Raw genomic sequence first — 107,471 nt, 5'->3', positions numbered from 1 at the left:
ACGGCTGATTTACTGCAGCGCACACACACGAAGAGTGATCACGCCTGCAACATGAAGACTTGGAGTGTTTCCCGGCAGCCATGCTTGATATCTTCAAGCACTCCTTCAGGCTTAGTCATCCACCAGTGTGTCCAACAGTGATATGCTCCCAAATGGAAAACGTGGTCAGATTTCTAACTGCGTTTGCAAAGTAATTAGGGTTTCTCTCGACTAAATGCATGTTAGGTACAGGCACAGATTCATCCGAGCACCATTAAAGAATGTGTGTCTGTTTCTGTTAATATCTCTCACCAACACTCTGCCGTGATATCCAAGGAAGAGATGGCCACTCAGCTCGTGCATATTACATTAGGCAGCAGTCGCCTCTGGAGGCCTGTCCAGTTATTCTGGGTGAGCTCCTCTGGCGCCAACTGATGTCGATTGGAAATGAAGAGGGCGTCGCTGGCTACCAGGCAACTGCAACTCCGCGCAAATCAGCAACAGCGCAAGATGATCCGCGGATAAGATCTCAATCTCTCCTAATATCAATCAGTCTTGTGTTTGTTATGCAAATATGGAAATTGAATTTGCCTGTAATGAACAGCGAGGCAGCTCCTTCTTCCTCAAGGATGTGTTTCTCGAGTCCGACATCAAAGCCCAACAAGCGCATTCAGCTGCCAAAGAAAATTAACGACGCTTTATTTATCGCAGTCACTCAATCTGTTTGACAGGATGACTTGGGAAAACACCCAAAACTCTTTTAGGCCACACACTGACTCACATCAATCCGAGCGAGGCGACAATACAAAAGAGACAAAGCGAAGGAGGACAAACAAAAGATGTTCTGATGTGGGTTTTATCAAGGTGGTGGAGGGGGATCTCAGCGTGTGGATGTGACTGAGAGGCAGAGTGTGGGCATTTTCTCTCACATTCTCACACCACGGGCTCACAAGTGACAGCTGAGGCAAGACACCAACGTGTCTCCTTCCCCCACACTTAGCACACACAGCCACGGGCAAATGTCAGTCAAAGACGTCAGCCTTTTGTTTTGAGCTTTAAATACATCATCTGGCATCTCTGGCTGCTTCATCCTGAATACAGTATCATCTCTCTCTGTTGTTTCTGCTGCTATGTATCATAAAATTATTCTTCTTTTCTTGTTATATTTTCAACAATTCCTCTTTTCTTCTGCTGCTTCCGATTATTACTCGACAGCGTTCACTTACAAACCCTGTTAGTGCTTTCAGACATTGTTTTTACAGCACCTTCCAGTTAGGATGACGGTAAATGGTTTCACAGCGAGGGGAGGGGAGGAGGAGGGTTGTTAACCTTGTGTAGTATGTTGACATGCTGCAGGTGGTGGCCTGTTGAATGTCCAGCTGAGCCAGGAATGTGGAGGCCCCGTGGGTGCAGAGCAGCCAGGAGCGAGCGTGCAGGCAGGGGAGGGTTTTCCCACAGAGCTATCGCTGCTACTATTAGCATAATGAAAGTATGACTCAGCTTCAAAATATTGTTTAGAACATTAAAGGACCATAAAAGGCTTCAGAGCTGTCAGCTGCACGGTAAAAATACGACACAGCCGGGCCTTTGGGTCATCATGAGAGGGGTTTACTTCAGTGACAGCCTGAGGATTAGCATAATGGCAGCAAGCTAAGCTACACCATCTGAGGACCTTTTCTCTTTGGGCCCTGAGGGTCTCCCTCTGATTTATTGCCGTCCCCCTGACCGCCTGCGTCTATCTTTAGCTCCGCAGACGTTTATGAGCTGGTTGAAGTGAAGACCTGCTGTGGCACTGTTGTCAGCGCTCGCTGCAGACGCTGTGACCGGCCTCCACCACGACTCGTGCTACCACAGGTTGTGCAAAGCTTGCTGGGACCCCTGCAGAGAAAGGCATGTGTGAGAGGAATTCAGGGGTCGAATAGCCACGTTTTCAGACTTCTAACTGCTACTGTCTTCTGGCTACTCAGTGGTAGGACTTACTCAACTGCTGAACTTTGGTACATATGTCTGTTATATATTTGACAGGTATAGTCTACTTTATGTAACTTTACAATACATGCAAAACATGCAATTATAGGAAGGATCATTGTATTTATTTATCTTCCTAACAGCTTAAAAAAGATGAGCTGAAATGATTCATTGATTGTCTAAAAATTAAAATTGACACATAATAACTGATCTACAGTTTGTCGCTTAATTCCTTTTCCATGCAAAATCAAAATTCCACTTTTAAAATTGAGGATTTGTTGCTTTTCCTTGACTTATATAACAATACAGTGAAAAGTCTTGTGGTTTGGACAAAACAACCAATTTGAAGGTGTCACTTCGAACCGGGGGATTTGATTGGCTGTTTCCTACGGTGGCCGACAAGGGCAATCACGCTGCAACGGTCCAAACGGTTTCCATTAAAAGAAACAGTAATGATGCCAACTAAAAAACACATGCAAAGGTCCAAAACAAATGCAACGATGGAAACATGTTGCAAATGAAAAAAATGAGCTGCAAAAAGCCGAAACAAATGCATCAACATCGAACGTGCTGCAAATTCAGAAACTGTTGTGAAGTCAAAAACACAAAAACCAATGCAAACAATGGACCTTTAACCCCGATCCTAATGGTGAAATAGTTCCTGCTTAACCAACAACCACAGTAAATGCTGCTTACATATGAACACATCGGTTCCTACCTAAGATGTGTGATGATTTAACACTCACAGGAGCCATTTTCAGCCATCGAGAAGTTTTATTTTTAACCCTCTAGACCCCAGTAGACTTCTAGAACGTTGCTGCAGTTCACTTAAATCACTTCAACCCACACAGCAATGTTACGAGAACAGACAAGAGTAATGTGAAGTGTCTTTGGCAACTTGTATAAGAAAAAAATCGCCGAATTTATATACAAGGAAAAGTCAACGCAGCCCGGTCAGTCCTCCCTACTGATGATGGCGTACTGCCCACCGGAAAACAGCGTCCGTGTCCGGCAGGGAAAGTCGAGTAGGTCCCGCTGTTCAGTGACGTGATTATGTGATTTTGAGCAAAAAACGAAAACTCACATCTTCGCCGCTTTCCATTACGCACATAAGACTTTTAGATCTGGAAAAAAAACGGATGGAAACCTGCAGAAAAAAACAAAGACTTCCACGTAACAACGTGTATTTCTGGTTTGCCGTGACAATTTAAAAGTATCGACAACGGAAAGCTCATGACTTTATTTTCTGTTTCTGATACACTAAAATAACTTTAACATGACGAACACTCTTGGAGGCTTGAGTGAAATACATTTTTCTGTTTGGTACTTTTACTTTAACGACTGTAAGGAACTTGTGAAGGGGTACGTCATGTCTCTTGCTTTGCATGTGCAGTATTATCTAGAAATATCCTTGTTCATCCTTTTAACTGTTTAACTTTTACTGTGAGACTTAATGTGTAAAAATGGAAAGAAAGGCACTCCTGATCTGCATGCTGTATATCTCCTCGTCTGACATCGACCCAGTGGTGGTGGTAACATTAAAAATAACCTTATAGAAATAGTCAATCTTCTCCCTGATGGCATCATTAGTATTACACTGAGTCTGTTTGATAACCAGTTACAAATTCGCCTGTACAGAAGCTACCCATAAATCCACCTCTTTTTATGCTAATCAAACATAAAGCAGGGGCTTGTTAGCAGCTAATGACGCAGTCCTCTTGTAATAAGAGGAAATCTTTGCTTTTACTTTGCTTTGAAGTGATTAAGAAAATGATTTCAGAGCAGAAAAAACCTTTTATCTCACTGAAGAGGTGCCGCGCTCTCTTTGTGACGCTGCGATTGGTCAGAATCTCAGCACGCCTCCTGCTCATTCATGGAGGACAATTCTTTGTGTTCAAGCTTTATTTCTTATAGTCCTGTCTACACGGATTCTGTGACAGAATAACCAGTGTGGAGGGTTTGACATTTTCAGCACTGACTCAAGTTGGCTTTCCTGTTTACATACTGTGATGAAGAAAAAACGGACTTACGTAATGTATTTGTTAATAAACCTCGAGCTCCCCAGTTGTTGTTTTAATATCGTTTCTGTTGCAATATTTATTTTGTGCTCATTATTATTCCATATCCCTTTTATCTGTATGTTTGTTATGTTTATTATTATACTTCTATTTTTTAATGTAAAGTTTTAACAAAGTTTACAACCTCTGCTGCTAATTTTGTTTAGAGGAAAAATAATGAAAATCAGGCCTGAACTGTCGGACATTATGCTCCTGAGAACACTTGTCTTTTCACAGCTGCTTGTTTTCTTCTTTCTTTTCCTTTTTTACTCAACAAACCTCCTTAAATATAGATCAGACCTCCTCTCAGGCGTGCACCTGATAGTGAAGGATGGCCCGTGGCGGCTTGTTAAACTTAAAAAGAAACTCTTTTTATAGAGGAACTTCCAACCTACCCCAAGATATCAAAAATATATATTTCTTTCTCAGCTCTTTCTGGGCACAAAAAACAAACAAATCTTTTTTTAAACTGACCACAAAGATTTTTGATGACACACCAAACAATAGAGATCCAGTCAAAGTAAGAGTAGAGCTCCCCTCAACATTGCAATCTAGATCAATTGCACATTTGTTTGAGGACATGTTTTCTATGTGGGCGACGACCAATCAGTATTGTCATAACACTCGGTCATTGATCTTGTTTAATGTGCAGCTCTGTGTCTCCTCCTCACAGTGTGGGTGTGTATATGTGAGAATGTGCCTGTGTCTATAGGTGGGGAATTGATGCTGATGCAGGTGCTGCCTCCGATTGGTCGATTCGAAGAGACTGCTGCTGGATTTGACCAATCGTGACATCACAGCTTTTAAATCTCAGCTGACTGCAGCCTGCTCTCCCCTTCACCTGCCTCTCTCAACAAACAAGCATTAGTGGTAAATAAAGCAAATTAAAGCAATAAATAACTCAGTGCATGGTGTGCTGACCAAGAGAGCAGAGTTCTCCTGCTCGTGGAGCCGTGCCGACGGTGCCTCTGTGTACCAGGATGCAAGCATCCGCAACCTCACCTGGCTGCATTTCTTCTGCTGTAAAGTCTGGCTACATAATCTTGAAGATTTTCATGTAAATAAATGTCGCCGAATGAGGTTACTACTTTACATTAGTTATCATCTTCCCATTAAAGGACCGCATGCTCGGTAAGAAAGAAAATAATTTGTTTGGCCTTGTAGTACGTCTAATTTGTCAACATCACAGCTCTAAATGTGCACGAGCAAACACCATTAAAGTGCTAAGAAAACATCCTAAATCTGAGACTTTCACAATCAGCTCACTGTATGTGCAGCCCTGATTTATCTGCTGCGAAGGAAAGCCTGGCACAAATCCTCCATATGGTGTGGTTTACACCGGGGGAGGAACGTGCTCTCTCAAACTAGCATCCATTAAACGCATTCCTCCCAAACTGCCTGATAACGGCCCGCTAGTCGGTCCCGGCGTGACTCATCACTCAGGTGTGTTTACAGCTTATTACGCAAGGAGAAGGGGGCTTCTCTGGAGACAGATTACCTCGCTTTCTAACACGTTTGGAGCTCTGAAAAAAAAAGAAAAGTGGAATCAACTCGTCCTCTCGTGCGGTTATTCATCGCAAATGTGTTGCGGGTTACGACCTTTTCAAAACACGTGCTCTGGCTTACACAAACACGCGGGGAGAGCAGCAGAGATTGGAGAGAATGAGACAGTGTTCATGTATGTGTGAGGCTGCGAGGTGGGGTCATTTCACTGCACGCAGAACCAGCAATTACGTCCCACCTCCAGCACTATATGAGTTTGTTGCTTTAGTGCAGCTGGGGAGGAGAGACGGCTATTTGTTGTCTCACAGGCTGAGAGATGAGAGGGATTCTCCACAGCTTACATAACCCATCTCTCCATTCACTGCAGGAAGGCCTTTGTCTATTACTCTAGATGGAAATCAGTCCATATTTATTACTGATATGGGCACAAGATTAGATGAAAACAGAAAACAACCTGACAGCGATGAATCTTATTTACACACAGAATTAGACACTACTTTGTCCACGTCAATAAAGCCTGGTCTCCTATTCAATCCGGTCAACTCCTCACATGGTCGTACCGTCACATTCCTCAGTGTTGTTTAAATAAACACAAGCAGGAAACAAAAAAGTATACAGTAAATTCTTCTGTGATGACAACACTCCAGCTGTTTTGCTCCTGCACCTTGATGGCGCAGTGTGAGACAGCTGTAAACGGCGTGAAAAGAGACACCTCTATTACAGCCGAGATATTCGGAGGAGAGAACGCCTCCATTTCCTCAAAAGACGAGCTGATGCAAGAGAGGAGAGGATTTGGTGGAATGACGGGCGGTGGGGTCAGGGAGATATCTGTCCTCTCCTGTTACCATGTGTCCGATCTGTTTATCCATGAAGCGAACATGTTTGGAGTCATCAAGACCAGGAAGAAGAGGACGGCAAAACATAAGAGTGTCTTTTCAAGCTATCAGCCAAACAAAACGGAATCAGGGCTCATTTAATTGCTGACAGAAATAAAACTGGCAGAAATCAGATTTTATTTGTGGAGCCCAAGAAAACAAAATCACTCATTTTTGTCCGCCTCTATCATAAGACTCCCAATTTAGGATTCATTACTGTTATTTTCAGTTGACATTTTGTTGATGAAAGATGCAACTCTGAAACAAACCTCCTCTGCCCGTCTGTACACCGACAAAAATAGGGACACCGCGAGGAGCAGAGATGATTCGATTTTTTGGCTACCACAGCTAACGCTAGCAAACATCCGCAACACTGTCTGAATCACACACAGTTTGATTGTGTAGCCTTTGTTTAGTTTTGTCTTACTCCACCTGTTGTCAACTTGACCCTGATAGCCCAACACATACAACTAAAGAAAACATGCAAAAGGACAAAATACAGTTAAGAACACATCTGCAATTTGACAACACACATGCAGCACACATGGATGGTGAGATTGATGGACGGATCGGTTCAGCATCAGCAGTAATGCGGGTGTTGTTACCGGACCGCCGTGGTGAAGAGGGAGCCTGAAGGCAGAGCTCTTAATTCACGAGCTTTGGGTAGTGACTGAAAGGATGACATCGCAGATACAAGCAGCCGAAATGAGTTTCCTCCGAAGGGTGGCTGGGCTCAGCCTTAGAGATAGGGTCAGGAGCTCGGACATTCGGAGGGAGCTCGGAGTAGAGCTGCAACTCCTTCGCATCGAAAGGACCCAGTTGAGGTGGTTCGGACAACTGATTAGGAAGCCTCCTGGGCGCCTCCCTGTGGAGGTTTTCCGGGCATGTCCAACTGGGAGGAGACCCCGGTGCAGACCCAGAGCTCGCTGGAGGGATTATATATCCAACCTGGCCTGGGAACACCTCAGAATTCTCCAGGAGGAACTGGAAAACGTTGCTAGGGAGAGGGACGCCTGGGTCACCTTGCTTAGCCTGCTTACAGGCCCCGTATAAGCAGAAGATAATGGATGGATGGATGGATGGACTTGCAGCAAACACAAAGTCCCATGCAAACACAGAAAACTACGGAAGCCCTAAACGGACATGCATCTATACATTTTATTAACTCTGTTTTCCGATTAAGTAATTTCCAGTTATCTCGAGATCTCGACTTATTTATCTTGCTATCGAAAGATAACAGAGCTGGTTTTATAACGGATTAATTTATCGCTGTATCTCGAGACAACAAAGCTTGTTTTCTCATGATAACGGGATAATTTTCTGCCGATATAGAAAATAAAACAACAGGCTGGTCTGTGTTATTACAGACCACGACATGCCATGCTGCCAATGCCCACACTAATGAGGTAAGCTCAGCCTTTTTCTATGTTTGTTTGGTGCTTTTGCAACTCTGTGGATGAGTTATGATCATCTGACGTTACGGTGGTGCAGCATTGTTATCTCGAGATAATGAGATAAATAAGTCGAGATCTCGAGAAAACAAGCGGAAATTACTCGTTATCACGGGAAAACAGAGCAAACAAAATGTATGGATGCATGTCTGCTTAGGGCTTCCGTAGAAAACACAAGAACATAGAGAAATACAGGTTACTTAACAGTAAATTGTTAATTTGGCAAGTTAAATCAGCTTGTTTGATTTTGTAGGCTGGTCGGCTAATGCTAGCTCACCCGAGTCATGCTAGCAGAATGTTTAGGTAAAAATAAATGAGAATCTTCTTCAGTATCTCCTGCGTGTCTATATTTGTCTGTAATTTCTCACTTTGGTTGTGTTGTCTGTGTCGCTGCACATGTGATGAAAAGTTGGTAATTGTGTTTTCCACTGGCCACTGTTCTCTTTCAATGCTGTGAGCCCTAAGGGCCACCGCACATGAGCCTGAGGTCATTAACAATGGTAGTCACATAGCACACCTGGAAGATGACGGGAAAGCAGCATTCCAGCCAGTGACCCCTGACCTCCTGTTCACCTCACAGACACATTTCTTCTCTCTGTAACACTCAGTCTTTTTCTCACACTCACTGTCGGCTCATCTCTGGATCACAGCACAGGGTGTTTCATCACAATCTCCTGTTGGAGGAGCCATCAGTGCTGAGAACATGTACTGATCAACTGATTAGTAGACTGACAGATAATTCATCAGCAACAATTTGATTAGGCCTACATGTAATACAAATGAATACAGGGGGAATGGTAAGTATGACTCCAGCAAATGTGAAGGTTTTAAAATGTAATATCTTCAGGTTTTGGACTGAGGGGTGGAAAAAAGGAGGATGATTTGATTCAAAGATTGACTGATAGTGGGAAGTGCAGTAATTGCGGGGGTACACTTCCCTGATAACCAGACATCCACGGTTGGCTCTGGTTGTAACTCTTGATTTTCCTCGCTGACGGTCGCTTTCCTTTTTAGACTGTTTGCCTTCATCTGAGTGTCGAATTTGTTTCTTTTTCTTTGGATTCTCACTTATTTTTGAAGTTGTATCTGTAGTCATCGATCTTTTCTCTGTTTGTTCAGCCATAGTAGATTACTGTTTACTCGCAATGCTTGCAGAGAGCGGAAAAGCAGCCGCTTAGCTCCGCCTACCCTCTCTGGCAGACCAACCACTGCTGGCTGATGGAAAACGCGTCACTAACTGGGCGCCGTTTTTGATATTTTTCCGTGAAAGTCGCCATAGGCTCAATCATCATTGTTACCTCATTCGGTGATAGATAGTGACCTAACAGACATTTGTTGTTGTTATACCTTTAAATGTCTTTAATTTGTATTACAAAAATAAGCTTTGTTTTGAAGCTTTGCAATTCAATTTCAAAGCTAAAGTTAGTCCAACTTGTTAAGTGGCTTTAAAAAAAACATAATTTATATCACCACTCGAAGGTTTCAATAAATAATATTTTTTTCTGGCCACAAGGGGGCGGCAGCAACAAGATGCTAACACAACAGTGACACATTTTCTCCTCTCTGGTAAAACTGATAGGACTGATTGGAATCGGTTGCCTCATTACAAATCCAACACACATGGAGCAACATTAGCTACCAGTTGAAGTTCGTTTTGTGACACTTTATGAAAGAAGTCCAATTTTCAGTTGTTTTTTTTTTTAACAAAATTGCTAAGTTGCTAACTTTGTCTGTCTGCTGGTTGGTGAGTGTTAAGGAGTTTAAAAGTCACAAAACCAGCTACAGCACACAATCTATTTCGCACAAATAATTTAACTTGCGACATTTTGGTGCTTAGGTAGAGACTTTGGGTTTATCTGAGTGTTAGTAGCTGCATCTGGTAACAAGGCTTATTAAAGTAGTAACTTCAACAGAAACGTTGCTTGCTATAAAAATAAATGTTAAAAGACGCAAAAACGCAAGTGTTTAATGAGTATTTCTTTGGGTTGGGTTGGTCATTAATAGCGACCCCTTTCTCATATAAGTAGTAATGGGATCCACATTATAAAAGTATTGATTATAGTCACTTAAAAAAGAAGACGAGTCTCTCTTAAATAATCGACCCCAAGTCAGTCGGCTTTGATTGAGTGTTCACAGATTCTCTGATGGATCAATCGATAACAAAATATTGGTTAGTTGCAGCCTGAGCATTGTGACAAAAAAGTCTAAATCCACCCCATCCTCACCGTCTGATTTTGTAGACTAATGTAGGAAGGCAGGAAGGAAGTATCATTACTGCGCTTGCTAAGTCAATTTCCTGAGCTCTGCTTCCATCCATCTCCAGTGTGAGCCGAGTGATGAATCTGCAGCTCTGGATGTGATATCATGTTACAATGTGAGACTGCATCGATGTGATGTGAAGTCGGCGTATTGATATTGCAGCCAAAGTGCAGGTTTGGCTGTAGTTTTTTATGGGACTGGAGAGGCTCAGAAATAGATTGCCCTGGGCCGAAAGCATCTCTCTCCTTCGTCCTCGTCCCCGTGATGTCTCTCTCCATCTTTCACCTCCCCGCGCTCATCTCATCTCTCCTGGGACGGCAGGCCCAGGCAGGCGGCCAGCTGGTGAAGTCTCACTGGGACTTTAGTGGAGACACGTACAGCACAGTCAGATGTGGTATCAAAGACATCAGGGGCTCAAGGGTGGAGATTCTCCAGAGACAAGATACCTCTCCTACTGCTGCACTTACTGTAATCCCTCCACGGTTTCCATACGGGATGCTGGCATGATCGTGTTCGTGTGTCAGCTGGGATCTCAGCTTTATGAATGGTTACATAAATCTTTGCATGCAAGCGTGTGCGTGGGTGATAATGATGCGCAAGCATTTGTCTGGGTATACCCAAGATACCTCTCTCTGTTTCTTCTGTGTGTGTGTGAGAGTGTATTACAGGAAAACAGTGACTAATGTCTGCCTTCTTCTCTTCCGTAAGCTGATCTGTCCCTAAGGCGAACGGGAGAGGGCGCAGGCTTTTGCTTTTGAAAACACTGCAAAGACAGCACAAGAACCCCTGCAAAAGCACAGATGGACTCGGGAATCATGAACTCAATGGCACCTTTGAACGTCCACTCTTACCTGCACTCAGAGCGTCAATCTCTGGATGCCCTACGGTTAACTTGGCGTCCATTACCTAACCCACAACATCCAGGGGAGATGACCCGTGTCGTGCTCAGACAATACAGGCTGGAACTGGTAGTGCAGCATTACTCACTCTGTGTAAACATGGGAATAGTAACAGGAGTGCAACACAGATGCACCCTTTAAACCCGGGGATGATGCATGATGGAGCCATGGTGATGATGCAATGAGTGTGTATAGGTTCAGGCATTGATACGGGGTATTGATTGTGCTAGTGACATAAGATCAAACACATTCTAATGCTAAACTAATTGATGATGTTCTGCTTCTTTTTGTCCGGATGCATGAATGCTCTTTTCTTGAACACGAGGAGTTCTTTCCATATTCTCCGTGGACGTGGACGGGGTCTCAGAAGGTGACACTTAATTTACCACTCTCATAATGGGCACAGTGTCTGCTGCATACATAATTAATCTATCGCTGTTTTCCACATTGATAACAGCACGAGGCTTCACCTTGTCTTTGAATGCTGATTGCGTTCACTTTGCTGCTTAGAATTAGCAAAACATGTAGCTCAGAGACTCAGATACAACTGTAAAAAACAGGATGTGTTCAACGATAACAACCACTGAAATCCACACCTGAAGCCAGGCGAGAGTGAACACAAGTCTTACAACCAGTTATCACTGCGATACTGTCTTTGGAGATGTATTTGAAGAGCTGCAGGTTTAAGCAGGAAAGAAAGAGTCAATAAAGTGTAATAAAACTCTGCAAACGCACCTCTACGGCCACACTTTCCAGCTACAAGCATTCATCCCTAACTCAACAAGAGGTGGTCGGAATAATGAAAATGCAAAAGGCAGACAAGGGTGAGATTTGTTGATCTACCCCAGCAAAGGGAAGATCTGTTCGCACTATTTTTAACTCAGAATCTTAATGAAACATCCCCCCTAGCGCCCGAGAGCTCCCGTTTCTCCCCTCAATGAATTCATTGAGTTGAAACAGATTTAGGCAGCAGAATGAAAAATGGTGCATAGAAATGACTCTCTGGCTTTGGGAGATTAATATTACAGAGAGAAGTGATGATTTATTACCGCTCGTCTTCAGTCTGCACAGCACGTTAATGATGAAAGTTAGGATGTTGCCATAGTATGTAATTACTGATTAGTCCAATCAGTGAGCTAACAGGCTCCGGATCTGTTGTGTAATTAACTTTATGTTGGATGAAAACGCTAACAGACACTTTTTCTTTTAATCTTCTGCAGCTATGAATCATCACTAAGTCCCGTTTGAGACGTTTTTATTCACTCTTACACAAATTGGTACATTTATCTCGCTGAATTGGATTGAAGGATATTTTTTTTGGTGATTAGTTTTTGCTAGGTTGCATGGTTGGATGATTCCTTTCCTAAATCTTCTTATTTGATGAATCAGATTGGCTGATTATTATATTTAGTTTTTTTTCCAGATTTTTATTGTTAGATTTATATCACCTTGGACTGGCGAACAGTCCAAGGTGTACCCCGCCTTTGCCCAATGACAGCTGGGATGGCTCCAGCCCCCCCCGCGACCCTGTACAGGATAAGCGGTATAGATAATGGATGGAATGATTGTTGATTTTCTGGCTGTATGTTAAATTGCTGTATGATAAATTGGATTTGATGTTTGTAGTTTGTCTGAATTTTATTGAACTTTGTTTTGCTAAATTTGCTGATTTTTTTTTTTTTGAAAATGCTGATTTTTTTGCTGAATCAGATTGGTTGATTATATGTTGTTGATTTTTTTTTGCTGAATTTAATTGATTATATTTTGTTGATTTTTTTGCTGAATTTGATTGATTATATTTTGTAGATTTTTTGCTGAATTTGATTGATTATATTTTGTTGATTTTTTTGGCTGAATTTGTGTGGATGATTATATTTTATAGATTTCATTTCATTTCTGATTTGATTATTTTTTGTTGATTTTTCTTTTCCTGAACTTGATGGCTTTTTTGTTGATTTTTCGCTAATTGGATTGGATGATTATATTTTATGATTTTATTAGATTATATTTTTGTTGATTTTTCTTTGAACTTGATTTTTGGTCGAGTTTTTGCTGAATTGGATTGGTTGATTATCTTTTGTAGATTTTTTTCTCATGTTATTTTTTGTTGATTTTTCTTTTGCTGAATCAGATGTGGGTGATTATTTTTGTCACCAGACTGAGATGTCAGATAAGATTGAATCACCTTGAGTAAAGAAAGCTCCAATCATCCTGAAATCACGCACATAAAATGAATACATCTGCACAATTATACTGAAGTGCAACCTCAGGAACAAATCACTAGCACACACAAAGGTCATTAGCCTTATAGGGACATTACTTTCACTTCACCGGTGCGTGCACGTATAAAATGTGACCATTGCAAACAGCCCAGTCCGCTGTCCTGTGGCGTTAGTGCTGCTGTGGGACAATTGATTTTCGCAATAGGTCGGGGAGGTTATGTGGGTTTTGTCGCTCAAAAGCTGCAGATAGATGGTAAACAAATATTTGACAGCAGCAGCAGCAGCAGCAGCAGCAGCACTGGGCTTCCTCCTCTGTTTGCAGTGTGAGAGGCGGTGAACTACAGGAGTTGTCTCGGCTCTTTTAGTGGCCAGCCTGCGTCCTCGGAGAAGAAGAGCTGCTGTAATTGGTTTCTCAATGAAGGATCATCAGCTGCTCCCCGGAGGTTTGCTGGACTGTAGCGTAGCGCTGCTCTATCAGCCGTCCGCTTCCCGGCGTTAAACACCGCTTTGCTCTTTTCTTTCTTCTGAAATAAACAAGTGGGCAGTGAAGGGGATACTCGGAGCATCATCATCCTGCGCGCATTTAGAGTGTGGGGAGGATCTGTGCCCCGTCTTCACAACCTGTGCGAGTGCTGGGAGTTTATTTACAATCGTGTTTGTGGAGAATCGCGGCAAAGTTTAACGCAGATTTCCACCATGAGTGACCTGGAGGACGACTTTGCCAAGATCCTGCTGCTAAAGGAGGAGAGGATACGGGACTTGGAGAGGCGTCTGGCGGACCGTGAAGACGAGATTCAAGAGCTGAAGAGAAAATTACACAAATGTCAGTCTGTGTTGCCCAGCGCTCAACTTATTGGACCGAGGACCCGCAGGGCGCAGGGCATCTCCGCGGAGCCGCAGACGCACCAGGACCTGTCACGGTTTGGGAAATATCCCAAGTCCGACTGGTGAGCACTACTTTATCACACATGTGTCAATGTTTCACACTGTTTTTCTTTTCACCATCAGAATGAAAAGGTTAGCAATGAATGGGGTGGATCGAGTGTTATGAGGGGGAAACAACTCCAAATGTGCTTGAAAATGACCCCACTTGTGTGAAGTAACTCCACGCACTCATGGTCTTGCTGCACTTCCGCGTCCTGCCTCCACAAAGCTCCCTGTTTTCGACCTTTTCGGTTTTCTCTCTTAATGGGAGATGGAGACGCTTTGCCATGAATGGACGAGCACTTTCATTCTTGGGGAGGCGATGACGCAGCTCCACGCCGAGTTTCAGAAAGAGGCTCCTAATTGATCAGATCCATCATGGAGGTCCCGCGGGACGCAGACAGGAGGAAGTGCGATGCATTATTGGCTTTTAGTAGCTGGACGCGGAGGACCTGAAGTGCATGTCTGAGGATATTTAATACTCCATTAGAAAACGCTTTGTTTGGCCATATGCTTCCTTCATCACCTTTAGGTGCTGGTTTTAGCCTCACAGTTCAGCTCGTCCCGAGTCTGAGGCTTTCACATGGATCTGAATCAGAAAGCGTCTCATGCTTTGACTTATTTTCACTCTTTTAAGCTTCATTTTGCTTTAAAAAGTTTCACCATCTCTTCATCTTTCCTCCTTTTTTAATCACAATCTTCTCAGGATGACAGGACTTTAATTTCACACAGGCAAAGATCACTTTGCTGGCTCGATTAATGCAACAGACTGGGCTAATTTTAAAATCATGTCTAGAAAATGTTCATTATTAAACTGCAGACAAAGCATGCCTCGTTTGCACACATTGACTGATGCTCACTGTGTCTTCAAACAAGCACAAAAGTCCACACGAAGAGTCCTGAGGCGACCAAAATGAAACATACTAAAGAACGAGGTTCAAAGGTCATGAACGACCTGCAGGTATATTGAGAAATAATGAGTAACAAGCTACATTCAGCACTGAAATAGGCATCATCTTTCATCGACCCTTCTCTGGACCAGGGTTCATTGTGAAAATGGTCAAATGATGCGTCATTAATGAGACACTGAGTGCTTGAATGGGCCTTCAGTGGACAAATCAATCACATGTGGCCGTTCACCCTGCGCACTGAAACAGAAGTGTTTGTGCACTGGTGAAAAAAAAGCAGCGGTGAGATGACGTGATCGCCCTCATGCACCGGTGTCAGGACGCAGGGCCTCCACCTAGGCCCGCCGCGGGGTCGGGAGACAGCGTGACCCCCCCCCCTCCCCATTAGAGTCAGGACGTGGCACCAGCCGGCAGACCGCTCTCGCTCATCGGATTACCGCAGCATGGAGCAAGGGATCCTGTTTCTATTGATCTGCATAGGAAAAGGGCTGAGCTGGATGGTTAGAGAGGTGAAATTTAAAGCGCAGAGGTGCTTTGAAGGACAGTGGGAGGGCCGTCTGATGATGGGAGGATGTGGGGATGCAACACAGGCCGGGATGGAGAGAGAGCCAGACATCTCCCGGCACCTGCAAATGCTCTGATATGAGGGAAAGTTTGCTGCTGCTGGAGCGTCGTGCCCTGCGTCCTTCCCCCGACAGAGATAAGAGAAAAAATGATTGTGTTTAATTAGCTTTGAGGAGAGGCGGCCTCGGCTTTATTAGAAGTCTTGGATTGAAAAAAAGAGCACAATAAAACAAATTATGTTTGGAAAGCATATAAAGCTTTTATGGTCCTGGTGTTATCTGAAAAAAGATGCTTCTGTTTGATTAAAAGAAAGCTGAAATATGCCTTTTATCTTTGCTGTCATGTTGTTTGCTAAGCTGCTGATGTGCACTTATATTAACTTCTTGAACGCAGCACTACTGCAATGACACACACTACACTGTCAGATCACTGTTTGCCTGCAGAGTAGAGCTATGCCACCTTGTTGTTGTTTGCCTGAAGTGATGCATAAACCCACCACAAGAGGGCAGCTGTGACCTTCTGTTGGAACCCGCTGTCTCTCAGGCTTGTTTACATGCTTTTTCATGTCAGGGAAACCTGCTTTTTCACCTGAAACACCTGCCCTCCCCATCCAACATCAACCTTGTCGTCCTCCCTGTCAGCCTGTGACTCCTCATCCACTCCGCGCTGTGATTGCTGTTGCATCCAACTCCTCATATCAGATTGTCCTTGGCAGTTTGTCGTCCTCCGAGTTTGTTCAAAGCGCAGGAGGCCAAATGGTGCTCGCAGAGCCTCAGATGACTCATTGGGATAATGTGGACAGACACCAGCAGCGCAGAGAGCGCACACAACACATGATTACATGAGGAATGTGGAGCTGCTGTGGAGAGTCGTGAGCCTCAGTGGCTTTGGCAGTGTCGTGTCTCCTGCTGCTGCTTCTGTTTGTCTGAAAGATTATCTCTTTTGTTTCACATGTTGCACTTTGGAATCTGTTGCAGAAATAAATGGTTGCTAGGCAGAGATTTGGGAAAAGTTGAATTATTTTTCCACTTCTTTGTGCATCATTTTTCCAGAAATGGTGGAAAAAAATAACATTGGATTGCATACTTATACTTTAAAATATTTTCTAATGCTTACACTACAATGTGGACAACATTAACAATACAAGCAGCAGAGCTTCTCTGCCCACCAGATGGAAAACGCGTTGTTTATTTTTACATTGAGGTCCATTAAGTTTCCATCACCTCCAGCCTCCATTAAGGCTCCCGTGCTCATCTATTTGTAACTCAGCAGCCTGAGGGCGAGTATAGCTGAGGTACACTGACATGGTTCTCCGAGCAGTGGCTTTCTCGCCGAGTCCATTATTCATGAGAGGAGAGAAGAGCGCAGCGCTCTCTCTGGAGTGGCAGACTGCACTGTGCCACAGATTCCTGTAGGCGCCCTTCTCGCCATGCGCTCTCTCCGGGTCGCAGCCTGACGCACTCGGGGAGGACGGTCCTCCGCTGTCACACCGCCGTGGGAGGGAGAGTGAGAGAGGGAGAGAAAGAGAGGGAGAGAGAGAGAGGGCAAACTTTGCGTGATTGTGCCTGAGACGCTTTCACCTTAGCAATCGCGGGAACCACCGAACATACCTCTGCTTCCCAACATTCGCGGCGAGGAATCCCCCCTCCTCAGGAGAGACAGGGACTGCATCTCTCAAAGCCGTTCATGCCGGATAAAGTTTACGAGCAGCGTGGTAGAGGAACGAGGATTAAGACTGGACTGCATACCTTTCGATAAACTTACTGGGAAGTCGCTTGTCGCCTGCCAACCTGAAATGGGCACCTTGCGTGACCTCCAGTACGCGCTCCAGGAGAAGATCGAGGAGCTGCGCCAGAGGGACGCGCTCATCGACGAGCTGGAACTCGAGCTCGACCAGAAGGACGAGCTCATACAGAGACTACAGAACGAGCTGGACAAATACCGCTCCGTTATAAAGCCGGCGACCCAGCAGGTCCACAAGCAGAACGATCTGCACGAGCAGCAGAGGACGAAGAGGCAGGCGATTTCAGCCGAACCCACCGCCTTCGACATCCAGGATCTTAGCCATGTCACGCTACCTTTCTACCCTAAAAGCCCACAGTAGGTGTCCCGGTTACAGACGCACAATATTCACTTTCAATAATGATATACTCTTTTAATGGATGTGGCTGCTGTGTGAGTTCATTCATTCTTTGACACCTTTCAGATTCCTGTGCGTAATGTTAGGTTTGGCGCAGCAGGTACGGCACCTGTAGCACATACGGATGAGATGCTCTCTGACACACACACACAGGTGCGCACACTTGATATGAGGAAAATCTGATATGATGCCAGCCAACTAATAAGAGGGATGAAAATATCAGGAACCTGCCTCTGCTGACAGTTCTACATAAGATTATTGGCAGCCAATTGATCAGCATAGTCAATATCAACAAGCCTGATCATTGGCTCACTTAAGAAGCAATTAAATGTCAAGCAGTGGTGCAGAACGAAAGCTTCAGAGAGCTGGTGGTGCAGCTCTGTGTGTACTGGTGCATATTTAGTACAAACTGTGATTCTGTGAGAGGCATGTTTACCTTAAGATCTGTCTGGAGAGGCTCTCTCTGCCTCTCTCTCTCTCCGTCTGTCTATCACTCCTTTTCAAACTCTCTCTGCAGCTCAACTTGGTCTGCAACAGGCGGTCTTGCCTCTCCAGCTGAAACTGGCACAAAAATAGCGCCCTGTTGGGAAATAATCCCGCCGTCTGTCGGGTTTGAACTTAAAGGTTGTGTTATGATGAATCAATACGCTGCTTATTAGCCCCCTGGTGTGCAGGAAGAATGTCAGCTCTTCGTTCCTCAAGCACATTTGACGTATCGAACGCAATCAATACATTTTTAAGACTTAATCAAGCTGCGAAATGCACAGTGGGAGAGCCAAGTTCCTTCACATAAGGAGGGGAGTGTGTGAATAGAAATATTTGTTTTATTATCTGCTTTTAAAGTGTTTTATGAAACAGGACGTCGGGTATGAAGTTCATTATTCAAAAGCTCAAAGGATTTCATCAAAGTCGGTTCCAAATTGAAGCAGATTATTTACCTGAGCAGTGAAAGGCCATTAGTCTTTGTTACACCTGTCAGATCTGTGGGCTGGAACAAAACACAGAAAGCATTCTCTTCTTTCTTGTGTGCCACTTTCTGTTTTATCATCGTTTTAAATAACTATGAAACGTTGGACGTTGTTGGAAACACAAGAAAACATTATACTTTGCACACTATTGTCCTCCTAAAGCTTTGACTCCTATGTGTCTATTTCCAATAAAAGAAAGAGGCTTTTTTTTTTAAGGAGACCTTGAGGGGAAGACAAGAACAAGATGTCCAAAATATCAACTTTATCCTGCTTTTTGACATTTCTCAAACACTCCATGAAGAGTTTGACGTCTCGGGCATTGATTAGTCTTGTGCAAACTTTACTCAGTGTAATGATGTGAACGGGTTGTCTGAGATTTTGCAGTGAAACTTCTAAAAACTGTTGAATAACCGCCTGATTTCTGATGATAATCCTTACAGAGAAGTTGGAGGGAAACTTCACAATGAAACGGAAAAGTGATTATTTGTAAGAGGTTGTTTGCGCCTCCATCAAAGCCTCTCGACGACAGCTTTTCACACTCCCCATCAAGCAGAGAATGATTCTTTTTTGTTCGGCGTCTCCTCTAATAAGCTTATGCATAAAAATATGATGGAAAAGCAGACAGACTGTTGAATGCAAACGACTTCAGCATGTCTGGGCACTGCTCTCGTATTAGTTCAACATTTTTATAATAATTCAGTTTGTTTGGACATCTGTGATTGAGCTGCTTGCAGATGTTCCTGCTTTTCTCTCGATAATGAGCAGATCATTTGAATCCGTGTTATTTTTTTATTCATAAAACACTCGTGACGGGCGAAACAGCTCCATTACGCTATCCTTCTGTTTTGGTGTTTGAAGTGTAGTGCACTGCCTGTCGGATTAGGCTGAATGTTTATATTTTTCTCTCATTTAACCCACTTTATCTTCTTTACGAGGCCCATCGAGCGTTCCTTAGACATCCCTCTCCCTCTGTCTGCCTCCTGTTTCCGTTGGCCTCTCCCTCTTTTCTGCCACCCCTCGTCTTTTTTCCTCCTAAAAGAGCATATTTTCTCCTTTTAAGGAAGGCTGAACTTGCTCGGCCCCAAACTTCACTGCTGGATGAAGGAAATATATCATCCTCACAAAGGAGAGGAAGGCAGATGTTTTTAAAAGAGGTCTGCTTGGAAGACGTGGCCATCACAGGCTCGAGTCGGGAGGTCCGATCGGGGGTTGAAAAGGCCTCAAATCTCCTGGGTGCAAATGTAACAGAAACAGGGTCAAAGGGGAGCATTCCCGAGGACTGCAGTTCAACTTTAGACAATAATTGATTTTCAATTTCTTCCTGTTAAGTTAATTATCTTCTCTTAACTTATTTAAAGGCAGCACAAACTCAGTTAGCAACAAAAAGCAGCTCCCAGCTTTATAAAGGCTAATTCCCTTAAAGCTAATGAAGCCTTTCAACAGAAAATCTAAATCAGGTTCGGCAATGCTGCAAAAGGAAGGAGGTTTGTAAAGCATTTACATCTGAATGAAGATGTGGGACTGTTTAAAAATAGATGCAACACCTCAGTCTTCTCTATTCAGTTCCCAGGAGTAACTTGCTCTGATTCTTAAGGGCAGAATAACAAATATCTTGTGAGAAATCTTTGGATCATCCTGGTTACTCCGTTACTAAAGCAACTACACAGTCAAGGTTTAAATCCTCAGACTTGCCTGTTACCTCTTTCTCATCTGTCTCATATCTGTGAGGTGTCTGACATATTGATAACCCTGAAGTACATTTAAAAAAGTCGTCCTCGAACAGTCTGGGACAACGTTGCTGCCATTGGAAGACAGTGTCTTTATTAATGAGGCTCTAAGGGAGAAAATTAATTATGGAGGGATTTCTGACCTGAGATCATCCCAGGAATATTATTTGAGATGCATGACTGACACAACTTTATTTTATGTGTCTACTTTGTTTTAATATCTTAAAGGGCCAGTTCGCCGATTTTCAACCTCAGTCCTGTCATGCTATTATGTGGAGCTAAAACATTATGGTAGGAAAAAATGCAATTTGGCTCTGTGCCTTTGGAGGATGGTATCTGCTTCTTCAACGGGCCCTGGGAAACCTCCGCCAGACTACGTAAAAAAGCTTCATCTGGTGGAGGCCAGGGAGCTTGCAAAACTACAATTCCTCAATCGAGGACGCCTCTGATGTCATGTCTCGTTCAAAATCGTCAGGTTTGAAATGTAGATATTCTCTTCGTATTTCAGATTCGGTACCGCTCTGACCGTTGCCTGCAGCCTGTATTTCACTCCAGCGTCTCTCGCTGGGCCGTTCCTTTCAGAGGGAGGGGCACAATGCATGCTGGGTGTTGTAGGAATGTAGAACGGGCGAAACCACGAGCTGTTTGTACAACTTTCTCCACAGCTATAGCACCTATTTTAAATATTATTGCTTCTATCGATTACAGAGAACACCAGCTTTGACTGACGGTGGCTTTTTCCAGGGGCGAACTGCTCCTTTAAATAACTAATCTGTATTCTCCCATAGCTTGTGACAACTAAGTAATGTTGTTTTTTAGTCATTTAGCTCCTCACTTTCATCCACAAGTATCACTGCTGTCAGAGAGTAAAAGCAAAGCTGTTTGGGGATCCACAGGCCTTGAAACCCTAATAGAAAATTCATCAGGCCGCTGAGTGCTAAAACGCATTATAAGAGCCACGCTGCTGATATATCAGCTTGCCATTTAAGACTCATTCAGCCATTGGTGTCAAAATTATGCACTTGACTGATCTGTAGATGTTGGCCAAGGTTGGAATCTGTATTTATGTGCCAGCTGCTTTTCAGCAGAGATTGGCATCTCTCACAGATTTGGCATTTTTCATCTGAAGGAGCCACACTCGACAGATTCGAGAGATTTAATATAGAAGCATTCGTGTGACCTTAAAAACCCGGTGGTTTAAACAGACATGCGCGAACTGCTCGATACATCAATCTTTAAAAAAACAAAAAAACAAGGCCCTGCTGATATTCTGTCATGGCAGGCATTGACGTTTTCAGCGCTTGAAGTCTTGTTTGTGTCGCCGTGCGGTTTGTGTAGGCCCGCTGCTGCAGGCTGGCAGCAGGGCACAGAGAGCCTGAGTGTGGTGGGAGCACTGCTTCATAAATGCCCTCCAGGTTATATGCTCTTTTAGCTATGAGCTCCTCAGGTGAACAGCTTTTGAAAAGGGCACCGAGCACAAAAAGGCAAGAGGCAGTTCACCACCAGTGCTTGCCGTCGGGGGACAGAGAGCGCTTTCTGTCTGTTTCATGAATTGGTTTATAAAAGCTCCACTTCTCAGCAGAAGGGGACTCCTTGTTGGATTAACCTTGATACATATTATTAACCTGATTCATCCAGCTGATAGTGTCAGAAGCAGGACTCTCGCTCTGGTGATGACACGCTTCCATTACTGAGTGATCTTGAATGAATCTGGTCAGATGTCTTGTGACTTCTCCGAGGACCACACTGTTGCTTTCTTCCCCTTTTAAAACCTTCACTGTTTGTCCTGCTGTCAGCACACACACCTCCTCTAACAATGTGTTCTTATCGATTTAAATGCTAATTCAACATAATGTCTTTTTTCATAATTCCATTTGTCCTGCTTTTCCTTTTAGCCCTCTTTACAGAGTGCTTTTTCCCTGTTAAATGTGCTGAACTCTGACAGCCGCACATTAGCTTTACAGTAAATTATGTTTTCACCCTTCATTGAATAGTCATAGCAGAAAAAATACTTACCTGTAGAATGTCCTAATGACTGTGCAGCCTGAAGGTTGTTTGGCTTTCAGAAGAGCCCCCCAGAATGGGAATAATCAGCTTCCATTAGGCACGGGCTTTGCTACTGTTCGACTTGCTTCAGCATTCGGACGGAGTAAAAAGGTTTTACCTTGAGGCTTTTGAAATGAGGATATGTTTTTGGAAAAGCGACCGTGGAGTTTAAGTGAGACTTAATTGCCTACATGTCGTACAGGTCATCTTCCTTCACAGGATTTTCGAGAATACTCTGTCAGCCAAGGTTTTCTATGCGTGTGTGATATATTTAAAGGTATAATGAGTAGGACTTGTCCTTGCATTTGGTCAACAACACATTCAAACTAGGCCCCTCCTCCTGGGCTCTTCGTCACCAGAAGAGCTCACTCTCACTCTCTCGTGCGAGAACACGCCCACCCCGCCGAGCTAACACAGACAGCATCACGGTTACCGTTGCGCTAGCATGCTAACGGCTGGTTAGCTTGTCCTACCCGGTTTGAGGCACCTACCTGTCCAACAGGAAGAAGGCCAACTCTGCATCGCTCTTTCACCATGTTCGCCGGTCTGAATGGGGCCCAGTTGCTGATTGGCTCAGGGAACCACAACAGCGCCCCTCCTGAAAATGTCCTGTGCAAAGCAAAAGAACAGAATAAATGCAGAGGGAAGGGTCTCACAAGGGTTTGCACGCACACTCACCAACACACATGTATAGAGGCCCATAAGTGATGATTTATATATTATATTTGTAAAAGTCTATATTTTATTTTTCTAGAAAAATCCTACGTACCTTTAAACTTTTAAAGAACCACAGCGTCGTATGATGACAGCGGTTGTAAAGCAATGGTCTCATGTTTGCTTCACCTTGTCTCCAGGTCTAAGGATCTGATCAAGGAGGCCATCTTGGACAACGACTTCATGAAGAACCTGGAGCTGTCGCAGATCCAAGAGATCGTGGACTGCATGTACCCCGTGGAGTATGGAAAGGACAGCTGCATCATTAAAGAGGGCGACGTGGGCTCGCTGGTCTACGTCATGGAAGGTAAAAGCACACACGCACAGGCTAAAAAGTCTATTATATAGCAGAACGAATCCATCAATGAAAACAAGCACGAAATTATCGGATAACTTCAAAGAGAAGTGCGGTATGAATCTTTCAGAAAGGCCGAAATGGATCTGTAGGGTTGGCACCCCTTCATGACAATGGCAGAGGAGAAATGAAAGAGCATTATTGATGGCTTTCTGCAGGATGATGAACTCAAAGTGAAAACTACAACACTTACTGATGCTGTATGATTCACTCCTGTCCCATTGATTTGGTTTCGTGTGATGCTGCGTGCCCGCTGAGTCCTTTCTGCCTCACTCTTTTTGGCAGTATTGTTTCAGCATGTGGTTTTTCTCTTCTCTTCTTTTTATAAATGAACATTGATGAAACAAAGTGCGGGAGCTCTGACGACGGGAACAACAACCATCAAGAGCAAAGCGTCCACGCTGCCGCTGATGGGATTTGCGAAAGGGCATTTTTGCTACATGATTTGTGATACGTGGTACTGCTATTAAACGCTCAAACAGCCATTGTCCCCCGACAACAGGTTTGACCTCAGGGGAAATGGCCTCAGTCAATGAGAACAGAATGTAACTGATCGCTATATAGAGGTGAAATTGGACATAAAACAGATTAAAATATTGTAATGCAGAACGTATAAATTACTATTAGTGTCCGTTTCCTCTCTAAAGACCTTTATAACTGTCACTTAACTCTGACGCACAATTGCACGGGCAGTGTGACTCTAATAAGGCTTTTAAATGTTTCAAGATGGAATTAATAACCTCAAACCTTAACAAAATGTCAGGGCAGTGACAGAGAGAGAGTAAAGAAACCGAGAAGCACTTAGCTTGAATCTTGTTGGTCGGTATATATAGACAGTGGCATTTAAAGGTTAATATTTAACTGGGAAGACTGCTTATATATCGATTGTTTATTGTGCTATTAGTGCTTCATGGGTTGGTGAGACATTCCCCCAAAATATTCTTGACCGAACAAAGTTAAGAATAGATCTGCAACAAAGTTCCACAACTTTTTGTAATTGAATTCAACTATAATTCTATAAAGAGATAATCTGCACTCGGCTTGGCAGGTAAGATCTGTCACATCTAAAAGGACCGCAGAGACAGGCAGCGTCTCTGCTTGGATGCCAGCCGAAGTGTTATTATGACTGTGTTCTGTCTTCGTCGGGTCTTCAGTGAGTCATTGGGTCTAAAAAATCTTTTAAAGGGGAGTCTATGATCTGTGACTTTAAAGGTTATTGTATCAGGGAGATGACTCAGCCATATTGATCAGTAAAACAGCAGTGGTCTTTGACTCGGTTTTGTTAACTATGAGAGAGCTGAATCCTCCCACTAAGAAAGTGTAATCAAGGCTCTAAGGATGCCAATGCAGGTCAGTCCAGCACTTAAGGCGAAGATTCAAACATTTTAAGTAATACATTGATTACAATAAGCTTGTGTGCATTTATGGTGCCCAGAGGAGGAATCCTAAGCCCCTTTCACACATGCACTCCTGACAATTTCCAGAAAATGTCAAGACAAAAGTTTCCCTTTCACACACGTCCATCACAGCGAGAGATTATCCATATCGGACAGGGGGGCTCATGAGGCACGACAAAGTACAAGCAGCGTCGTCATTTGGACATCTGCTATTGTCATTTTATAAATGATTCTTCTTCTTCAACCTCAGATGTTTTTATTCATCTTATTATGTGTCGCTCTTTCGGTTTCATATCAGTTGCATATAAACGTCCTCCCCCGCCCAATCGCTCGTGGTGAATGTCCCTCACTATTACCTGCTGCGTTCACAATGCGTCCGGCTAATGTCGACTTCTTGCAGATATTTAACGAGGAGGCTGGCAGGAAAAAGTCTGCATAAAGTCACTCCGACTTTTCACACGAGAAGCCTGCCCGGACAATGTGGGGAAACTTTCGAAATGTTTGCACACAAATCTAAGGAGGCTAACATGGTAAACATTAACCCTGCTAAACACCAATGTCATTAGCAATGTCAATAACATTTCAGAGTCACTAGCATGGCTGTAGACTCCTGTACATGTCAAGCACTTGAGCAGAAGTACAATGCTACTAACTGTGATATGATCATATTATAGTTACAGAGACAGTTTTCCTGCAGATATAAATATATATTGCCTAATTAGGATTCAAATGCAGGACTGGAGCATCTTTATATTGTCCAATCAAGGCTCTGTGTACTTGTTCCACAGCCTTAACATCCCTGCTGCAAGAAGGACGTCACTTGTCGCCCTTATCTGTAGACTGCACAGAGAAGTCAGATATGCAAAGAGTCTGACATGTAACTGAGATAATGCAAATGAAATGCAAAGCACGGCTTTGGCCTGAGCCACAGTGACCTGGTGTGAACTTTGGGAGAGTAAATGAGGCTTTAAAAGTACAGTATTGATAAGCAATGAAAGACGGGAGGAAAATCACATTGTCAATTATTGTAAAAACAGGACAAAACAAAAAGGTTCTGTTTCTGCAGACAGCCAGGGCGTGAACCTCCAGATTCTGTAAACACTGACCCATTCTGTACGTGAGTCTGTGTGTGTGACGACGGCGGTGAGAGGTCGATTGTAAAAGAGGCGGCTCGTCATGCTCGGTCACAAATGGGCAAGCGTCACACCGACATGATGAATGGGTTCCTCTTGAGCTCGATGAAAAGACAGAAACAAAAGATACAAATCTGTAAGACAAGTAATTGTTGAGGGGCTTTGTGATTTCCTCTCTGACAGAGGCAGAGGAAAGAGCTGGTGTAATTGGAAAACAGGCCTTCAATTCAACAGTGATCATATGGCGTTCATATAAAATGTTTGGTTAATTATTTCCTATTTTTAAACCTCACGGCAGGTTTAACACATGATCCTCTTTATTGAACATCGTTGGCTTTCTCTTTAACTTTACTCAACTTTCTGTTTGTTCCTTTCCTTTCTCTCTCTCCCTTGTGTTCTCGCACGTCCCTCGCCTGCAGTTTTCACCCTATCTCCCCCCCAGCCTTGCCTTGTTTTGCATACAAAAACAAATGTTAAAAGCATGAGCCCAAGGGGAGATGACGCTGTGCCAAGGTCTGTGAAAGCCCATCACAGTGTGTGACTTTCAAATCCACGCTGACGGGATGTCTTGACAGTGCCATGCCATGTCAAACACAAACAGTGCATCATTTTCCAGGCAAATGAAGTGCTCAATGCTCGCACTGTTGGGTCATTTCTTATTGAGACATGGCAGGGTAATCATTAACGTTTAGCCATGGGGCTGACGGAGTTTGTTACGCATCATGCAAGCGAGCGAGGCACAAGTGAACTCCTGAATAGTAGCGCTGCATCATTGCTGTCACTTCAAATATAAAGAAAAGAGGAGTGAATGCATAACTAACTTCCCCCCTAGTGAGAAACTAAACTGATCATTCACAGCCTCTCTGTTTAAATAACCTCAGACTAGTTAGTAGCTTTTGCTGAAGATGCACCTGCTTATTAAAGATCAGACAAAACAGGAGGAAACAAACCGGATGCTCGCTTGCTGCTATAATTAGGCTGCCTGCTTGGCTGTAGCCGCCGTAATGAATCTTCCTATTATTTTGGGCGCATCCATCGGGCTGTAACTGACATCGCCCCTCTTTAAAAATCACTGATTGCAACTGAGACAAAAGCTCACATTTCCATGGAGATGCCGAGGGTTTAAGATTGGCAGTGTCGTCCGTGAAGACCCATACAGGTGGCTAATGATGATAATAACTAATATAATCACATCCAATTACCATCAAGTATTTCCTCCACCGTAAAACCCTTGTGGTTTCCTTCACAGTTGTCATTCAACTTAATCTACTGCAAGTGTGTCACGCTAATACAAATAGGTAGCTTTGGTTCTAACTGTCATATCTTTCAGAGGGAAACAGGAGGAGTGTCGACGCTGTCACGAGTGAGCTTGTTAAAAGGTGACATAGAGTCTACAGTAATCCGGAGATTTTATGATTCACATGGATGGAAAAAAAAACTGCTGAATACTGGGCATGAAGTATTAAATGGCAGTTCAGCAGGGGAAATTTGAAAATGACTCAAGTAAATGGTAAAAGCTCATAGTGCAACTCAACTGGATCCATCCAATAGTGGCAGATGGCTGTTCAACATGAGCCTGGTTCTGCTCGAAGTTTCTGCCTGTTAAAAGAAAGTTTTTCTGCCACTGTTGCCAAATGTTGCTGAGTACTGCTCATAGTGGATTCATGTTGGGTCTCTCTCTTCATAATATAAAAAGGAACAAGAGCACAGTCTAGACCTGCTCTTTTTGTAAAGAGTCTTGAGATAACTTTGGTTATGATTTAGCGCTCTAAAAATTACATTTGATTGATTGATTGATTGATATATTTAACTTAAGATTGCACATCAGTTGTTGGAAATGACTGAGATGCTGAGTCTGAAGATAAGCTTTAGCTTTAAGAGTAATAATGCATTTTTACCCAGTTTAAAAAAGCCATTGTCAGTCTAAGCTGGTGTAGTCGATAGAAGCAATAATATTTGAAATTGGCGCCATAGCTGTGGAGAAAGTTGTACAAACAGCTTGTGGTTTCGCCCATTCTACATTACTACAACACCCAGCATGCATTGTGCCTCTCCCTCTGAAAGGAACAGCAAAGCAAGAGACGCTGGAGATAAATACTACCATTTACCAGTCAAGGACATTTATCGCTGCAGGCGATGGCTCAGAGTTGTATGACAAAAATATACCAGTGGTCTAAAAAAATCTTCAGCTCTGCAGTCTACATTTCAAACCTGATGATTCTGAATGAGACATGACATCGGAGGCAGGCGTCCTAGATTGAAGAAGGATAGTTTAGTGAGCTCCCTGGCCTCCGCCAGATGACGCTTTTTACGTAGTCTGGCAGAGGTTTTCCAGGGTCCATTGGATAAGCAGATAGCGTCCTCCAAAGGCACAGAACCAAATTGCATTTTTTCCTACCATAATGGCATTAGCTCCCCATGATAGCATGATAGGACTGAGGTTGAAAATCGACGAACTGGCCCTTTAAGATTACACATCAGTTGTTGGAATTGAATGAGCTGCTGAATCTGAAAATAAGCTTTAGCTGTAAGATTAATAATCCATTTTTTACCCTGTTAAGTAAATGATTATTTTGTTTGCAGTATTTAAGAAACCAGAGGAAGACACTGCCCCGGTTGGCATATTAAAATTGGATCTCTCTGCCCAACCAGTGGGCCAAAACCCCAAAACATTAAACTTGCATGAATTGAATGATGAGAAAACAAACAATGTTCCCAGTTGAGTTGCCGGAACAAGAACATTTTGGGCAAAAACCCAAAAACCAACCGAACCAAAACCATTGCTTTTTCTTTCTTTAGTTTTTTTGCCTTTATTGGACGAGGTAACAATGAAGAGGGGAACAGTAAAATGAGGGGAAGAGAGTGGCACGCAACAAAGCTCACCAGCTGACAATAAATGAGCAATGTTGCTGATGGCGTGCATTGTAACCATTTGACTACCAAGACTCCCAACTCATTTATTATTTATGTTTCAGCTCGAGTTCATCTGTAGATATATCCCTTTATATGGCAAAGTTTTATAGTTTGGTGGCGTTAATTTAAGGATACTGAGCTGTACTTTTAACAACTAATTGCAATACCAGGAAGTATTAGGGCTCTCCTGATTGGACTTCCTGTTTCCAAGTTTGCTTAAGCCAGCTTAAGAGTCCTACTTTGCTTTGTACATTTAACCTGCTGTAAGAACCAGGTGCGTTCAAGGAAAAAAAAAGCCTAGCCAGGGGGGAAGCATGCATTTGTAATATTGATTTTAAATTATGTATTTTTCTCCTATTTGTTATCCTAAGGGAGATCTACCTGTCTGCCTTCTCTGTATATTTTATTTATTATCTTTGTAAGTATACAGGCAGAGCAGACAGAAGTGAAGGAGAGGTGATGTTACAGTTTGAGTCAGCTCCAAACCCCAAGTGTTCGTAGTACACTGACAGTTTCTCTGACAGGCTTCCCTGTTCAAGGCAACCATTGATGCAATGTAGACCGTTTTATTCAAGGTGGAAGGGGTTCAGGGGATTTGAGAAATGCCCCGGATTTGACGTTTCCTCAACACAAATTGGAAAGATTCCCAATTATTTTGTTTGACCTGCTGTTAGCTAAGGCACATATAATACTCTGACAGATTTCTCAGAGAAAGACGTTGTCGAAGTTTGAAGTGAGGCTTAAATGCCATCCTTTAAAGTCTGAATGACAGAAACCAACAATGTGCTGTTTTGAGGCTCACGCTGAAGCGATCCTCCAGTCATTTTTTTCCCTCTGCTGCTTTTACTGAGATATACCTCTGAATAACAATGAACAGAAATGTTTACTGACTGAGGCTCAATACTCGTGTCTTTCTTCAAGGAGAGCATTTGATGATTTTTGACTCTTTATGATTTGACATTTGGGTACATATGACTGAGCGTGTGTAAACATCACCGCTCATCTGTTTGCATGTATCTCTAATCAAATATAAACAGCACCGGGGAAGGAGAGGCACAGGTGTCTGTTTACATTTCATTTCATGGCATGTTTTATCCTGTTATAATCCCCTTTAGCTTCAACTAGCACCTTATCACCTCCCTGTCACCTTGTTCTCTACCTTACAGGCTGAGTTATTAAATCCTGACATGAAAACACATCTCAGAGCCCCTCAGCACACACTGTTTTATTTGCTTCTGTACTAATTAGGGACTCGTCAGCTTTAGTATAAAGTGTATAAGTCAAGATGTTTCAACTGGTCAAAAGACCCGCTGACCAAGAGTCCAGCAGACACATTTCTTTAAGAAGCTATAAAAGAAAAAATGAATAAATGTCTCTGTCTGAGATTCTGACAGCGGTTACGGTTTAGGAGTCTCATCCTCTCCCTCTGCTATCGGCCGGGGCCTTCAGAGAGAGGCCCCCTGTGCTCACTGACCAATGAGGCAGCGTAAAGGGAGATGGGCTCCTCTCTCATCGGGAGCAGAGCTCAGATTTGTAATCAACAGGGGCACCTGAGTGTGACTCCGTGTCAGAGGTGTGAAAGGACGCGATATGTAAAGCAAATTAGAAGCTGGTGTTACTCCTGCGTCTATTGCTGCGACTCCTTCCTCTAGTTACCACTATGCCTACCGCAGCTGCTGCTGTTAATGAACTATCTGCTGATCTTTCTAATTATTATTATGATATATTCGCATACTAATAAGCTGATATGAAAGCAGAGAAAGCACTGGGTTACAGAAACGTGAGCGCACAAATCCACTGCACTGCATTGTTGCCTGGCAACTTAACTAATGCAGCTCAGCAAAGTAAAATGTTGAGGCTCACAGAGTTTGGTTTGATTGCCCCCGGAGAATACAGCATGTAGCGTACACTCGATACAACAACTGCTGCCCATTGTGTCCTGACAGCGCTGTACAGAAGCCAATTGTAGTTTATAATGAACCTTAACCCACTGCTGAGGCTCAGGCTCACCCCATCTGCTGAACGGGCTTCTCAGGGAACTCAATTTCAACTCCTTTGGACTAAAATCAAACATTACACTGACTGTGTGTGTGTGTGTTTGTGTGTGTGTGTGTGTATTCAAGCTTATGTAACATGGCATGCAATACCATTATTGTCAGGAGATTGAGTCACATGTAGCTCGTCCTCAAGGCTATCGGCTCTCATGACTTTAATGAGGCTCTCAGTGGAGGTTTATTAAGGTGTGATCAGGGGGAAAAGGTGAGGGGTCTGTAATTGGAATGACATTTAAACACTCACCTTAGATATCTCTCTCTCTCTCTCACTCACACACTCACACACACACACACACACACACACACACACACACACACACACACACACACACACACACACACACACACACACACACACACACACACACACACACACAGACACACACACACACGCGCCAACACACACACACACACACGTCAGAAGTAACCATCAGGATCAGGTGTCAGGTAATAGGTGGTCACCTATTATAATGAAACAAGTGCAGAGAAACTAGATTGACAAGTTGCATGTTGCGGAGTGAAGTACATGTGTAATGACATTTTCCTCTGCTGCTGCTGCTGCCTGAAAGGGAACTAGTACATTTATACTATAGCTGTGTCACAATCCAGGGGCTGCATCCTTCGAAGGCCGATAGCATCACAGAAGCGTGTCGAAGGCTCCTTCAGATGCGGCCGACAAATGCGTCCTCCGCTTCCCGGGCAGCGAAGGATGCACCCGATGGATCCAACGTATCTCGAGATTCATTGCGCGCCCATTCAAACGAAGTGGCGGACTTTTACGCGACCGAGTAATAAAGTTTAAAATGTAAAAGTTCTTGGTTTCAACTTCGTCGAATAGCTAGTGTTACACATGTTCTCTAAAATAATCGGTTAACTTACTCGACGTTAGTTATGCTAGCTAGTTAGCCTGCTAGCTGCCTGTTGCTAGGCGACAGGAGTGGCGTTTGGTGACGCAAGGGTAGACCAGACTGTCTCATTTCAGTTCGGCTTTACCGGTCTACGCAGGCTATGAATGGAGCATCCTCTGTTAGACTGCCTCCTTTGAAGGCTGCAGCCCCTGGATCGGGACACAGCTTATATAACTATATATACCTAGAATGTGTGTGTGCATTTAGTAGCCTTTTTACCTGACTGATACCAATGCTAAAGATTTAGCTGTAAAAAAAATTGATATTTGTGCCTGCAGAGAGTAGTTGTGTTTCCAGGCTCCTAATAGTTTAAGTTCAAATTAGAAGCTTTGATTGTAACAGTTAATAAATAGACCCGAATCCTCTATAGAATAGTGCTACAACAGAAATGGATGTTTGTATTGATAAACAGCAGTGTGCCTGAAAGCAGGAGTACACACACAACACTACATTCAGGTAGCATATTGATTTTCAAGGTGGGTAAACATCTAGCTGCATTTGCTAACATACAACCCCCTAATGATGTGAAATACCTCTATCAAGACAAATATAACTTCGGCTAATGTGCCATTTATGTGCAAATAGTGTGTATGCGTGTGTTGCAGCCTAATCATCTCACCTGCACCGAGCAGTGCATCATCTGCCCCAAACAGAGTGAAAATACGCGTTCTCTGGCAAGTGTCTTTTCTCATTCGCCCTCTCTGTATCTACTTTGTTCCCTTTGTCTTTTTCTCTCTCCTTCTTTCTCTCGCTGACACACACACACACGGGCGCACACACACAGGTACAAGTTATCAATTCAAAACGCTCCGATACAAGACCAGAGAAATGCTATCACTCCTCCTCACATTTTACCGACTTTGACCCCAATCTGTCCCTTTTCTCACCATCTTTTACTCATCGCTTCTTCCTTTCCTCTTCTGTCTTCTTCCTCTTTGTTGCCCTTCATCCATCTGTCCATCAAGCCTCATTTTCATTCAGTTTTTTATCTTTATATTCCCGGCCTTTCTTTTTACACCCTTTCGCTGCTTTTTTTTCTGATTAGTGTCAGATGGCTATTTTTTTTTTTTCTCCCCCTGAACTCTAGAACAAGAATTGATCCCCATTTTCTCTCAACAGAGGCTGATGAATGCACCTCAGTGCAAGAATTAATGAGTAATTTGTGAATGATCCCTGTGCCTTTATCCCCTTTGTGGCTAACCTCGCTTTTCAGAGTTCCTCATCTGGAAAGAGAATGAAAGCGGTGTGTGTATGTGTGTATGTGTCAGCGTGTGTGTGACGTAAAAGGAGCATGGGGAGGAGGAGTGAGGAAAGGTAAACCCTGACAAAAAGAGCTCACGAGCATCATGTGAGCTCAATATTATGCAAATCTAAACTGAAATCTATTCTTGGCCTTGACTTGGTAGGTATACACAGTATTGAGTGTATGCTTCTGCCAGTATGTGTGTCTTTGTGTGTGTGTGTGACGTAAAAGGAGCAGAGGAGGAGGAGTAAGGAAAAGTAGACCCACATAAAAAAAGCTCACGAGTGTCATATGAGCTGAATATTATGCTAATTTGAAATGCAGTGTAGGTGTTGCTGCGAGTATGTAAGTCTGTGTGTGTTGGGAGTTGGTGGTCACAGACTTGGAGTAATGCTGAGAGTCTGCTGTGACTGGATAAGCTCTGCGTTTGCTGAGGTTCCGACTTGAGGATACAAGATAGGGCACAAGTAATCTCCTCTGCTACAGTGACGGACAAATCCCTCCCTTCACCCCCAGACAGGCATGTGCACAACACACACACATACTGGATGTATATACGAGTGATAAAAGCTGCAGAAAAATGAAGAAAATGCTGCAGGCACATGCTCTAAACAACACCGCTACCTGAGGGCAGCGTAATGGCATCCAGTCTTGAAGGTTTCTCAGCGTTCTAGCCTTTTATTGTAACTCACACACTAAAGGAAGCCTGAATACTCTAAGCTCAGAAAAGGCGAGTTCCTTCAATCTGTGTCGCTGGAGTCAAGGTTTGAGATAAGGGCTTCCTTTAAATTTCTCCCCTTTGTCTGCAGACTTTTTATTCTCATCTCTTGAGTTAAAATTCATCTCTTTGATCTTCTTTTTGAACTTTGATTGTCTCCGCCAAATACTCTGCAGCGCAGCACGGGAATTCTCTTTTTTTTTTTGAGCAAAGTACAAATCACTATTAAAGGAAGACATTCTGTGTGTAGTGTGTGTGTACAGTGTTGGCGGATGCAGATACATAGACAAGAGGAGCATATCGATGTTGCATCTTAATTAACTCCACTTTTCCAGAAGTAAGAAACAGCTTTGTTTGAAGCTTGACAACAAAGTGATTTTAAAATAATTACAAGAGCAGAGGAGGTTAAACAATTTGGAAATTGGGGGGAAAAAATGAAAGATAGACATAAAATGTTTTGAGCCCACAGCAGGAGTTCAGATCACGCTACTATTGATGGCAATGGTGGTCTGTTGGTTGGTCCATCACTTTGGTTCAGATTAAAATATCTCAGCAATTGTCGGATGAATTGCCATTAAATTTGGTAGCGCCATTCATGACCCCCTCAGCATTAGCTATAATGACTTTAGTGCCTTTTATCTAGCCCCATCATCAGCTCAAAGAAAACTGTCGTATGCCCACATAACAACAAATTAAATGACATTCCGTATTGTGCTATTTCTAACATGCTCCATGCTAACATGCTACGATGGAGAAAATTATACACATTTTAAAACCTAGTCTCACAGAAATACTAAAAACTGACCACAATCTCACAACAACCAATTACATGGTGGTGGCCAGTAAGTGTTGAATCAACTGAATCAATGCCAATGGGAAGTCAACGAGGATCCTTTGTCGTGGTGGACACATGAATTTCCCGGATTAACAACATTATAACAGCATTTAGTGAAATAGTCATGAAACGTAACCATGTGTCCATGAGACTGAATTTCCAATATTTTTGTGGCAGGAAGCATTCTTCAAACTAATGTATTTCACTTGTAAGCATCTCGTGTGCATGCACCACATTATTAGAATTCCAGACAGCCTTTAGGAATTAGGGATTCAGGGGATGTAGACAAGGTCTGAGTTGGGACTGATGGATGAAAACAAACACACCCTGGTCACCTGCATGAAACCAAAAATCATCATTAAGTTATGATTTTGACATAATGATCTCTCCCCAGACTACGGCTGCACGATAAATCGTTTAACCATTGCAATTGCGATGTGCGCATGTGCAAATCACATCGCAGGATGTGCGATTCTGAGGCAACTGCAACACGTCAAGCTGCTACTTTATTGTTGCTTCGTGCAAAAGGAGGACTCCCCATTTTCTCGTTTTGCATCACAAATCTTCAACAAGTCTGTCTAACATCACATTGATATGAGAACACAGAGTGAACTGACTGCTGAGCTGCAGAGTCTGTGTGTCAATTGCCTGTAAACTGTAAAAATGCATGCGACGCTGCTGCCGCCACAGATAATGATGGTGGGAGGATCGAGGCAGGCTTTTAGTTAAGCGTGGCGGTGTTTCAGTGAGTGTATCGCTGTATCAGCGGCACCTCGTCCGCGTGCTCGTTAACACTGTGGACAAATATACGGAGCGGACGTGCCGCAGAGTGTTTACTTTTTGTTATATCTGCACGGTGTGAGGTTGTGTGTGCCGACAGAAAGTAGGACACGGTGAGCTTTTCTTTCCAAAAGTTACCGTCACCCGGCTGGTCACGCTGATTTAACATACATTTAAACATTGTTAGAAATGGAAGCGTATAACACAACTGCAGCTCACAAGTCTGTCTCTATTTATTTTATAAGGAGACGTGACGCTCCACCTGAACTACTTTTTCATGATGGTGTTTTTTCCTTGTGCCAACATGTAATGGCAACACATTTATTGCCACCAACACGTAATGCAGCGTTAAGGCTGCTTTATTTGACATCATACTTACTTAGGGTTGGAATCTCAAAGTTCTCAGTTTCATTCTATTTGTAGCAAAACAGTTGTTTATGAGTGCATCACTGAGCCACTCGAGGGACTGTATTGTGTACTTTAATGCGTATTAGCACTCCAAACACAAGTTTCCCTGTAGATACTTTGTCATGTCTATGGTGGAACAGCCGGCTACTGAAATGAAAGCAGTGTACGGGATGAGAGAGGCCCATTGTTGTTGTACTTAAGATGTCACATTAATCTGTATCCTCATTTTGAAGCTGTCTCATTAAGTCTCGTCTGCATAAAAGAAAAGTTAAAGTATGCGCACATGGCTCGGACGGTAACTGCTAATTACAATTTGTTGTGATTTGGTCTGAATACAAAACGATAATTTTCACTGCCCCTTGCTCAGGCTATCAATCATCTTGTCAACACCGCAGCCTTAATCGCTGTTTGATGACAGGGAGGGGGAACAAGGATAAAACCAGGCTGATTATAAAGTTTTAATGAAAACAGAGATAGCAGAGCGGTTCCAAACGAGGGAATTCAACCATCCTGTCTCACCTCAGATGTCCTTTCACTCCCACTGAATGAAAAAATTCTTCAGTGTGAGGCTGAATGGCTCTGAAATTAGCCACGTGGTACTACAGAATGTTCTTGCTCAATCCCTGTCTTCAAGGTAAAAATGATGTAAAAAGAATGAAACCAGCTGTTCTCTGAGTCCCGCTGAGAACATGCTGTTTAGTGTCCTTACGTCTCACAAACCACTTGAGGAGAACGGCGGTGTGTTTTGAAAGCGTGCCGATGGCGGCGTGCCCTGCGTGAGGGTGCCTCAGTTGAACTGAAAAAGATGTAAAGTGCTCTCATCTCAAATCATAAGATGTTAGGCACGGCTCACCTATAGCATCAGGTGCCCTTCCTCGTCTCTCTCCCCTGCTGTCCCGCCGCCTCTCTCCGTCGCTGCCTTCTTAAATTTCTCACCCCTCTTCTCTTGGCTTTTTTTCCTTCTTTGATCTGTAATAAAAAATGGCACATGTTTAAGAAGACACTTTGACGTCAGCCAGTTTACTTTTAGATCCAATCCGCAGAGCTTTTGCATATATATACAAAGCTGTCTGCTCTTGTCAGTTTCAGGAGAAATGGTAGCGCCAGTATTTTTCTGACAAGACACACAAAAAAGGGAATGAATTGAGCGCACTCCTGCCTTAAAAGCTGAAAGTTGTGCCACAACTGTCAGTCAGAGATGTTAGACTCAACTTTATTTTGGAGTTAATCCTGTTCAATTCTTCACGCAGTTAGAGAGAGAGAGACAAAACAACCAATATGACCACAACAACGACCTATGTGATTCTCTTAAAGTCCCAAATCAGGCCTGCTCTCTTACATGCTTCAATGCGGACAGACGTTGACACATTTTGGTACCACTTCTTAAAAAATGAGCGTTTTCAGCTGCACAGTACGAGAAGTACAAACTCCCTCTGGCAACTTAAATGGGTTACACTCCTGAAGCAGCAGAAGGCTTCTTTGGCTGCGCCACAGGTTGGCTGACATAAAGTTGATATCAGCGAACAAGCATATTTTTTGGACATGATGCAGACGTGCCGCTCTGTGGAACAAGAATGGAGGTCTGAAATCTAACTGTCTTTATGTCACAGGCTGCTGCTGCTGCTATCGACATACTGTAATGACATAATCATGTAGCTAAATAGAACAGGTTGTAGCTTTCAGTACATAGAATGATTAGAAGTTAGCATAGCAGTTTTAGCAAACTCATGTCATGGTCTGTTAGCCTTGACTGGATGATCAAGCTAAGAAGCTGACCTTGCTTTAAAATTGTTTTTGTTAATTGATTAATTAGGTACAGCTAAAACTACAACCCTGTAATGAATCCTACTTTCATGGAGGTTTGTTTTAAACTGTCTCAGAGGGGTGCTTGGAAATGTAGTTTGTGTGCAGTTGCATTTTGTCATGCTGGCAGGTGTTTCTATTGTTTTGTCTATCTCATTTATATTATTATAGGGGAAAAAAACACATCATTAAGTTTCACTATTTGGCCAGGGCTTCAATCTAAGTTAGCTTAAATTGCTATATAAATTGTGTTACACTGCTAACCATTCTCCATCAAGCTACAACTTGCTCAATTAGTTACGTAATGGTGTGATGAGAGTAGGTGAAGAGCAGCCGCCGGCAGCATAAAGTACAGGTTGTAATCAGGATTGGTTGTAGCTGTTAGCTATGGCAGCAGAGTGGCCCCCCTGCCGCTCTCCATTCACAACACAGAACACCAACATCCCGGGGGGGGCATGAGCAGAAAATAACCTCTACCTGTGTGTCTTAACATTTCCATTCCACCAGTCAAAGGAAACACGTCTCAATCTTACTCCATTGTTGTCTCTCCCTGCCTGTTTGTGATCCCGCTGCTTGTATTCTTTCAGCCGTCATTTACACAAACAGGAGTTCTCTGAAACAACAATGCTGGGGGTTTGTCATTTCCTGTGCCGGGGTGCTTTGAACGCAATACAAGCCTCATTTCCATTCCGAGCCTTCCTCCCTGATTAATAACACAAAAGTGCCTTTTCTCCCCGTCTCTGTGCCTTTGTGTTTGTTTTTGCTGTTGGCTTCAGCCCACATCCATATTTCCTTGAACTCCAGTGTTTATTTGTTGTGAACTTGAGAAAAAAATGTTCGACTTGTGCACGAACAGCTGTAGAAGAGGCTAGTCTTTTGTTGAACAGTGTTACAGCTCAGTGATCATGAGGAATGACCTGTTTTTAACTTCTTAGATTGATTAAATGAGGTAGTTAACCTCAAACCCCAAAAGTCTGGGTGTTGTGCTTTGAATATCTTTTCACTGAGTGTGAAGTAGAGCGCTGCATTCATCTTTGAGATCTATCTACTTTATTGTTCTGAGGTTGGCCCTCTTTGTTGATTCATGTGTCTCAAAACTGCAAAGCAAAGAATATTTGTCCCGCTGAGTGTCTGTGAGAGGTCACATTGTGTTCTTTCGAAAAACAAGGTGAAAATAAATTACAGCTCGAAGCTGATGTAATATCAAGGACTATCATTTCAGGCCTATTTCAGTCAAACGTCTGAATCAAATGCCACACACAAAATCATTCAAACCTGCATCTCTCTTCGTGAGGAAATAAAGAGCAGATGGTGATTTCTAAACATTGGAATTTTCTGAAACCATTTCAGTCCCTGTTGAATAGATCTCATGCTCGCTCGTTTCTCTTCTCTGGCTTTTTTTTCTCTGCTCAACCATTCAAACTGTCAGACATGACTTGACTTTTATTCTCACAAACATATCATTGCTGAGCTGAAGTCAGAACTGTCAGCTTTAGCTTCGTATCACCTAAAAGTAGTAATGAACCTATTTTCGGGCCATGGGGGCATCAAATCTAGCACCTCCGCTGCTCTAACGCAGGGATGTGACTGGATGATCTGACCCCTGAGCTGCGGCGGAAGAACAAGGCCCATCACAGCGGGATGGTGGTTGTATGTTATTCTTTAGGGGCTTGAACTCCCCCGCATCCTGTTTCTTGATGTCTGTTTTGCGCTGCTTGAGAAACCTCAAATTATCAATGGAAGAAGAGGGGGAAGAATTGTAACAGTATCCACCGCCTGACCCCTGAAACTTTATTTATAGATCCACTCTAATGGCTTCAATGTGAAAGGCTCCACGTGGAAGTTAACAGACGTCCTGTTCTTTTATTGCTGCAAGCTGAGGCACAATTGAGTAGATCTATCAGAAAAATCGCTTCATCTTTAATCATTTTAATTGTAGCCGTGGGGTTTTGTCTAAAAGACAGATATCCTCATAGAAACCAGGGCTATTGTGGGTTATTTAAGACATCCTCCTGTGAAGAGGATTCAAGGGAGCGATAATTATGTCACTTTTTATCATCATTGTGAGATCAAGTAGTCCCAAATAACAGCATCTTTTTGATTTGGAACACAGACAGAATCACATCTGATCTTGAGCCAGAGGGAAGTCTGCTCCGAGGTCGTCCTGATGCCCCACTACATCGAACGCATCACTCTGTGCATTCAAATGATCACCCCGTAGCACAGCTACACCGCCTCGGGAGAAGAAGATGTGCTGTGATACACCGACTGTGAAAACCTAGTAAACATTATACACTCTGTATTTTACTAATTTTTCATTTCGTCCTTCTTTTTTTAATTTGCCTGGAGACAAAACAGAATCCTGCAGCTGCTAAATGGCACAGTGGGACGTAGTCTGCTTTGATATCAGATCGACTGCCCGATGAGAGAGCTTGTGTTTGCCTGTTGTGTCTTTATTTGGATAAGATTTGAATAGCACTTGCATGAGAGGTGAGTTTTCCAGTTGGCATTACTGTTATAAAGAAGTGTGACAAAGCGAGGTCGTATTAGAAGCAGAAGCAGGAAATAAGCTTGACCAGGTGTTGGCGTGTGCGGGCGGATTCATGGGAACGTTTGAACAACAGTTACTGATAAAACACCATTTATGGAATTCCAGCGGTGGAATAATTGGATTAGTTAATTTGGGAGCAATTCTCTCACACCCTGCAGTCAGTGTGCTTCAAAACGAGCACCATCCTCTGACCTTTTTCACAAATTAATTACATCACTATCCACAGGAAGTGATTAGCTTTGTCCATAGTCGGGCGTGAAGTTTGTGCTACCTGACGTGTGGCTGTTATTGTCCATAAAATTTACACATCCACAAGACACTGCTGTTATTAAACTGCAGACTGGCCATCCTTGCACTTAATGAAGTTCTTTGTGGTGTGTCCTTTGGAAATAGGAAGCTATTATCTGCATCTATACAAACATAAATTGCATTTATTTGACATCGTTGCATAAACTTTCTTTGTTGGCTTTCCCCTGTAGAGTTTATTTAATAATAATAATGATAATAATAATAACTTGTACTTATATAGCGCCTTTCATGGGACCAAGGCCGCTTTACAGAGTAAAGAACAAACAGACAACAGAACAAAACAAGCAAACAAATAGGCAGAAAGAGGTTTAAAAAGAAATAAAATAATTTGCACTGAAAACAGGGAAATGTGGTGAATTATAGTCCAAAGGCTGTGGTGAACAGATGGGTTTTAAAGGGTGTTTTTGAAAATGTCCAGGGAGGCAGCATTGCAGGCAGAGAGTTCCAGAGGGTGGGGACAGCAACACTGAGGGCGAGAGCAGGCCTGCATCTGAGGACCGCAGACTCCGGGAGGGGTGTAGAGATGGAGGAGGTCCTTAATGTACTGGGGGGCGAGGGAATGGAGGTGAGGAGTTGTGAGGAGTCACTTGTAGGTGAGGAGGAGGATTTTGTAGGTGATGCAGGACTTGACAGGGAGCCAGTGGAGGTGGATGAGGGAGGGGGTGATGTGCTGCCAGGGCTTGGTGCGGGTGAGAAGTTTTGGACGTACTGGAGCCTGTCCAGGGCTTTGCTGGGAAAACCCGGACAGGACTCCATTGCAGTAATCCAGGCGGGAGGTGATGAAAGCATGAATGAGGGTCTCTGCAACAGAGTCAGAGAGTGATAGCCGGAGTCTGGAAATGTTACGCAGATTTTGTGACCAATTTGATGTGAGCCTGGAAAGAGAGGGTGGAGTCTAGGATGATGCTGAGGTTACGGACTTCGAAGGATGGAGGGATGGAGCAGCCGTCAACGGAGAAGAGCAGATCTCCAACTTTCCGGAGCAGCGCCTTGGGCTCTACGACCATGAGCTCTTTCTCCTTTTCATTTTTCTCCTGAAATGGTCGACCTGGAAAATTAATCATTCAATACGTATTCCAGCCCTGTTTGCACTCTTGCACAAGTGAATTCTTATTTACAATTCACAGAAACAGTTTTAATCATATATTGACATTGTGTTTTGTTATTCATCAATGTTTACACATGCATCTATTTGTATAACTCCATGCTGAGGACAACGGCAGCCAGAGGCATTATGTTTTTTGGGGTTGTATGCTGGTCCAGCTCATTCTTTTGAGCATGAAATCTTAGGAACACTTGTTGCATATACCTTTGAATTTTGCACAAACATCAACTTGGTCTCAGGGATTCAACTCTGGTGGAAAGAGGTGGTTTAAGATGAAGGTCACAGTGAACTGACATCCATCCCATTTTCGTGAGCGCCATATTTCTGCAACCCCTAGAGGGATTTTTATTGTTTAAGTCTATTTTTGTGTTTTTATTAGTCCAGGAGAACAACGCCTTCAGCGATCGATTAGTTGATGACTCCCCACCTTCTACCACTTGTGTATCTGTTCATTCTGCTGTCGCGAGAAGCATCTACTGACTTTCTCTGCAGAGAAACAGAGATACAGAGAGAAGTGCAGATGATTGTGCTGCGACCTCTCACTTTATTCTTGGCCTGCTTCCAATCCAATCCAAACGTATTTATGAAAAACAACAGCAGGACTTGAGCCGGTATTTTCAACATAGAAATATATCTCCCATCATGGCCACAGTTACATTGTCATTCTGTGGGTCACACTGATGGATGTAATCTGCATCTCCTCTGGTTGGTGTTGGCACGCATCCGAGAGGCGTCAATTCCAATTGTCATCTTCATTAAAGTGAAACGTACAACGTTTGTTCAACTTGCTTTTAGCTGTCGATGTCCTTTTTAATCAATCTTCCTGAAAATTGTTCTTGGACTGGGTGTTGAGAGCAATGAAAACCAAAGTGTTCCTTGTAGGTCAACTCATTTTTGGCTTACAGATCTGATTTTTCCTCCAAACACCTGTCGTGATTTAGCAAGGCCCAACAGGTACTACAAATCCACACAGACCCATCAAACAAACAGTGTTTGGTCTTTGCTTCCAAAAACATGGCAGCTGTTGTTAAATTATAGCCAATTTTTTTTCTAAACTATTTATAGTCAGCGCTCTTTCTGTGACACCCAGGTTTAATAGCTGTAGAAAGGGCTCAGGAGTTTTGAAAGATCATCTTAGCACCCCTCACAGTTCACTGATTAGTCTGGCACATATTTGTAGGGATCAATCGATTCTCCGTGGCAGCTCGCCAGACTTAAATCTCATACAGATTGAGCTCTCTAATTATAGTCTTTATAGACTTTGCAGGGCTAAATTGACACCACAACATTTTTTTTTTCCAGCTCTGCTCAGTTCACAAATCAGTCGCTCTAGTGAACAAGCATCAGGGGTTCCCTCTTTCCTGACAGAAATCTCGAGGGGCACTGGAGGTGTTATTCCGAAGGCGAGAAACATCAATTTAAAAGTAGTAGGAAATAAAGGAAAGAACAGGAGATAAACTACAATCTACAATGAAATTTGTTTGATGTTTTTATTTGTGCAACTTCAAAAGCATAGTTTCTGTGCTTATCAGAGTCAGACTTAACAACTTTCTGAAAGTGAGCAGCCTGTTGTTTATGTACCATTACCCTCAATTTAGGGAGAGATGTGAAAGAGATTAAGTATGCATGTTCTTCAATAAGAAAGCTCTTCTGAAATCTTAAGCTGATAATAAGGAAAAACGCACATTGTTACGAATCTGAATGGTGCTTTTTAAGCTGTCAGTGTTATTCATCTCCGGCGGTTTTTTCTTCCGAGTTGAATAAATGGAAAGTGTCTGACACAAAAAAGGCTGTTAGACAGAGAAAATAGCACATTAAGGTGGTGACACACTTTAAAAGCTGAAAATGTTTCTGCGTGTCACGCTGGGTGTTAATGGATAATGTGTTGTTTACTATAGGAAAATAAGGTTTACTTTAGTTTCACTAAGGTGTGAAAACCTGCAAATCAATGAATAGGTCCTGAGTTTTTTGTTGGCGTTCTTTCAAAAGGGGTTCAAAGCCCCCTCTTACTAGATAACACATCAAACTGTTTCCTCTACAGATGACTCCCCTGCTCTTATCATCCTGCCATATTTCATCAGTAGCCTAGAGTCGACTTTTACTGTGTTCTTTGGGTTTTCAGTCTCTGTGAATCAGTTACAGTCCCTCTGGAATGCTGAGTTTCCAGGAAAGTATACATGCTTGATGAGGCTTGTCTAAACACAGCGGCAGCATCCATCCCCACATTTGAGGCGGCAAAGGACCTCTTACTGTGTTAAAGAAGAAAAATATGGATGAGCTCTCTTAAAGCGGGAATTATGCCTCCCCAGCTGCATGTAAGCGAACTCAAACAGTTGTTGTTCAGACATTGGGGGCATAACATAAAGTACGGACGAGGAATCAGTTTCACATTTTGAAAACCACCATGGAAAAGAAAAGGCAGACATCAAGTTTACCCTGGCGGGCGACAGTATTAACAACCATTTGGATTTATTCACGTAAATATTTGAGGAAATAACAAGAAGGGCAACAATATATCCCTATGCTCTGCTAGAATATCTCCTGGGGCAGTGCTGTGGTGAAAAGTCTCATAAAGAAATAATAGGGCGAACTTTGGGCATTACGATAGATCAACAAATCAGCTTGTAGACGAGATCTGCACTGTGTGTTGGAAGATTTGCGAGATTAACTACTTTTCCCAAAACACCCTTCTCTGTGTAGTTTTGCTAAGTTGTTAATGAGTATGTCAGAAGCAGCAAGCTTTTGTTTTTATAGCATGTGTCGAAAAAACATCCACTGGTTATTGTTTATTTTATTTAGATTAATGAGTTTAGACAAGTAATATATACTTCTTGTGTATTATTATACGCAATACTACTGATCCATTCGGCTTATTAATACAATGCAATATGCAATATTATGTGCAATATACAGTGCAATATTATTTTTACTTTCTTGTTCAGTATTACTTTTTAACATTATTATGTACAATAAGAAGTCATATCATGCGCTATCTCTACATTCATCAATGACTTCTATCGTTATTCTATTAGACAGTCTCTTTGTGTTTAAAGTGATAATCTCTAAGATCACACTTTCGTTCTCTTTGGCGGCACCTATGGCGATAATTGGTAATTGCGGGAGCACACTTCCCAGATATCCACTGCATGTGTGACGTCCACGGTTGGCTCCCTTTGTAACGGTTGTAACTCTTGATTTCCCTCGCTGACTACCTGGGCGCCGCTTGTGATTTTTTCCGCGAAAGTCGCACCAGACACCCAGTCTGTAATACTGCAAATGTAAAGTGGGCCATAGGCTCAATCACCTTTGTGTTACCTCATTCTGCGATAGATAGTGACTTTATAGACATTTATTTAAATGAAAATCTTTGAGGTTATTACTTTAACCAATATACACTTTATATTTCATATTTCAACTCTATTTGAGTCAGCATTTTTGCATTACACTTATTTTTGTTCTGCAATTTTGGAGCAATCTGCCATTAGAATTTCCTTCAGGATTATTAAATGCATCTATCTTGCATATCTTACAATGTAAATAAAGGAAGACATGCTTTATGGATCCCCAAGGGGGAAATACATTTTGACCATGCACCAATGGAGAGATGTAAATGGTAAATGGACTGTACTTATATAGCGCTTTTCTAGTCTTTGCGACCACTCAAAGCTTTTTTGTTTACACTACATGTCACATTCACCCTTTCATACACACATTCACACACTGATGGCAGAGGCTGCTACGTAAAGTGCCCAACTGTCAATCAGATATCACATTCATACCCGTTGGCTATGCCACCGGGAGCAATTTGGGGTTCAGTGTCTTGCCCAAGGACACTTCGACATGTAGCCTGAGGGAGATGGGGGATCAAACCTCCGACCTTCCAATTGAAAGACGACCGACTCTACCACTGAGCAACAGCCACCCCATGTCGAGTGAGGGGGCTGCACAGGGACATGCGCCCGAGCAGTTAGGGGATTCTGTGCCTTGCTCAAGGATACTTTGACAGTGCCCATCAAAATAACTATCCCACACTTGAACATAATCTGAATGGTGACTTATTCTGAACACATAATGCAATATTAATTCTTCAGAACATTTTTTCTGAATGCCTCAGCCCTGATATCATGCACATATTTTCCCATACACCATACTGACTTAACAGTCTGCACCGTAGGGAATACCACACTGTGCTTGTGATTTATGGAGTGTTAAGCTTTATGTACATGTTTCTCACGTTGGTACTGCAGCATTTAACAGGGCCACATACAGGCTCTGGGAGGAGGCCAGTAGCCCTTGGAAACTCAACATTGCAAAATAATCTCATTTTTTTCTGGCTGAGTGAGTCAAGAGCTCTCTGGCTGGGTGCCCCCAAAAATGAAGCAAAAGCCCTCAGACACCTATCATCCACTCCATTTCATCACTGAAACTTTGTTTGCTGCACACACTGAAAGCAGCAGCAGACTCGTGCCCTCGGGTAATCAGGCAGGTAAAATAAATGTGCAATTTGAATAGCATTAAGGCTAATGGCGTACCTGTATTTCTTTGCATGCTTTCAGACGGAAAGGTGGAGGTGACGAAGGAGAGCCTGAAGCTGTGCACCATGGGGCCGGGGAAGGTGTTCGGAGAGCTGGCTATTCTCTACAACTGCACCAGGACGGCCACTGTCAAGAGTGAGTCTCATCCGACACCTGGAAAAACATCCACAGTGCTCACATCAGTCAGTGTTGAATGTCCGCACGCTTCCCAGGTGTCAGATAATGTCACCTGTTCACACACATCCACTGAAATCTGTCTCCGCGGTGTGAGGACTAGGGGTCTCTTCAGGCTGTAAGATCCTTCCTCCACACAGTGTGAGGGATCACACATTTACTGTATGAACGCGGCAAACACAGCGGCCATGATCAAACACTTCCCATCACCGCTTCATGTTTTCTCAACACTCCAGTTAAGTGTCTTGCAAGACCCCCAGTGAGCTGAATGTCAAGGTTTACTGCCTCTGCTCTTTCATGTGTCAAAGCTCCAGCTATGGAGGATGGAGCAGTGGGTGAGTAGGTGGTCGATCAGACTGGTGATTTGAATAGTCAGCCTAATAGAGCACGGAGGGGAGACTGAGAAGGGACAGGACAGATGGTGTACTACGCACATTTGAAACCTAGTGTGTTGTAAGGGTGTCTGTCAGGGTGAAAATGTGTGTTTATTCGAGGCAGGGAAGGGAACAAGCTGGAAACGTGTCTTTGGACAGAATAAGAAACAGAAAAATGTGAGATGAGATAAGGTCTGGTGGGTTTTGCACAAAGATGCATTTTAAATGAAAACAAATGAATGCAGGTCAGTGTCTGAGTGAGCGCTCCAGCTGGCTCTACGATGGAAAATAAAGTCATAATTCAGTATAATCACAATTGATTGGACTGAATAATTCCACACCCTGCACACCAGGTTGGTCTGTCCCTGCTTGGAAAATGAAAATCGATGTGTGACCCAGGTGTAAATGAATGCACGAAGAGGAGGGGGTTTGGGGTTGGGGGGCAGGAAACAGGGGTTGACGGTGGTGGCAGAAAGGTTACACGCCCCCCTTTGCTGGCCCCTTTTTGCGTCCCACGGTCCCCCCAACCACTGACCAGCCAACCTAACGGTACTCCCAGCTCACGTTGCTATAGCAACAAGTGCCCACAGGGAGATGAGCCAACTCTTCTGGGATAAAATATTCCCCTTCCCACAGGCGACAGAGTGTCTGTCTTCTTTCTTTTGTATGTTCTTTTTGCCCGCCGCCGGCCCACCTGTCTGTACTTTGCTGTCACGCTCTTTTGAAGTGTGCGTCAGTGCTTTCTTTTCTGGCTTGGCTGGCTGCTTAATAAAAACTCTGCATGGAACGAATGATGTAATTGTCTACATGGGCAGAAGTGTGTTTACAGCCTTACAGGGTCACTGGCAGCGTCTCTGAGGGTGGTTGTCTCCGGTTTAATGTATGTCTGCGCACAAGAATGTAGCCAGGAATTCAGCTGCCATGTGGGTGTTAGAGGTGACAACTACCTGATGAGTGTGCGCCGGGATTTCGGCTTCAATCAAACAATTCGATTTGTTCTGAGTTGCACCCTGCTGGAGGATATATATCCTCAGGGTAATTTTGATTTACATTTTCTCCTAAGTAATTTGCCTGATTAATAATTACATCTTGGCAGATTTCAGATGACGAACATGCTAATGTGAACTCAGGAGCTCATGCATAAAACCTGCAAACAGCTCCCCTCCCTCCATTCTTCAACTGCAAATGAAACTCACAGTATAATTACATTATTGTTAACTGTGATTATAAAGAGATTATTGGAGGTTGTCACCTATTAAGAAAAGTCTCTGAAACAATTAGTTTTCCATGCAGTCACTTATGTGCAATGAGAAACTGTTTGCAGTTATGATGCAGAGCATTCAGGTGTCTGACACAATGATGACATTCCCACTGTTTCTTTCCTTAAAGACTTGTGGAGCTGTGTTTTGTGTTGGGGCTTAACAATTTGACTCAAATTCAAAGAGACTTCATTCATGAGATTTAATTAGTTTCAGTGAGAGCAAAATGAGCTTGAAATGTTGTAGGCCAGCTGCTTTAAGTCTTACAGCAGCGTAGCACTTTTATAGCTCTTTATATCCCAATTACTTGAAATTAGCACCAACCGTTTCCAAAGCACACTGCAGGGTTTGAGATGTTTAATTGTGTCTTTCCTTTCTTTCAGGCATCATTTGGTTTCTATTTATACCCGAACATGATAAAAATCGCAGGCATGAAACTAATTCGTCACAGTAAACATTGTGCCTGCTGGCTTTCAGAAGGAATCTGCGCTTACAACTGTCGCACAACAAAGAAACAACAAAGGCAACAATGAAAGCAAACACAATGCTACTGAGATGGAATATCTATCACACACTTCGTTTTCAAATCTCTGTACGTTGTTTGGCAAACCACGCTGGGATCATTTGAAACCAATGATCTCCTGGAATAAAGGAAAACACACATTTTGAAGAACGGTCTGCAGTAATGAAAAGAGCAGTGTTTGATTTCGAGGAAAAGATGCAGTTTTCCGTTAAATAACAATAGAAATATACAAGCAGGAGGCTGAGTAATACAAATGAATGTTCCTATTGGACCATTTTATGAAGGAAAGGGTTTTTGATTTGCAGAATTTGCAAGCATTCATCCAATTACACAATTTTATGCAGGCGTATTGAAAGGATGAGACCAAATTGCAAGCTCTCCCAAATAATTCAAGGCCCGGTTGGTTTTGTAGTAACTCTTGCACTTCCCTGATTGTGACTTCCAGGAGGGCCTGACAGGGATATTCTTTTTCCATCAATCCCTCTTTTTTCTCAGCCTTAAGGTGATTTCATGTGTGAGCACTTGCTTTCACTCTCCCAAGAGAAATGAATCCAGTACAGTAAGACTGCCCTGACTTGAACATTTTAGAGTAGCACTTACTCTCGGGCGGTGTAGCTCCACCGATCAATATGTTATGTTTGCTTTCAGGATACAAACACTTGCGCGCAGAGTTATCGCCACATTTGGTGTTTGGCTCTGCCCGCCTTGGCAACTAAGGTGGGATTTTACATTCTGCCAAAGAGAAACATATTGCAGGAGTTTACAAAAAAAAGTCTTTTTGCCATCAAATCCATATCACATCATTTTCACATGACAACAACGAGGAGAAGCCGGCCCAGGAGCAGGAGAAAAAACGGGTGGGAGTGAGAGACAAAAGAGAGAGGTGATAAATACAGGACAGCAGTGACAGCAAAATGAGGGAGCCACCTCAAGGGAAGCGAGACAAAATTGGTATTTTTTGTCTGCAGACAGACAAGAGAGAGGGACAGTGGCCGTCTGCGAAAAAATATTCTTTTATAGCATCAAAATGTCACCGTTTCGTGGAGAGCTGGGCTTGACAGCATAACAGGAAGCAATTCAGCATGATGTGACAAAAAGCTGCGCTGCAGTTTACAGTAGTAAGCATCACCTCACCACATGTCTACAGTGGGAGGGAGATCATGTGTATCTTGAAAATGTCCACTAAAATCAAGGACCATATAGTTGCACACTTCAAAATGATGGTTAGAGGGTCAATTCATAAGAGGGATACAAAAACCAAACGAGTTACAAAAATATTAACCAGAGAAAAGCATAAAACTCACTGTGGGGAAGTTGTAACTTGGTACTGCCTAACACTTAGCGCTGTTCTGATTACTTTCTTTTGGGCTTCAAAGCTTCAGCAGCAATTACTCGATTGAATACGAAGCTTCGCTACAAGTTTAGTACAGCCTTAGGCCCTGTGAATATACAAAGAGCCTCATTCACCTTCATTACACTTTAAAAAACATCACATAATAAAAACTGTGATGCAGTCCCGCAGCGCTGAGAGGGGGAGAGCACGGGCACAGAAGGAGGGAGGGAGCAGGTGATCGCAGACTGAAGTGATGATGTGATATAAAACTTAGTTTGATCATGAAGCCTGATGCTCCTCTACAGCTCTGGGGTTTATCAGTGACTATATGAACTACACAGCAGACTGGAGTCTCTCTTAACAGTGACAGACAGACAGACAGAAAGATCTGCGTGATTAATGCCCGGCCCACACTAAAAGATTTTTCAATTCTTAACAGATGTTGAAAATGTGAGAGACCCCACACACGGTGATATATAATCATAGATTTCACAGTTTTGCTCCTAGTGTGTGGAGAGCAACGATTACGCCAAAACAGCACACCACACACTAACAGATTCAGTCACGAACAACCAGAGTCGGACTCTCACAACTGGAAATCTTGCAAAACTTTAGAGTAAACAAACATTGCAGACGACGGGCAGGAAGAATTGGCCATGATAGTGTTTGGATTTTTTACTTTTTAATACAGGAAGAAAAAAGAACAAACTGTGGATGAAGTGGTGGAGACGATGTTACTTTATGCTCGTTCCACGTGACAATCTACAGACTGCATGCTCGGCTGTCCTCGGGGTTCCCTCCACACAACCGGATATCGGATCGTAAATATCGAACATGTTGATTATTTAAGATTTGAAATCGGTGCGGGCTCGATGGCCTCCCGAGCAGATTGGGGGAAGTAAGATCACTCTTAACAGACCTCACACCACAGGAACATCAGGGAAGATAACCATCAAAAAATGGTGACTCTGCTTATGATTGTGGGAAGGGGGGAATCTTATAGTGTGTACCCTGCTTAACACACAGATCCTTGTTATTCAAAGTCTGTGTCCTCCCCACGCTGCGTTATTATAAACCATGATGAACTGACCGTCCGTTCCAGCTCCTGCTCGTGTCATTCACAGCATTTGGAGACGTAGTTTATACTTTATAGTAACTGTGCGCGGGAATAAGGACAGATCGCGACCTTATTGAGCCAGGTACAGAGCATGAGAAACACACAGATCTGTGTTATATCTGCTCATCTCCTTACGTCTGCGATTAAAAAGGAAAAAATTAAATGTGAATACCGATTTTTGCCGTCGATTACCATAATAATAACTATAGCGCCTTTCATGGGACCCAAGGTCGCTTACCATGGCAACGATTGAAACTTCAAAGCGTTCAGGTCAGCCCTACTAACAATCATGCTTCAAAGATGATTGAAGTGATAAACACATTATCATAAGCAAGCAAATAATTGATTTTTCATTTCAGCATTACAATAGTCAAACTCTAGTGCACTTTAATCTGTATGCTTCATACTGCAGTATTATCCCAACTGACTAACAAGCAGTCACTTGTTCTAAATTGACTTGCTCTACTTGTAATCCATTCAAAAGCAGATTATATATTATATATTAGAAAGAAAGACATTTAGAAAAAGTCTCTGTTATTAGGCTTTTTGTAAGAAAAGACGGTGAGGTCTGCAAGAAGTGGACTTTTAAAACTTTAAACTTCCCAAGGTCAAGAACACACTTTCACATTCAACAGACCTTTCATCCTTAGCAAATAAAAAATTAAACACCAAAATCTCAACTTGCTCAAACATGAAACAAGAAAGTGGCACATAATTACACAAATAAAACTCTTCAGTCTTTTAGTTCACTCTAAACGAGTGTCGGGAATCCGACGGTGTTTTGGAGCGGCCCTCTCTCAGAGAGCGAGGTCACTGCCAGTCACTACTAACGTAATCAGTGAGACTGATTATCTGTGTGCTCCATCTTAATGACAGTGATGGAAACAGCAGAGGCAGACGGCAATGCAGAACCTCAGCTGCACGCTCAATTGGGATGATATTTAATGCACATGAATGCTTTATTTTTTGACTAGATTATAGTTGTTGAAGAAAAATAACTATGTCATCATTTATTTTGTGGAGCACAGGGCCACCTAAACATCGAAAGGTTCAATGACCTCCAGATGAGGATTGGGGCAGAAAGTAAATCCAGTTTTTATCTCTCTATCAAGTTTAGTCTTGGGTATTTGCCAGCAGCAGGCACAAAGGCAGACACACACACACACACAACCAAACCCACACACACTCATATTTCTTTCTTTCTGTCAAACTCTGTCCCTCAATCTCTCATCCGCACTTGAGAGAATTTTGAATTTTGTCAGCTTTGACAGGTATATATTTTCATGATCAATGTCCGGCATGGGTTTGGCCTTTTTTCTGCACAGGCACGCCTTCCCCTTCATGCTCCCGTGCGCATTGGAAAATTAGGTTTCAGCTGTTTAGGGGAGCGTGAGTCTGCAGGTATATTGGGAAAAACAAGCAGGGAAGCTACCACGAAAGTTGTAGTATTTAATTGACTGGAAACGAAGTGATTCAGGATTAAAAACCGAGAGCGACTTCAAAGCAAACTTGTCTTTTGTCTACCGAACAAGTCAGGGAGGAATTCGTTTTCTATATTTTGTCGACAATCAGAGGAAACTGTGCTTGTCAGAGTATAAACTTGACTTGAAATAAAGTGCATTTCCCTATATCAGGAATTATATAATTTACTCTGTTTTGACAGTCTACCGCCATAATTCCCTGCCAGGGTTATGTGTAACCCAGCTTCCTCTCTAGAGTAGCTTAGCTGGTTCGCAATTATGATTCAGAATCCACATATTTGTGATAAGAAAGAAAACAACCACAGAAATTGTTTCACCAATAAGTGTGAAGATTTAGAGTATTTATCTACAATAACCAATAGACTACCATCTTTAATTTACGGTGCACAAACATACGATTAACAGCAACAGCATACTAACAAAGACGTCATGTTGCATTTACCTGTGTCAAACAGGACTTAAAGTACAGGAACACTTGAGCCAATGGCACAATAACAAACAGCACTTATTCACCTGTAACACAGGATTTACAGCGCAGGTACACTAAATTATAGCCAACAGCACTTTAACAAAGTACACAGCTCTCAACCACAAATTAGAGATCAGCTTAAGCCACCTGAGCTCAGCTAACACTGCCGCTACATGTATCATTAGCTGGGAGGTTCTCATCAGCGGCCTCCTCTTTACCATGTTCTCTGCTGGAAGAAAACAGGGGCAAGTGTGCATCAGATTTTTCAGCTGCTCATCTGACAAGAAAAACCTTCCTCCTCTTCTTCATTTGTGCCGGTGGAATAAACAATATCGATAACTGAATCCACTGATCCCTTTTTTTGGTCCTGTATCGTCTATTTAGTATATATTTTCATAGATTACACTTTTTCTATCCAAACCTGTGAGTCAAAACAAATAGGAGATTTTTTACTGAAACTTTTACTGCCACTCCAAGTTGTCTTAGTTCAAATTAAAACTTGACCAAAACTACTTAAAAAGAAGTCAAAACGAAGCCTAAGCCATCAAAATTCAAGGATCACCACTTCACCACCATCACATCAAGTTTGAAATAGATTTACAGAGAGCACATTACTGGTGCTGTCAATGAATATATGATGCATAAATGCATTAGATGCACATTGATGCCCACCAGTCTATATATGTGCATACATTACACAGTGTGCATCAGATTTTCATCTCACCCTGACCTTTCCTTTCTGCAAATGATCTCCAGTATTTGACATTTATAATCCAACTAATGTGGACTTGAGATAATAATGAAAAGCTAAGTCTTAATAAGATTTTCATTTCCCCCGGATGGCGCCATCTAAGAAGCCACAACTGAATCTGTCCTTAAAGATTATAGGTCTCTATTTCATGGTGAAAGTTGGGCACCAGGCACCACTGACTCATGAATAAGGGTTAATTGCCGGTAAAATCTGTTGAAGTCTGACACATTAAAATCCCCCGGTCATAATGTCCGGTGAAAATTAAATATTTTCAGCAAAAAAAATATCATTGATTTATTATAACTCTGTCCCCTCAGCACTTCAGGAATATGCTTAACCAGCCATCAGAGCCATTACTGGTCATTCTGGTAAAGGAATTACCGGCGAGGACGCGTCAGCAGCACCAGCCACAGTCCCTCTCATCAACGCCACAAGCGCATGAGATGCCAGCGCTGTGATGACAGCGCTGTGATGACAGCGGCTATAGAGGCTTGAATTTCTCCATGGCCTGCAAAGTCCCCAACAGGGATTTCAGTGAAATATATTCCCTGATTAATATATATTAATTAATGTTAGTATGTATAACGAACTGTACTCCCTCAGGGAGAGAGAGAGTGCGCATGGACAGCGCGTCATCCGCAGGTTGAAAGTGCAACAGTTACGCGCATCATATATTCATTTCTGGACAAAATTATTGGTGGGGACGATTCAATAATTTCCCTACCCGATTCTACGCCCTTGATATAGCCTGCCTATCAAATGTTTTTAAGCTAAATAAATGCGCATAATATTTGACTGTAATTTGTCTGTAACTTTGAAAGCTTCCAGGACACGTGGACCAGCACGGGTTTTTTTTAACTGAAACCCTGTCATGAATATAAAGCTCTTCAAGTCTAACTGCAACGAGTTTAAGGCCTGTTTACCTGTCTTCTCGGTTTTTTTTCCATGACGTGTGAATTGAGTCCTCTGAGGTTCACCTCTGGAATTAAAGTAGCGTCTTTAAAGCACTCTCAAACCTCTATAGACAGCACAGACATGCATCACACGCTCTCTGATGTACGAGCACAGGCTTGCATTCACTGCAGTTTCGTCTTCATAGATGAAACATGACAGCTAGCAGAGGGCCATTGCCTGGGCATCAGTATTCATAGACACACACACATATATATATCGAAGCACTTCATATGGTAGTATCAAAGAGAGAAAATTAAACCACAGCTGCAGCATTGTTCTGGACATTTCTGAGAACGGTCCTTGTGACAGAGTGATAGTTCGGCTGTATAAAAACCCTTCCTTCCGCTGGGAGTGAGCAAACAGTGATCCTTCTAATCAGCCTGAGAGAGGAAAATGTGCATGTGAGTGTGTGTTAATGTGCGAGCGTGTGTGTAGTTCAGTACGTCTGCTCAGTGTCAGGAATCTACCTGTCACCTCAGAGATAAGTTACAGGTCCGACTCCTTGGAGAACCAGGCACTGAGTTAAACATTATGACCAGTGTGGAAGGCAGAGAATGATGGTTTATGCCGGGACTCTGTTATGTTTAAATAATATAACATGTTGCTTGTAAGACTGTCAGAGTGCCCTTTAAGTCTCTTGCTTTTGGGCTCACTTTATGTCTAGTCTTCTGGGTTTTTTTAGCTTCATGTATGAATCCTAAAGAAACACAGACAACCTACAGAACGCTCGTGCTTCATTTAAACAGTGTTCACATATAACTTCATAATAATTTGTTGCATCACGCTGACCCCGCTGTGAGATTCGGCAGCATCGCTTCCTCGTCTTCCACTCACTCAGCTCTCATGTTGGATCTGGTGCAGAATACAAAGCACCAGCTATTTGCCTTGCAAGCAGAGAAAAACAGCAGCATTTTACACAATTTGTTTTCAGTGTGATTAAAAATAAGTGAGTGCAGGACGTAAAAGCGCCCGCCTAACAAAAGCTATTACTTCTGTGCTTTTTGAAAACAAAAGCAAGGACTTTCAATTTGCACTTCAAATATGCCGATTCCCTTTGAATCCTTTGAACGCGACACTGGAAGTACATGTTTGTTAGAGCTTTTTTTGGGCTGTCTCTCCCAATAATTAGAAACCATTAACAGCTACATTAGCCACTTTAAGCATTAAAGCAAACAACATTATCTTGCTGATGACAAAATGCGCAAGCATTAGTTTGCAGAAACACTAAGCACTTAGTTTCTCTCTTTCCTGTTCCTGAAGATTTCTACGCTGCTCTGTTCCCTACAGTCAGCTGGAAAGGCTTTCTAGCAGAGTGAACCACAGATGCAGCCATCCATGGAGGTGTTTTGGTACAGCACACTGCTGTGGTCTTTGCTGCAGGAAAGACTCTATTCTAGCCAGCGGTATCTACGACTAGCAGGCTAGTTTGTTCGGTGATGCGAGCACAAAGATAAGGATAAATAAAGGAAGTAGAAGATCAGTGACAGTAGCAAGGTATTTGCCTTATCTGATGGTGGATGCAATCAACATAGAGAAGAAATATGGAGGTAAGGAAAACTATATATAAATGAAAAATTGTGCAGGCAATTGCAAACTATTGACCAGAGAGTTAAATGTTAGACTTTATTACACACTCCAGGCAAAAACAGAAGCCTTTGTATTAAATTGTTTTTGAAAAACCTAGAGAACACTTACAGCCTTGTATCAGGCTCATTCAATGGCGCTCTTTGATCTCTTTAATATTGCATTTTGCTTATTATTCTCTACTGCTTACAAGAATCAAGGAGATAAGGTTGAAAAGAAGTGGATCATTCCTTTAACTTTAAAGTATTTTAGACTGGAACAAAACAACAGCACTTTGTAGGGTTAATTACAAAGATATGTCATGGTAAGTCTTTCCACACTTGAGTATTTTTAATCAGGAAGTGAGAGAGGAGACACATTCGCAAGGGTACACATTGTCCTGTTGAGTTAATAGACGTAGGGCATCGTAAAGAAGATGTAAGCATATATATCATACATTGTGGAGATTTGAAACCACTGCAACACAGACAATACATTATAATCATTGCTGTGAAACAAGAGGGGTTGTGTGTGGATTGAGAACCATCGTTTGGCAGGGCCGTGCTGTGGAGAGTGGGAGATAAGGGCTCTCGGTGTCAGGGAAGCTAGTGAGTGCACACTTGAGGAACACAGAGTATACTGAGCTGCTGTGTCTTTTACAATGTTATGCTACTCAGCATAAATGAGGTGCAAACAAGAGCAGGGAAATAACAGACTAAAGAGGTAAACATGCAAATGCAAGAAATGTGAGAAATGGACTGTTTGTGTAGGCATGTCACATCAGAATTCAGACAGGAGGTAACAAGGAATATCTGAAATTGCACTCTAGAAAGCAACATGAATACCTAATGATTGTTCAAAAAACAAAGCTCCCAAATTGGCGTCTCATTTGCTGTGACGATGATGCGAGATATTTTGTTGCAGAAGTTGAAGGCACCGTTATTCCCTCTTCATCATCTCATGCTGATGTGAGCAGAGGTACAGGAGAACCACACCGCCATGGGATACAGGTTTTCATCGAATACAAAGAGACGACGTCAGAAAGAATAGCTTTGGTAGATAGAATTCCAGTGGGACGGAGGGGGGGGGAATCTCCTCTGTTTCCATGGCTGCCATGGTTTCACTGTTGCCAGAGTGCAGCTAGAAATGTGGTGGTAAAATGGTGATGAAGGCAGGGCAGAACCCACTTAGCTGTTTGAAGTCACATTTTATGAGCTGGACGCTGCGTGCATTTTCATCTGATGTCTACAACTTGACAGTGTGGCTTCTTTTAGTTGGATGAATTTATCTGTGTGCCATTGTGTGACTGCATGTGTTAAAGGTGTCACAGTTTGCGTGTGTTTGTGTGCCTTTGGACTGAGGGCACCTGCTGCCGTGTTGTGCTGACTCTCAGTTGGAGCGCAGGTGCGAGCCTGAAGGTAGAGGCTCTTCTGGGGCTCTAGACGGCTCGAAAGGTTAAAACATACAGTGAGAGACAACCTCAGACAGCAGCAATGTACAGTCAGTCAGAGGGAAAACAGCCCTGCAGGTGTAGCTTTGAAAAACTGCTTTCCTTGAACATGTTTTTTGTTAATGGTCTCATGCGACAATATGGACAGGCAATGATAGGAACAGGGATTTTGCTCTGGGGGAATGTCGGTTAAACAAGGACAGATCTCTGCATGAAGGATTATTTTGTATTTCTACCTGTTTTGCATTATCCACCGCAGACTGCATAGCTTGCCTTATTTGAACATCTATGGGACGGATGGCTTTGCAGTATCTGTTGGTGAAGCTGTACCGCACTATCAGTGTGGGAACATCACTCGGGAAACTTTGTGAACCTGCTTCTCTTACCAATACTTAAAAGAAGATGCTACTTATATCAAATCTAAACGCTGATTTACACAACATGCATCTTGAGCAGATTCAATAGTCATGTAATCTTAAAAAAGCTAAATGTAAATGCACCAGAGAGGAATTTATGAATTAAATTGAAATTCTATCCAGATGTTTAAAAGGTGTTTAAATGCATGTGTGTCCAATGACAGGGCTGCCAGCACTTATTACAGGCACTCAAGTTAATGCTTATGATTCCACCAGATGCGCAGCAACTCATTTCAGAGGCATATCAGAAGAGCTCTGCTCTGCTGTAAATACGCACCTGGTCTATTTTTAACGGAGTCACTGTATACGGCAACATCAAGCTACACGGAGCAGATGAGCCAAGCAGGAAGTCAGACACAGGAATACATTAGCTGCCATTAACACAGGGGACAGACAATGCGGAGGCTATTGCCAAATACTGCTCACACAGATATTACCCTGGGCACTTCTCTATGAGTTGACATCTGCAACAGAGCTTTGTTCAGTTGTAGCAATGTTTGTGATCTGTCCAACAGAGGCAAGTACATGTGGCTAATTGTGTCTATGTACCTTAAATCTCAACTAGATTTAATCCAGATACAAGACACTTGAAATGTCAAGTGTAAATAGGGTCTCAGATATTGATTGGGATCACTGGAAGATGCTGTGAAGAACATGGAAGCTAATCCCCCAGAGAACAAACTAGTACACGTATGACGCACACCCTTGGCTATTTTATGGAGGTATTGATTTTATGAGCTTGTTGATCCATCCATGGAAAAGAAGAAGGCCAGTTTTTCTCAGTGTAGAAAATGTAGCATACATGAGTGTGGAACAAAATGCTTGTTACTGACTTGTATGGAAATGTAGTTTGATTTCCCAAGTGCAGACATTAGATGGGTGTGGTCCATCTATCTAAACACATACCAAGTAGCCATTAGAGGCCAAACTGCTAGACTCACTAATCTGACAAAAAATGTTGAACTGACCTTTTCATCCAAGAAGAACTGATTGTTGTTTTTGACAGGATGGGGGAAACAATACAAGTAGCATCACATGCTGCATTACAGATAAGCATAAGGAAAAACACAGTGCTTTATATACATATGGATCATTTTGTGGAACGGTAATATAAGATAACTTGTTATTGTTGCTCAGAATTGTGCCCACAGTATTTCCTATCCAACCCTCTTTCATCACGTTTTTTTTAATAAATTTTGTTTTGCCAATTGTGGTCGGACCATCAGAGCCTCTAGACTGCAGACTGAAGCAGTGAAGGAGTTCAGATGTCTGGACCATAGAAATACAATTAAAGAAACTGAATGATAAGCAATACAAATTCTATTTTCTGGCCCTCGCCCCTCCAAATCCAAGCTTAATTTCATGCCCACGAGAAGTGGATGATAGCAAATAAATTGTATTTTCTTCGTTTCATACACTATTACTCTTCTGCCCTCATAATACATATAAGTGCTTGGCCTTACAGCAAGCTAAACATACCTAATAAGGGTTGAAGAAAGGATGGCCTTAAAAGCTAACACACAACTCTTCAAACAGTATTTGATAAAACACAGCGAGAGTAATTACAAGTCAGAAAAAAGAGCATATAACATAAACAGGAGTTACACTGAAGCATCCCTGTGTCATAGAAATCATGCTACAAATTTACAATGATCATAACCTTTCTTTTAACCCAACCGAGTGCTGAATGTGCCTAAACACAACCATAAAATACATTCTCCTTTCTACAAGCAGATAAAGCATCGTAAAATCCGATGCTGCAGGGCAAACCAATAAAACACGTTGTCAGCCAATGCTTTGCTCTGACATTCAGTATAAATATTTTGCTACTTTGCAGACAGGCTTATTAAAAATGTTTCCTCATATCCATAAAAAAAACCTTCTTCAGGTGGCATTATGTGTCTCTTGAAACATGTTTGCAGTTGCAAATTTGTTTTATAATCGTATCATAAAAATCATCTTGCAGAAAAAAACAATCACCAAAAAGGAACACCTTCAGGTCCCCAGAGGAAGAACAACACAGTGATGAGTTTAGTGAACATGAACATAAAATCTACATGAATTCATTTGCAAAAAATAATACATAACACAGTTAGCCCAACGATAAATGGAATGTTGCATTTGCAACATGTAAGCATCACCCAGTGTAATGGCTAGCTTGGTTAGCACTTAGCACTCAACTGATTGCAGTTAACTACCTGTACCGTAAAATTCAAAGAGGCACTTTTAATAAAACTTTTTTCATCTAAAAAGTGAGCCGCGTCCTATATACTGCTGCCACCAATATACCAGTATAAAATGCAGAGAGAGGTATGTTGTGTTCCGGTATTTTACCCAGATGATGGCACTATCCAGTTGTTAAGTGGTGACGATCTCTGCATTGAATTGTTTCTGGGTCCAAGCCGCTACAACGTCTCCTATTTACAATATGCCGCAGTGCTGTTCCTCGCTGTTTTAAGTGAGGAAAACACAAAACAGCACTAACTTGATTGTTGCTAACGCTTCGTCACGGGCATGCACCGTCATGATCATAGTGCAGCCACCACCCTCGCAACAATCAACGTTATCGTAGGCTGCAAGCTACCGCACCAGGAGCTAGTAGGATTGCAAACTCTGGCTGTAATTTGTGTGCGTTTTAAATGAAAATAAATTGAAATAGTGTTGAAATAACATTTTTATTAATAAATAGCTATAGAAAACCCTTTTCCTGCTGGGATACCCCCCAAAACAGTTTTTTTATTAATATTAATTTATAATATTTTTTATTATTTATTTATAACGAGGGCATTTGGAGGGTGTATAGCACCATTTACTGCCAGATTTCAAACGACAACAAGAATTTTCAACTGTAGGAAATTGACTGTATCTTGCAGAGATGTGCAAAGATAACAACCTGCTGTTCAACATCAACAAAACCCAAGAGCTGATCTTTGATTTTAGGAACAAGTAGACAAATACACACCCCTCTGTGTACATCAGTGAAGCTCAGGGGGAGGAGGTTGAACAATTTGAGGTTTCTGGGAATCAGTGCCACAGAGAACCTGCCAAGGACTTCTCACATCCCCTCCCCAAGCTAATTCCTTAAGGAAATTTAAGATGGCAAAATTCCAGTGCCAAGTTCCTGCTACTAATGAGGATGCTTTCTATTGCTCCTCATTACAAACTGTCATGGGATATGCATGGCCCAGTACAGGAGGGCTTTTCAGCAAGTGATTAAAACCACCCAACACATTATTGGTACCCATCTATGGTGCATCAGTGACATCTGTGAAGTGCTTGTCTAGGGCTTAGCTCAGCACAGCCAACAACTGTTCTTCTACTGCTGCCTGGCAGGCCATACAGAAGTCTCTGCTGCCAGGGACAACAAGTTACATTTTGTTGCATGACCATGTATTAAGGATTATGAAAATAAGATGAGAAATAAATAAGCCTTGAATGTCACTTAACTGATACAGATCTGTGCTGGCATTGGTTGCTACCAGCAACAACAAACACTGGTTGGAAAAAAAAAATGTTTATGTGTTGACCAGTCGGTGGAGGAAGCAGAGAGAATGGAGTTCAGGCAAATATTAAGGGACAATTTGTACCCTTTAAGTTGTAATTTATAGGTTATATGATTGATTATTTAAAAAATGGCAAAATGGTTTTCACTATGAACAGAAAAACACATTTAGAATCTCTGGGACACTCACAGGTTTGATTAATGTTTGCATGGTTGTACATCTTTTCCTCTTGTAATGAACGACTTCTCCATTGATTTCACAGTCAGAGCAGACTGCAGGACTCCTGCAGAGTAAAGAGGCCTCTTATCAGAATAATTGCTGTTCCTTACAGAAAATATAATAAGACATACACACAAGTACTGTGATGAATATGCACACTCACGCTGGCATGCAGTCACTCGCCTACACAGACACAGAAGCATGTTTTCACTTCATTCTGACGAAGCAGAATGGCAGCCATCACTGGCGTTGCTCTGTATTTTTGGGTGCACAGATCTGATGTCTTATCCTGTCTTAACAGCAACTCTGATTGACAGAAAGCTTTACGGAATTCAACAATGAAACAACAAGCTGTTCCTTTCCTGTAGTTTGCATGTTTGCGGTAAGTTTAGTGCAGACACAATTGTTAACTAGTTGAGGAGTGTTCCATCTTGAGATATCACATGACTAAATCCAGCTGGCATATGTGCAACACATTGTTTTACATTATTCCTGCAAATCAATAATTTGACCGATTTCAGAATGGAAATTTATTAGTCCATAGAACCTGCTATAAAGAGAAATGTGTCACATGATGCAACCAGGGCCAGGGCCTAAAAATAACCTCCTTGCTGATGAATGGCAAACACACCTCATTTCCTCCCTTTGATTTTCTACAGCCGGGCAGACTGAAATTCATCAGGTTATTCAAACTGATTTCCTCCGTGCGAATACTTTCCTTTTGATTGTCTGTAATGACGAGGACAACAAACAATTACAATTTATCTCACAGACCGATAAGAAAGCAATTTATGCTGAAAAGTAATATTTTCTAGCTGTAGGGAGTGCATAGCAAAGATGTCTCCCTTGTTCCCCCCCTTCCTAGAGGGACTTGTCCTCACCATTGACGTCACCAGCTCACGTAGCAGGACTTACATCATGACACTGTGAAATGAAATATGTGCAGAAAAGATGATTTCCTTTGAATGAAAAATGAGAGGAACCTGTTAGCAAATGATCAGGACAATGCAGGGCTTTTAAAGAGGACAATGTGTTAACAGAGCTAGCTTGATTTTTTTCTTTGATAACATACTGTCCTTTGGTTTTTATTCATTTCTTTCTTTTCCTCACTACCATTCATTAACTCCCCCTCTAAGAGAAATTTCACTTTTCTTCTTGGCCTTTGACCCCCACCCCCCTTTCACTGTGAGTCTGACGGGAACTGAAACAGCGACAGCCTACACACTCACCATTTATGAATCTATCTTTAAGTACCATAAAGACTTTTAGACACCTCATGTACAAATATAACAATACATGCTATTTCACCATGAAGCTAATATAGAGCTGTTTCACTCATTTATCCAAATGATTACAATACTTGCCCAAAAGGCCGGGGCGATATGGCAAAAATGTAATCAAAATAATCTTTCTAAATTGATCAGCCTACCATCTGTTTTCGCCCTGTCAATGCAATCCTGCTAGCTCCTGGTACAGTAGCTAGCGGTAGCTGGCAGCCTACAGGAACGTTGATTGTTGTGAGGGTGGCTGCTGCCATGGCGATCATGACGGTGCATGTCCGTGACAAAGCGTTAGCAACAATCAAGTTAAAACAGCGAGGAAAACACAAAACAGTCACCACTTGACAACCAGATAGTGCCAACGTCTGGGTTATACACCATAACACAATAACATACCTCTCTCTGCATTTAATACTGGTATATTGGTCGCAGCAGTGTGTAGGACGCATCCCATTTTTTAGATGAAAAATAATTATTAAAAGTGCGTCTTAAACACGGAATTTTGCAGTAACTCACTAATAGCAAATCTACAATCAATGAGCTAACTAAGAAGGACAATTCTCCTTCAAGGATAATGAAATACTCAAAACAAAAACGCCCAAACAACAGCAGCTATAATTAATGAAAGATGACTGGGACTGATGTCTGTTAATGTTACAGAGAAGAGTGGAAAATGTGTTTTAGTCTTGTGACTCTCTCAGACAGAGAAACCTAAAAGCACGCTTTTAGAAAGACTCCATTCAATCAGACTCTGACAGGAAGTTTCCGACCGAGAGGATCCTGTCTGCGCTCGGTGTTTGATTTATGAATGTAAATATTATGACTCCCACATGTCTAGTGAGGCTTTTAGAGTATGATGAGGTCAAATAATTAACGCCTTGGACTCAAGGGTGGACTGATTAGAAATTGGTGGTCAAAGGTCAGAGGTCAAGGTCACTATGACCTCACAAAACAAGTTTCAGATGCCTCAAAAATTACGACACAGTTCACACAATTTTCCCCTGAAGTGAATATCTTTACATTTTCAACTTGAACTTCAGTATGTACTAATAGAATTATGGTGGCTGAAGTTCAAAGGTCAAGGTCATTGTGATCTTACATCTGTCCTGTCTCAGCAGCCCCTGGTTAGAAATTTTATAACCTGTGCTTTATTTTTTTGGAGCCGCCCCAGAGAACAAAGCAATCAGCGATTGATTAGTTGACACTTCCCCTCGCTCTCCCCCTGGCAAACCTGTTCTTTCTGCTGTCGCAAGAAGGTTCTACTGACAATCACATGCACTGCAGAGACACCAAGAAAAAGAGAGAGACTTTCCCTAGCATTGTGTCTCTCCTGTTGATTGTCTTGCAACCCCCCCTGTTTAATGAATGCTTACTTATGTCATTGTTTTCTTTCAGGCTAATGTAGTCTTTTCACATATTTTCAATAGACAACTGCATCCCCCATCAGGGCTACGGTTACACTTCCTGTGGGAAACACTGATAGATGTTAACAGCTACGGGACCGGTTATTGGAGGCATACAAATGCGAGGCTAATGGTTGTAGGACATGCATGGTTATAAAATGTAACTCTTTTATATTCCCAATGCTGAAATGGAACCAGCTAGTATAACATCAATTATTCTCTCAAACAAATTATGGGTTGTTCTCTGCGCTCCATCAACTGAGCATTGGTGAGCATGGTGGGTGGATGGCATGTGGGATAATGTTCAGCTCAATATTACTCAAGCAGCTGCTACTCCACGTCCAAGGACTCCTGTCTCCCACATGGGGCAGCTGGAGAAGCATCTGATTAGGCCAGCCAGTTTTCTCTGTTATGATTCACTGAGATCTGAAGGCTGTCATAAGAGCACATGCTGCCACCTTTACTACAGACATGCAATGATACTGTCAGAACAAACTGTGTCAATCAAGGGATGTTTTAGAAGCGTGACACACATTTTAATTGTTCTCCTACACTGTATTATGCTGCTCCAAGGATATATGATAATAATAATTAATCCATAATCATAAGGAACTCCTCTAATGTTTTCCTTTGTTATTAGGCTCTGTGACACTGTTTGCCGTAAATGACCTGTCCTTCTTTCTCACGCTCTGTAGAGCTCATCCAGATGTAATCAGACTTGGCTGATGTTATTAATGACCTAGGGGGAAAGGAGATTATACTCCTCCACCCTGCAGCCCTGGCAGCATCGCTCTCAGAACGCTTTCCAAAACAAGACATGCAGGAAGCCTCGAAGGAGTAGAGTTCATGTGACACTGTGATCTTAAGAGTGTATGTGACAGTGCGTGTCAGAGTCAGTGAGAAGAGAATGGCTGATTCTCTCATTTTCTTAGACAATAGACGGAAGGAACAGCAGGGGAGTTGAGGAAAAAAAATGTTAATGACGGAAATAGAGTTGCAGGTGTAGGCAAGTCACAGATTTGAAAGTGGCAAGTTTTTTTTTAAATGACGGTGAAAAACCAATCCCAATGCCCTGAAACCCAAACATTACAACAATATTCTCAAATTTTTATGGTGGGTGCTCTCACTAATTAGTTTGGAGACACCACTCCTTCCTCAGAGCTGTATAACCCCAGGTTAATCTTCTACAAGTGCTAAAACGATTATTCACCATCGTGCCTCCCCTAATAACCAACACAGCACCAAAGACACAAGTTGATTAATATTTCCAAGGTTTTCTGACACATTTGCTTTGCCGTGAGACAATGATTTGAATACTGACATGGTGCTAAAAGTAGGATGGCAAAATCTGTCTGTTTTCCTCCTCTCGAAAACGTACCTACAGAGACAGCAGTGGGTACAAAAACTGCATATTTCCCAGATGAACATGAATAGAGAGGGAGCTTATTTTAGAACGTACTTTCTGTCAAATGCATTATACTATGTTAATAGAGGGACGTTGTTTTGTTACCAACAATATATTTCTTGTCATCAGGGTGTACAAGTTTGCTCTCAAACGTAACTGCTTGAGGGTCCTAATCTTTATTTAAGTACCACTTCCATGCAGCCCTGTGGTGCTTTTGGAAATGCATGTGGATTTTCTGCAGTGCAAGTGGCAAATGCTTTATATTTTAGCTGAATCATGGGGCATCAGACGTTCACTGTTTTGAGTCATCTTAAACCCCATTAAAATTTATGGTACTCAAAACACAAATAGAGATTACAGTCACAGTGAGGCACAAAGTTTGGATGTTTCCCCCATTCTCTTTGGATGTAATTTGCAATGACCAGAGAGCAGTGAGCAAATGTTGTTGATCTCATCCTATATTTATGTAATTCAATGAGCAAAAATTGGATTACAAGACCAAACACACATGCAGCATTTGCATAATGCCCCAGGCTGAAATTCAGTTACAATGAATTATGTGCCAAATATATGAGTGACTCTGTCTATCGCATGCATGCTGCGTTTAATCTTATTGGTGGCGTCAATTTTTTGTATCGTCTCTTGCTGTTTTCCTCAAGGTTACTAACATTCTCTTTTTTGGCCTGGCTTGCAGAGGAAGCTAGTTCTCAATTTTTGTCAGTTTTCACAATCAACATGATTGATCTACTGTTGCAAATAATTGCAAGAAATTGAAGGGTGAGGGATTACCATCACTGCACCAAGGAGAACGAAAGAAAGGTGGAGCACCAGCAAATGATAATGATAATGACAAGGTTCTCAGCTGGGGGCAGCAGAGCTTTGAATAGATTTTAGGGGCAGAAAGAAAAAAAGGTGTTGGTCACCAGGGTGTATGTTGAGGTTAGCATGATTTTAATATAGGAAGAGAAATTTGATGATACCAATTTATCCCAAATGATACCCTAGACATGCACATACAAAAAACAGCCATTGTGAAGTTTAAGGAAAAGATGTTTAAAACAAATAAGTGCAGCACACATTGGCTGCATATTACACGCATCAAACACCTAAGCCCATTATGTTTTTTTGTAAGGCCACACAATGGTGGACTGTGGGGTTGGTGCATGTCAAGAGCCGCTTCTGTGTTTTACATATTGGATGGAGCCCTTGGTAAAGTGGCCATGCTTTCACACCATTTTGTTGCGATCAGATGAAGCCCAAGCTAGCTATCAGCAAACTACAGATTATTTGATGACAATTTATTGGGTATAAAAACAACTCTTTGGATTTAGATTCAGGAAGGACGTGTTGTAAACATGGGAATTGTTTAAAACATACAACACAGCATAGACATAAAAAGAGTTATAGCTTATATGCACTCTATAATATTTTGTTTATTTGTTGCACTTCATGTTGTTATTGCAGACTGCACGGTGGTGCAGTGGAAGGTCACAGTTAGAAGGTTCCTGGTTCAAGCACCAGTTCAGGGGGAGTGAGCCTTTCTGTGTGGAGTTTGCATGTTCTCCCTGTGCACGCGTGGATTCCCTCCAGGTACTCTGGCTTCCTCACACAGTCCAAAGACATGCTCGTTGAGGTTAAGTGGTGACTCAAAATTGCCCGTAGGTGTGGGTGTGAGTGTGAAAGGTTGTCTGTGTCTATGTGTCAGCCCTGTGATTGACTAGCGATTAGTCCAGGGTGTACCCGCCCAATAACAGCTGGGATTGGCTCCAGCCCCCTGCAACCCTGAACAGGATAAGCGGTATAGATAGTGGAAGGATGGATGTTGTTATTGCAATATTGAAATATGTACCTATGAGGCCTATTGAGTACTGTATCTAAGTTTTCTCTTTGATCCTCATGACTGCATCTTCGCGACCAACATTTTTAAGCCTATAGAGATATATAGAGGTGTATACTTGAAACATTCCATTCCAATATCAACTGGAAAACAACAAAAGACAGAACTAAACCCTTTGAACCATGTTCACAGACTAGGACTGTTGCTAAAGTAACACTGAACTAATCCATTGCATTTGTAGTGCACTTTGTATGACTGGCAGTACATAAAGTAGGCAAGATCACAGCTGCACCAATATAAAGCTATAACAATACAGTGCAATCATGGAAGGATTGCCTTCACTATGCTCAATAGAAATTGCACTTAGTGCCAGACCTCTGCTGGCATGCATTAAAGTTCCTGTTCTTTTTTCTCAACCACTATACCCCCACAATATGCTGGTGGGTTTCATGCTGTATGCAAAAACAGTCCGCCACTGCATGACTGTTAAAGCCCTAATAATGATCCCACTGGAAGAAAACACTGGCCAATTCCTCAAAACCTTTCACAGAAAACACCATCCTTGCATCTCTCCAGTACTACCTGGGGTGCTATGTGTATCCACAAAAGCTGCAAAGCTAATGGCTGACAACCCATGAGCATTTAGACATTCATCTGTGCCCTCACTACAGGATAACTAGCTCCCTGAGTCTCACTGCAATTTAGTAAAGTCTGCGAATAATGCGGTTACCTACTGTGCCGCGCTGCAGGCTTGCTACATATCTTATTTCCCAGTGCCCTATACTCCCACTCTCTCTCAAAACACTCCATTGCACACTGCATAGTGGGCAATGACGTCTAACCTCCCACACTTGTATCTTCAGGGTCAAATTAGAAGGCTACTTTAATAATTTCCCTCAAGACCCATCTTTGTACACCAGGTTTGTTTGCAATCTATCTGGGAGTCATTTGTCCACATCACCGCTACAGAAATAACCTTTATGATTAGATAAGACATCAACAGATCCTGCTATGATTGATTTTTTTTTTTTTTCATGAAGCCTTTAGGAAGTTTACAAGGAGGAGGAGAAATTAAATAGTGTGGAAAATGTCTGTGCTGGACCCTAGCGTCAGTACCCACAATCCCTTACAGTGTAGTTGTACATTTTGACTCATAGATCAATGTTTCTTTGTGCGTATGTGCATGATTATATCAGGCATGTATATCTTTGTGTGGTTGTTAAGGATATATGCATATCTGTGTATCCACACATCTGCCTCTGCCTTCATTTTTATGTCATCCTGCGTGTTTCGGGGGTTCCTGCTCCAAGAAAGTGCCTCTATCTAAAAACAGCGTCAGGCTGTGTAATGAGGGCATTTCTCCTGTGGTTTGGCCCTATTTTTAAGTGCTGCCAAGCTCTTGGTCTGCAGAGGAAGATTTGTAGTGTCTGTGGGAGTGGTTTCACTTACTAGTGATTTGTGTTGATATATACACAAAACACCGGGAGAATTGGGCTTGTGTGTTAGCAGGGGTATGCATTTTATATGTATGTATGCTCATTTAGTCATAATAAAAGCCTAATATTTGCAAGATCACAGACAACATTTGAACTCTAATCTTAACTTTCACGTGGTCAGTTTTCTCCATTTCCATTAACATCACATTACAACACCTAAATGTTATTGGAAGTTAGTGTGCTGTGTGAGCATCACATTTATGAAGTAAAGATTAGAAGATATTTGATAATTCAATTGCAGGACCAGGCTCAGCAGTCCACACTGTTTTTACATCTGCTGCAGGGTTGTTGTTTTCTGTGGCTAAGGCTGCACTGTGACTTCACCTCCGAGGAGTCATTATAATTTATAATCAATAATACCTCACTGCTATTGACAAAACTCAATTTCATGTTTAGAACTGAGTGAAGGAGTGTCACACAGGGAGGATGAGATTGAATGAAAAGCTTGAGACAGACATTCGCACTCAGACAGAGCACAGAGTGGATAACTGATTATTTTTTTCTAATATTACAGCACGTCCTTGCGACTGGGCTCCCTGGGGATCTCCAGATTTGTTTTGAGGTCAATTTAAGGATTCGCTTTTCCTTTGTTCTTATTACTCCTCAGAGGCTAGTGTACTGCACAACTGAAACACTTAAAAGGAGCAATTCGCCCCTGGAAGAAGCCAGTGTCAGTCAAAGCTGGAGTTCTCTGTAATCGATAGAAGCAATAATATTTGAAATTGGCGCCATAGCTGTGGAGAAAGTTGTACAAACAGCTCATTCTTCATTCCTACAACACCCAGCGTGCATTGCGCCCCTCCCACAAGAATGGCCCAGCAAGAGACGCTGGAACATCGGAGGCGGGCGTCCTAGATTGAGGAAGTGTACTTTAGCAAGCTCCCCAGCCTCCGCCAGATGACGCGTTTAACGTAGTCTGGCGGAGGTTTTCCAGGGCCCATTGGAGAAGTGAATAGCGTCCTCCAAAGGCACAGAGCGAAATTGCATTTTTTTCCTACCATAATGGCACTAGCTCCCCTTAATTCCATGATAGGACTGAGGTTGAAAATTGGCAAACTGTCCCTTTAAACTGAAGTAATATCCCCTTTGATAGATAATGATACTGGCAATATTATAATCACCATAGTTGAAATCATTAGAATAAACACGTATTAATAAAGCGGGGAACTGAATTCTGGGAGTTGCTAACTCAACCAAGTGCAACGATTGGGTTTTGACATGTTTTGTTATAAAGTTTCTGCCCCAACAACCCAATTTCTTCCATGAAATGGGGTTCAAATGGGAAGTATATAATGACATTCAGGAAAGTGTTTGAGGTCCATTGCTCTGATGGGAAACCCACATGGCCTGGTTCCAACAGAGGCTGCCCTTCCCAGCAGAGATCTTTAGAGCTGAAATATATTCTGATCAAAAGTGACTACAGAGGACCTCAGAGGAAAAAAAAACACGGAGGCTCAAGACACTGAAAATAGCAACAAAGGGAATTTCAAAAGACCCAGGCCCCAATCAATCAATAGCCCGTCAAAAAAAGAAATATTTAACATGAGATATGACACCGTCTCTGCTTTTTGAAGGACTGAGTATTCTGCAGAGATTGCTGCATTCCTATATTTAAATAGAAAAAACAGCATACCATTGGTTTATCCTCCATCTACTGCTTACGTGGAGAGTATTCTGGCTCACAGTTGGCGCCTCAGGGACAGCGCAGATGGCAATCATTGAAGAAACAATTAATTTCATATAATTCCAGGAAATTGTACTGAAGAATATCGGAGTTGCTGTTTGTGATCTGAAACTTAAAATAACTTTCGTCCCACAGTTTGATAATTGTCCTTAACTCAAAGGGCAATCAGTAACTCAGAGGCTAGAAATAACAAAAAACTTTAGCATAGACAGATTCCTGACCTTAAACCACTTAACATGCCGTAGCATGACTTGAAGCAAGCCATCCATGCAAGGTATTCAAAAATACCAATTAACTCCAGCCACTGAGTAAAGAGTAATTGTCCAGAATACCTCCTACTGACTCTGCAGACCTGATCAGCAGCTGTAGAGAAAAACATTGGACATATAATGCAACCCTGCTCTTTAAACAGTGATTTCAATAGGGGTTTGTTTCAAATGAACTCACTCATACTGCATGCCATGACATAACTTTGATTCTTCTCACATCTCAGGTTTAATTTGAAATGCTTTATAGTGCATATGATATTCTCTTTATCCATATTGTACATGAATAAGGCATGAAGCTGTTGCAGGGCCTTAAGGTTGTTATATTATTCTGATGGCCTAAGGCTAAAAACTGTCTTATTTGTATCTTTCCAGCTCTAACAAACGTGAAGCTCTGGGCCATCGACCGACAATGTTTTCAGACCATCATGATGAGGACGGGTCTCATCAAGCACACAGAGTATATGGAGTTTCTGAAAAGGTGAGTAACCAGGGTAAATTGCCCTACAATGACAGACAAATGGCATGAATAGAGCTTTGATCTGAACGCAATGAATAAATTAGCTAAATGAATTCAGGAGAGCTGTTTCTCAGAACATTCCCCTCTCCTCATTTTTACCAATTAATTACATAACTCAACATTCACTCCTGGTGCGTCCGTGAAGCTGTCTTTCATATAATTGTACAACCTATAGCTACTGTACATCATCTTCCTTTTATGCCCCTCTCTGTATCAGAGGACCCATGCTTTAACCACATCTCTATAGAGAGGCCTATTATCACTTAAAAGGCCCGCAGACTCTTCTGTTTCAGGCCTGCATGGAGTATGGATAAAAGAAAGACTCATCAAAAGACAGAGGGAGAGCAGTGTGCGGTGATCAGGATGCATGAGATGCAATTACAGTATAAATCTCTGTCACCCCTCTCTTTGTACGGCTTTCCTCTTTTTTTTTTGTCATCCAATTTGGTCTTCATCAAGCCAATTATGAAAATGTTATCACATCTCCCTTCCTTGAATTCGAGCCATATAAGAAGTTAATCCTATGTTGTGTCACTTCCTGTCTCACACACTCTCTCTGTATCACTGCTATGATGCTCGGACTCTGACACTATTTGACAGAGTTGTTTTAAGGCAGACAGCTGGATATAGCACAAAGGAAATCATCTCTTTGCGACATTTCCAAAAAACCCTCACACAATAAACAACAGAACAGGTTGTACGTTAAAACATTCCAAATCAACCCATTCAATGGTTCTAGGAATGACTCCTATGATCATTTCCAGATGTGCAAGCTTTAAGGTAAAGCAATAGTTCTGTTTGGAAATTAAAGTACTTGTTTAAGGACAGATAGAAATCACAGATACGGTTACAAGGCACAGATGTCTAGTGTTTATAGTCGACAGGAAGCAATCCCTGATGTCTGTATGTAATACACTTAGAACATGCAGCCATTCCCTTCTTCTCTTCCTTGAATGCAAGGGCCCAAGTATACCGGAAAAAACTGTTTGTACTGCATATAGAACTGAAAGTGAAAGGATGAACTTCATAGACAGTGGGGCAATGGGATATTGTTTAAATAGAATAACTGGACCCACTTTTACACAACCACTTCTGTAAGGCATTTAAAACTATTTTACTTTGCAACAAGCAGCAAGATGTCTTGCAGGCTAGGTTAACATAAAAATAGCTGTTTTCTCAATGTTTGACCGTAATGACATTAGTGTCATTTTTCTGGCCAGGACAATCTTCATGGATAGTATAACAGTCTGCCATTATCATATCAGTCACAATAAAGCCACTTCAACCCTTGCTGTATGTATTCTACAGTACTCTTCCCTAGTGAAAAAAGACTAATACATACTGTACAAAGAATATATCTACAACCAGATAAAAAAGCACTATATCAATTCTGCTTTCTCGTCGACTGAAGCTATTTTAGTGATAGCCTTGACTAAAAAAAGACACAAAGCACGTGCTATCTGTTTCCTGTTTGTAAGAGCACGGTCTGTATGCCAGCTCTTGCCTCTCAGCCACTCTTGCATAACACTCCAACAGATAAGTAAATATTTAATAGATGAAGGTATTGCTTGGTTAGAACTAGCTCTGTGTGTTTGGTTTATAAAGGGGTATCCTGGGAGGAAATCTGAGATTTATAGCAACAGTTGTTAATTCACACGATGAATATAATTACGGAGCTGTTTTGTTTCCCAGAAGCAGATCCAATAAAAGAGCTGTAGTGAAAGCGTAAGAACAAACACATGCTGGTCCCTGTGAGGCGTCTTCTACCCACTCTTTAACTGCTGTGAAATTATAGATTTTCTCTCACAAGTTGTGGAGGAGGAACACAGATGCAAAACGGACCGAGAAATCCCACATTTTATTACATAGGGGAAGTGATTGTGTTTGTAAAGACTTTTTTATTTGCTTTTCTAGCATGTATTATAAATCACTCAAACAGATTACTCTAGGAAGAGTAACTCTAATGAGTGGAAAAACATTAGGTTTCTACAATGCGTATATTACAATGATATTTCTGAGGTTGTTGGGTAATTACAAACCCCCCCCACTTCATCTTTAGATAAAAGTCTAGCTGGAAGGCATTGAATGGAGGCCATCTGCACAATGATTTGCGATAAAGGCATATGATGAGCATGGGAAAGTATTACAAAACCCCTTCATCAAAGAAGTTCTTGTTTTTACAGGTGTTTGCAAGATCAACATAGAAATGATCAATGGTGATCTTTCAAATGTTGTGATGTCAGAATGTTCAAAAAGACAACATCAGTGAAGCCACACTTCCCCGTTGGCCGTAGTATGGTTAGTGAATCTGCTGTGACACAATTAAGCTGTCGGGTTGTGAATGTACTACAAATGACACTTTTTATTTGTGTCAACAGCTTCACAGCTCGAGGGATTGAAACTCCATATGTTTCATGTATAGTAGGGTCACCCGTTCACTGCCAAACTAATTAGTTAGTGCCTCCGTCGAGAAAGAACAGCACAAAGATCAGCACAGAGGCCAGGGCCTGGTTTGGGGGCCGAGACTAGATGGTTCAGATTACTGTAATAAAGCATGGAAAACGAGGGGGGGAGAGGGAGCTGGAGAAACACAGAAGGAGAGAGAGATGTTATGGTGAGATAAGTCCTTTGTTCACCAACACGGGTTATTTTCTTTCCTCCTTGATAAACATTGGACCAGTTTTATTTAGTAAGCTTGATAGCAGGCTGATAGCGGTCATTGAGGCTGCCGGGAAGCAAACGGAACAAACATTAGAGCCTCATTCTGGTGTATTCAACCTTAGGAACTGATGCCCAGCAGTGGAACTAGACCCATTGCCCAGTTTATGCTAAAATATTTATGTAATACAGTATACAGGCCAACTCCCTTGGCATTATATTGATTTTTATCTTATATATTCTGTTGCCTATATTGTTATTGTTCACTTTAGGTCTGTTCCAATTCTGGTCAACTGTTGCAGCCAGCTGCACTGCTTTCTGTATCTTTGTTATCTACAAAAGACTTAATCAGCAATATATTCAATATGAATAAGTTGATCTATTTTTCGATCTAAAAGCTGTGTCTTTCCTTTTCTCCTGCAGCGTTCCCACATTCCACGACCTGCAGGAAGATATTCTGAGCAAGCTTGCAGATGTCCTTGAGGAGGTACGTGCCTTTGACATCTGCAGCACAAAGTCTACTCCACACATCTAAATAGATTTCCTTTATTTTGTTGCAAAGAGAAAAGAGAGCCAGAAGGAGAATGGCAGTAAATTCCAGATAATGACCAAAGATAATATAGATTTTTTGAGGGGGGTTCTTGTGAAGAGCTGGAATTTTCAAACTATTGTTGCTCTTTAGTTTGTGCTCAGTGTGGCGATGTTGAACTAAATGGGCCACCTACTAACAGTTAATTTCATTAGTTTGATCAGGATTTCAGCATACTGCTGCCAAAAGCCATTTCAGCTTTCACAGCAAACAATCTAAGCAAGCTGAGACACATTGTAATCAATTGTATTTACTGTCGAAGCGGTTACATAATTGTGACTTCAATGTCAGAATTCAAACCCATATCTACAGTCTTTTATTTAGAACATATGTTTTCATTTTTAAATGTGCTTTTTCTTCTGTTTTTTCTTTGTGGCATCCGAATTTTCCACAGCATCATTCATGCACTTCCCCTGATGCTTAAAACTTGCTTGTGTGTGTAAGAAACAATTCATGCAGGCTTTATGTTTACTATGATGGATGACAAAATTCAGGCCTGTTTCTGTGTATGAATGTGCATACGTTAATGAATGGAAACCCATATATCCAAAAACCTACACTGCACTTTGCATAAACTGCTAAATGGAAGGCAGTTGTGATATGCAATTTTAAAGTTATAACTGGACTAAAACATGCAGGTTCTTAGAGTTACTCTTCACACTGGTGACGGAGTGCATTTTGACATGTGTCTCAAAATCACATTTTCCACCCTTCTGCACATCACTGTATTTGATGTTTTCGCCAGCATGATTTAGTTATGCAAACACATTCTCATTTACACGTTCAATGTGTGCTGCCAACATCGAGGCTTTCAATATTTTGAATTGCATTCATATATGGACTTTGCCTGCTTTTTAATGTTATTCAAAGTCAATATGAAATCATTTATGTAAATAAGACAAAATTAGTTACAGTCTTACCCTGAGGACTGGATTGATCATGTGATGCTTAAGCTGGTTTTGGTAAGGAGTGCCTCGCTGTGCAGCCTGTGGAAACAGCAAATTAAAGCCATTTACTCATATACACATTTTCAACCTGATATCAGTTACTTTCCAAACATAAACTACAGCAAAGATGCCAGCAAGCACAAAAGTGGGCCGTTCTAACCAGTTTTACATCTTAGCATTGACAATTTTATGGACTGATCAGGTAACATGAACATAAATGTATGGCAAAAGGGTAAAAACATTGCAGACACCTAAATTGCCATCTGACATAGCCTCACTTTGTTTAAATCTTCACAAGTGCATTACATTGTGAAAGGTTTTCAGTTTTTATGGGCACTGAGAGGGCTATTGTTGTTCTAGCTAGGTTACATACCAGTACACCTTGGCAGGGCAGGTCCTCTATCGGCATGTTGTGGAGCTGCAATGTCACTGTGGTGGAGGGACAGGGGCTAAAGTAGGACACATAGCATCACTGTTAAACCCTATTTCACTTTTTATAGGTACATTTTATTCTACTTAGCCTTAATGCTATAACATGTGAAGTCTTTCTAAACATACAAGATATCTCTATGCAGCTTTGCCCCATCTTATCAGCATCAAAATTGGAATTTATTTACGTACCGTGCGCTTTCTAAACAGATGAACCTGTGGAACATGTAAATATTAGCGTTAAGCTAGCGGCTAATGTTAGCTAACATGTTTTAACTGTGTTAGCTCATAGCTAACGTTAGACCAATGTTTAAATGCGGACTTTAGCTGTATATATGCTAACGTTGGTCAACAATGGTCAGTCTATATATTAGTGATGATACTTTTCGTCCTATGCCCATCGGTAGTTACCAAGCAAAAACAAGCTCACCTGCTTATAACGACATTTTAAGTCTTCCGCCTAAATACGTTACAGCCGTTTATTTTCTTGCCACTATCAGCGTTTGCTAGCTACATTACAGGTTGCGTACAGCGGACGTATTAACGTACGTCAGTTGCGTGCGTTAAGGTTGGAAGTCGGGGTTTAGGTGATTAGTTAGCTCCACACCTGTCGACCTAAAGCACTCAAGTACAGGTATGTGATAACTCGTTTTATAACCTAGAGTTTGTCATGTGTTCCTTTCGTGTTTTGCTGATTATAGCTGACCTGACCAGACATTTAAATTGTGATGTGACCTAAATGCTGATGCACTCACTAATTAGTAATAGCCATCATTTGTGTTGATACTCTATTCAGTATTAGATACACCAGCCTAACTGAATCAGTTTTTAATAACTAGCCTATTTTTAATTATAATTTAATAATTTAAATATACATTTTAAAAAGGGGTACATTAATGTGTTAATGTGTTAGTAGTGAAGCATTGTACTTCAAAGTCCTTTGGGCCAAAGCAATTTGCACAAATTACCAGACAAAAGCAAATGTACTGATTTGTGCCCGAAAATATAGAAATATGGAACTCTAGGTGATTAACATAGACATAATTGTTATGTTACAAAAGTACTACAGTGTTTGTTGCATCTTTATATGGCGCATTTCTTTAAGTAGGTAAAGGTAGAATTTGCAATAATTTAAAGGAGATATGTCCATGTCCATGTGTATTTAACTTGAAGTATTTAGTCAGCATGCTATATGCAGCCTTTATGATTCTATACGGTTCACCTGTAGTGACACACTCTTATCAAACAACCTTCACAACCCTGTGATCTAATCCTCTCTAACCAGGGCCATTTAAAAGGGGCAAACTCTTTTGCCAGCAATTTAATTAATGAGATAATCACTAGGCTTGGTACAAGGACAACGTGTGAGTGAGCTTAGAAAATACACACAATAGTAATGTGTTGAGATGTTTTGCGAGACATTTTAGACATGTCTGTAAGTATTCTGATTAATGTTTGCTATGTTGGCTGATGACATATTTGCGTTGTTAAGTTGATTTAATTTGTATTCATCAGATTCATAGACGAAACAATTGGCAAGTCTGAAAAAATAACTAAAACCTCATAACAATTGCTTTAATTGATTTATTTGCTGTTGCCCCCATAAACTGCCACTGGTGAGTGGTATTTGACTCGGCAAGTCTAATGTCTCTCTTATTTTTAAAAACAAGTTAGCATTTTCCCTGAGAGGTTCTGTAGGCTGCTGGTGCTGGGTCACATAATGGTCAAATCCATCATGCTGTCCTATGTGTTGTCCTCTACTATAATAGATAAGTTTGGTCTCCAATAGATTTTTGATTAAATCAATCTAGCTGTTTTGAAATCCTCTCCTTGAGGGCATGCTGGAGGAGAAATATATAATAAATAAACCCAAATTAAACACCATAACTGCAACCTAATATTAACAAGAAGCTCTGCGTTTGAGTCACTCTCGGCAGATATGAATCAGACACACACTGCTCAGTGTGAAGATGTAAGCAACATTTTCTTGGTGAAATGGTGTGGGAATAAAACGCTGAGTAATGTCATGTGGAATGTGTTTACGATCTAGAGAAGAAATACTGAGCTCAGTCTTCACTACTAGAACCTGTACAATGACAAATATTAACGCAAGCATGTCGCATGTCACATCCATCACTGTCTTGTTTGGAGCAGCCACCAAAATAGAAAGGAACACAGTACAACAGATAGTCCATCACTTTAGCCGACATCAGGACTTATACATGTCCGGAGTCAGGAAACCGTGCAGGAAACATCACTGCAGATCCATCACCTACTGACAAGTCCTGTTCCAACATCTCTACTCTGGTTGGTGCACCAAAACAATCAGACACAGGAACAGTTTCTTTCTACAGGCTGTCACTGTGATCAACAGTTAACCCCTGTCACTTAATGTCAGGAACAGTCTCTTCTCACAAACATCAGCTGAACATGTGCGTTACATTATTTATTCTCATTGCTTGGATACATGCTGTTTTTATCCTGTAAATTTAATCACTGTCAAGACACATATTTGTACACCTTGTGTTGACTGTATATATGATCATATCCACATACCTCATGTATTTAAAGCAACCTATTACATCATTTACATTTTCATGTTTACTATATTTATTTCACCATTACACTACTGTCTTACTTGTTCTTTCAAATGTTGAATATTCATACTGTGTGTATATTTTATATGTACACCTATACATAGTAGTTTAATGTTTATTCTGCCTTGTTGAGCTTGTTGTCCTTGATTTAAGATGCATGGACATTATGTCTATTTCTGTATATAGAGTCAAAGTCCTTGTATGTGTACCAATGACTGTACAGTATATATAGATGGACGACGCGTCTCCATCTGCTATCATTGTACGGAATTGATGCCAAAATAGCCCCCGTGATAGGATAGATCAGCGGGTGAAGCCGCACTAGCCACTTCCGCTAACCAAAACAAACACTTAACTTACTGAAAAAGAGCAGCTTCTTTGTGTTGGTCTGAGGTTAACGTTGACTGTAATGATTGTTTTAGTTACGTCTTCTCTCGCCGTTCCTCCTCTACTCTGCTAATCCGGATCAGATCGGCTGCAGGAGCCGTATTTGTGAACAGAGCTGTCAATCATCCTTTTTACAGCATCAAGCCAGTCAGTCAGCAGGGGGCGATAGAGATGTTGTGGCTTCACTTTTAGGGAGCTGTCATGTCGTCCATCTTTTTATATAATCTGTGATGTGTACACACAACTGCCCATTAATCCCTCCATCCATCCATTATCTACACTGCTTGTCCTGTTAAGGGTTGCACGGGGGTTGGAGCAGAACCCAGCGGCCACTGGGCGAGAGGCGGGGTACACCCTGGACAGGTTGCCAGTCAATCACAAGGCTGATATATTGTCGGCGGGTTTGGCTCAGTGGTGTAGTCGGTCGTCTCTCAATTGGAGGGTTGGATCCCTGACTGCTACAGTCGCTTGTCGAGGTGTCTTTGGCACTTAGGCCTTTGCCATCAGTGTGTGAATGTGAGTGTGAAAGGGTGAATGGGATTTGTAGTGTAAAAGAGCTTTGAGTGGTCAGAAGAGTAGAAAAGCGCTATACAAGTACAGTCCATTTACCATATATAGATACAGACGACCGTTCTGCCCATTAATGTTGCTGATTGTAATATTAGCCTGTTTCCTTATCAAGGTTTCCTATTCCTGACTACATCTTGTGCTGCAGTTCTGTAGATCATGCCGTTAATTCGTATCTGATTTTCTCTGCCTGGCACAAGGTTATGTCATCCTATATATCACTTCACCGTACCTTGAAATAATCCCATTCCTGAAGGTCATCCTCAACACACAGCATGACAGTATGTGTGACAGTGTTATTTTCTATCCACGAGTGTTACAGTAGATTCGTGTGAGACTAGTGACCAGTCTGGATGCTTGGATAGGCTCCAGCACCCACGACCCTAAACAGGATTACTGGGTACGGAAAATGGATTGATGGATGGATATTGTGTATTCGTTTTAGCTTTCTCCATAGCTGTGATTTGCCTTCAGATTTGATGCAGTAGCATTCATTTATTCACTTATTTTCCTTACCTGCTCATTCATATTCAAGGTCGCAGGGCACATCCAAGGAAGTAGTGGGTGGAAGGAAAATGAAACACCCTGGAGAACTTGCCAGTCTGTGGTTTTAACAAGAAAAAAAAGCATCTAATTGGGATTTATCTCGCTGCATTCCCTTCCTCCCTCTGAGGAGCACCTGTTAGTCTCTGGTGAGCGTGTCTCACTCCCAATTGGAAAAAGGAGACAAAAGTTTCATACTGTGCCCGAATAACACACGTTTTCTTTGATCTTCTCTTTTGACAGACGCATTACGAGGACGGAGAGTACATCATCAGACAGGGGGCCAGAGGAGACACCTTCTTCATCATCAGCAAGGGAAAGGTGAGAACAGAGCCTCTAGTCTACCACCAAAATAATCACGGTGGCATCACTACGCCTGGCATCACGACGAAATCTTTGAAGCAAAGTGGGAGTATTTTTGGGTGAAAGTTGGCTTTCATCAATCATCTTGAGCTGGGGGAGAGGAGGAGGAGGAGGGTCCTTTTCATCAGCTCTTACAGCAGCAACGGGAGCTTCTGGAAGGGAGAATTGAGTCACTTTCATTTCACCTTTCTGTCATCAACACACGTTTCACACTGAGCTCAGATGACACGCTGTCCCGTCCAGCAGCTGCACTGTCGGAGGGCTTTCATGTGGTTTCTGCGATCACTACTGTTCCTTTCGTTTTTCCCTGCTCTGCTCATCATCTTGGTCTTTATCATCCTTTTTTTGTTCATTTTTTGACACTACCTTATGGTCCTTTTTACACTTCTTCTCCTACCTTCACTTCTTCCTCCTCCTTCCTCAACTATCCCTCTTCCACGTCATCAGCACACACATCTGTTAGCATCATAATTCCGAGTTTAACAGTGTTTTAAATCCACTAAAGCTTTTATTAAGGCTTACTAGAACTCTCCAAAGTAAGAGATGGGATAGTAAAAGAGTGTCGTTTGCCAAATTTCCCACCTCAAGTTCCAGTAAAGCCCCTTTCTCACTGGTCAAAAAACCCACTAACACGCAGCTTTTTTGCTTAGTGGGAAAGGTTACAAACGGCATTCAGACCCGGAGTTAAATGACTCTGCAGTAGACCCGGGTAATTATCAATTCGGCTCCAATCGGCATTGATGGGAACACAAAACCCGGGTCGACACGCTAATCTCCGCCCCCTTTCCGGCCGATGCTGCTCCATCTGTAACTTCTGCACCTCCTTGTCATCTCAGCTACAAATTCCGCTCGTCTCTGTCCGAGCAGCGCTCGAACATAGTTCGAAATTTGTTGCGCCGAGTTTGATTAACAGACTGAATGAGTAATAGATACAACAGGCCTTTTTCACAGCGGACTTTTATTACATCGAACAGGAGTAAAAGCACAGGTGTTTGTAGTAGTATTAATGATGGCTGTATTCTATTTAGCTGCTTCAATTTCATGGCTCTGGTTGTGTGCATGCTGACTGCCTGTCATGGCTTTCTCAGACACCTGAATAGAACAGAGCCATTGTTAAAGTTATTATTAACACCTGTGCTTTTCCTCCTGTTGGATGTAAAAATTTCCGCTGTGAAATAAGCCCACAAAGACCTAACCACTGTAACATCTTCACTGTTAACAAACCCTGTTTCCGGCGCGTCAGGGATGTCAGGCGGTGACGCAGCAGAAAAGAGACTGTAAGGAGTATACTTCACTGACAATAGGAAAACAGACTATCGGCATCTATAAGCGGGTCTTCCCGTGTCTGAATAACCCGCACCAACGTGCTAATTTTGGTGGGGAAGAGGAAGTGAAGTGAGAACTTGAGGTTTTTTTAAACTGCATTTGTAGCAGTTCACGTGTCAAGGATGTACTTCAGTTGTTGATGTAAAGGATGGACTTACATAGTGTTTCCTGCTTCCTTCTTTTCTCTTTCCTTTGACCCTGAACAGATGCCACCCACTTCTCAAGGTCGGCACACATACATCACAAACAAACACGCTCATGGACATGGACACAGACATGAACTGACACGCACACACACACACACACACACAAACACTCCTGACCTTATCATTGCTTTCTGCTTCGCTGTTTCCACTTCTCTCACTTTGTCTCCATCCAGACCACAGACGGCACACTTTGTCTAGAGGACATTCCGCCAATTTGGCCGACTCACAACACACGCACAATCCGCCCTTTGGTCTTCCCTTTTTACCCTCTTAAAGTCTCTCCGCTGCTTCTTCTCCTCACTTTTTTTATCCAGTTCTCACATGATCGCATCAGATCAGAGTAATTATACTGTCACTCAAGTGTGGACAGCATTACAGTGTGCAGGAACGGCTGCCACACCTGTGCAGAACTGACTAATGGATGAAGACAAGATCCTCCATTAGGCCAAACGCCCGTCTCCATACATTTCCTCTAAGATCTACTCAAGTGCCATCACTTTGATTTGTAAAGTCGAGCGGCACAGCACAGCCCAATCGATCACGTGTCATCTGGCTAATGAAGTGGTCAGCCGCGCCTCCTGGATCCTCCACAGCGATGGCAGCCACCTGTATAGAAATCAGTCACACAGGCGCTTCTCTCCTTTTCGTGTAAATTTCTTTTGGAAAGATGTGTAAATTTAATGTAATCTTTACTTTTAAATCATCCTCCTTCCTGTCACGCTACTCTTTTATTGAACTCCCCTTCTCGTCCTGCTTCTCTATTCTTTTGCCAGGTTAATGTGACCAGGGAAGACTTGCCCAACGGGGAGCCCGTCTACTTGCGCAGCCTCGGAAAAGGAGACTGGTTTGGAGAAAAAGCACTGCAAGGGTAAGATTGTCCCTAATAACACTGCCTCTTCTGATTTAAATCCTCTGTTCTCCTGCTGTTTCTGCCTCCTGCACTGTCACCCACTTCCCTTCTAATTTATACTCGCAACCAGTTTTTTGTCATCCTTCCTCCTACATTTAACATGTATCTGTTCTATTTTTATCACTTCTCACTCTTCTTGAGAGGGGTGATCAGTTCCTCTAAGTATTTGAAGATTTCTTTAAGCTGCTGGAACTCACTGCGATACTTCAGGCCTGATATACTGTAGCTGCTCTAGACACAAATATGCGATGTGATGCAAATGTCTGCACCTGAACCAAAACAAGACCAGATGTGTTACAAAGGCTGTCCTTATGAGGCCGATGGCAACGTGTTTGAAAGCAGGTGTGCGCTGCGGACGTAGGTGAGGTCAGCGGACGAGCAGCGGAGGAGCAGCCCCGCCTACTCCCTGAACAAAGTATCCAGAGCCGTATAGACAGAGAGTCGCGTCAGTGGAGGTCCAATATGCTCCATGATCCGCCATTGCGATGTCGCGACTCTCTCTCTCTCTACGGCTGTGAAAGCACCGTCACGCCATCAGTCAGTTACTCTGTCAGTCACATACAGACCCGTGTGTAGGGCTGACCCCAGCTGTCAGCCAAAAAGTTGAGCTGAACAAAAAAAAAGTCAAAAGTTTTAAAGGAATCCAGATTGTTTTTCTGCAGCTAGAAATATGTTTAGATGTTTTCATAGCTAATACCAGCATGCATTTGTACACATGCAGCTTTTTTTCCCCTCCAGCTACCTTTGCAGAAAGTAGAAATGGTAGCACATACAGTACGCTTACTTTGACATACAAATAAAGAAGAAGAGATACTTTATTAATCCCTGAGGGGAAATTCAATGCTTTCACTTTGTTTTTACAAACATGTTCACACACATGGGCCCAGAATACACACATGCACAATCAGGACCCTCTGGACATGCATCAATGGAGAGATGTCAGAGTGAGGGGGCTGCACATTGACATGCACCCCGAGCAGTTTGGGATTCGGTATCCATACTGGGACTTGAACCGGCCACCCTCCAGTTTCCAAGCCAAGTCCCTACAGACTGAGCTTCTGTCTACCACAATAAGATATGATATGCCCTAATAAAAAGAAAAAAAAAGGTTCAGGTGATAGTGAAGAGCCCTCACAACCACACACAGTGACAACCGTGCTAAATGTGCTTTATTTTGCACACAGTCGCTACAGGGTAGAGGTCATTCATTGTGAGTTGACCTTGGTGTCGTATTGTGCGCTCCCACGCTTGTTTCGTCTAAACAATCTTATCGATGCACTCTTCATTCCTCACTTCCTGTCTTTGTGGCCAGAGCACCATAATATCAAGGACATCTTCAAGCTGACCTTGACTGTAATAATTAATTTTCACCCTCTGCATCCTTTACAAACAGCTGTGTTGAATGTGTGAGCATAGTTGCTGTCACATACAAAGCACAGAGATAAACATGTTATAAATGAATTGTCCCCGTCATGACAAACTTCCATGCTTTGTAAGCCTGTGCCAGGAACATCCATTCTAGCTGTGAATCTGCACTGAGGCAAGTTTGAAGGTGTATTTACTGTAGGGATCAAGTGACTCATGGCAACTGTTAACACTCAGTGCCATCTCAGTGCTCAAATACTTTCACTGAAAGAACACTTCAGTGTAATAAACGTATTTTATATGCTGCTGGAGACAAAGAGCAGTGCCCTGAAGTGATGTCTTTGCCCTGCTGTTTGTCCTGTCACAACTGTGCGTCTCCATGGACGATGTTTTATTCAAACAGAGGGAGGGTAGCGATAGAAGATGGTACAAAGTTTATTATAGCTGTAAGGGGTCAGGTAGAAACAGAGAGCACTCACAAACATTGAAGTGCATGCTCACATAGCCAACGGTGTCAGAAGGAAAAAAACAGTGAGGATGTCGCCATCTCCTGGCAGCTGAATGTGAGAGCCTGTCAGATGAGCTCTCGAGCACTTTACAATCAAACTCTAAAAGCAAATAATAAACACTTAAAAAAACAAAAACAAAAAGAAACACCAGCGTATATCCAGCTGTAAAACATTGTTGTTTTTACAAAAGGAGAACTGGATGTGCTCGAAGTGATGTGCAGGCGACAGCTGGAATTGCACAGATGGCTGGGCTTTCCCCGTATGTTAAAGCTAATGACCATGGGATATAAAAAAGGACATGTGAGGCACAAAGGCTTGATCTCCCGGCAGCGGGGGAATTGGGTTGATCCAAATAGAAATGTGATCATTTTACACTAAAGAGACATAAAAACTTGCTGTTTGATGAATGAAAGCCTGACACAAAGCAGTCATTCATAATGGATTGAGCAGCTGTGCTTCTCTTGTGTTGAACTCTTTGATTCAAAGCTCTTATCTGTTATTTTTAATCACTCAGAAGGAAAAATGCAAAAATCTTGACTCTACATGTGCACAGATACTGTGTGATAAATAGACAATATATTGCATCTATCCTTTAATTTATACATATATTAACATAAATATATGTGTAGTTTTTCCCATAATAATAATTCAAGTTGTGTGCAGCTCTTCAAAGCCCCTTCAAGAGCATCTCACGCTTTGTTTAATCAAGAAGAACGTATCTTTTCCTCGTCGCACTAAAACAAAGTGCTCTCCCACCTCCATATTTGCTCCGTATTGTTATTCTAAGTCGTCGCGAACAACGCCTTTTGTCTTCGAGTGTCTTGAGCGAGAGAAGCCCTTTCAGCTACACCTTTGATGGTCAAACATGTCCCGCAAATTTAAATGATTGCGATGCCGGCCATCTTGGAAGCAGGCTTTTGATCAGAGGGCTCTTCTGCGGGCCGGGGGCCATCTCTCTAATTAGAAGTTAACTGTGTGTGTCCTCGCTCATGAAACTCAATAGGCCCCCTACTCAAAGGCTACTCTGTCCATCTGAAGACGTCGCCTTTGATCTGCGAGAACAACATATTTACAAATCAAAGTCGGCTCTCGTGCTGGCCGTGATGGTTTGTTGGAGCTTGCGTGGGTGTGTGACGTGTGTGTGTATTAAGGGTTGTATAACCCTTAATGAATAGTATCCCTATAGGTGGATGTTCCAATAAAGGATGGACTCCAGTTTAATGTAGGATATGTGTCATTATGTTACATTCTCCCTGCCATACTGAGGTGTGAACTTTGAGGCGAGGTGTAGATGCATCACTCCAACTGACATTGTGCGCCCTGACCTCCTCTCCTGAGTGTACATCGTGTGTGTGTGTTTGCAGGGGTGTTCAAGTTGAGGATGAGACACACTGTTAATCCCAGTGAGAGGCTCAGTTAGTGTAGTGTGTTACTACAGGTACAGGTGACAAGATGAAACTGGGGTCTTCTGTTTTGCACGGTTTGTTGCCAGGTGAGCCTGTTAATTTATTTTTGCCTCCCTGGCATCCAGGCTGACCTTACATTGAGGTCTTGTTGAAATGAATGCTGCATTCTTTGATTAATTGCTCGTCGGTTTGAATGCATCTTTGCAAAATCACCCTTTTAATCCCACCTAAAAGCTTTTAATAGTCCATACCTCATGAGTGAAAGCATTAACCGTTTGCTACTGAATATGCATATTTTAAATTGCCCTTAAGCATACCACATGTGACTAAGGCTTTTTATACAGACACATTCCTAAGTTCTTTCCATTCAGATACAAACCACCAAAGATTTGATGTTTTTTTGAGTCTGAGAAATACTTTCCTCAAACTGTGTCCCATGTTGCGTTTGTTATTTTGGAAACATGCACAAACGCTCAGTTGTGATGTCGTTATGAGCAGGGACTGTTCCTCCAGAGTTTCCCACAGGCCAAAAATGTATTCTAGGTGTTGGAACCCAAGGGGTCGGGCGGATGGGAATGGGGGTGGAACAGTGGGGGAGCTGAAAAACAGCATTACGCATCGAGAGTCAGCAGCAGCTAGAGCTCTGAATTTACAAAATATTTCACAAGTGTGTAGCACACTGGCAGACTGATCTGTCAACCGCATGTCCAAGCAGGGATTTGACAGTGAGAAATAATAAATACAAACACTGCTACAGTTTATTTTAGGGCCGGCCAGTGAAATACATTCTGCACACAAGAAACACAAGCTTGGACATCTTAGACTCGAGAGTGACCTTTCCACATTATCTCTTTCTCACTGTCCATGTTTGGTTATTCTCACAACATAGCTGGTAGCTGAAGTAATGTTCACCAGCTAACACTTTAGTTTTGAAGTAATAATCTCGAAGATTTTTATTTAAATAAATGTCTGTTAAGTCATGATCTATCACCGAATGAGGTAACACAATGGTGATAGAGCCTATGGCCCACTGAGGCACCCAGTTAGTGACGTGTTTTCCATCACCCAGCAGTGGTTGGTCTGCCAGAGAGGGTAGGCGGAGCTAAGCGGCTGCTTTTCCGGTCTCTGCAAGTGTTGCGAGTAATAGTAACTTACTAGTAACAGTAATCTACTATGGCTGAACAAACAAAGAAAAGATCGATGAATACAGATACAACTTAAAAAATAAGTGAAAATCCAAAGAAAAAGTAACAAATTCGATGCTCAGATGAAGGCAAACAGTCTGAAAAGGAAAGCGACCGTCAGCGAGGAAAATCAAGAGGTACAACCAATGCCAACCGTGGAAGTGTGCTCTCGCCAAAGGTGCCGCCAAAGAGATTATATCTTTAATGTCTGAGCCTGAAAAGAAGAACATGAATGCACAAATAAGGGAGTGTTTTTCAAGACCTTCAGTCTTCATAAGCTGGAGCTAGTTTTATTCATAAATGTAAAAATGTCTTGGAAAGTGGTCGTGCCCTGCAGCTACGTGGAAAGTGCATAATTTGCAGTTAATGGGAAAAAGCTGCACAAATACCAGCTCAGTCATTTGCTTAAGTGCTTTGACAGCAACCTGTGAAGTTTCATACAAAGCTAACCAAGCCCATCTGAATACCTCACAGTCACATACTTGAAGCACACATTATTGGCTGTGTATCTGATGGCTTGAAACCTTGTTCTTGCTCCAGTCCTGACCTCAGATTTACTCCCCTCACAGCCCCCCGATAGCTACTGCCTCACTCTCATTCTCGCAGCCCGAGCGTTATTTTCATAACCTCTTTCCCAGGATACCAGATCACTGTCCAATTACCAGGTTGCTTTCAACTATCTCCTGGAAATCAACACCACAGGCTCTTAAGTACGTCCCTCACACAGCATGCAGCTGCTTTTAGTGCAACTGTTGTCCAATGCATTTCTTGTTACGCCGCAATTAACAAGTGCAGAGCCGTCCTCGACTCAGTGGATGACTTAAGCTCGGCAGTGCGCAAATTAATCATGCGGGCAGATATTGTTTGGGGATTGTGTTACACATACAACATGGTTAGTATCAACGCGACGGCGCACTAACTTGTTTCCCTCGGCTACAGCGGAGCAGCAGGGGACAGGTGTAACAAGCTCTAATATGAAACCCTTGAGGTCTCTGAAGGATGATTCATACTTACATAAGGACTATTTTAATACCGCCCAAAGTGTTGTGTTGTTTAGTTGTAACACTGCGGTTAGTAAATGACACAAACACCCAACACTTCCCCTTAAGAGTCAAATTAACTCAAGTAGCAGATTGTGGCTGTCGCTTTGGTTTTAGCTCATTACCACTGATGAGAAAAGTGCTGTGTGTGTGTGTCGGCCTGATGTGTGAGCTTTAGTTTGAATGTGTATGATTAAAAAAATGCATAATCAGCTTAAATCTTGCATAAAGTTGGAATAAAAGTTACTCAGTTCTTTCGATTCTTGTTATTCTTGAATTGTCCACTAAACTTTTTACCTTCTTTTGGAGACTTTTGTTTTGCCCTTGGATACATACAGTGTATGACATGAATGTAAAACCTTGTTCAAGTTACTCGACTGCTGCAGGTATATTTATAGAGGTAGGGGGGGTAGCTTTTGAAAAGCTATGGGATTGTCAATTTCAAATTCACAGCTGGCATTTTACAAGCATTTGTGCCTGGGCAGCCATTAACAGAGCGAGCTGACTCAGTATATACAGCCTCTGAATATTTAAATAATCACCAGATCAACTTTATGTCATGCCTCTTCAGCCTTAAGGAGCAGTGAACGACATTATTCTACATTAAACTAGTAGTTCAAGTACGTTTTGCTTTATGTTGTGTAGTTAACTACTGAAACGACAGACAATTTAAGGCCTTAAAAGGCATGAAAGATCCAAGTTGAATATTTTTCCTGTACTGTTTCCTCAACAATATATATGTATCATTCCTTGCAGTTTTGTCCTTGTGCAAAACATATTGTTCTTGTTTAGGAAAGATAACAGAGGTACTCCAGGAAGCTGGACTGTCAGCTCACCTGTGAAAAATATTTGATATAAGTTTTTGAATGTTTATTTTGAATTCATAACCAAAACTGAATGTTTTATGTGTCAGTTTGGGTATTTATGATTGCTATTTAGGCTGCACGGTGGTTAGCGCTGTTGCCTCACAGCTAGAAAGTCCCAAGTCGGACGAAGAGGGCTTTTCTGTGTGGAGTTTGCATGTTGTCCCCTTGCATGTGTGGGTTCCCTCTGGGTACTCTGGCTTCCACAGTCCAAAGACATAAAGCCTATACAATTTTCTTTCTTTTGCAGCAGGCATGTGACTTTTTTATATTGTGTTATAACTGTGTATCACATGTAGCTTACATTCTCCATTAAAGCTGCTGTGAGGAACTTTTGGTTTGTGTCGATTTTGGCGCCCCCTGTGGACAAAGCCGTACCTCTTATCTCTTTGCTGATTTTGTCCTGTACATGCTGAAGTGGTGTTTTAAACAAAAAATCTCATCCTGCTTTCTTTAACAGTCATATGTATCACTCAAATTAAACTTCTGCCCTGGAAAATGTAAACAAAGGCAGCGTGCAGTTAACCGCTTTGTCTGACACCTCACCACCAGCGGTTTCAGGCATTCAAAATAACTATATAGACATAATCAATCTTGTCGCTGATGGTCTGGTTTGCTTTTGTAGCTCATATAGAGTAATTGGAATTAATTTCAGTCTGTTTCATAACCAGTGAAAAACTCTTTAACTAGGTTTCTGCAGGTGGTAGCTTTGCTGTAGTTCTTCTCACCTCAGTCTTGTCTGATGTTTCCCTATATTCTGTCACTCATTAAGACCCTTGCTCCCCACATTAATCACTAATCACATAATCATACGTACCAACCACACAGTATCTTCATCCCACCTCAGGCGTTTGTTGTTCTTTTAACAATTATTAACACGTGTTTATGTAAATGATATCGTGTACTCTCGTGGCCAAACAGAAGAACAGGTGTAGCACTCACTCACAGCACTGCCAGAGCAGTGAGTTAAGAGCGTGGACGCAGGTCTTTGGAGCTTATCGGATGTGAATGAAATGCTGTATGTGCTATGTCGTAGCTCGCGGGCCTCAATAGTCACCTGTTAAAATGTCCCATGCCCCCGACAAACACTGCCTCCCTCTCCTCTGCCCTCCTCTCCTCTCCTCTGTAGTCCTCACCTTTCAAAACCCGTTGTTCCCCCACCAGCTGTGACCTTTATCCAGAGGGGTCAGCAGAAAGAGAAAGAGAGTGTGTGTGTGTGTGGTGCATGTGTGCTTCAGAAGAGGGAGTTGACACAGCATGAGGGGGACTTATCACCTCGGCTCATTGAAATAGGTTGACATATGTCGGAGTTCAGATCAGACACAGAGCGGGATTGTCAGTTACCGTTAGCTTTACGAGTCCGGAGAAGAGCTCTTTTTATCTTTTTAATATATAAATATAAAATCTGTCCACAGTAGTGTCTGTTTTTATGGTTGGGGCATGAAACCATCTGCTTGTGGGACATCCCTGGACGAATTTCCTCTCTTTTTTTAAACATTATAATCTTTGTTAAATTGGATAACGCAACCCCTTGGATCGGAGATTTACAAACAGATGTGTCTTGTGTGAGAGGGGGCTGCCCTGCTCCGCACGCTGGTTCAGACTTAGAGCTTATCGCTGTGGGACTGCTCAAAGTGAAGGATGGATTCTTGGGATACGGACTCGGAGGATTCGTGCGATTGGGGCGACTCCTCTGAGGAAGCACCATCATCAGAGGAAGACGAACTCGATGTCAAATATAATAAAGAGTAATGTCGATCATGCAGTGATGTGTGTTGCCGGTTGAGGGTGATGATTTCATTGTGTGCTTCTGCCATTTATGGAGTGAATGGAGTTGAAGACATAACTGATGTGCAGGTTTGACTGCTCCCATCATCACTGCTCTGTATTGCATTTAAAATGAATTATAATGTGATTTAATAACAGCCTTATAATGTCTCATTGGATCAAAAGATTTTGCTGTCATTCCTAAAGGAAAGGAAAAACCAAAGAACTGATACTCTCAACAAAACAGGACGTGAACATTAAACCAGTTTCACTTATTGGCCAGTCTGTTGAAACTGTGGAGACTTTTACGTATCTTGGTTCAGTTCTGGACTCCCAGATGAGCTTCTCTGTGAATACAGAGTCTACATTTAAAAAGTGTTCACAATGACGTTATCTTCTGAGAAGGCTCCGCTGCCTCGGTGTCAGTCACAAGATATTAGAAGTTGTGTACAAGAGCCTTGTAGAGAGTGTTTTAAATTCTCATCGTCCAGCCTGGTACGGCCACTTGAACTGCCGATCTAAAAACAAACTCTCTAAGATCATAGTCATGGCCAGTAAAAAAGTTGGTGTACCTGAAACATCTTTGAACCAACTTTTCACTGAAAGGACGAGGAAGAAAGTGAGGAGCATTTGGAGGTGACAGCTCTCATCCTCTCTTCGGCCAGTTCGAGCCTCTGAGCTCTGTGAGGCGCTACAGAGTTCCTCTGGCAACCAGAGAGATCTGTATAATATAATAATATGTATAAGTGCAATCAACATCCTGAACTCTTCCAAGTGATTAACATTAAAACAGGCACTGATATGGACCGCTATATATTTTATGTACAATGCGACCTCTTCTGTTTGTCCTATTAATAAAAGACAATTTACCACCACGGTGGACAATATAGTTCTATGTTATTCTATTCTAATGTGTTGTATGATCTTTTTCTCCAGGGAGGACATCAGGACAGCCAACGTCATTGCAGCAGAGGCCGTCACCTGTCTAGTCATCGACAGAGAGTGAGTATAATAATAAAGTTCATCCCCACAGAACATAATATTCCTTATTTTCTTTTAGCATTTAAAAGAAATGAATACAGCCAGAGGTACAAGAGCAGAATGAATATTACAAGCATCTAAAACAAGCCCACAAAGTCTGCTTTCTGCAAAGAACTTTTAATTGACTCTATGTTCTAAATTTACCATATAAATAAAGCTGCTTTGCCTGCCTTTGCTCATTACAGTCAGGCAAGGACAGTTTCTTGGAACAGACTTTCCTAATTAATACTTTACCGAGACATCAACACAAACCAACCTCTAGACTGTAGGGGAAACACATGGCACGCATTTAGGTGTCAGTGCTTTCAATTTTCAATCTGAAAACACGAAGCAAATGCCAACTTTATCCTAAGGTATCCAATAAATTACATTTCAACAAAGCAAAGAAATTAGATTTAATAATAGATGATGCATTTGCATTATCGTGCTTTACTTTTATTTCGCTTCAATTCACTGCAGTGCCTCGTTTCAATGTCTTCTCTTAATGTTCAAGGCTGCTGATTGTGTCGGGAAGACATTTACATGAGAATAAGGCGAGCCCTGAACACAGAACTTGGATCAAACGACTTAACATCCAAAATCTAGACTTTTTAGTTTAATTGCGTCACTTGGGCAGGTGTAAAATGTTTCCGAAATCATAAATCGACTTCAGTCAAGACTTAACATTTATGCTTAAAGAGGGGGTATTATGCTGCTTCACATTTTAAGACATATATATAATTTTACAATGTTGGATGTCCAGACTAAACGTGGGTGAAGTTTCAAATCTGTAGGTAAAAGTATGTTGGAGTAATCCTCAGGCTTCTCAGCTCAGTCTGCAGGCTGCTGTGAACGCCAGGTTTCATACAGTTTTTTCTACACTGATGTCACAAAGTGCAGCCTCAGCAGGATTCGGAGAGCTGGCCAATCAGAAGTAAGTTGGCTTGTAGGGGCGGGGTTTCTTTAAGGGACAGAGCTGACTCTCTGACAGAGGCTGTACGAGGACCTGCACAGAGCACCAGTGTGAGAAAAATGAGTTTTTTTTAACTGTAAATTATGCTAAGCTACTCCACAGGTATCACAAAAATTAGGATAATACCCCCCCTTTAATGTGTGCATGAAATACTAATAAGGGCTATTTTTATCAAACACATTTTGGACACTTAAGAACAGGGTTTACCATGTTTGTTATGGTTATACCCCATAAGAACATTATATCAAACGCATGTCTCTAAGCATCTCCATAACTTGATCTCTCATGTGGTGAAGTGAGACAGATGGATATGGGGCGTGGGCTGGAGATGTTAGATGGTATCAGCTTACCCTGGGCCTCCCTTTGGCCTCAGGGAATACACCGAGCACAAATGGGCCATCCAGAGCTAGTAGAGGGGATAGTGAGTGAGTCATCGAGCACAGGTGATTACCACTGGCTCTCACTCAGCCTGTTCTACAAGCAGCTAATGCTATCACAGCCTGAAAAAAACGACCTCAGTGTGTGTGTCTGTGTGTGATCTTACCCAGCCAGTGTTGGTGCAGATGCCAGGTTGTTAATATTTAAACCTTTGCTAATTTTGGTCGCACATCTGTTCATCAATGCTCGTGTGATGCATTAAAACAAAAGAGTGCAGCCGAAGAGTTGAGGGTATTTGCAGGAGAAAAAGGAGGCGATATACACTGGATTTATGGAATAAAATTAACAGCAGGGAGTCAGCAACTCAATACGTTATAACTATAAGCAGCCAGACATTAAAAAAAAAGAAGAGGCTTGGAAGCTATCCCCCGCTCGCAGGCATTATGGTCTCAACAGGAGAAAACACCAGATGTATTACATCTTCTGGCTGACAGCTTGATGAGCCTTGTGCATAAAAAAAACAAAAAAAACGTCTCAGTTATTTGTTCTTCCAGGATGTTTGGAGTCTTTTGCATACGCGGCCCTACTTCAGAGAGAAATGAGCCAAAGCGCAGTTATTTTTCATGTAGCAGCTCTCCCCTTGAGTGCAACTTTGGAGGATTTTATTTCAGCGCGTTAGCCTGTTATGCAGCTTATTATTCTGCTGTCAACTTCTCGTTTAATCTTCCTTTAACTTTCATATCCAGTTTAATCACGATAATGAGAAATTATGGAGCCCCGGTAGATCCAATAGGCCAATCATTTTCATTTTATTACTAAGGCCTGAAAGGAGCATGGTTTCTTTCTGTTAAATAACTTCACTGACTTATTACTGCTGAAAGATGAGAAAATGTGGCCATGGGGATTTTATATCGAAAGATCATTTGCATAATATCAAGTGACTTTTACAATCAGCACGGTATGTTTTCTACTCCATAATTCATTCATTAAAAAAACGTCTGCATGTATCGCACTCAGCCTCCGTCTGCTATCAGAGTACTTCGCACTTCTTCGGTGTAGCTCTGTCTTCTCATCTGCGCTCAGTGATTTTTTGAGGCTCGTCTCTAAAAGCAGACTGATGAATATTTAATACTTACCGGCAGTGTTGTTTTTTTATGACAGTGGCCATATATTGTATCAGATTCTTATACGGATTGCCCGCAGTGTACAAACAGCTTGATCTCCTCAAGGCTGAGAGCCTGTTATTCATTAAAAGACTCTTTAGATTCTTGTACAAAGTAAAAGTTTTTTTCAGAAGGGGTGGGCAATATGAACTAAAATGTTATCTATTAATATTTCTTTTCCTGTATTGGTACAACACATATAATATGGGATATCACACCCTCACGTTCATGATATCCCATACTATATGTGTTGTACCTCATTTCTCTCCTTCAGGGAACAGAAGTTATAGTTATAACAACGTGAGCAGCCTTGCGACGGTAACTTTTGGAAACGAAACTCACGCATCCTACTTCCTGTCGCCAAACGCACAACCTCATGCCGTGTGCGCGCAGCAGGTGAAGCCGCTAAACACTCCGCGGCACCTCTGCTCCGTGAACGGTCCATTTATGCGGCCACAGCACCGGGACTAGGTTCCTCTAACAACGGGGACACATTCACTGAAAAGCCGACTCGCGTAACTGCACGTCCGACTCAATCATCCCGCCGACATCTGCATCATATACTTTATGACGGCTGAAGCGTTGCGCGCATTTTTACAGGCAAATGACACACACACTGCGTGCAGAGCGTCAATTCTCTTTGTGCTCTGCGGAAGAGATGCACTATGTGATATGAGACGGACTTTTCCTGTAGATAAGTTATGGAAAACATGTACGAAAACCAAAATGTTTGTGTTCTCACGGTATTGACAGGCAGAATGTCACACCGGTGACGGTGTGAAACCGGTACAAGGCCCAGCCCTAGGTTGCACATAATGATATGCATAGCGTCACCCCGTCCATTAACGGGATTGGCTCCTTAGGTTTGTGACGTCTCAAGCCTGCCAATCTGAAAACGTGTTGTTCAGCCTGTCCTTGGTACGCTGCAGTTTAAAAGCAGACAGGCCCAGGCATGGAGATGACTGCTTATGTTGTCCCTGATATGTCTTGTAGCACATGGAAAAAACACCACATGGAGATGTTTACAAGATTAAAAACTTGGAGGGGGTCTTTAACATTTACTGTCTGTGTTGCAGTTCATTCAAGCACCTGATTGGAGGTCTGGAGGACATTGCCAATAAAGGCCATGAGGATGCCGATGCCAAAGCCAAGTAAGAAAATGATGATTAAGTCTTTGCATGAATTAATTTAAATAGCAATTATGCAAGTTGATCTAAGTGCTTTATGCTTTGGGTTTGTTTTCCACTTTATATGTCTTTTGTTTCTGTTCAATTAATTTCACAGATTAATTTTCCGTCTCGGTAACCTTTTTAAACGTTAGCATATCACGACTGCAACATTTCAAAAAGAGAGGCGCTCCAGGCCAGCCGTTAATGCATTGTGCCTTTAGGTCTGTTACATAACAACACAATACCCGCATGGCAGGCCAGAAGCAGAGGCTATGACCTCCGCCTCTATTTCTGGAGGAATTAATATGTACTCTATTTATCGTCGCTATGGAAACAAGAGACTATAGAAGGCACAGGGCACCTTGGCAATGAGGTGGGCATCTTGGGGTTCAGGCGGCTACGTGTTGGCATAATGTGATACCTCGCTCGCGCTGTGCTATGTTGTGGGTCAAGGTGAGGAGAAACAAGAACCCGGTAATGACAGCTTACAGGGAGAGAGAGGGCAGGGACAGATTATCGCCTCGGGATGGGAAAGAGAGATGGACGGAGGGAGGAGAGAACAAGACAGGGGACCAAACGGACCAGACTTTTGTGCGATGCTTTGGATTTGTAGCTGGCTGGCGAGAGTGTCAGTCATCTCATGGAATTTAGTGGGCAGAGAGCAGAACATAACAGCAGTCACTGTTGGACACGGGTCCTGAGGAAAGAGAGAAGACAAGTATAATAGGGGGGCACATCAGCTCGCCCTTGGCCAGATGCCCCTTATGTCTCGCTACCACTGATGTGTGTGATACAAAGAGACCTGGAGTGCTCATTCTCTAACTCATTGTCCCTGTCTCTTTGTCTTTAGGGACTGTTTTATAAGATGGATTTAATGCAAATTAGCAGCAAATCGTACTTTTTCAAAGCCATTATATGTAACCTTATTATACACCCTGTTCTCTACAGAATTTAAAACAAAGCCACTCTCTCTCTGTTCACATTTAAGCAGTTTTCACCCTGATTAAGGTACCTTTCTCTGCCGTTTGCTGTGTGTGCCATCTCCCTGCCCAGCTGAGCACATTTGTTTCTCGGTGAGGAAAGCCTGAGTCAGGATCCCATGGTGATGGAAACTATCTCTAATTGGTCACAGCGGATGAGCACCGTGCAGCAGTACTTTAGCTTTACAGCAAACTACAGCTGCTCTCTGTGTAGTTGACAGGTCTTTTCTTCAAAGACAACCTCCCTGCTATGTGCTATATGCGCACAGTGTCTTTGATGGAGCCGCTGCTTCCTCTGCAGGAGGAGCCTCACGCTACACAAAGTAGAGGGAATTCACTGCTGTACTTTAGCATGCATAAAACATGAACTGAGGTATTTTGTTTAGTGGAAGGCAAGGAGAGAAGGTAAAGGTGAGACAACAAATACAGAATTTCACCAACGATTTAGAGTTAGCATAGCAGTTGGAACATTTTGCACAATTTTGTACCTTTATTACACAGCTTTTTTAAATATTTGATTCTGATTCTGTTAATTACCTCATTCCGAGGTCTGTTATTTCTCTATAGCAGACCATTGCTATGAAGAACAGACTATTGCTAGGGACGTGGCTATAACACAATGCAGAGGACTAACTGCATTCATATCAATCCGCAGAAAGGAGTCTGTTAAATTTGGTGTTGGTTTGTTTACAGAGGGGGAAAAAAGAAAAGAGACGGGGAGAAATCAATAAAGGTTAAAGATGTAAGAAGTGTAGGCTACAACAGAGAGATCTACAAAACTGAGGACGGCACATGAGGTTAAACATTAATAGGAACACAGTACAGGATACGGCGTTTTTTAAAGATGGTGAATGGAAAAGAAAATGTTAACACACTCCGATAGTGATGGGACAGAAACCTCTGCGGTCCCTTTCACCGTGTCTTGCTTAACCATCAGTGGAAATGTTTCCATTTAATGAGTAAAAGCAGCTGGGTTAGCTCATTTTAATGTGAGTAAAAACAACTAGGGTTAGCTCATTTTAATGTGAGTAAAAAAAACTAGGGTTAGCTCATTTTAATGTGAGTAAAAACAGCATTTTAATGTGAGTAAAAACAACTAGGGTTATCTCATTTTAATGTGAGTAAAAACAGCATTTAAATGTGAGTAAAAACAGCTAGGGTTATCTCATTTAAATGTGAGTAAAAACAGCTAGGGTTAGCTCATTTGTACTGCTGGCTGTTAAATAAAAAAAGGTTAAAAGTTCCATGTGTTCGAATTTAACTAGTAACTTTGGCTTTCCTCTGATTGCTCAAGTTGATTTATTGTCTACTTTATTGTAATGAAAGTTACAACCACTTTACTACTTTACTTCTAAACTGTATTAAATTGTCAAGTTTCTCTCTTTAATTTATAAAATGTACAGATGCCCTATCGTGAGTACAAGTACTTTACATCCCATTTGCTGCTCATCAGTGTCTATCCCGCATGATTGAGAATAGATGAGGAAAATGTGACTCAGCACGTCCCATGTCTGTCGAGCTGGTGTGGGAGTTAAATGAGCAGGAGTCAGTGGTAAATAAAAGTGCCATTTAATGAGAGTCAGCTTTAAGGTCAGAGACTCTGTCCTCTCTCTCTCCTCTCCCTTGAGTCAGGCTAGACCAAGAAGAAACCAGAGCAAAGGAAATGACGATAATAGCACACACACAATCTCACACACACTTAGACTCATGGGGATTGCATCATTTTTTATGATCTCATCCATTCACTGATACAGATTATCACCCACTGGGGTGCTACTTGACCTGGACTATGTATGTCAGTGGTGGGAAATGGATTTGCCACGTAACAGTTATATGTTCTTTGTTGTTAAAAGCCTCAAAATACATTTACTATGTATCTAACAAAGTCTCTATATCATGTGGATGCAACTGACTTCAGTGTTAGTCTCCGTGAAGGTCATGGTTTCGACATATATTTAGTTGGACGTATGGTTGGAGTCCCACTGGGTCTGCTCCCCAGTATCATCTTCCATCTATTGCTTCAGCCATGGACATAGACAAATGTTGTTCTCTCTCCCTATCTGAAGGCAATATCCCTTTGAACATGAACAAGTGTTGTTATTGGCCTGTTTAAAGAAAAATAACCAGTGTTGTGCTTATGTTTGTGCTGCTGCTACAGTAAATATCTCCACTATTAATCAACCAGCATTCCTGTGAGTCCTTGGTTGAGATGTAGCATGACTGGAAGTATTATTTCTGAAGCAAAACTATTGATTACAGTTCATTGAAATGATCCGGATTCATCAGTTGGTTTCAAGGTTGTTTTTTTATCCTATTCACTTACGGACGTGTTCATCTTTTGCACAGAACAGAAGGGATGTGTTGATTCTTCCTTTTGCTTCATAATACAAAAGATTTAATTTGTTGTTCGGCTTTGAAAATAGCTTTTTGTTCTTTAAGTATTGGCTCCTTACCTTGATACTTCTCATGGAGCAACGCTGCCATCTGCTGGCCAAATGATGCTATTACTTATGAACCTTTTTAAACACACAAATTCCTAAACCATTTTTATCTTAACAGAATTTACAAGCTCTCCGTTATTAATGCGACCCAAACACCTCACGTCCACACCTCATAGATTCTGCGAGTCCACATATGCTCGCCTGTCACTCACCCTGACATTATTAGTAACCCTGCCCCGCTCACAGTAAGTCATGCTCTCCCTGTTACTTCTTTCCGTCCTTGTCTTAAGCAGAGAGCATTTTGGGATTTGGAGTGTATTCTGGGCTGGCTTCCAGATTATGGGAGGGGAGAAGAAGATAAAAGGATCACCTGTGAATCCTCCGTGCTTGTAGTAGGGCCTATATAAACACACACAAATAAACAGTGACTGTCCTGGTAACCTGGTGTGTTACTGAGAAACACGGGGCTCAGTAACCTGACAACGCTGCGCCTGCTGGTATGCAGTTTGGGGAAAAGGTTTTATCTCGCAAAGTAAAGTCTCTTTCCACGTCTCAGATGACCACATGCTTTTTGATCACATTCAAACCTCGAGCAGCACTCTCAAAGCGAGAGCATACATAACTCAATCCCGGCTGCTACTTGAAGACAGACTACTTTTTTTAGGGTTATTTGTTGATAAATATCTGTTATTATCTTGCAGCTGTAGTGTTTTTGTTTGAGCAAAGGTTTGAGAGGATGGAAGGTTCTGGGTGACCCAAAGAGGGCTTCCCAGGTTTAGATCCGTCCTAAGCCCACTGATCCAGAGACTGAGCTGATGGAACTCTGTCTGGATCAAACAATAACCACAGAAGACACGGACGGGACATCTGGGGATAAGAAATGGACACGAGGAAACAAAGTCCGCCCTGCATGTGAAGATCTGAAATGGCTTGTTGGCGTGTTCGACAGCCGAGCCAAGGCATGTCTTCAGAGCTCGCTAAGCAGTGAGCAGCTCGTGTAACCGACGTCCCGTCTCTGTTCTTCCCTATAAAGAATCAGAACAGGCTGGAGACAGATAGTCTGTGTTCAAAGAAAGGTCAAAACCAGAGGACTAAACACAAACACATCCTGTTCACAGGTTCATATATACACACTTCCACATCCTCAATAACATCCTCGATAGCTTAATATGAGGTTGACTCCTCTAAGATCTGCAAACAAATGAGCCACAGGAGAGACGGATGATTTGTCCCAGTTTGTTTAAAGTGGATTATCTCTTCTTTCATCCTTCATCTCATCTCTAATCCTGTCTCCATTCTGTGTGTTTTTCCCCTTTTTTTTCTGGCTCCACAGGTATGAAGCAGAGAATGCCTTTTTCTCCAATCTAAACCTAGATGACTTCAACATCATCGACACTCTGGGGGTCGGTGGATTTGGTCGTGTGGAGCTGGTGCGTGTGTTTTGTTTCCGTCTGTACAAGTTGTTTAACCGTCTGTACAGCCGATCTTTGTATTTTGAACTTCCTTTCTTTCCTTCTCACTGCAGGTTCAGCTCAAGAGTGATGAGAACAAAACCTTCGCCATGAAGATCTTGAAGAAGCGGCACATTGTCGACACAAGACAGCAGGAGCACATTCGTTCAGAGAAACTCATCATGCAGGAGGCCCACTCTGACTTCATTGTCAGGTACACCCCCTGAACAGCTTCATTAAAAAGCAGTATAAAAGAATCTGTTCTGTACTATGTGTGCCGCACACTTCCCAAGGACCGGTACTTTGTTATCTCAGAGTCAGGAGGGTCTGATTAGTGAAGTTTTCTCTGTGGAGTTTGCAGGTTCTTTGTCATGTAAGAAAAGTTTTCCTCCCACACAAAAGTCAGACATTCTGCCGACACCATCAAGTTTTTTTTTCTATTTGCGTGCTGGAAAATCTTCAACTTTACTGACTCTGAAAGAAAGAAGACAGAACATAAGTTTTTAAAGTATATTCTACACAATACAGTACAAATAATGTACAATAGTTTAATATCTAAATCAATCGCTATATAATCTTTCAGATGCTTTAGTTGTTCTTGCCTTAGGCTGCAAATACATCAGTTTTCTCTCTGTAATGGGGCTATTGTAAGATTTTATATCAACAAATATCTTAAAGAAATAATCTTGAAGATTTTCATTTAAATAAACATCTGTTAAGTCACTATCTATCGTCAAATGAGGTAACACAATGGTGATTGAGCCTATGGCCCACTGATGCAACAAACACACTGCACACAGCGGCTGCTTTTCCGCTCTCTGCAAGTGTTGCGAGTAAACAGTAATCTACTATGGCTGAACAAACAAAGAAAAGATTGATGACTACAGATACAACTTCAAAAATAAGTGAAAATCCAAAGAAAAAGAAACAAATTCGCCGCTCAGAAGAAGGCAAACAGTCTGAAAGGGAAAGCGACCGTCAGCGAGGAAAATCAACCGTGGACGTCACACATGTAACGCTGTCTGGATATCTGGGAAGCGTGCTCCAGCAATTACAGTTTATCGCCATAAGTGTCACCAAAGAGAACGAAACTGAGATCTTCAAGATTATCACTTTAAAAAACAAAAAATTGCTCTATTTCTGAGCATATACCGTGCTAAACACGAGTTAACTGAGACATTTATATCAGAAAAAGCTTCTGACACAAAAGTCTTATTGTAGTTATATTCTAATTTTGGCCTCTCTACATAAATTAAGAGCACCTTTCATAACAAAATGTTTTTTAAAGCTGTTTGAGATGACTCCCGCTCTTTGTTTTCAGACTCTACAGAACATTCAAGGACAGCAAGTACCTCTACATGTGTATGGAAGCTTGTTTAGGAGGAGAGCTGTGGACCATTCTGCGAGACAAGTAAGCCTCATTTCTACAGGTCAGACACTGACTTGAAATATTTTGGTAATGCAAGTAAGAACTGCAGCATGCCTGGAGTGGTAGTCACTGTGATAGTCCTAAAGCCAGGGTCTGCGTGGAGTGCTTATTTATTCAGTGTTTCTAGCTTATCTATAGACTAATGCCCGCGGGTCATTGAGCCTGACTCCTTTTGCTCTGACATATAATTTGTAATCGTTTATAACCCAAGAGTGAACTTTGGAGAATTACAATGTTCGCTTTCTACTTATATTTATAGCCGGTGCGCTTCAAATATTATAAATCGTGGTGACTTGCAGAGATAATTTTATGGAAAGTGGATTTAACACAAATTTTCATTGGAAATCTGCCACAGTGGTTCTGAGCAGAGTGAACCTCCTGTCTGATAAAGAGAGAAATCGTTTTTTGGTGGACTGCTCCTCACAGTTCTCGGTGTGTTTTCAGGGGTTCATTCGAGGACTCAACCACCAGGTTTTACACGGCGTGTGTGGTGGAGGCCTTCGCCTACCTGCATTCCAAAGGAATCATCTACAGAGACCTCAAACCAGAGAACCTTATATTGGACCACAGGGGATACGCCAAACTGGTAAGAGTTCATGAGGCATTACCACCCATCAACTTCTTAACAGTGTCTTTTTTTAGGTCGGAAAAGCTGCGACCATATAAACTCACCTTTCTGTGATGCATTTAAGAGTCAAATGAAATTTGAACACTTGCCTCGTGTTGGCTGTGAATAAAAGTATAAATATAGAATACAGAAAGGTGTAATTGAGGTTAAGTCATGTTCTGTGTTTTTTGGGGTAGTGCCATCCCCCTCACGCCTCATGGAGAAACCAGTTTGTAGCTTTTGGCAGAGCAGCAACCAGCTGCTCAAGCCCTTCTCTCCATCATTAAAAAGCTTCAAGTGAAAAACTCTAATTCTGATTACACGATTTCTAGCTTCACTGTTGTTTTGAGAATGAATATAATCTGATAGAAAAAACTGTATTAAAATGAAATTTATTTCAAAAGTCCTTCATTTTAGCCTGACCAAACAAACAAAATCTTTCTTCCCCTCAGGTTGACTTTGGCTTTGCAAAGAAGATCGGCTTTGGGAAGAAGACGTGGACCTTCTGTGGGACGCCGGAGTATGTAGCACCAGAGATCATTTTGAACAAGGGCCATGACATCTCAGCCGACTACTGGTCTCTAGGAATCCTCATGTTTGAGCTCTTAACTGGCAGGTACAAACAAGCCCGGGAATGTCCATAAAAATAATACAAGTGGAGAAAAAAAACAAACCCTCAATTACAGAAAAACAATTTGGTTTAATGTGACGCTATTAAATTGATCTATAAATACACATACGTCACTCAAGATTGGTATCTCTGCTTCTCTTCTGTAGCCCTCCCTTCTCTGGCCCTGATCCTATGAAAACCTACAACATCATCCTGAGAGGCATCGACATGATCGAATTTCCAAAGAAAATAACCAAAAATGCTGCCAACCTAATCAAAAAGCTATGCAGGTGAGTGTTGATGTTCCGGCTGTTTGATCTCAAAGTGCTTCTTCGAAGTGATCCACGTGCTGAATCATCCGTTTTAATGTTGTTGTTTTCTTTTCTCCTGCAGGGATAATCCGTCTGAACGACTGGGAAACTTGAAAAATGGTGTCAAAGACATCCAAAAGCACAAGTAAGCATGTCTATAAATTAGGGATGCACGATATTATCGGCACGTCATCGGCTTCTGTAGATAATGGCTTGAAAAAAATACTGATATGTAATTTTTCTGCCGATATTTTCCGCCGCTGAAACAACACTTTAATTATGCCGAAATGCTAAACAGTTAAACAACTTTCACAGCTCTTAACTTGCTAACAGTTAGCTCACAGTCTCGTCATTTTACCGGACTTAACATCAAACACGCCGAAAATACACTCGCGGCCAAAGCCAACGCTAACAGAGAGTAACATAAACATCAGTGCAAAACTAACTCACATATTCATGGACGCACACACGATAAAAAGAGTCCGTCAGCAGTCACTGATGTCGCCGTAGTAGGTGCAGTAAACAAGTCCGAGCATGTCTCCCTCACTGCCGTGTTTCGAGGGGATGCTGCATTCAGGTACGCTCAGAAACGTGAGTGATCAGACGTGACCTTTTGTACAACACCTCTTTTTGTCCACTACAATAAGTGTAGGCATGATATCAATTCCACCACAGGTGAGACTCGACGTTCTCTGCAATTAGGTGGAAAAAAACGTGTGCCTAATATATCGGTATCGAAATCGGCAAAAAGGGTTGGAAAATATCGGCATTTCGGATATCTGCACCAACATCCAATAAAGTGCATTCCTACTATAAATTAATATAAGCTTCTTATTCATACATTTCTTTCACTGTAAGTTTGTGGATTAAAACATATTAATGAAGAAGTGATGCTGTTTTTCCTGTAGATGGTTTGAGGGCTTTAACTGGGAGGGCTTGAAGAAGGGGACATTGACGCCGCCTATCATCCCTAATGTAAGTGCACATAGCTGATTGCCTTCTAGCTTTCTCTTCTGTAGTCAACTTCATACTCACAATCCACTTGTTGCCTCCTCTCTGTGAATGTTTCCCCTGTTTTCCTACCAGGTCACATCAGCAGTCGACACGAGTAACTTCGACAGCTTCCCAGAGGACAACGAGGAGCCGCCTCCAGACGACAACTCCGGCTGGGACGTTGATTTTTGAAGTCCGCCTCTCTCACCTTAAAACCAAAAGGAACTCTTCTTTTGTTGGCTTGGAGGCCGTCATGAGGACGTAGCTGTGTTGTAAAAAAACAAAAAAAAACTGCTTAGAAACAAAAGAGAACATATGGAAAAGAAGAAAAACGGATGGATGGCAAACCCTCTGGGTCACCGATATGCCTTTATTTCACTGTGGCTCTGGATCAAGCATTTATAATGGGACTGCTGTAGCACTTCTTCAGTGTTGTCTTACACTCGGCTCTAAAGGCAAAGGCAAAGAAAGTGCAGGGATACACACACATACACACACAACACAACAGAGGCCGATAATGGAGCCATGTAACAGGGAAGATATCAAACGTTTGACAGTCTAACTTTCAGTTTTAGGACAAACGAGTGTGATGGTGGACTGCTCAAAGCGAAGGGAACACGATTCTTTCTGTCTTTGTTTCTCTGCAATATTTGGGTGAAATATTCGGCGGACTTTGGGAGGATTTAAGATGTTACTGCAGCTGCTCTGTTTTTATAACATGCAGCTGCTTGCTGGAGTCTCTGGCAGTCTGCAGAGATCTACACACCACAGTTTGCAAGTAAAACTGGTATCAAGTGCTCAAGACTAACCTGAATGTCACTCATTTTCTTCTTATTTAACATCCATATGGCGAACAGCATATACGGTACAAAGTATTTGAATTTACAAGATACATTCTCACAAATCAAATACTTAGTATGCCTACCTTGAAAAGCACAAACACTGTGCAGTCAGTGGAAAGAGACATGACTCTTTAAGTGCCCTGCTTGAGATTTAATGAATCACACACCGACACACATGAAATGTCAGCTACTATTTCCATGAAGCAATGTGTCATTATGCACTTAAGACCATTAACTGAGAGAATCAGCAGTTAGAGCTTATTTAAGCCTCATTTTAGTTTTTTAATCACACATACGAATGCTTCTCCACCTACATACTTTGTTTTTAACATCACCTGAATGCCTCGTCCTCTGTTTGCTTCTGATATAACTGTGAACATGGTTTCAGTGTCTTTGGTGCTGTTATTGATAAATTATGGTAAGCGATTTGCGAGATGACAGTACTGGTTATTGTTTTTGTATGGTGATTATTTTTTGTGCTTTATTTCTTCGTAATGTACTTGACTTCCTTCTTTAGAAAATTGGAGGCTTGTGTCAGTTTGTAAACTTGAGTGAACATGTGTTTGCTGTCACTTGACACCACGTGACGTTGTGCTAAATGGTGTTCTCGAGGTTTTTAAAGAGGTTCAACTATTTTCGTTTCATCCAGAAAACCGACCACCCTCTTAGGAGGCAAATTCACTTCATCATTAGACTATATCGACTTAAAGTGGTAATCTCGAAGATCTCAGTTTCGTTCTCTTTGGCGGCACCTATGGCGATAAACGGTAACTGCGGGAACACACTTCCCAGAATTCCAAACAGTGTTGCATGAGTGGTGTCTCTCTTAATCGCTTTCCTTTTCAGACTGTTTGCCTTCATCTGAGTGTCAAATTTGTTTCTTTTTCTTTGGATTTTCACTTATTTTTGAAGTTGTATCTGTAGTCATCCATCTTTTCTTTGTTTGTTCAGCCATAGTAGATAACTGTTTACTCGCAACACTTGCAGAGACCGGAAAAGCAGCCGCTTAGCTCCGCCTACCCTCTCTGGCAGACCAACCACTGCTGGGTGATGGAAAACGCGTCACTAACCGGGCGCCGCTTGTGATTTTTTCCGCGAATGTCGCCACAGACACCCAGTCTGTAACACTACAAATGTAAAAGCTTTCATCAGTGGGCCATAGGCTTAATCACCGTTGTGTTACCTCATTCGGCGATAGATAGTGACTTAACAGACATTTATTTAAATGAAAATCTTCAAGATTATCACTTTAACATCATCATACACACATTTCAAAAATCTGACATGAAAAATTAAAAAAAGGAGATTATATATTTTGTGAAACTTTGACGACTAGCTCCATGATTTCTCACCCACCTCATCACCTCCCTCATCCCAAAGTCATAAAATCAGAAGTAATTGTAAGTGCCTTAAATCAATGGCATTCAAAATTAACATCACAAGTCCTTTTCAATGCTGCATGAACACATATACACCTCAAAAACGGATGTGTCCTCTTAGATGGCTGCTTCTCATCCCTTTGTTCTATCTAATAAACACATTAATCACCGTGGAGAGAGAATTTTTTAAGTCATTTGATGGCTCTCAGAACTGTGTGTGAAATTAACATCCTACTTACCCTCTTTGACTTATCTCACAGCAAAATGATATCATACCTGATACTGCAATGACATGCTATTCTCTATATGTCTAATATGGTCTCGTAAAGTCAACCACAACA

General features: G+C 42.0%; 1 protein-coding gene across 1 annotated transcript; it reads left to right on the top strand.

The window, feature by feature from the left end:
• The first annotated feature begins 17,404 nt into the window (after window positions 1-17,404).
• LOC138588210 (cGMP-dependent protein kinase 1-like) lies at window positions 17,405-105,595 on the top strand. Its single transcript, XM_069658155.1, has 18 exons — window positions 17,405-17,709; window positions 23,345-23,511; window positions 46,273-46,386; window positions 71,584-71,689; window positions 74,810-74,873; window positions 80,689-80,766; window positions 83,114-83,208; window positions 92,321-92,386; window positions 95,995-96,069; window positions 100,842-100,938; window positions 101,034-101,173; window positions 102,281-102,370; window positions 102,833-102,974; window positions 103,448-103,611; window positions 103,773-103,895; window positions 103,999-104,061; window positions 104,825-104,891; window positions 105,003-105,595. The coding sequence occupies exons 1-18, from the start codon at window positions 17,405-17,407 to the stop codon at window positions 105,099-105,101; spliced, it is 2,055 nt and encodes a 684-aa protein (XP_069514256.1). The 3' UTR covers window positions 105,102-105,595.
• Window positions 105,596-107,471: the final 1,876 nt, after the last annotated feature.

This window comes from Semicossyphus pulcher, unplaced genomic scaffold (assembly GCF_022749685.1).
Source record: "Semicossyphus pulcher isolate SPU_LCO1_2020_fin unplaced genomic scaffold, fSemPul1.0.p SCAF_12, whole genome shotgun sequence".
NCBI lineage: Eukaryota > Metazoa > Chordata > Actinopteri > Labriformes > Labridae > Semicossyphus > Semicossyphus pulcher.
The sequence above is the reverse complement of the archived record's forward strand: the minus strand, read 5'-3'. Positions and strand labels throughout refer to the sequence as shown.

Excerpts from the sequence above, each read along its gene's own strand:
- LOC138588210 (XM_069658155.1), top strand. The coding sequence starts at position 17,405 with ATGGGCACCTTGCGTGACCTCCAGTACGCGCTCCAGGAGAAGATCGAG. Across the intron at positions 80,767-83,113 it reads TCATCATCAGCAAGGGAAAG|GTTAATGTGACCAGGGAAGA; the intron begins GTGAGAACAGAG and ends TTCTTTTGCCAG. Across the intron at positions 104,892-105,002 it reads CGCCGCCTATCATCCCTAAT|GTCACATCAGCAGTCGACAC; the intron begins GTAAGTGCACAT and ends TTTTCCTACCAG.